This window comes from Carassius auratus, unplaced genomic scaffold, assembly GCF_003368295.1.
Source record: "Carassius auratus strain Wakin unplaced genomic scaffold, ASM336829v1 scaf_tig00030267, whole genome shotgun sequence".
NCBI lineage: Eukaryota > Metazoa > Chordata > Actinopteri > Cypriniformes > Cyprinidae > Carassius > Carassius auratus.
The window spans coordinates 1-125,000 of NW_020525839.1; the positions used below are offsets into that span (position 1 = coordinate 1).

At 36.9% G+C, this 125,000-nt stretch overlaps 5 protein-coding genes, 1 long non-coding RNA gene and 1 pseudogene across 12 annotated transcripts in view; 6 read left to right on the plus strand and 1 right to left on the minus strand.

Annotated features, from left to right (window-relative positions):
* Nucleotides 1–135: 135 nt before the first annotated feature.
* Nucleotides 136–28,294, minus strand: LOC113080134 (uncharacterized). The gene is made up of 3 exons (XR_003281806.1): nucleotides 27,334–28,294; nucleotides 1,123–1,282; nucleotides 136–222 (listed from the first exon to the last, which is right to left on the minus strand). It is a non-coding gene; the product is annotated as an uncharacterized LOC113080134 (long non-coding RNA).
* Nucleotides 28,295–36,359: 8,065 nt separating this feature from the next.
* On the plus strand, nucleotides 36,360–45,367 carry LOC113080117 (methyl-CpG-binding protein 2-like). The gene is made up of 3 exons (XM_026252340.1): nucleotides 36,360–36,509; nucleotides 41,297–41,665; nucleotides 43,075–45,367. Exons 1-3 carry the CDS (start codon nucleotides 36,478–36,480, stop codon nucleotides 44,306–44,308), a joined length of 1,635 nt encoding a protein of 544 aa, XP_026108125.1. The 5' UTR covers nucleotides 36,360–36,477; the 3' UTR covers nucleotides 44,309–45,367.
* Nucleotides 45,368–50,280: 4,913 nt separating this feature from the next.
* LOC113080116 (interleukin-1 receptor-associated kinase 1-like) lies at nucleotides 50,281–63,000 on the plus strand. 2 transcript variants are annotated; one of them, XM_026252338.1, is made up of 14 exons: nucleotides 50,281–50,614; nucleotides 51,262–51,429; nucleotides 52,543–52,650; nucleotides 52,775–52,851; nucleotides 53,038–53,223; nucleotides 53,346–53,410; nucleotides 54,528–54,642; nucleotides 55,291–55,403; nucleotides 56,320–56,527; nucleotides 56,993–57,061; nucleotides 57,147–57,371; nucleotides 59,320–59,752; nucleotides 59,878–59,997; nucleotides 62,199–63,000. In XM_026252338.1, the coding sequence occupies exons 1-14, from the start codon at nucleotides 50,503–50,505 to the stop codon at nucleotides 62,294–62,296; spliced, it is 2,097 nt and encodes a 698-aa protein (XP_026108123.1). In that variant the 5' UTR covers nucleotides 50,281–50,502; the 3' UTR covers nucleotides 62,297–63,000. The 2 variants fall into 2 exon arrangements, with proteins under 2 accessions (XP_026108123.1, XP_026108124.1); XM_026252339.1 differs by lacking the exon at nucleotides 50,281–50,614 and having other exon boundaries at nucleotides 51,317–51,520.
* A 2,542-nt stretch (nucleotides 63,001–65,542) lies between these two features.
* On the plus strand, nucleotides 65,543–92,166 carry LOC113080132 (host cell factor 1-like). 4 transcript variants are annotated; one of them, XM_026252356.1, is made up of 29 exons: nucleotides 65,543–65,696; nucleotides 67,166–67,350; nucleotides 69,632–69,780; nucleotides 70,514–70,674; nucleotides 70,767–70,975; nucleotides 71,069–71,153; nucleotides 72,247–72,353; nucleotides 72,480–72,659; nucleotides 72,912–73,235; nucleotides 73,348–73,499; nucleotides 74,136–74,330; nucleotides 77,009–77,233; nucleotides 77,482–77,583; nucleotides 78,159–78,206; nucleotides 78,660–78,873; nucleotides 79,057–79,196; nucleotides 79,315–79,453; nucleotides 79,543–79,739; nucleotides 80,239–81,682; nucleotides 83,406–83,548; nucleotides 83,801–84,052; nucleotides 86,470–86,719; nucleotides 86,804–87,091; nucleotides 88,461–88,579; nucleotides 88,681–88,818; nucleotides 89,371–89,556; nucleotides 89,639–89,936; nucleotides 90,356–90,423; nucleotides 90,520–92,166. In XM_026252356.1, the coding sequence occupies exons 2-28, from the start codon at nucleotides 67,176–67,178 to the stop codon at nucleotides 90,421–90,423; spliced, it is 5,988 nt and encodes a 1,995-aa protein (XP_026108141.1). In that variant the 5' UTR covers nucleotides 65,543–65,696; nucleotides 67,166–67,175; the 3' UTR covers nucleotides 90,520–92,166. The 4 variants fall into 4 exon arrangements, with proteins under 4 accessions (XP_026108141.1, XP_026108140.1, XP_026108143.1 ...); XM_026252355.1 differs by having other exon boundaries at nucleotides 90,356–90,419; XM_026252358.1 differs by lacking the exon at nucleotides 78,159–78,206.
* An 848-nt stretch (nucleotides 92,167–93,014) lies between these two features.
* On the plus strand, nucleotides 93,015–96,612 carry LOC113080131 (cyclin-dependent kinase 20). Its single transcript, XM_026252354.1, has 8 exons — nucleotides 93,015–93,288; nucleotides 93,377–93,490; nucleotides 94,579–94,767; nucleotides 94,851–94,972; nucleotides 95,090–95,152; nucleotides 95,583–95,706; nucleotides 95,824–95,979; nucleotides 96,056–96,612. The coding sequence occupies exons 1-8, from the start codon at nucleotides 93,214–93,216 to the stop codon at nucleotides 96,242–96,244; spliced, it is 1,032 nt and encodes a 343-aa protein (XP_026108139.1). The 5' UTR covers nucleotides 93,015–93,213; the 3' UTR covers nucleotides 96,245–96,612.
* A 1,941-nt stretch (nucleotides 96,613–98,553) lies between these two features.
* LOC113080135 (trans-acting T-cell-specific transcription factor GATA-3-like) lies at nucleotides 98,554–111,107 on the plus strand (annotated as a pseudogene).
* Nucleotides 111,108–116,306: 5,199 nt separating this feature from the next.
* LOC113080119 (histone deacetylase 6-like) overlaps nucleotides 116,307–125,000 on the plus strand; it is a 12,135-nt gene continuing 3,441 nt past the window's right edge. Inside the window, exons 1-22 of one of the 3 annotated variants that reach the window (XM_026252341.1) lie at nucleotides 116,307–116,645; nucleotides 117,116–117,211; nucleotides 118,097–118,237; nucleotides 118,687–118,772; nucleotides 119,087–119,171; nucleotides 119,269–119,309; nucleotides 119,391–119,487; nucleotides 120,391–120,488; nucleotides 120,575–120,679; nucleotides 121,055–121,123; nucleotides 121,225–121,351; nucleotides 121,558–121,623; nucleotides 121,710–121,769; nucleotides 121,843–121,932; nucleotides 122,009–122,115; nucleotides 122,189–122,256; nucleotides 122,386–122,512; nucleotides 122,648–122,776; nucleotides 122,955–123,123; nucleotides 123,235–123,437; nucleotides 124,411–124,603; nucleotides 124,685–124,834. In XM_026252341.1, the coding sequence (XP_026108126.1) occupies nucleotides 117,149–117,211; nucleotides 118,097–118,237; nucleotides 118,687–118,772; nucleotides 119,087–119,171; nucleotides 119,269–119,309; nucleotides 119,391–119,487; nucleotides 120,391–120,488; nucleotides 120,575–120,679; nucleotides 121,055–121,123; nucleotides 121,225–121,351; nucleotides 121,558–121,623; nucleotides 121,710–121,769; nucleotides 121,843–121,932; nucleotides 122,009–122,115; nucleotides 122,189–122,256; nucleotides 122,386–122,512; nucleotides 122,648–122,776; nucleotides 122,955–123,123; nucleotides 123,235–123,437; nucleotides 124,411–124,603; nucleotides 124,685–124,834 (2,274 nt within the window). In that variant the 5' untranslated portion in view covers nucleotides 116,307–116,645; nucleotides 117,116–117,148. Of the gene's footprint in view, nucleotides 116,646–117,109; nucleotides 117,212–118,096; nucleotides 118,238–118,686; nucleotides 118,773–119,086; nucleotides 119,172–119,268; nucleotides 119,310–119,390; nucleotides 119,488–120,390; nucleotides 120,489–120,574; nucleotides 120,680–121,054; nucleotides 121,124–121,224; nucleotides 121,352–121,557; nucleotides 121,624–121,709; nucleotides 121,770–121,842; nucleotides 121,933–122,008; nucleotides 122,116–122,188; nucleotides 122,257–122,385; nucleotides 122,513–122,647; nucleotides 122,777–122,954; nucleotides 123,124–123,234; nucleotides 123,438–124,410; nucleotides 124,604–124,684; nucleotides 124,835–125,000 lie in introns of those variants that run through there. The other 2 variants (XM_026252343.1, XM_026252342.1) reach the window with 2 other exon arrangements.

Sequence of the window (125,000 nt, forward strand, 5' to 3'; positions counted from 1 at the left end):
CAGTGACAAGCGTTTGACTGACGGTGATCTCTCACCTCTCAAACTTCTCGATGAGCGAGAGGGACACAAGTGGGGGAGGAGCTTCCCTCTGCTCTCGGTAAGGTGGCGTGTGATTGGCGGGGGTCGGCGGGGATGGGCGGGAGGGTGGAGGTGGGAGGGGTTTATCCGGGGGGCATGTCCTTCGAGCACTCTTCTGCTGTAGATGAGGGGGTTTCGGGGGCACTGAACGAGACAAAATCAATCCTCAAATCAATACAGTGAGACTGGTGCACAATCACATGACCGCATGATAGACGCACACCGATATTAAATTGGAACAACAGGATAGAATAAAAGTACTTATTAGATTCATCATATATAATATTATATATATATTATATATATAAATAAATATTTTTAATTATTCATGAGGTTCAAAGAGAATTCAGTAAACACAAGAATAATGGTGATGTCATTTTCATTTCAAGGTTTGCATATATTTAAATATGCACATAGACTACCATTCTAAAGATTTTTTTTTTTTACTTTTTGCTATGAACTTAAGAAATTAATAATTGTATTAATTTAATTAAACAGTAAAGATTTTTACACAATTACCAAAAATATCCTTTTTTCAGAAGGATAATATAATACTGAAGGAGTAATGATGCTGACAATTCAGCTTTGCATCACAAGAATAAATTGCATTTTTAAATATATTAAAATAAAAACAGTTATTTTCAAATTGTAATAATATTTCACTGTTTGTACTGTATTTTTGTCAAGCAAATGCAGCTTTGGTGAACAGAAGACACGCTTAACAATAACATTAAAAAATCTTGCCAACACAAGCTTTTTGAATGGTACTGTAGCTCCTGAGTCTAATTTGCATATGTACTTAAGTCAAACAACAAATTTACAGCCATTCCTTTAAACAAAGCTATTTTTACAGCTTCAGAAGACTTGAAATATGTATAAAAGTTGCCTTTTTGTCATTTTTTAGAGCTTTGTTCACGGTTTTTGTGAATTGTATTAGAAACAAAAAGCCTTGGACATTCTTCAAAATATTTATATTTTGTCTCATATCGGTGAGTAATGATGATAGAAGTTTAATTTGTGGTTGAACTATCCCTTCAAATGTACCTTGAGGCTTTGGCCCAGGTAAAGGTGGGCGTGTTTTAGTGGGTGGTGGCGGGACGTCCTGAGGTCCGTCCTCACTTGTGCCATTGCAGTGCTGTGTTTCCAGGGGTCCAGGGTCCAGAGCAGAGGCGCTGTGGGGTCTCATGGGCTCCGAGGCAGGGGCCTGGCTCAAGGGACAGACTCTTGGTTAGCAGCTGTGGACTGGTGGATGATGGGCCCTGACAGAAAGAGAGAGTGCAGACTCGCTTGGATTTGGAGAGTAAAGGGAATCTGAACAAAGGGAAGAAACCATGGCTGATGTTCTTTATCAGTTACAGCCAAAAACTTGTTATTGGCTCCATTTGAGTTGGTTTTGGCCAAAATGAGACTTGTTTTTAAATTCAGGATTAGTTTGAGTTGAAATACACCACTCTCTCTTTTCATAGCCAGAGCTTTGTGATTTAACAGCAGCATGTACACAATACAGTGTGTTCCCATCAGGGTCGTAAACTGTGAAGAAAATTGACTTTGGCAAGAAAATAAAACAGTTTACTTGTAAGCGATGTGAGTCATTGCAAATGATCGACCAAAACAGTCACAATTCATGCATTTCCTAACAACTTTTAACATCAGAAGATTTTGTAGGATAATGAAAGTTTTTTCTCCAGTACAACATGGGAATGAAGCCACTACAACCATGAGAAAAAAAAAATATAAGAACAAAAACCTTATGCGCTTATTTTCAGTTTTACAGAGAGACAGACTGATTCATATCAAGTGCCATACTGATCCGTGTTGTTTGAACGTTTTGAGGTCAGTACGTTTTAATGTTTTTTAAAAGAAGTCTCTAATTTGCTCACCAAGACTGGATTTTGCGATGCAAAAATTCAACCCACTGCCATTTAAAAAATCTCATCATTGCAAGCATTATAATCTCAGACAGCAAACACTTCAAGTATCAACAACAGAGAAGACAACGTTGGGCAAATTCAATTTCTGTCTAATTTAATGGAGCCGGCTGGGCGTAATGGATTTCAGTTTGACTGAGGGATATGTTTGAATGCCAGAGATCATAAATGTACAAAACGTTTTCACACAAATCACCTCTGGCTCAACAAACTGCGAGTCCAGGTCCAGTGATAAGTCCAAGTATATATACTTCACATCAGTCTTGGGCTTCAATTACACACTTCGTTTGTGCTGACACAATGTGAACATGACATCAAACTGTGTAGAGAGACTTCTGGGTAAATAGGGAGAGCGGTTGAGTGCTCTGTGCCCGTGTTAGGCCATCGTGTGTTAAGTAGGTCAGTGTGTTAAAGTGCCAGTCACTACTGTGTATATTTGCCTGTTCAGCTCAATCATTGCAACACGTCATAAGTTTGGATCTAGTGACATAAAAATCACAGGCTACAAACATTGCACATGAAAATACAATTTGAAGGGCTTTGATATCAAAATGAGCACGGACAGGAAAAAATCTTGTAGGAATTTCTTAAAGTGGTACAGTCGGGTCAGATGGTCAGCAGACCCGCCGTCTAGATGATGTTGCCATTTTAAAAAAGCTTGTCCGTCCCCCTACAAAGAGTTAATTGGTTCCATATGGTGATACTCATACCAGCTAGTGAAGGCAGGGGGCTGAAATGACTTCCACATGCTCCACCAAAATGACTTAAAGGTGAAGAAAGACTAGTGAGGGAGAAAACCAGCGTTATCCTAGCCGCAGATTTGGATTCGCAGCACATGTTGTTTTTCCCATGTGCTCTGGAGTTCCTGTACGGGAAAGGGATGTGTGCTGTGACCTACAAGCCTGTTTAAGTTTGATGTATTAAATATGGATCAAAAGAACAGGCCCATCCAAAACACAGTATAATGTTTTTCTAATTAATCTTTAAAATTGAGCCTTTTTTCTGTTATTACAAATAGCAGGATTACACTATGTGTCATGAAGCGGCACAGGTACACGAAGGTTGAGGTATTTATTAAAGGGGTAATCCACAAAGTCCAAAAACAGGTTAAGGTCATAACACAGGAAATCAGTCCAAACAATAGCAATAGGCAACGGGTGATCCGAACAGGCAGAGAAGCAAAACTAGGACTCAAGACACAGGAGAATCAGACAAGAGACTATAAAAAAAACAATGCAGACAGAGAGAACCGGGTTTATACAGGGTGAGCTAACAATGCTAATGTTAGCTCACCCTGCCGTTATGAAACAAAAATATATTGCAGTATATTGGAAAATATCATGTAATATATTAGGCATATATTCTTATATATATTTATTTTTTCCAATATATTGCAATATATTGAAAGCGGCAATCATTTGTATATTTTGCAATCTATTATATAATATATGTATCATCAATATATTATTAAATGTATTCAAATATATAAAATATTAGAAAATAAAAAGGGAAAATAATATATTACAATATATCACAATATATTTTAAGAAATATATTGGTAAATACATTTTCCTTTCGCAAAGGTGAGCACTCCAGCTGAGATGGTGATTGTGACACTGTGCTTTATAGTCGATATGTATTCTGGGTGGCAGTTATATATATATCATTTAGATACTTCTACGTTTTTTTTTTTTTTTTCTTATTTTGGATTTTTTTTTTTTTTTTTTAAGTTTAGAAATTGTAATAATTGTTTTTGTAATTTTTATTAGATTTTTAAAATGTCTATATATTTTTTATTATTATTTTTTTCACTTTTAGTTATTTCAGTACATCAAGTTGTATGTGAAAATGAGAAATGTTGCCTTGGCAATTAGCTGGAATTAATTTAAAAAAAAAATTTCAGTTCATGTTTGTTTCAAATTACAAAAATAAACTGAATCATAAAACAATATATACAGTACTACAGTTTATTAAATGCAATTATTCAAGTACTACAATTACTATAATAAGAAAATTATATTTCAGTCTTTCTACTTCAAAATGTAATGTTTAATTAAATGTTACTTGTCAGTTTTTTTTTATTATTATTAGTTAAATAGTTTAATTGCATAATTTCAAAATTTCAAAATTTAAATGTTACTATCTGTCAGTGGAAAATTGTTCATATAGATGCTTAGAAAAGAAAAAATCATATTGACATACATGAAGTGAAATACTTAGTGTAAGCAGTTTGTTCAGATACATAACCCATATATGAGCAATGATGCCACTATAGTTAGTTTTGCTTAGCTTAATGCTAATTATACAAGCTCATTGCCCAATATAAAAATGTAATACTTAAATTAACAGAGATGAATCCAGAAACACACGGTTCAATTTCTATTCAAACAGAACCTAACTAGTTTCTCACATGGTCTGTGAAACAGACTTCTTTTTCCATAGCAGACAGAAAAAAAATCTTTCCATTTACAGGCACAAAGCCTAAAGTCAACTGAGGCACAAAGTCATCAAGACATCTAAACAGACGGGAAAATTCTTCCTGTATTGCCAAAAGCGTGCATTTGAATGAATACTAGGATTGCATGCTCATTCTACAAACTGAAAGCCATCATTGTACTTGTACCTTACATGTGCAATGACAATAAAGTTGAATCTAATCTAATCTAACCATAAATAAAGCACTGCTGAAATACGCTTCATACAGGCGCCTTCTCTTCTGAGAAGTTTACTTCTGACTGACTGATATTCTCATGCTCCATTTCTCCTGAAGGCAGAAAGTGAAGACAGGGGCTTTTAGGGCCATGAAGATAAAGCAGAGACACACACACCGGAGTAAAAATATGCGCTACTGCTCTTCAATTCAGAGATTTAAGATTAATCCTTGACATGCTTTGGCAGCAGTTTATTAAAGGAATACTTCACCTCCAGTTCTGTCTTCACCCCCGTGTCACTTCTAATCCATATGAAAAAGAGAAGTTATGGTTTCCACCATCACATACATGTAACCAATCCCATAAACGTCAAGATCAGGCTTCTCATATCATTAGCAAAATATTTTGACAAGAGGATGTTGATTTTTTACAATTAATAACCCTATATAAGCTCTTTGATAAAGTAGTCAATCCAATGATATCAATTACGTTATGTGTCTGATGTTATAGAGAGCAATACATAAAATGCATTACCATTCTAATATATGGACTTGTAGAGTAGAAACTCCTGTATAATTCACTTTTCATCTTTTACGGAATCAGCTTCTGGTTCAAACATACATGGCTGAATTAATCGAGTATTGCAGTTTGTCACTGCGTCAGCTGCTGTGATTGAGTGGAGGCGGGGACTAATTTGCATATTCATGAATCTGCCTATATGCTATGATATTTTTAGGCATGCAGAAATTACTTTCACAGGAAAAAATGCTTAAATATGTCATTTTGATTACCAGTTTGATCAGTAGATGAATTTTATGAGATAAAATAAATGAGTAACTTCACATGAACCATATATGAGCCAATATCACATAAGCAAGAGTGCTGTTTTTCCAGAACATCAGCACAATTGCAAATGTTATATTGACATTTAACATTTACAAGTTAACATTGTGAGCTACATTTTAAATGTTAATATTAGCTTTTTTGTACTATTTGTCCACAGATGCATTAAATAGCCTTTTTAAATACACCTAAACACCACTTTGGAGGCAACTTCTGCAGTGCGAAAATGGATTTGGTTGATACCAATTGTATGTGACTGGTATTATTGTCTTTTCACTGTCTGAATTTATTTATTAAATGTAAGAATCATTTTTATGACATACAAAATAATGCATACTTCTAAGGTTAAATAAAATTCCATTATAAAGGTAAAAGATCCTCTGGAAATCAGTTCAAGGGGGCAAATATTGCCTTATAGTGGATTGTATTGGACTCATAGTTCATTTCTGTCACTGCTGTAAACTAACACCACACATACATGAAAAATATGAAAAGCTTCAGTATAGTGAGCTGTCCATGACAGGCCTAAACCAATCCAGGTACACTGCAAAAATATTTAGCGTTTGAAACAACATAGGGTGACTAAATGACAGAATTTCCATATTTTTGTTTAACATACCTTTAAGAAACTCGAAGTTCGTGTCACGGAGGTCTGTAAGCATCCTCTGAACTACCCATGATTCAATAGAACATCTGCCTCACCAGCTTCCCTAACAAAACCACTTTAAAGACATTCACAACCAGATTTACTATAGACTGTAGCAGTTTGCATTTCAATAAGAACCCGTGGGTTCACTTCGAAAGAATTCCCATCGTAAACCGAAAGTTCCAAGCATGTGGTTTTACGGTCACAACTGAACCTAAAAGAAACTGCCAACCTGGCTAAAACCAGAGGAAAACATTTCAAGGTCATTCTCTGAGTGTGAAATCAGGACATCAGCGCACACCTCATGCATAAGCAAACAGGATGTACTGCACCTGCACTGTAAGGAAGTGACTATTAAAGACATTCAGGTCCCAGGTCAAATTCTTCTCCTAAATGGTGCCAAGAGGCCTGTAAAAAATGAGCTGTGGTCTGGTGTAGACAGGTGGAGGTACTGCTGGCAAGGCACTGAGGCACAGAGGACTTGTGTTTGACAACCTCTGCAGAAATCTCCACCCCATGGGTCTGATATCAGGGTATTGGCTATATCTTCACAATTCAGATTGATGTCTACACTATAAAACCTCACAGAAACACTCTTATTTGAATGATGACGGACTTCGCAGCTTGTCAGACACATATTGGCTTTTCAACCTGGTGAAAAAAGGTACACTGAAATAAAAATAGTGTGGAAATATTACATTGCTAGTTAATTTCACAATGAATAATAAAAAAGTCATTGTTTACAAGTAACACTGAATTAAATGTGACATTTTTGAAGTAGAAAAACTGTGAAAAACTATTTTTTACAGCATATATACACAGTATTCAAACCATGTGGTTTCCTTCACAGTTATTTACTACTGTTTGGGGTCAGCATGATTGTTTTTAAAATCATTATTTTGGAAGACATTAAGACTTTTATTCAGCAAAGATGCAATAAATTAATCAGAAGTGAAAGTTAAAACATGTATAATGTTACAAAACATTTCTATTTTAAATTCATTCATTAAGTTCATTTTATTATCATTTAATTTTCTATTAATCAAAGGAGCCTGGAAAAAAATTGTAATTCCGAAAATAATAATAATTTTTTTGCATTAAATCAGCATATCAGAATGATTTCTGAAGGATCATGTGACATTGAAGACTGGAGTAATTATGCTGAAAATACATTCAACTTAAAAAAAAAATCACATTTAATTCTACGTGTTACTTTTAATTTCTTTGTAATTATTTGTTAATTTAATTTACTATCAATTTCTGAGTGAAAATTGTTCCAAGTAAATCCTACAGTACCTACACCAATGTTCTTGGTCTGTGGTCTTCTATGCCTATGTTTTGGAACAAAGATAAAATAGGACGCTTGTGGTTAGAGACGTCAGTCTGTGATGTCTATAGATTAGGGCTTCCTCATGTAACAATAACATGACCAGTCAGAATCTGATCGTCAGTCAGCTCAGGATCAATAAGACATTTAAAACCACATCACTTTGCTGATTCATCATCTTCTGTGACTTTTCATGAATATTTCATGAGCTCGCCGATATGGAATGGAAACAGGCTCCTCAGAAACGCTAGACATCAGTTTTAATACTCATCTCAACATGCAGAGAATATAAAGAGTAACAGCAAGCATCAGACCGCTGCAGCTACAGAAAGAAATAACTTTTTCTTTGATAAAATCTATTCCACCGTGAGCTGAGGGATGTGTTGAAACAGAAGGACTATTTTTATCCTGACAGTCTACACACAATCCAAGCCTCAGCGAAGATTTGCTCTCATCCAAACATGGCCAAGACACAAGTGAGGATGACACTGCATAACAATGCACAGCCTGTGAAGCAGACAAACAAGTCTTTATCACAGCACCCAAAAACCTGTCCAAAAATCTGCAGGGAAACATAACTGGAATCTTTGGAAGGTTTAAAGAGTAAACATTGTGCTAAAAGATATCACCATACTTCCCCAGTTGATTGATTAAGACTTGTTTTGGAAGGACTTTTTTGTATTGCAAATGGTCTGAAATGTTATGTTTGAATATGTTAATTAGCAATGTCTAATTAAATATGCACTAATTTTATCAGTCAATGCATTGCATGAAGGCAACTATTAAGTTTTCAGGGAAATACTTGTGATGCATAAAGTTTCAGAAGATGCACTTGAATGTAGTTTATTCATTTCCTAAATTGCAGCAGTCCGAAAGAACGCATCACTAATGTTTGATTTTTTAAATATCAGATTGTCAGCTCATCAATTTGAATGTATTTGAAGAACAGAAATCTGAAGATTGCATGCATAGAGACAGGGATTCAGAATATAGTTATGAATAAAACTGAATAGTTTAGTGTATGCAAGTGCTACTGAAGTGGAGATTTTTGACTCAGTGAAGGAGAAACAACTCACAGTCTTTAAAGATATGTAGTGTAATTGAAATCTACAAAAGCAAATATACGGAACAAAATTATCAATGCAACACTTTTGTTTTTGTCTGCATTTTCAGTATCTGGTGTGAGCACCATTTGCATCACATCTACTTTGCATAGAGTTGAACACACTGTCGTATACGCCGATCCAGAGCATCCCAAACATGCTCAATGGGTGACATGTCCGGTGAGTATGCTGGCCATGCAAGAACTGGGATGTTTCAGCTTCCAGGAATTGAGTTCAGATCCTTGCAACATGTGCATTACCATGCCACAGGTGATGGCCGTGGATAATGGCACAACAATGGACCTCAGGATCTCATTACGGTATCTCTATGCATTCAAAATGCCTTCAATAAAATGCACCTTATTGTCCATAACATACGCCTGCCCATACCATAACCCCACCGCCATCTTTGAGTTCAGCTCATGAAAAATGGGGGCAAAAACAAAAGTGTTGCGTTTATAATTTTGCTCAGTTTAGATAAATTGCAATAAAATCAACGTTTTACATGTTTCCTTTCCACTAGTTTAAAAAACACATTATGAAAAGCCAAACAGCCCAAAATGTCAAAATTGACCAATGCATTAAAAAACAATATATATAGGGTTGATAATCCAAAACTGAAAATTTGCTTAAAATGCTCACTCAAGATTAATTTGTTTCTTTATTAGAACGGACTTACTCACCAATGGATCCTCTGCAGTGAATGGGTGCCGTCAGGATGAGAGTCCAAACAGCTGATAAATACATCACAATAATTCACAAGTAATCCACACCACTTCAGTCCATCAATTAATGTCTCGTTAAGTGAAAAGATTTGTGTTTGTAAGAAAGAAATCCATAATTAAGGCGTTTTAACTTTAAACCAGCGATTCCCAAACTTTTTTTCCTGCGCACCCCCTTCTATGTCCCAACCGGGTTGGCGCACACCCAATCCCCACTTTAAAAAAAACGCAACAAAGCTGTCTTTTATCGCAATATAAAGAGTCATGAACAAAGAACATCAACAAAGTTTCAATACTGTATAATGCAACAAAGCTACGCAAAAGCTTCCACTTTTAAGAGGACGAGTGACAGACACAGGCACAACCCGCGGCCTGTCACCAATTCAAATGCGTCCCACCATGCTGAACACAATTATTATTATTTTTTCAGTTTTACAATTATTATTATTTTTACATTAATTTAAACATTTACTTTAGAAATATCATCGTCATGGGAGAGTGTGTGCGGAGGCTCTGAGAGGACAAACGCATACCTCCCATTTTTTATGACCGCGCGGACAGGTGCGTGTGGTCAGTAGGCTTTAAAAGCTCAATTGCACATGTGGAGGCAGTGTGAAGAAGCCCATTGCTACTCGAACCTGTGCAATCCGCTTGCACTTGCACTTGGACCATAGTTGCGGCCCAGTGGAAAAAAAGGTTGAGAACCACTATAACATAACGGTTATGGAAATTAGAACGACAGTACATTGAATTAAATTGCAATGAAGTTACAAACGATCCACATCATTAAAGATAATAAGCTCCGAAATATATGAAATTAATAAAAACGAGGATCAATCTGAAACTTTTCAAGTGCGACAATAAAATTAGCCTACACACGATCCACAACATAATTAATTTGCAAAGAGCATAGGCTCAAACATAAAATAAAATGAAAGAGGATATCTGGAACTTTTCGAGTGCAGCGCAAAAGTCGCTCAGGCTGCAGCGAGAGAGAGATTTCCTCAAGATTTTGTTTTTTTTCGCTCATTTTCTTTCTCTATTCTCTTCGACTCTGTTGCCTCCAAATCCTCACTCTCTCTTGGCCCCTCTCCTCCTGATTAACAACTTTATCATAAGATGTCCCACTTGACAGTTTCTCTGATTTCAGCATCTGTCTTCTACGTTTCCATTGAAAACTAATAAATTATAGTTTTTATTTAAAATAAAAGCGATTACAAAGAAAATGTTTACTGTTCATGTGTTTATATTGTATGGAAAAATCCCATTAAAAAAAGACAGACCGCCATTAAATTTTTCCTCTCGTGCACCCCCTGGTGGCAGCTCGTGTACCCCTGCGTGCACCACACTTTGGGAATCCCTGCTTTAAACCATTGCTTCTGGCCAAAAAAGTCCTGTTGTCCTCACATATCAAAATCCATCAACATATTAGTTTAGGGATTATTTTTTCACTTGTAAACTGTGCTTGATCTGTGCATATTTCTCTCATGATTCAGATGAGGTGACTTTTTTACTGAAGAAAGCTATATTCTAGACAGAAGACTTATTTTTTAGCTGGAAGCAACAGTTTAAAGCTAAAAAGATCTTGATGATGGATTTGTTTCTTACAAACATGCAGTTTTTCACTTCACAAGACATTAATTGATGGAGTGTTGTGGATTACTTGAATTAATTGTGAAGATTTTCAGCTGTTTGGACTCTCATTCTGACGGCACCCATTCACTGCAGAGGATCCATTGGTAAGAAAGTGATGTCATGCTGAATTTCTCCAAATCTCCATATACATCTCGGATGGCCTGTATGCGAATACAGTTTCTACAGTTTTAATTTTTGGTGAACTATTCCTTTAAGAAAACTACTGCAGTCAGAACTACAGATGCTTAAATACTCTATTATGTGACCCACTGAAGGTGGTCAATAATGTAGATTAAACCAGGCGTAGACATCTGTGCCTCTACAGGCTCCTTTAATGGGTCAGACATCAGGAAAACACTGCACGCATCTGCCACCCAATCTCCTATATAAATCTAAACAAATCCACACATAAATCAATGCACTGCATGAAGAAGCCACTACAACACCAGTGCATGAAAGTTAAGTGTTTTCAGGGAAATACTTGCGATGCTGAAAGTTTCAGAAGTTGCACTTGAATATAGTTCATTAATTTCCGAAATGCAGCAGTTTGAAACAACGCATTGCTGAAATGGATCCTGTAGTCAGGCACACCCACTCTATGGTGAGTTGACAGCCAACAGGCATTGTTTTGATGTATCATACAGAGCCTTTTGATTTATAAAATAACAGATTGTCAGCTCATCAGACATGGTATGATGAAACCGACATTCCATTGACATAGCCAGTCCCTGACAACAACATGGAAACACAAACAAACACACCTAAAGTGCACTAACGATGGCAGGTGCATGCTGTCTCTGCATCGTCAAAATAACCTTCAAAAGGCATGCATACTGCAAACACAGGGGAAGCCAACAGCAGTAGTAGTGTCCTGCACACACACGCACGTCTACATGTCAGGCTGCACTACATGTCTCCCTACATTCATGTGCAGCAGTAATGATGCACCAGTCTGTAAAATGAAGGTGAAGAAGCACCAGCGGTATTTCACAGACAATTCAAAATGTGCATGAAGGTGTGATTTATCATGTGCACAGGAAAGGTGCATGTCATTAATTTTACTCCATTGCATATAAAGCCCATCCCCCTCCACCAAAAATAATTAAAAAAATCTGGATCAAAGCATAAACATTTAATCCAAACCCAAAATACACATTTTATGACAATGCATGATGGAAACAATCAAACGCCAATACAAATTATGCAAAAAAGGACGATGGTGAATACACGCACTATACATACTGACACAGTGAACTATAGAACATGCATGTATAAAATTCCCACCATGATGGTGTGTATATGATGCTGCAGATGAGCAAACATACAACACTGCATATGATTAAACTACAGTTATTAACACAATTTCGTTATTAAAACACAGATTAAGCTTTAATATGTCGAAATAAAATATGAAATACAAAAAAAAAGGTTCTTACCCCGGAGCACACTGGTTTTATCCATGTACATCGCGCAGCAAAATACGAAACCAGTCATTAAAATACAGAACGGGGAGACACAATCCCCCCCAGTTGCTCAAAGATGAAATAAAGATCTAATAGATACAATTAACGGTAAATAAACGCAAACCCGGTTGCTCCTCCGGTCTACCGGCGAACGATCTAAGGCGCGAGGAGCGTCTGCGCTCTCACGCGCATCTCCAGCGCCTCGAGAGCACGCGCTTACTACACAAACCAGCCGCAGAGATAAAGCTAATCACACCAAAACGACGCTAAAACCAACATATAAGAGGTTTGAGCATCGGTGGCCATGATGACACCGACAATGCGGATACGATAAGGAAATAAAGTGCACCCTCGCGCCCCCCACCCCTCTCCGACTGCCTTGACACACACACACACACACACACACACCCGGTCCCTCCTCCCATCACCATCCTCAGCTCTGTTTCCTTGACAACAGTTTAGAGGGTTTAGTTTGGACTGTGTGTATATTATGATACCGATTGTCATTCAAATAATAATAATAAAAATGTTTCAATTATTTGTGTCCCTGAGTGTATATTCTATATTCTACATACTTGCAAAAAGTGGGTTGACAATGAACGCTCTTCCACAGTATATTAGGCCTACATTTACATCACACTTATTCATTTGGTAAAATTATTTTATACAAAGCAACTCACAGTTAATTTAAGGAATATAGTTTAATATGTTTTAGGATGCACAATGTACATAAGGGATGCATTAATGTGTGTAAGTTCTCTGTGATCATGACCTCATGACCATTTGCTTGAGTCAATGTACTATAGCAATACAGTGATGATATCAGATAATAGTAAAATTCATATACTTCCTTACAGGTACTCTCCAAGAAAAATGTTACCATTAGTATCATAGTATATGTCTAGTATATAAATAAATCTAAACAAATATATTTAAATAAATATATAAAAAAAATACAACATAAAAAACATGTATATGTATGCACACTATGTATGTACATGCATATACATATATACATACACACCATTTTAACCATTTCTGCAGCTTTGTTACTGCACTTTAATCTACTCTTAAAAAATAGGTTGATGTGATTTCCATTAAGATGGCATAATGGATCTGATGCATTAGACACGCACTCAATTAAAAAGGTTATGACACATCGAGGGCCTGTGACTCATGGAATAACCATCTTATAGTTAAATGGCAGGCGCGGTGCCGTGTAATTAGGCTCTCTTAAAATTAGGCATCACAAATGATCAAACACGTGACCCTATCTGTCATCATCTACATGTACTGACTTTAACCAGAGGATGTATGAAGAGGAAATGAATGAAAGAAACCATAACGCTAAAACATGGGAGCTGATGTAAAGGAAGTCTCACCTTAGTCTAAAGAGACATTCAAGTGGATATGATCTGTACTTTATGCCTTTTACCAATGTTAAAAAACAACTGCCCCTTGTCTTTAAAGAGATTTTGCTTCAACAAATAATATCATATTAGTTTTTTACATAGTATAATTAGAGATGAATACCATAAAGTGCCCTCAAAATACACAAAAACAAATATTATTTAAAGAAAATTCAGGACATTAATGTCAGCATTTCACTGCATTAGACACATTATTTAAAAATTAAAATAAGGCAGTTTCACTTTATGTAAATGTTTCATTAATGATACAGTTATTCATAATCATATTTATTTACTCCGAACATCTCTTTTATGATATGAAATGTAAATTTATATTAAATGTTTTGTTTAAAAAGAGTGTTTTTACTATTTTACTATATTCCTTTCAAATAATATTCATGTTTTGTCATATTATAGATGTATAATGGCTTAAGGGAGCTTAAGGCTTTGGTGAAATCTTGGCCACCGCGCATCCAGTAAAGTAAATAAGTGCAATGACTTAGCTAATGCTGCTGGTGTTGACATAAACCGCAAATCATTCATCCAGATGGGTTTCAAGCCGGATTAACGTTGCATTTTTACGATTTTGAGTAAAGCATGAGAACACAATAATGAAGTTAACACAGAATATAAAAGTGTGTCACACCATTTTCTCAGCAGCGATGACATCAGGTAGAGAAATGGGCATGGCTGATCTCGAAGGTCATACAATTTACACCCAGCTTTCCTCCAGACAAGACACATCATGCTCTAGCATGTCTCTAGGATCATTTGTGATGGTGCTTGTCTCTGTTGTCCAATATCTGAATAATCCTCTAACACATAGAATGACTTGAGATTACGTGGCATGGGTTTGCCCCATCGCTCATTCTGTTTCTTTTATTTTCCTCACCCCTGCTGGGTCAGCAGTGCTGTTGCTCTCTCAGACCCTGGCACAGGTCGTAGGCTTTAAATGGAGAGATTTACCCCCTGATTCCCTAGAGAGAAGGCCATCTGCCTACTGTCATTATTGTGACTTTGACACAGAGCGCATGCTCACCGACGGCATCACAAGTCTAAACGCCACAGGCCAATGACTCACGTGTGCACTAAGACACAGACTGGCAAACAGCATTTATATTCAGAAGTTTATTAAAAGCATGCGCTAATTTCCACATGCATTAAATATGTATTGTAAAACGTAATCCTCTGCAGTAAAACACAAAAATATATTTATATTTTCTAAAGAAAATAATAACATAAGTACACAGATAATAAAATAAATAAATGTTAGTGGCCCTTGGGAAAAAGTAAATAAAAATGTTAACCAAACCTAAACACAAACAAACAAAATAAATGAATAAATATATAAAGGCCATTAAAAAATAAATAAAAGGAAAAACAAATATAAATACATAAAAATAAACAAATAAACAAGTATACAATTTTTTAAAACTCAATTAATGAATGAAAGCCCTTGCAAAAAAAAGAAACAAAAAAGTAAACAATAAATAAATAAAATTCAAATTACGAAAAAGGAAAAAAAACAATAAATAAATAAATAAATTACAAATAAAAAACAATGAGTAGCCCTTGCAAAAACAACAAAATTAAAACCATGAATAAAAATAAATAATAATAAATAAAAACATATGCATAAATAAAAAATAAACAAACAAACATCCAAACTAAATATGAGTTGCCCTTGCAAAAAGCCAAATAAATGACAAATATACTGTATATGTAAATATATATCTATACACACACACACACACTAACACACACACACACACATATATATATATATATTAGAAAATGGCACTAATAATAGCGCAATAGTTCTGCGAGTACAACTGAATGAACTATATATAAATTTCAAGTGTTAAATTATTAAAATGATCTCCAGAGGTGCAATCGTCCTCTTGCGTTTACCTCAAGGTTATAAAACCCCAACAACAGCCCCACTGAATGATTATAAGAGAGATAGTAGAAGAGTTCAATGGTCTTTTGTTAGTAACAGAAGGGATGAACTAAGGGTTAATAGGGTTGACCTTCACTCTCTGCATTCAGCACACTTTTATTTGCCTCTCTATACACACATCACCTTAGTGTAATTAACAAAACACACTCCACACTTGTGCAGAATGCATTTCAACTACTACATCATTACATGTACATCTACAGTACTTCTTGACTCCTATTTTGACCAAAATTAAATGCACTTAACTAAAAATGCAATGTAATACCGTAAACTCACTGGCGGTTTAGACATTTATAATATATATATATTTTGTATATATATATATATATATATATATATATATATATATATATATATATATATATATATATATATATATAAAATATATATATATATATATATATATATATATATATATATATATACACATTAAAATCACATTAGTTATATTAATGTATATATATATATACATTTATTTATTTACATATATCTGTTACAAACTAAGGCAAACAAATTAGAGAGAGAAAAAAATTTTAAACAAAAGAAAATGTTATATAGATAGTTTTTACATACACATACACATACATAAATACATACATATATATATATATATATCTTGGAATGTATGTGTGCGTGTGTGTGTTTGCAAAAGAATTAGCAAAGCATACTACAAAAATAGTAAAAGTACTATGCAAAATGCTGTTGTGAACACATCCATAGTGAAGTACAGGAAGTGTAAGTGTATGAGTGGATTATGGCCGGCTGTGCTTGCACTGGAGGGTCTAGTGTCTGTAATGGAGCTGGTGTGAGTGCTGTATTGTTGGGCTGAATGAGGCCTTGAGAGTATCAGCTGTTTGCTTGCTGACATGTCGAACCCATTCCCAGAGGGCTGGATTTGTTACGCCTCCCTTACCAGATGTCTAACAACACTCTCAGATAGAGGGGGCTGGTCATCTGCTCACTTGTGAGAACGCATGATTTTAAAAACATGATTAATAATATCTGGTCCTCGGCTGACTTTCAAGTGACTGTGAATATAATCAGCAGTCGGCATGTACAAAGTGGATAGACTGCTCTTAAAGGGACGGTTCAAACAAAGATTAAAATTCAGGCATTTACTCACCCTTGTGTTTCATTCTTCGGTTGAACCCAAAAGAAAATAGCTAATAGCTAATAGGTAGCCATTAAATTACATAGGTTCCCCCCACCCCCACACTATGGACGTCAATGGCTACCAGCAACTTTTTGGTTACCAACATATCAGAATAACTTATTTTGTGTTCAACAAAGTAAAGAAATACATGGGTGGAACAATGATGAATAAATGATGACAGAATTTTCATTTTTGGGTGAACTATCCCTTTAAATAAGCAGATTCATCATAAGGACACTGAAGTCCAAACCAAAGGATTGATTCGTTTCCTCAAAAAGCGCTTTCTGTTTAATAAAACGACACCTTTACATTACAGTCTTCCCTAAACCAAACCTGCTCAAAGCATCTCTCTTTGGGATTGAACCAGGTTGCAGATATTCAAGAGTACAAAAAAGATTTATTATGCCATTGCTTTTTACTGCAAGAAGCTCCACTTATCTCTTGGAAAGAAAGAGAATCCATTTGCTTTGGTTACAGCGTTCCAGGCTTCTTTTTCAATTCTGATACTATTGTATGTATAGATGAGCTTCTCTGAGCAGTCAGGAATGCAATGCTTTGTTCAGCTCAGACAGGGCTGGAGTACAGGTTCAGTGACCTTTGACTTTGATTTTTGAGTCTGAGACTTATAATGGAAGACTTAAAGTCATGGAGCCAAGATGCTGAAAGCAGTATATTAACGTTTTTTTATTTATTTTATTTTAAGTCTCTTAAGCTCACCAATATTTGATCAGAAACACAGCAATATTGTGAAATGGTTTTAGAATTTATAATAGCAGTTTTCTATTTGAATAAAATGTTGACATGATACCTTGTGTAGAAATGTAACTGATTTGAGTAGCTTCCAATAAAATTAAACACAAACCAATTATGAAAACATCCATTAAAAAAAATATTTAATTGTGACAAAATATTCAAGAATTGAGTAGCATTAGCTCATTTTAATGAAGTAACCTAAACAAGAAGCAATGTTGACTTATCATTTTCATTTGTGGGACAAAATCACAATGACATTTGGTTTAAATGCAACCCCAAGGTCATGGTCAAGGTCAATTCTCAGTGAATGCACAAAGTGATCAAATGAAGATCTTAAATGCAATGCGAGTTCGATAAATGATTTGGATAATAGCATCTGCAAAATGCATAATTGTAAATACATAATTTTTACATAAACTGTTGCATTGAATTGAATCTGAATAGAACTTCAGTAAGTGTTATGGAACAGTGAGCGCCATGAAAATGATTCATAGATGAACTATATCATATGGTTTTGTCATTTACACTTCGACACCAGTGCACACGTGGACTTGGCCTCTAACTGCTGCTGAAAAAAAATCAGAAAATGCTACACGTATAGGAAAATCCATGAGGCACTGCATGCATTTCTCTCATCCCTTCACTGCTGGGAAAAGGTCACATGTTTTATTTTGTCTGCCTCTCTCATTACATTTTCTTCGGTGGAGAAGCAGAGACCGAAGACACCCCCTCCTCCTGTCTCCAGACACACATTCGTCTCTCTCGTGAGCTGTCTAATCAGCTCGTGATTTTGAGAGTCATCTCTGTACTTATCAAGCCCTCCTGGTTCACTCGAGCAGATTAAAGCATACAGGATTTAAGCGAGTGGGTTAAAGCTCCCTCTCGAGCGATTAGAGCTTCCGCTCTCTTTCTCCTGCCACGTTGTCCGTGGTTTTAAACGGCAGCACGGCATTCCCACACGCTGACACACTGACACACTGGCTTTCCCCTCTTTCTCCCTCATCTCAGCTGCAGTAGCAGACAGCATTTCAGCTCCTTGACATTTCTAATTATGTTTTTGCTTAACATTCTTTGGTGCAAATTTAAAACATGGTGGTGGGCCGTTATCGGGCGTTAAAAAAAATATTGCCGTTAATCTATTCTCAAAGTTGGGTTGAGAGCTGGGTCTATACTAAGCAAGCTAAGATGACATTCACCTTGATATTTTATATAACTGACTGGCTGAGACCAGCCTAAAAACATGCTCAGGACAGTTGACGGGCCACTGCTGCGCATCGTCACGAAAGCTTATCTTTCTCACGTGTTTTTAAGCAATACCGCCTGTCGATTTAAACATTAAAGCATCCAAACACAAGACGCGGAAAAGCTGAACAGAGTAGCTTGTTACTCGCGCGCTGTGTATCACGGACAGCGACACTGAACCGAGCTCTCTCCTGCGAAGAGAAAGACGTCTTTAAACACTTGAACATCGAATTTGCTTATTTTTGCTATTGTGCCGACAAATACATACAAAATATGTAAAAATATCCACCTTGGAAATTATGCTTGAAAAAACTGTCAGTTATTTCTTAAGTGAAAGTAAACAGTTGAGGAAAAATGGGATGTGTATTATATTGGATGCGTTCATGGTCTCTTAAAGTGACCGCGCCTAATTTAGCTGCTGGCTGCTGTAATGTTAATCCAAGAAAATGAAAGAAAATCACTCACTGCTCTTGAATGAATTACTTTGTAGTTTTAACAGTCAAACCAAAAATTAATCTGATAAATGTAGGTTTGATTGTATATTTCATTTTTACATTGAAGACTATCCAGTGCTATTTTACATTTAATTATTTGGTTTCTGTACCTTGACACCTACAAACTTGAAAAAACGTAAACATTGGTGTGAAACAGGTGTAAAGTTGTTTGCACCTTGTGCAATGTGGAATTAGTTCACAGCTTTTTCAAGCAGTTTGTGATGCATTTTGGAAACAGGAGATGAGCCCCTTTTCTAATGCACCGCCTAGCTTGATAAACCCCTTCTCAAAGACTTACTGTTTGTCACTTTTATTTGGGTAACACAGATATTCTGAATGCCTTCGGCAGAATTCGAATGAGCCATTTTAATCTAGATTAATCTAGATTAATTTCAAGATCACAGTGAGATTAATCTAGATAAAAAAAATAAAAAAAAAAAATATATATATATATATATATATATATATATATACACACACACATAAATATTAGGGCTGTTGGTTTTACACGTTAACTTTAATAAAAATTAATTAGTTATGATAAAATAATGCGATTAAAGTATTTTTTGTGCAGTTTATATTGTGCAGTTAAATGGAGAGTTCACCCGAAAATGAAAATTCCGTCATCATTTTCTCACCCTCATGTCGTTCCAAACCTGTATGAGTTAATTTCTTCTGCTTTTTCATTTTTGGGTGAACTATCCCTTTAACGCTCTAGCCCCTCCCCCAGATCTGTCTGTACAACATCTTGCCGTTTACAGTTGGCTGTTAGCAAATATGATGCAAGGCAACAACTCTGTATGAGTTTTTGCCTAATTTTAATTACATTTTTTTGTTATCACATGAGAAGCGATATCCCAGTGAAATAAAGCAGCGAGAGCAACGTGTAATGTGATTTTATACAACAGTACAGTAAATAAGTTAATATTGTGTGTTATATTTTATATTCAACACAATATTGTCTGTTTTTGCTCAGTACTGCCAACAAAAATATTACCTTTAAAGCCACAGCAGAACTGTTGTGTGCCTCCGAGCAACACAGCGGTGTTCAGTTTCTGAATGAATCCGCGTTTTAAGCAAATCATGTGAATCAATGATTCTAAGCCCAATTTAAAAGAGTTAGAGTCGTTTACTTCATTCCTGAACGAATCAGCAGTTCCAATGTATGAATGACACATATAGACATTTACCTCCACCTGCTGGCATCTTTAGTTTCTTATTTAGAGTATAATTTAATACGAAAAAAAAAACTTTAAAGGAAAATTATCTCATTTTATGTTCCATAGTTGAGCCTAAACGTTTAACTTTACGAAATGTATTAAAAATTTTTATGTTGAATCATACAAAATATTTCTTTCTAAAGCTAATATTTATAATGTCTACTTTTTCCTTTAACACAAAAATGGCATTGAATAATCTTTTGGGGATATTTTCACAGCCAAATGTAATTTGCGATTAATTAGATGAATATATATAAAATGTCCCGGGACATAAAATTGCAAGTAGTCACTACACACAATAAAGAGCTTGTTTGCCTTAGCATAGCAGTATTTACTGTTTCCTGGTTAATTCAATTTGCTTTTGCATTTTTTTTGGCATTTAACAGCCACACGGTGCTAGTGTTTTTCACTGAATTAAGAAAGGAAGCAAAGATAAAGGGAAGGTGAGAGAACAGTAACAGCACCTCGCACTGACTATCACACTGTCACTTTATTCACAGCTAGCTAACACTCACACAGTACCTGCTAAAGACTGTTCGCTCGGCTGACACTGCGATTAATCACATCCGCTTCAGGCTACCAGATGCATTAGTAAGCGTGGCTTTACATAATATAAAACTCTGAGGATAATCTTGATTTCACTGAGGAAATATAAAAAAAAGCACCTTTAAGGGGTGTAGAGGTTATGTGGTTTGGGGGAGAAACACAGAGGGTCAAAGGTCAAGTGCCTTGCTCAAGGGTAAAACCTGGTTCTCGTGGTGTTGGGAGTCGACTAACTAACACACATTAGCTTGTACAGGATTTGGTGAAGCTGACGACTCTCATGAACAGTCATGGCCTGCTCTGTAACATCATGGCTGTGTCCTTTCAGTTCTCCTCTGTGAGCCCTGGCCAAACCTCTGAGGTTTCTATTTATACCCGTGAGTGGTGGATGTGTGACCAGAATGCCTGTCAGTGCTCTTTGATAGCTAAACATTCTCAACTTTTAAATCTCCACACACCACTGTCCTGTTTTATTAAAACTATAGAAATAAAAAAAATTAAAAGTGGAAATAAAAATTTTATTATTACAATTAGCAGTGTTTGCTAAGATAAGTATCACCATTATGTGCTCATGAAGGAATAGTTCATACAAAAATGAAATTTGTTTCTTCATCAGAACAGATTTTTTTTTAAATGTAGCATTACATCACTTGCTCACCAATGGATCCTCTGCAGTGAATGGGTGCCATCAAAATGTTAAAAACATCACAATAATCCACACCACTAAAGTCCATTATTTAACATCTTGAAAAGATGCATGTTTGCAGGAGACAAACCCATCATTAAGACATTTTTACTTTAAACTGACACTTCTATAATCATAATATTGCTTTCTCCAGTGAAAAACTCATCTTATCTGAATCAGGAGAGAAATCTGCACAGATCAAACACTGTTTACAAGCGGAAACAGTCCAAAACAATTCTAAACAAATTTTGATGTGAGAGGACAACAGGGGATGGACTTTTTCCACTGGATTACTTGTGGATTATTGTGATGTTTTTATGTTGGACTCTCATTCTGACGGCACCCATTCAATGCAGAGGATCCATTAGTGAACAAATGATGTAACGCTAAACTTCTCCAAATCTGTTCTCATGAAGAAACAAACTCATCTATATATTGGCTTGAGGGCGAGTATATTTTCAGCAAATTTTCATTTTTGTGTGAATTATTCCTTTAATTTTAGTATTTGTTTAAATCAATGAGTATTAAACGCAAGTATGAAACTGCATGCATTTTGCTTTGTAGAAATGCTTGCTCTAAAACACCTGAAACAGTTCAATAAAGCAACAATTAAATCTAAATAAGGACTTTCCTACTCATTTTGTGTTTATTTCATAATCTCCACAGCACGGAATATGATCATAATTATGAATCAAAAATGAAAATATGCAAAAACCAATAGAGACAGACTTTTATGGGATCCTAACAAGAACCAGAGCAGTAAAGCTTCATCAACACGGCTCTCTGTTGCTCCACTAACTCTGCTGTTTATTTCCCCAAAGGCTCCGAATTACATTACCCTACAACAATAAAGCAAGTGTAGACCGTGTCGAAATATTACACAGGGCTCATTCTTTCTGTATTTGCAATTTTGGCTCATTTAATAAAAATTAACTTCTTGAAAAAGGCAAATCAGGCAAAGGCAAATCAGCATATTAGAATGATTTCTGAAGAATCATGTGACACTGTAGACTGTAGAGTAATGATGCTGAAAATTCAGATTTGCATCACAGGAATAAATTATATATTTAATATACTGAAATAGAAAACACTTTGCAAAACAAACAATTTGCAATGAAATTTCCCCATTTGGTATTGCATTTTTGTTTGTTCAAATAAACCCAATATTGGCTGAAGTACAAGAGACTTCTTTTAAAAACATAAACAATTCTTAAATATTCCAAACTTTTTGACAGCTTTAGTGTAAACAGTTCGGGAGTTTAGGGAGACTGACTTGATTATGTCATCAGAGGTGCATCATGGGAGTGGGCGGTCTTTGCAGAGCAATTCTGAATAATTTATCACTCTAACTTGTGGTATGCAAAGAAACATAAAACATCATCTAACAACCTGAGTTTTCATGGTAGGTCTGTCTGAAAAGGTTTTAACATTCCTGTTAAAAAACATTTTCTCGGAGAAGCAAACGAGTGGGCTTTTAACTTCCGGAGCCTGGCTGTTGTGCTCTGTTGCACAGCAAACCACAAACTAGGATGAGTTAAAGTAAACATAATGTATTATCCTTACTCTGTGTTTATAAAAGAGGCCAAGAGGGTCATGAGCGAGGCTCTGTTTTGCATACGAGGCTTCCTTAAGGTTCAGAGAGCCGTTTCAGTCGGTTTCCTTCTTTCCCAACCTATATATGGATGCATCTCGGGGACTGTTTCTTTAACGGCGCTCTAGAGATTTACAAGGAGTTTGGCTCATTCACACACATGTAATTCTCCACAGAGCGCCAGGCCGAGCAGCCAGACAGACTTCCTACTCATCTACCGAGTTGGCCGTTGACCAATGAGAACTGCTGCGCTTTCACGCTGTCATAATAACAGCACTTCTGCCGCTCTGAGCTTTGAGAAGTGAAAGAGCTAGAGTTTTCTCGCTCACAGCTACTCGTGATAACTGTCTGGGAGGAGATAAGAGTGTCTTCCAAAACTATGTGACAATGATCATGGGAGTTGCGGGACTGATCGTACTCGGGCTGCGTTACGCAGATACACACCCTGTTAAGAAAAGACGGGTCCAAGTTTTTGCAACTTGTTCTTCTTTCACATTCCAACATTTTCCAATGAAACTCCTTCATTCAAGGCAAACAGACTCTGAGACACAGAAAACATGGTGTGAAATGTGGTTTCTGCCATTACATCTACAAAAATACAATCATGTGTTTTCCACTGAGGTCTTCCTGTTAAAAACATGCTGGTGCAATAATGGTAACAAATGATAATACCACCACAGTACTAAATGATTAACTTATTTATGGTATTTATGTGATACTCCATTGTACTTCAGAAAATATACCATTGCCCTGTTGCATAAATTATTATAATAATACCAGTGCACGATATCCAAAACAAAACATCATGAAACTAATGGTAATATGCAAGTTTTCAAGATCAGTTAAGACAAAAAAAAGAAAAAAGAAAAAAGACAAGCAGAACAACTGTTTTCAACACTGATAATAATAATTAAATAATGAAATCAGAATATTAGAAAGATTTCTGAAGGATCATGTGACACTGAAGACTGGAGTAATGATGCTGACAATTTAGCTTTGACATCATAAGAATAAATTACATTTTAAAATATATTCAAATAGAAAATAGTTCTTTTAGGTTGTAATAATATTTCTGTAGAAATAATTGTAGCCTTTGTGAGCAGGAGTCTGATTTCAAAAAATATATTGACCCAAACTTTTGATATATAATTCAAATCAAAGCAAAGAATGCACTTAAACCCTCTTTTAAATTGCATATCTATCAACAGAGGCTTGAAGAGCGTTCACACACATTTGATACAGCTGTTATATTGATTATATCAGATCCAAGTGATTTTAGCCTAACAATGCATGGACAATAAGCCCATCTGTTACTGTCATATGCAATGAGGACAAAAATGTTTTAAAATAGCAGCAGAATAAAACACCTGCATGCTATTTTTATGGGTGACGATGAAACTGATCCCGTTCACAAGTCTTGTGAAAAATTTTTTTGCTCCTCTTGCATTATATCAGCCACAAGACAGGACAGTACTATTTCTACTCTACATTCATTCTTTCTACATTAACCTCAACATCATATTTTTTATGACGTGCTGAGATGCATTCATTTTACTGAATTACACAGACTGACTGAACAAGATGTCATCATGCATTGCAAAAGAACAGCTATGTAAGCCCCACAATTTAAAGCAAAATTCACAAGCAAATACTTCAGCACCAAAGTTAAAAGCCACAATGAAATCAAATTTGACAACAGGGAAGAAAAGACAAATGCAACTTCCATTTCATGCCGAATTTAATGCTTTGGTCATTCTATAATTTATTTTGTGTCATTGTTTTTCTAACAATGTTCTTCGAAAATTTCATATCATATCGTTTTCTTTTTCAAATATGCCTTTAAAACACCAAACAGACCTGTAAACAACTTGATTTTCACCAAAGGAGCTCTTTAAGGGTTATGGATTGAGCAAACTCACGAGTTATTAAAGAAGACATTGACCGGGGACAACTCTTCATGTGTGTGGCCTTCCAGTGCATCAAACACCACTGACACGTTTCTGAAATCCACTACCGAGTTGGTGGTCAGAACACATGCGACCCACTGAACTCAAATGAACTCCAGACGCATTTAATTGGATTTCACAGCGCAGTGCTTGAGTAAATATCATAAACTGACAGACCCTCAAGTAACCACACACCAGAGTACAAACTTTGCAGCGGCAGCATTGCACTAAACACCAAACATGGCAACGTAGCACCAAAAGGGACTCCGGTCAGGCTCCACTGTTGCCTTATCAGCAAGTGAGCAGTCGAGCATGTGAATATCATTACATGCACAACAAACATCTGACGAACTGGATCGCCAACACATGTTAATCTACACAGATTACTGTGGCTGCTGCAAACTGCAATATATTGCACTGTATTATCAAGATACACTCTGCATGCTCTTTATACAGGAGTATCATCTTCTTAAAATTGGGAATCGCATAAAAGTGTCCCTCTGAATGCTGGGCATTGATTTAGTGACACGCCGTCCTCTGAGACTAACGTGCAGAGGCAGGATAATACATTATGCCACTTTGACTGATGACCTTGTCTTCAGGCCCATCCATTCAGAACACAACTGCTTCTAAGCTGTGTAGGACAAATAAGAAGAATGCTGATTTATTTCGGTAATCATTTGTATGAGCTTGGCCTCCCTTTAATATAGTGTACGGGTCATTTTTCTGGGACTCAATAGTACAAGTGCCTACACAACATGCTAGACACAAGGACTGGAGTGGTGGCATTTTTCTAGTCTTGAAGACATCCGGAGCCAAAGCTCGCTCTCAGAGAGAAAAAACATCAAGGATTCCAAGTATTCAACATCTATGTTTCCATTTACATCAACACATGTGTTACTTTAGATTAAACTTTTATCCAAAGCAAACGATACAGGGTCACAATGTGTGCTCATTTACTTACATTATGTATGTCTGTTCTTTTATATAATCGTAATATAGCCGGGATGTCATGCGATTGAGTTGTTGTTTATTGGTCTGAAGTGTTGGAGTTGGAATTGTAGAACTGTAGTAAAAAGCTTCTGTTCTTCTGGAGTCACCTAAGTTAAGAGTCTTACTCAAGGACACAATGGTCACAGTTAACAGAGCTACCATTGTGGGGTTTGAACCTGCAAGCTTCGGTTCAGCAGATCATTAGCTACATGCACCGTATGGGTCAGTGATGCTCGTTTTTATACTCCAGATTTATTGAATCAGTAAAAAAAAAAAAAAAAAAAAAAAGAGAGTTTTTAATTTATTACTATTCAAAAATAATAAAAGTTATTTAAATCTGAAATATTTCACAATATTACTTACATATTTTACTGTGTTTTTATCAAATAAATGTGGCCTTTGTGAGCACAAGACCTTGAAAAAAATCTAATCCCCAATTATGTAATTTTGTTTTAAAATATTAAAATAAACGCTAATATATTAAAAACGTCATCCAAATTAAAATCAGTAAGGCATACCCAACACATAGGAAGCCATTTTGTTGTCATGTGACAACAAAACCATCAAAATAACCAGGACTTCGTGACTGGGCTATTAAAAAATATATCATATTTTGACCTTTTAAGGAAAAGCCATGTTCAAATACTGTAATTTATGATTGAAAAGTTGAAAATATATATTTTTAAAAAGGTGGTCACATCACTTGGCAATTTAGACAGTTATTAAATCACCTTTTCTTGAAACTTTTCTTGAAGAATTATTTTTCCAAGAAGCTGGCACATTAAACTAGATTTTTACAAAAAAAAAAAAAAAAAATTGCATTTGCATACATCAATGACACCTCTCTTTGGCAGGACTGCATGCGAAACCAAATCTCTCTGTACTGACAGTGAAAAGAAAACGGGACACGTGTCAGAGCATCTAACCTTAAATAAGCTCCAGACTCACCTGATCTGCGCAGGGCAGGCTGTGGACTGGGTAAACCGCTGCTGATGTGGTATGAGAAGCGCATGCTTTTGAACTGACTGGAATAAGAAGATGAACTGTGTGGACTGGAGCTGATGAGATGCGCGCTCTTGGGTCGATTCAACTGCATCCCTGCCTGCGAAACCCTCACGAAGGCATAAAGCACACAAGACGGGGACGATTTCCTGGGAACTGGCTTTATAATCCAGGTCCAGATATAAAAGCCAAGTCTTCGAAACAGTCCAGGTCCAAAACCACCAGCCTCTCTCGCGTCCCGAGCTCGTCCTCCTCCTGTAGATGCTGGAAAGGGTGAATCAGGCGGATCGATCCCTCCTGATCAGCCGGTGGAGAGTAAATCCGAACAGAAACAGCCATCAACGATCAATTTAACCAGAATCACATACAAGTCCGAGCAAATGCGATATAAAGAACTCCCGGTGCGTTTTTGTGAAATGACCTTTGTGAAATTCAGTCATCTTCTTATGCCATTTGATGTGTGGCGGTTTCAGAATGTAACGTTAAAGAAGCAAACGAATAGCGTTATGAATCCATAACATAAGACATGATGATCATTATTACATTGACGTGTCCGAAGCAAACGAGGTTCGAAGAACCACATCGGTTCTGTTAGTGACATTCGCGTTTAGAAACTAACTTTCCCATATCGCCTTCCATAAACTTCTGGTTGCGGAATGTAAACGGCTCCGCATATTGTCGTTACCATTCAGACGGTTTCCCCCCGTTTCCGTTCAGTACAACCGTATCCAAAAAAAGTGCCCAGTCAGCTGCTTCAAACACAATCCACATTCGCTGTCTGAAAACTCCTCCGGCTGTCAGCGTGTATTTTACGCGGGATCCTCAAACAAAACCAATGTTACAATGTCGCAGTGTTCCATTGTTAGAATGTTGGAATGTTACTTTTCCGCTCTTTTCGCTCTGCACTGGTTGCTCGTCTGTTCTTTTGTGGGACTCGACAACGCCAAAGTCTGTTAAACTGAAAACCACCTCCTCCTCCTTCTCCTCCTCCTCCAGGAGGATATATGAAACCGAGCTTCAACCCCCTCCATCCCTCTCTCCTCTTTTCCCAAAGTCTGTTTCTCATTTTCTCCCTCTCTCTTTATTTTTTTCCTAAGGGTCTGTGCTTGAAATCTGATGCAAAGGAAAAAAACTTTCAAAGGATTTGAACGTTCCCCCTTCCTGAAAAGAAACCCCAATCGGGGAGATCGTTTATATTTCATAAATTCATAAATAAACATTTACACCCCATAAATCTATGTGGATTTTGGAGGAGAGCTAAAGTGGTTGTAAACATGGACTCGTCCCATTTGAGCTCCATTGCACCAGTAGCTCGAGTTCAGAAGGTTTCAAAGGGAGGGGCCATCAAACCTGAACTTTTTGAATTTGAGTGGATCTAATTGGGTGTTATTAGGTTAATAGCACTCCATTGTATGTACAACCCTTAATAGCCAATGATTCATTGCTTTAATAATCAATGGATAATATATATATATATATATATATATATATATATATATATATATATATATATATATATATATATATATATATATATATATATATATATAGGTTTAGGGTTATTTGTAGAGAAATGCTCAAATTGTAATGGAAATAATGTCACACAGAATTTAAAACAAAATAAAAACTCATAAATAGTCCTAACAATAGATGTCAATACATAATATATCTTTTTTAAATAATTTATGATCTTGGAGTTAAAATACCTCTGACGTGTCCATGACAGCTTTTGTGAGATTAACCTGACTTTTTGCCTTTCTGTCAGCAGTGTGAACCTTCTGAGTGTGTTTTCCCATAAATGAACATGTTATGGGTGGAAAGGGCGCCATCAAACTCGGCAATGTTTATATAAGTTGAGTTCGTACAGGCTGAGTCAGTGGACTCTGTCCAGCTGCAGGACTGGATCTCTTCACAAGTCTCTCTGTGCAATACATTTTTTGCATGTTTATCATCACTGCTTAATCATTGGAGTTACAATGACATACAGGCCATTCTAAATCTATTCCTGCATGTGTCATATATAGTACAGAATTCAATCCACTTCTAACCTAAAAAAAAATGTGCAAAAAGGACCTGCCCACCACTAACTACAGTGATGACAGTATTTGACTAGGAAGGTGGTTTGAGCCTTTTTTTTTATAATTGTTGGCATCAATTACACAGCTTGGCCATTAGATGTCAGTTTTGCTTAGAAAGTCAGATAAACAAGTACGGTAACCTGCCATACTTGCAAAAAAGATCAAGTTAAACCCTAAGTTGTTACACTGGAATTTATTTATTGGATATATAAGTACAAATCTTCTGACGAAACATATATAATGTCATACATTTAGAATGGATAAAAACGTCTGTGATATTCCATCTTTCAGAGGTTTTAGATCTTTATAAATGATCTGGCATCTCTGTTATTCACTGGACCAGATCTTTAGCTGGAATATCAAACCTTTTCCTGATATTCTGCATCAGTTCTTCACTCCGCTAACTGCTGGACCACACAAAGATTTCCAACCTCTCAGGCTATACCTCGGCTGTTGGGGAAACAATGAAAATATATTTCCACACAGACATTCGCAACCAAAATACAGCTGGAAAACACATGCCATGTGGTTTTTACAATAAACATCTATAATTAAAAGAATAAATATTATGGAGAAAAGTGCTAGAAATACAGCTAAGAATAATGAAGCGTCAAAAAAAGACCGACAAATTAAATTTTTGTTAAATAGAAAATTTTCAGTGTAATATTTCGCAGCCCTGCATCATGGAAAACAAATCTGCTGATTTGCTAAAAAGGCCTAATATTACCTAATTTACCTAAATTATCACAAACTTTTGATTATGTACAGTTTTCTACAATTTCTTTCTTAGCAAATATGATGCAGTGTGGTAATTTGTGCAAGGAAAAAAAGTGAAATTTAAGTTATTTTTTAATAATCTTCCTGGAATCTAACCACATTAGCTCTTCATCAGTTCATTCTTTCAAGACACATATTCAAAAGAAGAATCTAAAATGAAACAATGCGTTAATGTCAGATTGATTTTATTAAAGGGGTTAATATCAAGTTCACTGTACTATGAAACACATTCACTCTTCAAAACTACATTTTTAAAAAAGCTTCTAAAGTCATTTATTAATAATCTTCCTGGAAAGGAACCGCATTATATAAAGGTTCTTGTAACATTAATACATATATTAGTGTATGCACATCACCTCATTGTCATCCATCAGCACACTGTACACCGTGACAGAAGACCGTGAACGAGAGCCTGATGTGCACCGCTGACATCTCTTCAGGGCTTCTGAGGAGCTTTGTGTCTCATAATGTCTGGCTGATGACAATATAAATTTGCATTGGAAATAGGATGTTAGTACAACAAATCAGAGTGCTAACTTAAATATTATTGTTAACTAAACCATATTAAATAATTAACTGCATATCTTTCATAAAACAAATTTACATTATCATCTGAGCTCAGGTCGCCTCCTGAAACATGCAGATTAATTAAAATGTCAACTCTTTCAGAAGCAGTGCTTACTGTCAGGAGACGCAGAGAATGTGGATAGGGCCACCTTCACAATGCTAGAGGGATGCAGAACAACTAAATTGTCATCTTTCTCTTCCCACTTGCTCTGCCAACGTTTTTGTCTGGACCTCTTCCATTAATCCACAGATGCCAAGAGACATTCTAGAAGATATCACATGAAAAGATCAAGACCAAATTCTGAAACCCTTTAAATGTCAAGGTACCTCCAGGAGATACATGCTTTTTGCAAAGCCTGCTGAAGATCAGTCTCCTTGAGCTCCCTCAGAATTTCAAGACTCTCTCGGCTGATATTGTGGTACAGAGGGAAGTACAGCAGAACAAGCCATCCAGTTAGAACCAAAAGGCGATTTTCTCCTATCCAAAAAAAAAAAAAAAAGGAAATCTGCAATAAACCATGACGGATTAATTTTTTATTGCATTTTGCTTAAATTCCACACTAGACAATATTGACACTCAAGTATTATGCATTAGTCTTACCATCTGTTGAAAACCATGGGCCTCATTTTCCAACACCATCTTACAGATCATCCTTTCGAGGTATATATTCAAAGCCATGAGTCCAAAAATGAAAAATCTCAAATTAAACATGATGCATTAATGTCAGTGCCTGAGTAATTTTATTAAAGAGATCAATATGACTTTTAAAAAAAAATATGTGTTATGAAACACATTCAAACTCTTTAAGAAATTAAAATGATTAAATTAAGTTAAAACATTAACTTCTAAATCTGCAAGTTTCTGACAAATACATTTGAACACACACACACACACACACACACACAAACTACCTACTATGAAACACTCAAACTTCAAAACTTGATGAAAATGAAAAATAGCTTCTAAATTGTCTTTTTCCAAATTTGTGCAGGTTTCTGATATAAGACAGTTGCATAAATTTGAACATATGCACACTAATGCCTTCTCTGAGGTGGAAAAATCAGTCAAGCCAGGGCTGTTCTTGACTGTGTGTAGCACCTACAACTCTGCATATGGCTAGAAATGCTTGCAACAAACAGCTGAGATCCCTGATCCTTTCAGTCTGATCTCAACAGCCTGAGTGGAATGTTCAGTGTAGATTACTTTCTGATCATTTTGCAAAATAATACAGGCTGTTATTGAAAGATAGGATGTAAAGAGGAGAACTATTTTTACATCAACATCCATTCTAGAATCACTACATTGACTGATCAGGTATATATTCACCTTGCTCCAGCTGTGCGCCGGACAGAAGTGGCGCCAAAGCCCAGGGCGTTGTAGAAGAGGCAACTGAGTTTCAGACATAATGAAGCTTTGAAGGAAAGCTACACAGTTAAAGTTGTCTGCAAATGCCACCTGCTGCTCCTGCACAGAACCCCTCATCTCTGCAAACACATCTCTCAGGCCTGAACATTCAAACACTTTAGCTCAGTGTGGATCACAGCACACATGCACAGAATGAGATAAAGATGAGACATTTTGAGGTCAAGCACATACTTCAGTTTGATTGGCACTGATTGCCTAATTTCTATAACATGCAAAAAATAAGATATTTCTGTCAGGCTGAAATGATCTACAAAACAGTCTGAATGTAGCCTGCATGTTAAGAGGTGAATTTTCAGAATAAATTCAACTGCATATATTTGTATGATCTGACATATGAGTGTGTAAGAGTAAGCGATGACCTGACAATCTAAATGATAAGAGAGAGGATGACAGTGACATCTCAACATGACCTTTGACCTTTACAGCTCATTTCCAACATTTAAATTACCTTTGTTATAATCTAACACTAATTTAAAGATAATCTTTGAAAACATTAAGAAATTAACACAGTAAAATTTAATTTTGAATATCCATTTACTGTACATTATAATGTGATGACTAAATTTGCAGCCTTTAATTTCTTTAATTATATTTATGTTATTTTGTGTGTGTGTGTGTGTGTGTGTGTGTGTGTTTTTATTTTTAATTTTTTACTAAATAGTATAGAATTTTATTATCAAAGTAAATTTTATAAAAAAAAATGTATAATAATTTTAGTTATCAGTTATGAAACATAACATAAAATAATTATTGGCTAATTGTATCAGCCAGAATTTTAACATTCTAGTTCTTACTATGAGCTTTTTCTTATTTTAAATAAAAGTATATTTTAACATTTTATTACTAAATATTTCACTGTCAGTGATTCTAAACCAGATATCATACTTCAATAAGCATACTCCCTTCTATTTTATCGATTAAGCATCACCTTGAGTTGAGTCCTGTGCAGGTTGCTCTTGAGCTCCTCTCCATTGTGAAGAATGGGATTTCAGCGCGGCACTTTGAGCCACGATCAGATCCTCTTCCATCTGCTGGGTGGAGGCCAAATGCTCCACAACCCCTGGTGAACTCTCAGTCAACCTAAAACACAGATCAAAATTGGCTCACATTAATATTTAATGCACATAAATACCTTTCATATTCGAAATGTGCATCTAAGGACCTTGTATTTGTGAATGGTGTTCTCAACTCTTTGTTGCCAGCACTCATTCTGTAAGTAAATACATATACTGTGTGCATGGGTAAAAAAAATGGAAAAAACAGGATCCATGTCTTGTCTGCTGGTTTTGACATCACTACCTTCGGGACACTCTGGGAAACTACGTCCCCACATGCAGAACACAGGGAATATTTAACACTGAATAAAGTCAAAACACTGTGCCTAAACTAGTGGTTTGCTCAGATGATGCAAAATGCAATTTTAATATTCTGAGTAAAATAAAACCATATTGACATATTAAGCCATATTTATTATTGATTTATTAATACAGACACTCGCTGTTGCTTTAAATAAGATAGATAGATAGGCTGGAAGATCATTGTAAACCACTGAAGTAGACCAGCGAAGCATACGCTGATTCCTCCTGTTTTTCAGCTGATTCTATTAAAATGAGCTGTTGAACTTTGCAGGTGGCAGTGCATGAAGGACAAGGCGATCTTGCTCTGCACATAATCTATGAACTTTTAGCAGCTTGACTGTATTTTCTCCAGCACTCGAGACCAACACTTGCCATGACGCGGCTGATCTGAAAATGTGTTTTGCTGTATGCTTTGCATTATGTTAAACGTTTTCAGAACTTGATACACCACAGCAGATTCATTTCCAGGAATCCATTTTAATTTTCTTCCTTTTTTTGTTTTGTTTTCAGAACCATAAAATACATAAAGATCATTTGTTTCTTACAAATACACTACCGTTCAAAAGATAGGTTGGTAATGTTTTTGTTTATGCTCACCAAGGCTGTATTTATTTGATCAAAAATACAATAAAAACAGTAATATGTGAAATATTTACTATTTCAGCATCATTACTCCCATGTTCAGTGTCACATGATGCTAAAGAAAACAATTTAATATCATGATTTGCTGTAAATTTAAATATTTGAAAACAGGTGCTTTATATTTTTGTGGAAAACTGTGATATATTTCTTAAGGATACATTAATGAATAGAAAGTTTTTTTTTGTAAATTAATTTGTGTAATTAAAGCATCCTTACTAAATATAAATAGACATATTCATTCATTTTAAAAAATCTTATTCATTTAAAAAAAAGTTTACATTTTGTTTACAATTTTACTACAAATATCATGATTAAACTATGTGTAGCAAAACTAGTTTTCAAAGTTGGGCTTCGCTTGTTATTTTCAGGGGTGTAGACTTTAGTTGGAACGCTATGAAATGTCTCTGATATATCACGCCAAGGTATGAATTTGCCATCGCATTGGTGGGGATGTAATGGCAGACAACAGACATTTAATTGTATGATCAAATTTATTGCTAGGGACATTTTAGTAGTCACTGGATATTGGTAGGGACATATCCTTAGCATCACTACTTAACTCTGCACTCTTGTATCACTCTATCACTATTATTTGTGTCTTCCAGGCAGGGTCAGACTCAGAAATCAAGCAGTGTTTGGTGTAAAAATGCTATCGAAAACAACAAAAATACATGATTTAAAATAGGGCAGTTTATTTTCATCTGTTATCTAACATTGTACATTACAGTTTTTATTTTATACTCTATTCTAAGCCTATCTAGTAGGGCTTTAGTATGGATTTAGTACCTCTCAAGAAATTGTAGCCGTCAGATTTAATCTGTTTTCTCTGCTTCAGATGCAAATGTTGTTGAATACCCAAGCAAATGTTTTTTGATTGCAGGAGGATGGGAGACTAAAATAAGCTCAACTGAATAGAAGGAAAACAAAAGAGCTCTCAAGAACTCCAATACAAATACATAAAAATCTCACCAGGTAAATTCTAATATGGATTGGACAATTATTTAAAATGCAAATGGCAGAGTTTTTATTGAGTCATGGCATTTGCATTTGATGTTGACTCAGTTTAAAGGTAAAGGTTACATAAAGGTTCATTTCTTTAAATGTCTTTCTTTTCTGCTTTTTCTGCCAAGTCTGTGAATATACCTTCAACTGTGGGCATGTGAGTAAAGACATGGGACGTCCCCGATAGTGCTCTCATTTCCTCATTTTCTTACCTCATTATCACTTTCATGTGTCAAAAGAGGATGTAAAAAAAAAAAAGACAAACGTCAACCTTACAAAAATCACTTAACAGCACTTGTTGATTGCTCTGATCTGGACAGATGAAAATGTTAATGTCAAGCAAAATATGTAGTTAAAGAAAGTTCAAATTGAACAACATATGAGTTTCACTGGAATAAAGAGTCTTATTCTTGCTTGTTCAGGTTTGTGATTTAGATACATAGAAAAATAACCAAACAAACAAGCAAATCAGGAACAAAAATGAATTAAAAAATCTAAGTGCCAAATGCTTTTTAAGAATGCAATTTTTAAAGGGGCAATTTTTTTATATCCAAACAATGCAGTTTTTTCAATTATTGGTTTAAACTTTTTTAAAGACTTTTACAAATATATGTAAATTAAATTAAACTGTAAAGTCAATATTATAAAAATTTGTTTTTGTTAATTTACTTGTACACACACATATAATATAACATTTATATATAAAGTGTGTGTGTGTGTGTGTCTGTATATATATATATATATATATATATATATATATATATATATATATATATATATATATATATATATATATATAGGCCTATAATTATTTCTTTTTATTATTATTTAAAGACACTCTTAGTCTTCCAGAGACCTGTTTGAAAGGGGTGTTTATACATTTTATAAATCTACACTTTTGTCACAAGGCAAAAATATCTTAAAACACATTCACAAACTTTACATGGATTTATCTGAAAGAAAAAGGACTTTGTCACAGAATGGAATAATACAGTTATACACTATTATTCTGGTGTGCAATGCAGCTGTCCTCGCCCTGGACGTCGTTTCCCCTCTCTGGTTATCCACTCCTTAGCTCTCGCGAGAACGAGAGCTAATACCCCCTTTTCCCTTCCACCACACCTCTCGCGAGATCTCGCGTCCGAAGGATGGTGTTGTGTTAGAGGCAGTGGGGAGAAGGGTGAGGGGTATCCACAAAGATGTTGCGTGATTTTTGGGAAATTTATTTATTTAAATAAAAATGGCCGCCGCAGAGAGCGGAGAGCAGAGACTGTAAGTGTGAACCGCATCCATTCCCGTTGTCACGGATTCCAATGTCAGGCGTCGCGAGCGGCGATGGCGTCGGTTTTGATCGTCGCTGTGATATTTTGTCAGGCTGAGGGGGGAAATGTTAGCCGCGCTAGTCCGCGAAAGGCGTTGGGAATACGTCACTCGCATTTCTCCCGCTCTTTTTCCACGATCAGCGGGCACATTGTGCGCCACGAGAACCGCGCGCTTTAGTCCAGTGTGTGTTCGGTGTCGTTTTCTGACGTTACTTTAAAAAAACTCTTCTGAAATCTCGAACGAACGGAAGCCTGGGGTTTGGACGCACACATGTTTTGTTTTGCCGACATTGGCGGCTCTTTCGCGGAAATGTTACGTCGTTTAATTCCAAGCGCTCGCTAGCTGTCAAAAACAGCACACACAAGTAAGTTAGCTCGCCTGTGGCGCTGCAGGACAAGGCAGGGGACCTAAATGAGATTTGCTCTAGATAGATCTGCCTGTCCTGGCGTGGAATGGCTTGACTAAGTGCTTAGAAATGAGGTTAAGATGCGTTTTAGCTCAATACAGTGGTGTTGTGCTGTGTGGGTAGCTGTGCATCATCAGGTACCAAGTTTGCATATGCATGCAAGTTGGCCAGTGTGCTATTCCTCTGCCTGATGAACATGCGTGTGTCGTTGTGTTGTTATTGCTGCTAGTTTTGCCCTTGCAGCATGTAAACCATCCAGGTGTTAAACACACTATTGTTTTTCTCGCATTACTAAAATAGATAGTGTGCTTGCTTTAGCAATTCACAAGGCACTCCCATGTGAGAGCAGGCTGGTGACATTGTTGAGCTGACTTCCGGTAGCCAGCTAACGGATCTAGCAGCATCATATTTGTGTATGTGTTTGTGTGTGTGGTCGACCGCAGGGGTATTTGCACAAACTGAGTGACACTGTCATGTCTTCTGCACACACTAGTGACATGTCTTTCAAAGACTGAACTTGCATCCTGTGCAACTTCTTCCTGTGTCGCATGCTCCATGAATTCATTGCAAGGGCAGGTACTGGCCAGACAAAATATTTAGTTTGCCAACTGCTTTGTTATTGTATTTATTATGAATTTAATTTGGTCACCAAAATGTTGTTTGGAAATGCGTTGAAAAAACAATAAACAATTTTCACCCAGAAATAGCTTTTACGGAAAGAATGGCAAGTAACACATCAAGTTACACATTACATTTTGAAATAGAAAAACTAAAATAGTATTTCCTATATTATAATCTTTGTTTTATTTAAAGCTTTTAAAAAAAATCCGAATCATTTTTTGCATTGTGGGGCAAGTTGAATTTTCATCATTGTGAGTCAAAAGGAAGTTAAAGTAAACACTGTTAAAATTTTCCCTCTCTGGTTTTCCGATGTCTTTTCAAAGACGGTTGTTCATTATGGTTAAACATGATCCTTGATTGTCCAACATGGTATAATTGTTCATAGTTTATAAGGTTACAAATGAGGAGCTGCCTAATGCACATATTCGTTGATTTCCAGCTGAGATTCAAGGTCCTACTTAGTATTAAATTGAACAGTCAACGTTCACAATAAAAACTTGATTATGACCAAAACCAATTAGCTTTCTTTGTGGTTTTTTAATTGATTTACCCCAACAAAGTTGTGGCTTAAAGAAAACTTAATAGTGGCCTGTATTTGCATTCATTTCATAAATGGGTAGTTGATGCATAAGGTCACATCTATATATTTTTACATGGTTAACAATCAGAATATCTCATCTACGCCAAATGAAACTGTTTCTGCCCTAGCAATCATTTCATGGATAATGGATTCATGGATTTCATGTTAATGTTGTAAATTAATAAATGTGAATGCATAGCAAAATTTTAAATCAATATCTATATATGTACACTATTTTCCTTAATTAACTTAATTGTCTTTAACTCATTTTAGTTGGTCCTGCAGTGTGGATCATTTTCCAAATATTGATGAAAATGCAAATATTACATGTAGTTTCACACGTAACATGAAGTTATAAAATTTGCGTGCATAACATATATGCAAAATGTATTAAAAAGGCATTTAAATTGTTTTGCAAGTCACACTGTAGGATGTGAACTTCCCAAAAATGTTTTATGTCAGAATTAACATAATTATCCAGCTAAAGTGATGAATTGATGCAGGTTTTGCCAAAAATGATGAGGATTTTCTTGGATAGTTTATTAAAGTAATTGTAGAAATGTATATTCATGACACGTGTTCTTCAAAAGATATAAATCAAAAAGTCAAGTGAATATCACTGAGGATGTAGTGCAGTCTGTGGAAGTTAGTTTGGGTTTATTAGTTAAAACATTAGAAGTTAATTCTTTTTAGAGCTGCATAATTGATCAAATTTCTAATCGGGATTACAATTATGAATGCCACAATAACATAATCGTTCAAAGCGGCATTTAATCATTCAAAGTCCACCAATGTTATTCTGCGTGCCTAAGATGCATTTTTTTATTTTTACATGTTATCTTGAGGGTTTTGCCCATTATTTTAATTTAAGTTAAAATACAACATTATAATACCATTTATGTTTTTACTTTTTGATAATTTAAAGAAGAAACCAATCCGATATATAGTTGACATTTGAGGCTTAATACTATAGAAAAGCTCTAAATGTTTTTCAGTTAGAGTGTTTTCAGCTTGTTTGTTTTCATATAAAGATACAGCATGCAGTTGCATCAAACAATGGTATAAACATCATTCAATGTAAATTGTGGTAATCATAATTAATATTTGTAATTACAATTTTAAGGATATGATCAAGAACTGTGATTTTTGTCATAATCGCGCAGCCCTAATTCTTTTAAACTTATTGTAGTTTTTTATTTAAAAGTCAAGTAGAAACCAATTCTTTTTTTTTTTAGATTTGCTATCATTTTGATCCTAGCATGCTGAAGGATTCTTTATATCATGCTATCTCTCCTCTTTTATATGTCACCAAGAATTGAAATCATATTCAGAGTTGCAAGACTCTCAACATAACTACTCATCCCATGAAACATTGTGATGCAATTGTTTTAAAAAATGTGAAAACTAAAACTGGTGGATTTTAACCAAAAAAGCATTACATTCTAAATTATGTTCATTGCAGAATATTCATATATATGGAAATAAGTGTTTTAAACTTGGGAGGCAGACTCGATTATGTTATTTGCAGTGTATTTTGAGAGTGAGCGGTCACTTCAGAGCTATTTTTGCCACGCTTTTCATTCCTATATAAATGTATCGCATTATTATGGATAGCATAGTTTTTCATTTGAAATTTGACTTAAGTTAAATCGTTTGTATTAAGCAACTTGTAAAAATGAAATTTTCATTGACTTCCACAGAAGAGTATGATAAGATAAGAGCTCTTAAAACTTTTATGTTTTATATTTTAAGTTCTGTTTTGAAAATGTGATTTCTGCTTCTGAAACCCAACTGTTGCACTCTACTAAAGTATTAAAACCGGTGAAAATGCATGATGGGAAATGGTAGCTCAGGGTTAGTGCAAATTAAATATTCTAGCTATACTTTTAATGCATATATAGCATGTAAACTCATAAAGTTGCTAAATAGAATTCAAATATGTTTTGTATTTTGCAATATACTATGTTAATGTGCTAAGTCGAACACATCAAAATTGAATACTCTGTAATGAATGTTCGTTTATAACTTCTCAGGTGTGGTGACTCTCGTTGATGTACTGAAACATTTCGGCAACTCTTGATTGCAAACTATTAGTCAATGTTTTAGTGAGTGTAAGATATATAAAAAAAAACTAAGTAACTATTTGTTCAACTTTCTACCTGGTAAATTTTGTGGCTGTTTTCATCGCTTGACTTCACCTGCTCTCATTAAAAGTGACAATATTTGGGATCCGTTACAGTCTCCACCCTGATACAGTAACTACCTAAATATGAAGAAAATCTAAAAATGTCTCATTTAATTCAGTCTGGCTTTGAAAGTTTTGTAAAATGGAACAAGGCAAGAAGCATCGTAAGATGTTGAAAATAAGGAAGCAGCATATTTTGGTAGTTATTTTAGCCTTTAAATCTCTCAGTTTTTCTTTGATGTAGAAATGGAAATGAAGTTCACAATATAAGTGTTTTATTGTGATCTGATGTTTTTATGGGCGAAATATTTAGTTTGTTGTTCATTACTCAAACACCAAACTGCCATGTGGTCATGATGACACGTTTTTAGAGTAATCTGCCAGTTAGGTCTAAGGCAAATTAAGTTGATCATTAACTTCTTTTGTAATGAAAATGACATTCGTTGATCGACGAGCCACAGACAAGCGGGAAATCCCTCCGTCCTCAGTGATTCAAGCTCCGCGTCAAGGTTTTGCTTGACACAGGCCTCTCGATACCTCCAGAGTGATATCCACGTATCTGTAAGCGGAGTAGAAATCAAATTGAACGTGTTTCTCCTGAAGTTACGAAATAGACACATCCTAGACTCAGGTTTCACATGACGTCTAAAGACGTTAAGGTGCAAACTGCATCAGTTTATTTGGTTAACCGAGTCTTATGCTAACACTTCAAATTCAGACCACGTATTGCCTGCTCTTTGGTGGTATTTAATAGAGCTTGTGTGATCTGAAAATGAGCATGCTTTGAAGCCAAATATTGAATTTATGATGGCAAACATGCAAACGTAGCACTTCTGTTCAGTTTTTATAATAAATACTTCATTTAGACATGCGGTTGAGTTGAATACGGACCCGTAAGACTCATCCTGTCTCAGTGAGCCACTTATTTCTTGTGTTATCAGCAGAGGTGAGGACAAGAATGAAGACCAGGAGGGCTCAAAAGACAAGACGCAGAAGCAGAAGAAAAACAAAAGGGAACGGCAAGATGTGGAAAAACTCGAGGCCACAGTGTCCGTTCCTCCACCCCCGCCTCTTCTTACGCAGGGGGATGTTGGACAACAGACAGAGGCAGGGAAGTCTGAACCCATTGACCCTGAAGTTGGAGCTGCTCTCAGCGCTCCAGAATCTTCCGCATCAGCCAAGCAGCGGCGTTCCATCATTCGGGACAGAGGCCCACTGTATGACGACCCTTCACTGCCTCAAGGTTGGACGCGCAAGCTAAAACAGCGCAAGTCGGGGCGATCCGCTGGAAAATTTGATGTCTACCTGATCAAGTTAGTACAAGTTACAGGAAGTTAGTTCTTTTTTTTGTTTTTTTTTGAGAGCAACTGTTATGATATTCATTTCGTAATACTGCATCCAAATGACACACATGCAACAAATTAGTCATTATTAAAGTGAAGTCATTGTGTTTGGATGCTGCTAAACCTGTTAACACTGGAAGTATCAGTTAGGGCCTTATTTGATATGCTATATTCCCTGTTTACCTATGGCTACAAATATCATGAATTATTTATCGATATCTTATTTGTTACTTCTGTCTATTACGTCAAAGCAAGCTTGTGATGTTTTTGGTCTCTGATTTACAAATTTAAATCATCATATTTATATGTAAATTTGTTTTAGCCCATGCAAAGTCAGTTTTATACTGATGTTTTGAGTGAGAAACTTTCCCATTTTATTGTTGTTAAAGTCCTAAGGCCCATTCACATCAAAAATGACAATGATGAAGATTTTACGTTTTCAAATTAATCCACACCACAACTACAACGATAATGCTAAAAGCACAGATAACAGAATATAATTAAAAATGATTAATGAATGATAAAAACAGAGCTTGAGCATTTAAAGTGGCAGACGACATAAATGCAGCATTTGCTCATAAACAGTGTTATCATGCACTGGTGTGGATGCTAATATAGTTATTGTTGTCAAAGTGAGCTGCATTTTAATCACAGATTTACAGCTGATTTGTCAGAGGTGGTGTGTCGCTGGTCGCTTCCAGTGTAAACATGAGCTTGTGTAACAGTTCCCAGCAGTATTTGAAGCATGATATAACAACGCAGTGGTTGTTCAGTAAATGTAAATTACACGTATAGAGAGAGAGTTGTACATTACACTGGTTGGGGTCACAGAGATTCGTGTTTAGATTAGATTTCTAAGATTTGTTGAATGGCTAAATAATTCAGTGTTGTCAAGTGTATTGTTCTGCCAAACAACTTGACATGATGAATAAGGGTTCATGCTGTTCAACACTGACTGATGTGTCACCGTGCCCACTGTTTTCTTTTTTCTTTGATTTCATTTTATTAAAAGGTGCTTAATAAAAACATAAATGTGAAATCAAAGAATATATTGGTATTTGGACTACAGGTTTGTATGATTGCACCAGGATTAGCGTTTTCTTCGTTAAAGGGTACTTAAAAAAAAATGTAATCTAAGAAAATATTCATATTTTGACCACAGCTCTATATGATTTACTTCCAGTAATACAAACTTTTTTTCTTTGATTTCCTTTTTTATTAAAGAATAACAGTGAAATCCAGGAAATCTTTTTTATTTGGACTGTATGATTAAAACATCCAATTTAGCATAGATACGTTTTCTCAAATTCTCAAATTGTTTTCTCAGAATTACATTCATCAATTTGTATAATGTAAAATATATTGTTTTTATTTTTCAGCCCAGAAGGGAAAGCCTTCCGTTCCAAAGTGGAGCTCATGGCGTACTTCCAAAAGGTGGGCGATACCACCACGGATCCCAATGACTTTGACTTCACAGTCACGGGCCGAGGGAGCCCCTCTCGCAGAGAAAAGAGACCACCAAAGAAGCCTAAAGTGGTCAAACCTTCTGGTCGAGGGAGGGGTCGGCCCAAAGGCAGCGGCAAGGTACGGCAGGCCACAGAAGGGGTGGCTGTGAAGCGTGTCGTTGAAAAGAGTCCAGGAAAACTCCTTGTAAAGATGCCCTTTGTGGTCCCCAAAACTGAACCAGGGGCTCCAGTGGTGCAAGCCGTAGTTGCCAAAGTTCGCCGAGGGCGCAAGCGGAAATCAGAACAGGAACCACCGAGCACCCCCAAAAAACGTGGCCGCAAGCCAGCAGCTGCATCACAGTCAGCGGTGGGGACGGGTTCAGCTGCTGCATACACGACCGCGGCCATTCTCACCGCCGAGGCCAAGAAAAAAGCTCAGAAGGAGTCTTCCGTAAAGCCTGTTCAGGAGAGGGCACTTCCCATCAAGAAACGCAAAACTCGAGAGACTTTAGAGGAGTTGGAAGGATCCACCACCTCCACGACAGAGACGTTTGTTCCCGTGATAGCAAAACGACTGACTGCATCAACTGTGACCCCTACAGGGGAGGAGGTAGAAACAGGACAGAAATCTCACAAGCATCCCGGCCGGAAGCACAAAGAGGCGTCTACAGATCCGGGGAACGGCAGCAGCAGCAGCAGCAGCGGGACGGTAACCAGCGGCAGTGGCAGCGGACCGAAGAGTCACAAGAAGAGAGATCATCGAGGACAGCACTTTAAACACCACCACCACCATCACCACCACCAACACCACCATCTACAGGCCATGCCGCCCTCCACCTACACTCCACAGGCTCACCAGCTCTCCCTGGGTCACTCCACGCAAGGGGGGCCGCCTGTGACAACAGAAAATGAACCCCAGGACTTGAGCACCTCCAGGCCCAAAGTGGAACATGTGGCCTTCCGGGAGGAAGCAAGAACTGATAGCTCCTCGAGCAGGGACGCTCAGAACGCAAGCAAGATGGCCTCCTCTGACCTGAGAGGGCAGCAGAAGACTGTGACGGGGGATGGCAAGGAGCTGAGAGACATTGTTCCTCCCTCCGCCGTTCCGAGGCCGAGCCGCGAGGAAACAGTCGAGTCCCGGACACCAGTGAGCGAGCCAGTGAGCTGACTGACTAAGTGATGGATCGGGTGCGGCTTTGCGTCCCGAAGAGTTGGAGGGCGGTCGCAGCGGGACGAGTGATTTTTTGTTCTTTTTTTACTGATGAAAAAAGAAAAAGGAAACAAAAATATACAAAAATGTAAACGTACTTCTACAAAAGGCAGCTGTTGTGTCTCGTTCTCTCTGTGGGTTGGACGCGGGGCGATAATTGCTTCCGGATGAATTCTCTGCTAACCTTTTTCTTTATGGTTTCCTTTCATTTCCCACTATATCTTTGTATTAGTATATCTTAGCACTCACCTAAACCAGTTATTCCTTTGTCAGAGCTTGTAGGAAGTAGAAACACACTCAAGTGGTAATGAAGTCACATGCCATAGTTATCGTAAAGCGAAACTTTCCGGTCAAAGATGCTCTCGAAAGTACTAAAATGCAGCATAGTCATGTCATCTCAACCCTAGAAAAGAAGGTGTCCTATCAGTGTGTTCTTCCTTTTGTGTCTAAAACGAAGGGGCAAATCCGGCAAGCTGAAGAAAAGAAGGGCCACATTTTCGATCTTCATCTTTTCCATTTGAGTCGGACGCAGCTGTTGCAGCATCATCACCTTTGAAATAAGACGCTAGCTTAACTCTGACAGAAAAGAACTTCCTAGTTGTGGGTTTGTGCCAAGCTGATATTTTCAGCCTGTTGACCTGTAAAGATACATTGAATTTAGAAGCAGTATTTCCTTTTTAAGTTGTTGGTATTTTCAGTGCACATGTCTATTAATTATCTGTAGTTTGGTTAACCTAATAATCACCAGTTTCGGAGATGCCTGAGAAAATGCAACTAGAGCGGAAAGCTCTATTTTTCATTTTCTCTGGTGGGGAAGATAAAGCACAAATGTATTTGTTAGGGAGCATTGAAAGCACAGTCCAGTGTAGCATCTTGAGTAGATGTCAACTTGCGTAAAAGAATACGAGAAAAGGAATTTGTTATGTTTACCTGCTTTTTTCCCCCCATGAAGTGCAGTTTAAATAGTGGGCGTGTGCTCTTACGACACAAATCCCAACCAAAAAAAAAAAAAAAAAAGCATACAGTTTCAAATCTAGCTTTTGGTTTTATCATGTGTGGTTCTAGACTTATCCCATAGAGCTGCTGTTCTGAAAACGATTCTGACGGAAACGTTAATAGATGGCTATATTTATATAATGTCTTGTCAGGCTGTAGTTGTGTCAAATGCATGGGTTGCTGATGTTTGCGTGCTTTGCGTGCTATTTATTACAGTACTCTGACATTGTCTTTCTTGTACATAAAGGTTTATAAAGCCAGGTTCAGCACTGATGATGAGGGTTAATTGTCATAGATACATAAATATTTTGAATTCTGAGTATTATGAAACATTACTTGGCAACAAATGAAAGAAAACATTGCATACATTGTACAACACCATGCAATCATGAATAGTTCTGTTAGTTTTCTAAGGTCTTCTTTCTCAAAATGACTAAGAATATTTGCAATCGGAAAGAAGGACACCAAATCATGGATCCGTGCATAAAGTTGTGAGAGATTGAACGTACTAAAGATGTCTTGGTAATTCATTTGATTGTACCTTTGAGATGATCAATTTCTGAATTTCCTTAGGATCATGTTCTTTGTTGGTTATGTAAAATTAGGATTTTACAGAAAATATACAGCACTTTTTCCATTTCATTTTTGTTTCTTCTTCTAGATGAAATGCACCTTACTTTTAAAACACTTTCACAGAATTGAATATTGGAATTGTGAGAAGCATACCAATTTATTTGTGTATATTTTTTCTGGTTAGCTTTGCACAGACTTTCCGGAGGTTGTAACTTTCTTCAGATGTGTGTCAGCATCATAGAATGCATGTTCAGTGTTGTTATAAAGATCCATTCTTTTGTTTAGATTTGCTTTCTCTGTGCAAATACCCCATATTTACCAAATTATCACACATAAAGGCTACATTTGACTTACAGTAGTGTTGGGTCAGAGTCCAGCTTGTTAGGTCGAGTCGAGTTTAAAGTCCTTAGTCAATTGAGTTTGAGTGGGAAACCATTATTAATGTATTGTCATCTTAATTTGTTGTTGTTACTCTTTTTAACGTTCATGTTATACATGATGTGCATTCAATTGTACTCAGTAAAAGAAAGTCCTAAATGTCCGAGTTCATTCATAATTGCAGTTTGAATCCTATATATCTATATCTGTATATATATGACCCTGGAACACAAAACCAAAATGTCTTAAGTCGCTTTGTTATATTTGTAGCAAAAGCAAAAAAAAAAAAACATTGTATGGGTTGAAATTATCGATTTTTCTTTTATGAAAGTAAAGATCATGTTCCATGAAGATATTTTGTAAATTTCCCACTGTAAATATATCAGAACTTAATTTCTGATTGGTAATATGCATTGCTAAGAACTTTATTTGGACAAGTTTAAAGGTGATTTTCTCAGTATTTTGATTTTTTTTTGCGCCCTCAGATTCCAGACTTTCAAATAATTGTATCTCGGCCTAATATTGTCCGATCCTAATAAACCATACATCAATAGAAAGCTTATTTATTCAACTTTCAGATAATGCATAAATGTCAATTTTGAAAGAAAATTACACTTTAGACTGGTTTTGTGGTCCAGGGTCAGGGACATATATATATCTCCAAGCCAAATAAATCATACCATTTTTCTTTTTTAATCAATCTTTACAGATCTCTGGGTCTGATGTCATCACAGATTGTGAGGGTTTGAGGTGTTGCCCTTTTCCCCACAAAGTATTTTGTTCAGTTTTGTCTCTGTATACATTAATAGTTATTGTGGCTTGGGTGATGGATGTGCATTGCCACTGACATAAAGGCTGAAAAAGATGTACTACTAAACCTTGATTAGAGTCATGTCACTCAGCACTTGTTAAACCTTTTCATCTGGTAGTTCAACTAGTTGTTTTTGATGTTTTCTGTCGTTTAGGGATTGAAATGCATGCGAGAGAACTTACCAGTCCTATTTTTTCCAATTGTGTTTTAGAGTAGCCTTGTTGTCTGCTATGTCAAATACATTTAAAGAAAAAATAATAATTTTACGTTTTTTAGATTAAATTACAATCGACAATCACAAGGAACATATTTATTTCCCCCCTCAATCTTATTAAGATTGAAAGCATCTCCACTCTCTTCCTCCAGCCTCCTGCTCCCTCGACCGGTTAGAGGCAATGAAAATAAAAGAGCGTTTCTGCTCAGAACAAGGGCTATGTAATCATTTCAAGTAGTCAAAAGCAGATGAAGAAAATGTATTTTTACGTTGAGACGTTGTGACCTGTCTGCGGTGAATGTCTCCCTGGTTTGACTAAACTCGAGCTGGAGATTGGAGGTAGACGAATGGATTCCTTTACCTTGAACTCGGCATGCACATTGTCAGTTACAGGAACGAAACCTCCAGACATGAATTGAAGTTACGACTCACAACTCTCGACTCACAAGCTGCATCAGTCTGGCGGACACAGAAGGGGTAGTGCCTTTATTTTGACTTACTAAGGTGGTAGAAGTGACCTTTGAATCTAAAGAAACGCCTTTATCCCAACGAAGCAACGTGGATGATGAATTTACTCAAATGCTAGGATTTTATTTGGTCATTTTTCATAGGTAGAACGTGCACTGGTGTGTGTGTGTGTGTGTGTGTGTGTGTGTGTGTGTGTGTGTGTGTGTGTGCATGCGTGCGTGTGTGTGTGTGTGTGTTGTAACTAGGGTTTCATTATTGTCCATTTTTCTTTTTTCCATCAGCTGGGCATTTCTGTCCACCTAGAAATGATGTATTGTTAAAAACCCTCTGCTTTATGAACTTCTTGTCTTTTGTAGCGCTCGAAGCCCACTGACAAAAATGGAGCCCTACAAATGGGTTAAGACAGAATAAGAAGATTACTTTTATTATTTATATATATATATTGGTTTGTTTTTTTTTTTGTTTTTTTTTTTCCTCATTTGGGTTATTTGTGCCTCTGGCAGTGAAGTATGCTTTGGAATGTCCTTGTGTCCCTGTAGCCAAAAATACATGCTATGTACGTGAACATGTATCAATATGCATGATTGCCATTAGAAGATAGGACATTGCTTGCCCTTGACTATTATATATAAGATGTTTTCAAACAGCACTCCCAAGAGCTGAGCCCAACCACACCAACCGAATCTGAAGGGTTTCATGAGGTATAAAATCCTGAATGTGTTCTGTTTAATGAAGTTTGTGCACTTCGGTCTGTTTGAAATGAACAGATTTATTTCATTGAAGCATTTAGCTGATGGTAGCTGAGTTTGGGCTGCTAACGCCACTACTTGTTGATTTCTGTGTTAGATTTTTTATTTTTATTTTTAATTATAAATCCAACATTGAAAATAGACCGTTTTATCTTCGTAGCAATAGTATGATAGTATACCCAGCAGATCGGAAATGAGTTTTCTCCTTTAGTATGTCTCTGATTTGTCTAACAGTGGGATTGAAGTCAAAGAAATTTACCCTTATGACTAAAATGCAACACTTTGAATTGAGCAAGGAGGACAATTTAAAGTCAAATGAAATGGAAGTTAAACTACAAGAACTAGATTCCAGATCCACGGTGGTAGAAAGTTCATGGTCTGTTTAACATAGTCTTGTGCCTTGAAGTTTCAGTAATAGAATTTATCTTTCTACTGTAGTTGTATTTTTATTCTGAGTCATGTGTTTGCCTCTTGTTGGTATTCAGTGCTTTGGATGTATTAAGGATTTATAAAGATTAAGAATATGTTTGCCTTGCTTTATTTTCTTAATTGAGAGAAAAAAAGGAAAACATTTGGGTGATGTACTTGGGCAATATTGATGATGTAAAAAGCTATAGGATTTTGATGGGTTTTTTTTTCATCCCTGTTATGTTGACTGTCTCACAGTTTATTGAGTACTGTGTGTTTGTTGGGAAATATTCACCATTTCAACATGACCATATAAAAAAACTCGGCCTCAAACATAATCTTCCAATCACATTGCATTTTATGTGGAAAAGAAAAATCCTTCAATCTTGACTGGAAGGACAACAAGTCTAAGATCTGCACTTTATAAAGTATGTTTCCCGGCAGGACACCCATTAACTTTTTTATGTATTTTTTACCTTTGTCCAAAGCAGTTTTGTTTTCATATTGTTTTTTGATTTAGTTTTAAATAAAAGGGATGGGTAGTATGTATCTAAAAAAAAAAGTGTTATTTTAACCAAACAATCCTACAGACTAGGTGTCAGTGGTTATTCACCATCTGCCCAGCTAAGTCCTTGCCTTCCTGAAAGTGAAAAGTATAGTTTGTGTCTACTTTTATAGTACTGTGTTACTGTATCATTTGTTTGCCGTATGTAACAGATACACAATAGTAAACAACATTTACCTGCTCTCTGTCTAAAACATTTATTTGACTCGCATCACAATCAAAACAATGGTAGTGTTGTCATCCTGTTGTAAGATTAATATCTATAATTAAATAATGTGAGGGGAACAAAACGTACAAAACAAGGAAAAGTATTAATAACTATTATCTTTAAATCAAAATCAACATTTCAGTTTCAAAGAGTTTTTCTTTAACGTTTCACGGTCAGTTAAAAAAATGGTTGTTGCTCATATTGTACATTAAGTTCAATTAGTAATCACTCATGTGTTGATATAAATGCAATTTTAATGTATTTTGCATTTTGCATATTGCATCACTTTAAATTTTTGAGCATATGCCTCAAAATGGAAAAGCATTACTTAATATTAGGACAGTGAAATTTACACTATTACTAAATGTGGAAAAAAGGAAGTGGAAGATGTGAGTAAGCGAAGGAATTAGCCAGCTCTACTTAGTGAAGGTGACTTATATGAATATTAATAAACGTAATGTGACTCTGTAAGTCATAGCCGGTGAGAACGCGACCGCTGACGTAAGAAAGTGGGCGACAGTCAGGTGCGGAATCTTCAAATGTGGCTCATGAATATTAATTAGGGTAAGCACACGTTTAAAGATGACGCAATAAATATTCATCATGGTTTGTGACGACTGTGGTGGTGACACAAAGACTACTATTATCACGAAGTATAACGGCCACAAGCAGGAAATTCCCGCATTCAAGGACAACGTAAAATAATATCAGAGCTGATTAAAGAGCAAAGAAGGAAGGAAAAAAAGCCAAGAAGAACAATACAATAAAGTTAGTTTCTGAAAATGTCTGGAGCGGAGTTTGATACTGAGTTTCTTTACATCCTACCCGCGTCTGTTATGAATGACTTCACACGGTTTATGGACTCACTCTCACGCTCAGATTGGATATTATTCGGTAAGAATTATGTATTTAAGTTTAGTTTCCCGTTAGGATTATGTTGTATTCGTTTATTTAAATCTGAACTCGAACCCAAGAGGATGTTGATTAGCAAATTCGCTAACTCGCTTAGCCATCGGATCGGTGACGTCAGAACTAAAGCTTTTGTTCATTACGTGAAATGTTTATTTCTTACAGCCATGATTTAGTTGTGAATAAAGTTTGTACATCTTTGTAATGATATTTGTGTGGTTATGAATGTATTTGAGGTCACTAACGTTACAATGTTGCGCTAAATGTGCCTCATCATGATCGATGGAGTAAACAAAGGGGTAAATAATTACTAATGTTTTTAAAAAGTTAACATCTGTTAAGCAATGGACGTGGATCGCTGTGTCTATTGAATTTGAGTCAGGTGAGATGCTGAAATGTAATCCATCTAAATCACAGCTTTTTTTTTCCAATGGGGAATCAAAGGATTGGAAATTAGTTTGGATAAGATGGTATTTATATGTAGTAAATGTTTGCCAGTGTTGTCTTTTTTTACCCAGATAGCTGGAGAATGTCAACTAGAACCTTCTACACAGTCATAATAATTCTTCATGAAGTTTTGGCATGAATCATCCTCTTACACAATTGGAACTAAGTCCCAATGTTCATTACAGCTTCACAGGTAATATCAGACCAGACCGAACTACGCCTTTTGGAGCAAAGCCCCAGACGGACAGACGACCTCATGCACAAATGGGGCTCTCGCAACGGGACAGTCGGAGAACTGCTGAAGATTCTTGAGGGCTTGCAATTGTTTAGGGCCCGTGATATCATCCTTAAATGTATGTACATTTTCTGTATCGTTGTGTCAGGTTATTTGCTCGTTTCTGTTGTCTCTACCACATCTGATGCCCAAACCATCAAGGTTATCAGGTGGGTTTTGTGGTTGTCGTGAAACTCACATGGTAGTCTTCATATAGGCACTTTGACAAGCAACAAAGTTAAGTTATAAAGAAATACAATGCTGTCAGATGTTTGACAGATTTCTGCTGTGATAACATGTTTATTTATCTTAGTTTCTGTTCTCTGATCACTAGATAGGCTGTTGGCATTACAGATACAACCAGTAACATCCTCCTCTGACATCTACTGATAAAAATAAAATTAATAAAACAGCAAATAATTAGTTATTTATTTAATCTTAAACAGTCCAAATTGACTGTATTTGATTTGTTAAAACACTTTTTCATTTTGCATGATTTCTCAAAAACACCTGTCCCTATAGACTTTTATCAAAATGCTTGCTTACATATATAATGCAGATACATTTGCCATATAGGCTTATTTAGTTGTAGCAATTGAGATTGAAATTACATTATTTAACACATTATTTGCTTGAGATTCACTATCTTGCTTTTGTTGTTTTTTCTTAAACAAATAAGGCCTAGTGTATTATTCATTGACATGGCTAACAGTATTGGAACTGGCAAAAAAAATAAAAATAATAATTAGTTCCAAGATAAGCAAGTTAAAACTGAAGTGCTAAAATTAAAAACTAAAATATTATATATATATATATGTGTATGTATGTATGTGTGTGTGTGTGTATGTGTATATATATATATATAGAGAGAGATATATATAGAGATATAGATATATATAGATACATACATATACATACCTATATATAATATATATGTGTGTGTGTGTGTGTATATACACATATACATTTATATATGTACAGACACTAAAGTTATAAATATGTAAAATAAATAATATAAAGAAGCCCATTCAAAATGAATGCCATAATAATATATAAATAATACTAAAATACATCTGTATTAGAGAAGTGTCTGATATATTTCAGTTTTAATGTTTAAGTTTTGTGCTGACACTGCATGTCATAATACTTCGATAATAAATCCATTGATGTACTTTTGTATGCTTTTCCACAGACAGATGTATACAGCAGTTTTGCTCAGAGCAGCCTTCAACAGTGCCACCAGTCCCTGCATGTCAAAGCAGTACAGTCACCTTTGTCAAAGAGTCTCTCCCTGTCCCCGGTAATGCTTTTTTCTAAGTACAGTGCTTGCATCTGTCGTACATGATGATATTCTTTTTAAAAATAAAAGTTGACTGCTGCTAATGAGAACATCTGTGGTAAAAATGGTCATTTTGCTTTTCCAGAAGTCAGGCCTCTACCCAAGCCTAGCCCCCCACCGCCTGATCTGGACTCTGTGAATTCAAGAATCTCCAATATAGAGGTGCTTCATTTGTTAAAAAAATTAATTCAGCCATTAAAAGAAGTAATAGAAAATATTTGATAGGTTGGCCGTTCATTGTTTTTATTGTGCTGGTGAAGCATTAGTCGAGAGGACTCTTCCTTTAGCCATCATGTTTTTCTTTCGTTCACTCTCTTAATCCACTGACACATTTGTGCCTATTCATAGAGCCTGTTTGAGAACAGCGTGGATCCCCCGCCTTTTTCCTCAACTGCGATGAGCTGGCCGTTTGAAGAAGTACAGAGATGCACATGCAACTTTTCCCCGTGCAAGCATATTGGAGAAGGAGGTTTCGGACACGTGTATAAAGCTGTGATGAGAAACACAGAGTTTGCTGTGAAGAAGCTGAAAGAAGTATTAGAACAGAACTAACAAAACAAACCAATATGATTTTGCTTGTTCTGTTGAGTCATTCAGTTTGTTTCCTAAGCGTCCATCTTTTTTCTCTCTCTCTTTCATGTGGGTGTTCGGAGCAGGACTCCCATTTGGACTGGAATGTCGTGAAGGAAAGTTTCAGGACGGAAGTAGAAAAGTTATCACAGTAAGAAACTGTCTGACCATCCTCTGCTCCTTTGGCTTATGCTTCCTGTTCTTGGGCTCTAAATCTGTCTTTCCTGTTTTGTCTTAAAAGAATAGTTCACCCAAAAATTAAAGTTAGCTGAAAATGTACTCCCCCTTAGACCCTCCAAGATGCAGATGATTTTGTTGCTTCATCAGAACAGATTTGGAGAAAGGTAGCATTACATCACTTGCTCATCAGTGGATTCACTGCAGTGAATGGGTGCCATCAGAATGAGAGTCCAAACAGCTGATAAAAAAGCACAATAATCCATACCACACCAGTTCATCAGTTAATGTCTTCAGAGGTGAAAAGCTGCATGTTTGTTAGAAACAAATCCATCATTAAATGTTTTTAACTTCACACCATTGCTAAAATACAAGCCCTCTATCCATAATATTGCTGATGCCTGTGAAAAAGTTAGGTTGTCTGAATCAGGAGAGAAATATGCACAGATCAAGCATCATTTCCAAGTGAAAACAGTCCAAAATATTTCTAAACAAATATGTAGTGGATTTTGATGTGAGAGGACAAGAGGAGATCAACAACTCAACAACTTAATGATGGATATGTTTCTTACAAACACGCTGCTTGTCACTTCAACAATTATTAACTGATGAACTGGAGTGGTGTAGACTACTGTGATGTTTTTATCAGTTGTTTGGACTCTCATTCTGACGGCACCCATTCACTGCAGATGATCCATTGGCGAGCAAGTGATGTAATGCTAATTTTCTCCACATCTTTTCCGAAGATAAAACATTTTGAGTGAACGATTCCTTTTAATCAACTTTTTTTTCAGGCTGGCTGTGTTTCATTTATGTTTGTTCAACAGAAGCGCAGAATGGGACTTACCCGCCTGAAATTTACATTGCCCTTTATGCACCACACCTCTTCATGAGCCAAAAAAAGAAAGTCTCCTGCACACCCTCCAAAACTTTTTTGTGGTTAGTTGTCATCCTTTTGTCTCATAATTTTTTTTCTGACAAATCAACCTATCAAGCTTTGCTTCCTTCTGCTACTGTAATGCCTTGTTACATTTTATGTAGTATAATCTCAAGCAGCACGGTTTTTCATTAGGCTCTTTCTTACTACACAGATACAGACATCCCAACATAATGGACCTTGCTGGATACAGTATAGAAGGACAAACTTATTGTTTAATATATGCTTATATGCCAAACGGCTCTTTAGAGGACCAGCTTCGATGTGAGGTGAGTTATCACTCTTGCTAGAGCTAGACAATATGGGCTCATTGTTCAATATGCTACTTCTAAGAATAGTTTACTCAGAATGAAAATTACATCATCATTTGCTCACGCTCATGTCGTTCCAAATGTGTTTGACTTTCTGCTAAGGGAGATGTTTTGAGGAAAGCCCGTTGTGCTATTTTTACATACATTGAAAGTGAATGGGACAGAGACGCCGCAAAAAAAAACCCCAACAAAGTTAATTTATGACTCATATTTTAAGTGTTCTGAAGTCATACAATAGAATTAAATTTAAGTTGTTTTTCACTGAAAATAGTTTTGTTTACCCTGGCTCTCAAATCTCATTTGTGTACATTCAAATATAATGAATCACAACTTATTTGATGTCAGTGACAATGATGACAACATCAATGAGGATGTCATTAAATATCAATGACAAGATATAGCACGAGTCACTGGTTCTCACAAGACAAAATATGGGTAACTTCTGTGGTACTTTTTATTCTTTTTGTATCTTTTCCTTATGCCCTTGTATGTAAATGAGCTCTCAAAACACAATCACTTGGGTTTGTGATGACAGAATTATCATATTAGGTCATCTACCTCTTTTATGGCATAGGTCTGTGTCCTTCTTACGCTGGTTTCTTTCAGGACAGTAACGCCCTCTCTTGGTCACAACGTGTAAATGGGTTGCTGGGCACTGCCAAAGCTATTCAGTACCTGCATTCATGCTCACCTGCACTCATTCATGGAGATATCAAGAGGTGAGTGCAGCGCCGCTGCTCCCACCACGCGCATCACGCACTGTGTGTAGGGCACCAAGTGCTGAGGGGCACCAAAAATAGCCTAATTAATTTTTTTTTAAATGCCGGTATTATTTCATTAGCCTATATAAATATTAGCCACATTTTAGCTGTGTATATGTAACAAAAAAGGGGGAACAAGAAAGATATTTATTTAATAATTGCTCTAGTCTAGTCTAGAAAGTGCATTTGGGTCGGTTAAAACCTGTTAACTGTCACCTCGTCCCGAATACGGGACGCCTACGTTGACTATACTATATTACAATCAAATCTAATCTAATCTTGACAAACTATATATCGTTAGAAATTTCTAAGACTCCCGAATATATAATTTACCAATATTTTTTGTGAAAAATTAAGTAGGAAAATTAATAGATTAATTTATGACAAGAGTGCACCCTCAGAAATCTACATTACAAAAGGAGTTTTGACCTTTGTTTAAAAAAAAGACTTCCTCGTTGCCTTTTTCTCTATCACATTTTAGAAATGATCAGAAGTTAAATATCACTTGAAAACATATCATCTCAAAATTCATCCTTTAAAACCCATTTTAAAATCAGACATTGCTTTACCATGTAAATGGTACATCAAAATCATGTTACAAAATGTTTTCAGTCATGAATTATAAAAATTTAGGTTTGTATCATGCACATTCAAGTCTATCTTCAAAAACGTGAGTGACAGTTAAGGGGTAACTTGTTTGCCACTGGTGCTACTAAAACACCATCACCCAAAATGCTTGGAAATTTAGGGACATTACATGTCACAGTTCCCAAAAGACAAAATCCAGCACTACAATTTTGCTAAATATATTGTTCCACTTGGACATGCATGTTAATAATTAGAGTACCAACCAGTCATGTTCCCTCTGTTACAGCTCTAACATCCTTTTAGGGAATCACTTGGAGCCCAAGCTGGGGGACTTTGGATTGGCACGTTTATGCCGGAACCCCAACAAAACCCCAGGCAAGACGTCCACCGTGGCTAAAACCGCTACGGTCCGGGGAACTCTTGCATACCTCCCAGAAGAATACCTGAAGGATGGACAGCTTGGAGTGGAGATCGACGTCTACAGCTTTGGAGTGGTGAGATGAGCAAAGCAAGTTCTTTGAAGAACAAAGAAATGCATTACATAAAATAATTGGGAGGGGTATTAATTTTCTTTTAGACCCCAAGACTTCATGCACAGATATATATTGACATCTGATCTGACCGTATCAGATTTATTTTGTCCCGTCCATTGCAATTGCAATTTAAAACATTGCTTGTCTGTGATTAGCTGCAGTGTGTAACTCTACGAAAACACGTTATATACAGAAACCTCACTCAAATACGCACAGGAGCATTTGAAATCAACCATGATTGACTTCAGTTGTCATGGCTGTGAGGGGAAAAAAAGGAGGGTGAAGTTGACTCACTGTCTGTAAAGCGAAACTTTTAACATTATCACAGTATTTCCTGATTTTATACCTTCAGCAGAGATATTCCTATAATATTTGTCTTTCAGGTTTCCATATTTGATAATGTAACATGTTTCTTTCGTACCGCAGGTCATGCTAGAGGTGCTTACTGGGCGGAAGGCTCTGGAGGTCGATGCCCAATCCAGAACGGTTTACTTGGTAAGAGGAGCTGAAGTCATATTTTAGTAACATACAGTATGATAGTGTAGAGCTAGCTGGTGGTTAAACCTGTTATTTCTTACAGAAAGATTTAGTAAAAGAGGAGGAAGATGATGGAAGAAGCTTCAGCAAAGGGAAGCACTCGCGGGAGCTGTACTATGCTCATGCAGCGGAGAACATCTGCAGGAAACATCTGGATCCTCGACTGAAGTCTAAAGACAACCCTACCCCGCATGGATCGATGGAAATCTCTCAGCTGGCGTGCCAGTGTTTAGACCGACGACGGAAGAAGAGACCTCGCATGACGGAAGTAGGAGAACCTATTCAAATACTGTTTGTTTATTATATTATGATTTTAGAAGCTACACTTGTTTAAGGGATCATGTCACACTTTAATTGTGTTCAGTAAAAATGGTAATTACGGTTAATAATTAATACTTCTGTTCAGCAAGGATGCATTAAACTGATCAAAAGTGTCATTGAAGACATTGATAAGGTTACAAAAGATTTCTATTTCAAATAAAAACTGTATATCGTCAGGAAATTCTGACATAAAAGTGCTAAAAGTAAAAGTATTATTCACAATTGTTTCTTCAGTATATTCTTAAAGGGGGGGTGAAATGCTCGTTTTCACTCAATATCCTGTTAATCTTGAGTACCTATAGAGTAGTACTGCATTCTTCATAACTCCAAAAAGTCTTTAGTTTTATTATATTCATAAGAGAAAGATAGTCTGTACCGATTTTTCCCGGAAAAACACGACTGGCTGGAGGCGTGACGTGTGGGCGGAGCTAAAGAATCACGAGCGCCAGTAGGCTTTTGCGTTGAGAGCATTTGGAAGCTGTGACATTACCGTGAGGAAAAAAAACCATCATCCAAAACGAACCATGGCTAACAGTCAGATTCAGCGTATATTTATGATCCAGAATCAGATCCAGAGGCTGAAATTTAACAAGAGCAGCATCAGCAACAACGTCTCTATGTGGTATGTACTGAAACTGTATATATTTGCTTAGCGGTTTTGGAAAATGACTAAGTTCCACTTGATGTCGCCTTTTTTTTTTTTTTTAAGCTGTACATGTGGAAAGTGCAGTTTGATGACAACATCGCATGTTGTTTACTTGATGTGCTTATGCGCCGATAGCTAAGTTAACAACACAGAGATATTTGAAGCAGTTTTACTCACCGCATGCGGTTCCAACACACGATCGTGACCCTTTTTGTTGGGACTGCATTATCCTTAAGAAATAAACGATGTGCAAATCCGGCGTCAAACTGGGCCTTGTTTGTAAAACAAGCATCTTCGAAATGCAGGGAACAAACACAAACACTTGCACAACTCCGTTGATGCTCTGTAAAAATAAACTCCATCCACTGGTCCCTTAATGCTGTTTTTTTTTTTGGTAATCTGTGCAGGGTTGTCTTGCCCTGGCAACCAAAAACACACTTCTTTTGTGACATTTCGCGACGCTCTCGCTCTGATCAGTGAAGTCTGTTGTGCTCTCAGTGTTCTGCTATACAGGAGCGCGCTCTCTTCCGGGAGAAGTGCCCTTAGGACCCATATAAGGAAATTCCGCTCCATCTAACGTCACACAGAGCCATACTCGAAAAAAACTTTCCGAAACTTGTGACAAACCGGAAGGAGTATTTTTGGAACAGAAATACTCCTTCAAACGTACAACTTAATTTTTGAAACTTTGTCCATGTTTAGCATGGGAATCCAACTCTTTAACAGTGTAAAAAACTCAGTATGGATGAAATAGTATTTCACCCCCCCTTTAAGATTTCAGAAAGAATTATGACACACTGAAGACTGGAGTAAGGGCTGGTAAAATCAGGCTTTGCATCACAGGAATAAATTACATTTTAAAATGTATACAGATAAATTTGATTTGTAATAATATTTCATAAAATTACTGCTTTTACTGTGTGTTTGAAGTTGAAAAAAATAAATGTAGCCTTCGTGAGACATTAAAATTGGTAGTGTAAATACAGTAATACATTCTGAACTAAAAAGAGCATTTATTGAAGTTATTAAATATTAAAGGATGAGAATTTAAAAACCATTGCACATGAGACAAACCCGGCTTTTTCACAAGTGGGGCGTGTTTCTTAAAGGCGCAGCAGCTAAAAACAGATGGGTCAAAGAGCGGTCACAACAGGGAAAACATACGATTATTAAAGACAATACCCTTTTATAATATTATGTTTTAGTTAGAATTATCATGCTTATTCTGGCTCGGTTGGTGTTTTTACAGGTGTTCAAAGCACTTCAAGATGTGCATTCAGAGTTGAAGACCTTTGGCAGATCGACCACGGTCAGAATGTCTCCCATATCATCTCATCCATCCACCCCTGAGCCTCTGTGCTCCGACAGCAGCTCCCTGGACTCTCTCGCCCATCAGTTCTCCAAACTCCACCCTCAAGAGAGCACGTACCCCTGCCTTCACAAGACTGTCTATCCCACCGAGACTCTGTCTAGCTACTCAGAGTCAGAGTTGAATGCTGAATCATGGGCTTCACAGTCCTCTGGCATGCCGTGTGAATCGGATGAGAGTCAAGGCTTTTCTCAGTACTTGATGAGCCACTGTAGCAGAGCTCAGGAGACGTCATGTGGGGCCTGTGGCATTCAGAACACCAAAACAAGTGGTTCTTTAGTGGAAAGCCCTTCACAATCCAGTACGAGTAAAGGTAATGAGTTTCTTTGTTATTAAAATGGGCAGATCATAAATGGTTAAGAGTGTTGTTGTTTTTTTTGAATGTATGGTATTATATCTTTCTGGTTGGCCCCATCTCATTTTTCTCTGAATTTACAGATTTTTCTGACCAGAGAGTGTTTATCAATCCTACAAGGCAGCAACTGGTCCAAAAAATTGAGCTTTATGACGAGGGAAGGATTTTAACTTCTGATCTGTTGTCATCAGGCACCTCATTATGTAAGTGTCAAAATCAGCTGTAACTGGTTATGTATAATAACAAATGCATCATTCAAACGTAGCTGAAAATGACCCATATAGCATAGTCATGGATCCTGGTTATCAAGATTGCATCTTCTCTGTCTTTTGGCCTGTAGTTATTGTCTGTAGCTTTGTTTTTAAAGGCATTGCTCAAATCACAAATTGCATTCAAAGCACAACTGTAGTGACAAATTCAAGGATGAATACAAGACCCTCATAGTCGAACGGGACCCAATAAGCGATAAACATATATTTTGTATTTCTTATCTGGCATTTGTATGCATTGTCTATATTTAAATTTTTTATTTGTAAATGTTTTCATTATCCTGATTTTATTGTTGACATAAAACAATATTTAGGACTTGAAATTAAATAAACTTTAACTGAAATAAAATAAACTAAAATTATATATTTTTTATGTATTATTTCAGCTAGTTGCCAAGGCAAACCTTACTCATTTTCACTTAGTTTATCTTGATGCACTAAAATAAATATAAATAAAATAAAACTAACACTAATAATAAATAAAAATGAATGAAAAGATATTTAAATGATATGGAAATGACGATCTTAATGTGGCTCCATGAGTTAATTGTTAAATGTACACATTTTCTGTGGTCAAATCAAATGTGGGTCACTTTGCATACAGCTGATACTCATTTTCTTTTAAAGAGGAATGTCTTAAGAACAAATAATGTTGAAACTAGAAATATATATTAACACAATTGCATAGAACATACCTGTCTGCGTGTCATACATTTTTTCCAAAGTTTGCATGCCTGTAACTCTAAAAGTATTCAAGATATTATAATATCCTTCTAGATTCTTATTCATCTCAATAAACTTTCCTTTTAAAATCTTAATTTTCAAGTCCACATATAATTTATTCCTATAGATATGGCGATTTCAAAGCAGCTCAATATTCAAATTGTAGAATTTTACCCATTTTCAGTGGTTAAAACCAAATGTGGTTAACTTTGCACACATCTGATACTTAATGACATTTAAAGAGGAATGTCTGAAGAATAAACAATGTTTATACTAGAAATGTTTCCTTCTATCAAAAGAATTGCATAAAACATAATCCTGAGTACCAAAAATCATTTAAATTCATTTTAACAGCTTCTGAAGCTACCAAGAACTCAGATCCACAGTATTGTAACTAAATGTTACCACGTTCCCTATTAGACTGAATCATATAGGGCCTTAAATAATGAAGACTCCAAAAGAAAAGTTTCATAAGAATAATATAATCTAAATTTACATTGATATCTTTAACACTTCTTGAATTAAAAACTTGTAAACCAACGAAAAATGTGTTTTGTATTTTGTTCTTCAGACATTGCTCTTTAAACATAATAACGATCAGCTGTTTAAAAAGTTATCTACATTTGGTTAATGACATTTGAAAATGTGTAAAATAAAAAATACAAATTGGACATGGAATCACTTTGGGATCCCAGTATATATGGGAATAAACCATTCCTTAAAAATAAAGATTCCAAAAGAAATGTTTTTTGAGAATAAGAATCTAGAAGAATCTAATACTTTTAGAGTTACAGATATGACATATTTGGAAAAATATTATTTATGGCACGTGTATTCTATGCAATTACGTTAGCAATGTTTTTGACCAGAGAAAATGTGGACAATTTACCAATTTAATTCTGGAGCCACATTAAGATCTCCATATCTCTGGGATTGAACCATCAAAATGATAGGTAAAGATTGATAGCCTGAATGCACTGTAAGTCGCTTTGGATAAAAGTGTCTGCTAAATGCATCAATTTAATTTAATTTTAATTTAAAGGCCTTTAAAATGAAGATAACAAAAGGAAGGTTTGCTAAGAACCAGAACCTAAAGTGATATTAAGATATCTTTAAAACTTCTTCAGGTACAGGCATGCAAACTTTTTGACATTTTTTAACTGTCACCGTTGACATATAATGAAACAAAAAATGCTAAAGTCAACAGATTTTACTAATAGACCAACCAATCTCTGTGTAAAAAGAAAATGATGCTGCCCGCTTTCTAAAGCCATTTTTTCAATCCCTCTTATGTGGCTCCAAATCTCAAGTGAAAACTCATTTTAAAAACAAAATGTGTCAACAACACAATATTTCTGTGCTTGTTTGTTTGAATCAAAATAATATATTTATGCTGCTTCATTATGTTGTAGACCGAGGGATGAATGCTGAAACGAGGGAGCCAGAAGAGAGTGATGAGTTTGCATGTGAGGCATCTGGAATCAACATGCAGTTGCCTGCTGCAGTTTAGCACTGGATGTTTGGGACCAAGCAAATATGTTGTTCAAATATTACATGAAATCATGGTTATGGTAGAGAAAATGCCTCCATAAATACCTCTGCCAAAGCTGCAGATGTATAAAAAGTGGTATGGATGAAGAAAGCTATGTAGTTATGAACCTGTGAATCTTGACTGACAAGCCAAAGAAATATAAAAGTGCATAATTTTTTGTTATACTCCTGTTGTTTTGGCGACCAAATGTCTGCTTGTTGTTGTTTTTTATAACATAGTCAAGCTTTTGGATTATGGACAACACACCTACATGTATGAGAGTACTGTTTAACATGACTAATCTGTTTCTATGGTACTAACTGGTGATTGTCATATAAATTAAACATTTAGTCTGTGCAATTTTCATTATGTAGCAGCAATTTTACAGATTTCTACAATCAGCCCTTTACTTTTTAACTATATAGACTGACACTGTAATAGAATAACTTGAAAACTTGTTATCAGATTCAACTATTTAATCTGCTCTGGTTTTGGTCATTTGTTTGTGTGAATGAAATTCAACTCTTGTTTATTGGCAGTGGAGTGTTTTATAAGCATATAATATTTACGTGAATTATATGATTACCAGAGAGTTATTTCATGCAGAGACCATGAATGGAGATGGAAGAAACTGCAATGTTAACCATGGATTATGTTACATAATAAAAATATATTTTACATTATTTCTGTATGTTCTGTAATGGGTGTCCCCCATTATGTTTAATTGTTAATGCTAAAATGGAGATAACATTTAAAAAAAAAAAAAAAAAAACTTTCTTTACTATGCCTTCATTAATATATATATATATATATATATATATATATATATACACATGCACACACACACACACACATATGTATATATATATATATATACACACATATATACAGGTGCTGGTCATATAATTACAATATCATCAAGAACTTGATTTATTTCACTAATTCCATTCAAAAAGTGTAACTTGTATATTATATTCATTCATTACACACATACTGATATATTTCAAATGTTTATTTCTTTCAATTTCAATGTTTTTAACTGAAAACTAAGGAAAATCCCAAATTCAGTATCTCAGAAAATTTTAATATTGTGAAAAGGTTCAATATTGAAGACATCTGGTGCCCCACTCTAATCAGCTCATTAACTCAAAACCTTTAAATGGTCTCTCAGTCTAGTTCTGTAGGCTACACAATCATGGGGAAGACTGCTGACTTGACAGTTGTCCAAAAGACACCTTGCACAAGGAGGGCAAAACACAAAATGTCATTGCAAAAGAGGCTGGCCTTTTTACAGAGCTATGTGTCCAAGCACATTAATAGAGAGGCGAAGGGAAGGAAAATATGTGGTAGAAAAAAAGTGTACAAGCAATAGGGATATCCAACCCCTGGAGAGGATTGTGAAACAAAACCCATTATAAAATTTGGGGGAGATTCACAAAGAGTGGACTGCAGCTGGAGTCAGTGCTACAAGAACCACTACACACAGACGTATGCAAGACATGGGTTTCAGCTTCGCATTCCTTGTGTCAGGGCACTCTTGAACAACAGACATTGTCAGAAGCGTCTCACTTCAAAAAGGACTGGACTGCTGCTGAGTGGTCCAAAGTTATGTGCTCTGAAAGTAAATTTTGCATTTCCTTTGGATATCAGGGTCCCAGAGTCTGGACGAAGAGATGAGAGGGACAAAATCCACGTTGCTTGAGGTCCAGTTTAAAGTTTCCACAGTCAGTGATGGTTTGAGGTGTCATGTCATCTGCTGGTGTTGGTCCACTGTGTTTTCTGAGGTCCAAAGTCAAAACAGCCGTATACCAGGAAGTTTTATAGCACTTCCTGCTTCCTGACCAACTTTGTGGAGATGCAGATTTAATTTTCCAACAGAACTTGGCACCTGCACAAAGTGCCAAAGCTACCAGTACCTGGTTTAAGGAGCATTGTATCCCTGTTCTTAACTGGCCAGCAAACTTGCCTGACCTTAACTCCATAGGAAATCTATGGAGTATTGTGAATAGGAAGATGCAATATGCCAGACCCAAGAATGCAGAAGAGCTGAAGGCCACTATCAGAGCAACCTGGGCTCTCATAGCACCTGAGCAGTGACACAGACTGATCAACTCCATGCCACACTGCATTGCTGCAGTAATTCAGGCAAAAGGAGCCCTAACCAAGTATTGAGTGCTGTACATGCTCATACTTTTCATTTTCATACTTTTTAGTTGGCCAAGATTTCTAAAAATCCTTTCTTTGTATTGGTCTTAACTTATATTCTAATTTTCTGAGATACTGAATAAAAGAAATAAACATTTGAAATATATCAGTATGTGTGTAATGAATGAATATAATATACAAGTTTCACTTTTTGAATGTAATTAGTGAAATAAATCAACTTTTTGATGATATTCTAATTATATGACCAGCACCTGTATAATATATACTGTACACACACACACACATACATACACACACACACATATATATATATATATCGCTGATCTATATATGATATCAGTATATGTGTTATATACTTTTAGAAATAATGCATTATAATATAAAAATGTAACTAATAGCGTTACTCTTTATGTAATGTAATGCTTTACGTTACTTTTTTGTCATCTTGGCTGGGCTTGCTTGTTTTTTTTGTAATAAATAAATAAATAAATAATAAAGCACATCACACCAATATAATTGGTGGGAAATTAATACATTTACTAAGCTTTCATTCATTCACCAAACGTCTCTTAACACTCCAGCAAATTCGCAGGCCACGTATATATTTCAGTTCTAGTTAAACCATTGTTTACGGATAAAGAATCAACATTACATAAATTAAAATATTACGACTTTTGTCATCCAACAGCATTCCAAACACAATATGGTTACATCATGCACAAAGTATAATATTTATGCTTTTTCATAATGTAAACAAAAGTGACTCGATGCATGTCTATCTCGAATTTATTTAAAGGATATGTTACCCCTGGCTCAATTATTATTATTATTTTGTAAATGTATTATTTTTTATTTTGTTATACTTTTGTATATTTTACTTGCTTTTTACTTTACTTGCTCTTTGTCTACTGTTTATAATTATATTACTTTTATTAATTTATTATTTGTAGGCGACTGGACCCTTGTTTCCAAACCAATAAGTCATACTTGCCCAGAAAATATCTGCGCGCGTCCCAGACTGTGATGTTTCGAGCGGAAGCGCGCGGCCGCTGAATTACTGAGCGCTTGTCAAGAAGATGGCGGCTTCCTGGGCTGCGTGAAAAGATGTAACGTTAGAGTTAGCAATATCTACAGTGAAAGGCGCACCCAGGGTCGAATTCGTTCTCTGAGTCCTCCCTCGTGATTTTTAATTTAAGTTAACGAATCGGAACGAGTAAGTATTTGGTGTCAGGCAATGACGGAATCCGATTTTTTTGCAGCTTTCTCTGTGACGGCTAACGGTACATCCGCCATTTTTCTTGAGGGAAGCTAAGCGAGTAGCCAGGGACGAAACAATAACAGAAGTCACTGAACTGTGCATCTCGAATAAAAGTCACTCCTGCAATTTTTAACAGTAAATAAACATGAGACGTGTAATATTTTCTCTGTTGTTGCAAAATGAGTATGTAGAGTTTACAGTGTTGTAATGAGCTGTTTAGAATTGAAGCTAACTGGCTGCTCAATGGATCTCATTAAACATTTCAGCTAACTAATGCGGCTAATAGCTAACAACAGCAAATGCAAGTACATTTCAGCGCTGTTTTATAAGAGAATCATTGTATTTTAAGAGTTGTATTGTGTATTTGTTTATAAATCTACATTGTGCCCTCGGATCACTAAAAAAGCGCTAAGCTTTTGTTTGGTTCCAGAGGGTGGATTGTTTGGTTTGTTTATCAAGATGGCGGCACCCAGACAAGAAAGGCATGACAAATCCTCAAATCACACGAATCTAAGTTACACTAATAATCTCTATCCGCGTTTATTTGAATGCGCGCTTTAATTTTGTGAGTCTTTATCATTTTTGATAGCCAGGGATTTAATTGACGGATTTAGTATTATAATACGATTTCGTTATACATTAATTTCAACAAAAGCGCTGATATTTTGTTTTATTTGTATTTATTTCCCCGTCCCACGTGTTTAATATTAATTTTCTTTGTTTTTATTTTTCCACCTCCCTTTCGGTTTATTATTATGATTTATTATCATAGTAATTTATTATTTCTTTTTTCCGCCTCCGCCGCCCATTACTGTTCACTAGCTTGTGTGTGTTAGCTTAGCCGCTTAGCAGCTAACTAGGCGCTCGTGCTAGCCTCCGCAAGATGGCGGCGTACACATCTTCATCTTGCCTATCTTTTTCTCCAAGAGACATTTAACCCCAAAACGCGGTTTCGCTCATTACAAAGATATTTAATAAAAATGTGCAGGAGCCCACCTGCACGTTTCGCTGTGTATTTCGAGTTACCTTACTTCATTTCGCCGGGAATTCGCGTTTGCTCAGCCGCCGGCGTCCGTCTTATTTACTTTCTTCTCGTGATGAAAAGCGTCTTTTGCCGCTAAAATGGCGCCTCGCGCAGATTTGAGCGGCTAACGTGCTAACCGGCCAACGGTTTTCCACGCTCTATGCTTTTCGAAATTTGACAAGCGTAAACGCTAATATTTACTAAACCATAATCTTTTGGTGCAATTTGGGGAGCATTTGGCCAAAAACAAAAACGTGTTTTGGTGACCTAGTTACGTTAGCTTGCGCAAAGCTATCTGGTGCTAGTGGGCTAATCCAGTTAGCACATAGCTTTTGATAGACGAATGCTGTTGGAATCTAAACTAAAATCAGCGCTGTGCCTGGGATTTGTGTCTCGCTAGAGAAGTGGATATGGCTTCTTCGGGGACCTCGGTTCTGCAGCCACGCTGGAAGCGGGTTTTGGGCTGGTCTGGCCCGGTTCCTCGCCCGAGACACGGACACCGAGCTGTGGCCATTAAAGAGCTGATGGTGGTGTTCGGCGGAGGGAACGAAGGCATTGTGGACGAGCTGCACGTCTATAACACAGGTGAGAATGCTATCATTTAGTATTACAGGTAGTGTTTGATCATCTACTTGCGTTTTACTTATGTAGCATTTAGCTCGCTGTGTTGTTAGCCAGATTCGGTCGCTTCTGCCTAACGTTAGTCAGATTTGCTGTTTGCCTTATTTACAAACACCTAAACGTGTTAAATAATGAATGGCATATATAGTAGTTTACCCAACTCCTCTTACCCATTAAGCAATTTCTTGACTTGATTGTTTAGCTAGGTACATTAGCGCAGTTAGCGGCTAGACAAAATCTGCATAAGTGATCCGCTAACTAGCCATGAAGAATGTGCATAAAGATATAAAGCTTGACTGTGTAATTCAAAACTTACATAATCATGACATGTTTGCGCTAACATTAGTGCGTCTAATTTTAGTGCATCGTTTGCTGAATGTAGAGATGCATTTAGGTGCACTGCTAGCTGATCTGTGTATTGTTAGGTTAAGATGTTTTTGGGTTGAACTGAAGTGGCAGCTAACGCTGTGGGCGCGGCTGGAAAATGCAAAGAGAAATGGCGGGTAATAAGAACGGCGCTTGCGTCATCACAACACACAGGCCCCGCCCACAATATTTCCCGCATTGCCATGTCAATACTTCTAGGATGAATGGACGAAAATATAACTCACACTTTTTATATGGTGTGGATAATATTACTTAAGGTTAAATTGTGGCAAAGTCGTGGAATGGCTTGATGAATGTTATGGAATAAGTAGATAAAGTCCAAAAAGCATTTTTTTTACTTTATTATTGCACTCTATGCTAAAGAGTGTTGAATTTTTAATATAAGTGATATAAAGACGCCCTATATTTGCATATTGCTCATGGATTCTTCTTTTGGAAAATATTAACAGCTACGCAGAAGGAGGATTACTTTAGAATCATTTAAGAGGTTCTTATAGTATTTGAATTAGTATTACAGTTTTTACTCAAATTTTGAAGTAGTTTAATTTTAAATGTAACCTTTGTTAGTTTTAATAAACTTCTTGTCATTTATTATTATTATTATTATTAATATATATATATATATATATATATATTAATAATAATAATAATAATAATAAATGACAAGAAGTTTAATAAAACTAACAAAGGTTACATTTAAAATATATATATATATATACATTTAAGCTATTTATTTTAATATAGTTAGTTAGACCATCAGATTATTTTATTAATATTGGGCTAATTACTAATGCAGCATTTCTCATTTATTTAAAAAAGTATATATTTTATTCCACAATCTATGGAATGATATTCCGGACATTATTCAAAAGGAATTGCAAATTGTATTTGCAATTGCGTTTTCAATTTGTGGACGCATAAAATGTGACATAATCCAAACGCAAATGCAAATCGCGCATTACCGTTTGTATTTTTGTTTAAGCGAACGCACTGTGTCTGCCAAATTTAAATTGGAAATGCAAAGTCCATTTGCAATTGTTTCCCATATCTTATGAGCTATGAGCCTGTCATATTTAAATAGCAATATTAATTACCACATTTGCCTTTTCACTCTCTCTGCACTGTGCATGTAAATTGCCAAAACTCAAGTTGAATCGCAATTCCTTTTGCATTTGAATTTCCAACGTCTACACGGAAACCTGTCAATCAAGTGACAGGGGTAGGGCCATTTTATTGGGCGTTTACATTGGGAAGTGACGTCACGTCACTCACAGTCGACGCTAATAAAAGAGGCAATTTGCAATTCCTTTTGAATAAAGTCCGGAATATAATTCCATAACAATCCTTTAAAACTTTACCAAATCCAGCTATTAGATCCTCTTGAGTGAGCATTTGTAGCCTGCATAAAAATGCACATTTATAACAATTTCTTTATTTGTGAAAAAAAACTGTAATAGGGTTACAAACTTAAGATGCTATCTAGTTCAAATGCTTATTTTACAAATTAATTTTTTTTCTTCATATTCTTCATTTTTAAATCATTATTTAAAAACACATTTATTATTAATTAGTAAATAATAAAACATTTACTTGTTTATTTTATGTATTTATATTTCACTTAGTAAATCATGTTAAACTAAATGAAAATGATAAATGTTGCCTTGGCAATTACCGGAATTAAAATGAATTTAAGTGTTTTATTCTAGATTTAATTTTTTCAAGCAAGATCGTGTTTTTTTTATGCTTCTAGTTAACTATAATAACCTTGTTCTGCACAGAGTAACAGAACATGGTTCACTGCAACACAGCACAGAAAGAGCTTTATTCATCAAAACCACAACTATATGTTTCTCAACAGCCACCAATCAGTGGTTTATTCCTGCTGTCCGGGGTGACATTCCTCCCGGCTGTGCTGCATATGGGTTTGTGTGTGATGGCACCAGACTCCTTGTGTTCGGGGGCATGGTTGAGTACGGAAAGTACAGCAATGATCTTTATGAACTACAGGTAAGTCTGTCAGCATCATCTTAAAGTGTCCCTATAGTGCCATTATTGTGAAGTAGCTGAAAGGGAATGTAAATGATCTGCAAAGTTGTAAAGCTGAAAATGAGTTAACTTTGAACAACATGAACGAGTCATTAGTAATTCAAAATACTACTTCTGTGACGGCTACACATTGGCCGGCTGTGAACAACTTGACCCCGCCCACAAACATGTCATTTTAATTGCTTCTCTAATCTCGGGAGTTACAAAATGCTTGCTGTTAAAAGCTGGCTCACTACCCGGGTTAATTTGGACCAGCTGGCTCCACTGAATCACCACCTGTAATTCTGATAAATAATAATATTTATTTTCTGTCGAGCATTCAAAATATGGAACTGTGCAAATGGGCATAATGTTTCAGACACTGGCTGTACGCGGTAGACCAATCACAACAGACTTGGCCATCTGACCAATCAGAGCAGAGCAGGCTCATGGAAAGGAAGGGTTTAGAGATACAGATTGTTCGAGAATCATTAGAAAATTTGAATTAAATGCATATTTTGAGAAAACAAAAGTGCCGTTTGTCCTTGCATGCATGTAATTCTATTTTAGGAGACTCCTCAATCAATATTAGGAACTTTAAAAATGGCATAATAGGGGCGCTTTAAGGTTGAGCTCAGTAGAAGTTGTTGTTTTTCAAAGTATAAGTCCTATCGTATATAATAGTCCATTAATTTCTGTCAAATACTTCAAACAGGCCAGTAGATGGGAATGGAAACGTTTGAAGCCCAAAGCCCCTAAGAATGGCCCACCTCCATGTCCTCGCCTGGGCCACAGCTTTTCCCTGGTTGGAAACAAATGCTATTTGTTTGGTGGATTGGCAAATGACAGTGAGGATCCCAAAAACAATATTCCCAGGTAAAAAGCCTTATACAGTTTCTGCTCTAACTAATTCTTAAATGTTTGAGCAGAAGATCCGCAGTTAAACAGTTTCTTTATTTGTGCCTCAGATACCTGAATGACCTCTACACTCTCGAGCTTCGCCCGGGGTCTAACATTGCAGGCTGGGACGTCCCTATTACATACGGTGTGCTTCCCCCTCCTCGGGAGAGCCACACTGCTGTTGTCTACACGGAGAAAACGTCCAAAAAGTCTCGTCTCATCATCTATGGAGGCATGAGTGGTTGCCGTCTTGGAGACCTCTGGACTTTAGACATAGGTGAGAGAAAGTATTGGCTTAAAATATTTGTTCAAGAAATGTCCATGCTATGACATTGAATAACATGCGTTAACCGTGTGCTTTGTTTTGTAGATACATTAACCTGGAACAAACCTGCCATAAGTGGTGTGGCACCTTTGCCCCGCAGTCTCCACTCTGCCACCACTATAACCAACAAGTTAGTTATAACTTTCTCAAGCTTGTTTAAACAAATCTTCACTGTCTTCAAGATTGGAAACGACTGATAAGAAACCAGCACTGCCTTATTTTGTGAAGATTTAGTTGACATGAAATCATATTCGACTTTCAGAGTTACTTCAGCATGGGTTCTTATTTTCGTATTTTTTAATATCTACTAAATATTTAATTAAACAAATCTTGCTATGGTTTTGAGCTGTGAAGTTGTTTCCTGCATAAAAATGTGCTTTTAACAATTACTTTATTTGTAATTTTGTAAGTATTATGTACATTTAAAATTATTGCAGCATATTATCTTTAAATAAATAGCACACTTAGCTAAATGGTAAGTACGTAGTGTACCTAAATGTAGCTAAAAAGCATGTTAGATCTATTATCTGGTTTATATTGAATATCGGTGTCTGCATCAGCTAGAGCTGCAACTAACGATTAATTTTTCTGTCGACTAATCTAACCATTATTTTTTCGAATGGTCGACTAATCTGATTATTTTTATTAAAATTAAATTAATAATCTAATGTTCATTAGCTTTTTTTGATTAGCTAATGAATCCTTTGGATAACTTCAATGTGAAATACTTCAATGTGGTTTAAGTTTTTACAGTATACAAAAATAAAGAGGCAAATAAAATTATTTTACTATGGTAAATTAGTTAACGATAGCGTTTATAATTAAACCACAGTAGCCACAAATGTACAGTTGTCTGATACGTCATTAAATTGGTTTACCACTTAAACATTTCTTTAGAAACCTTTTTTTTTCGTTTATACTTTTGAAAACATTTTTAATCAAGTGAATCCGAACATGGTCCTAAGATTTCTAGAGGAAATACATTTTAAAGATCTTTTCTAGCCTTCCTTTGATTTATTGCACTTTATTCTCGCCGTGAATATAGCCTTAGAAGCTGGTATGGCGTTTAAAAGAAAAGAAAGAAGAAAACATATTTCCTTTTTGGAAGTGGATAAAATTAACAAGCCTGAGAGTTTTTAATTTTATAGTAATCACAAAAATACACCATGTTTAGTGTTCTAGTTAGTGTGGATTTTACTAACTGTGGTCTCATGTTTTCCTAGGATGTTTGTGTTTGGTGGCTGGGTTCCTCTGGTCATGGATGATGTCAAAGTAGCAACACACGAGAAGGAATGGAAGTGCACTAACACACTGGCTTGCTTAAATCTAGGTAGGTTAAACAAAGAAGCCAATGGTCTTTTAAGGAGATCAGACTCTTATCCCTTAAAATGCTGCCTGTTTCAGAACAGAGCTTATATGTTTTATCACTGCTGATCTTAACCTTAATTTCCTTCAGACTCAATGTCTTGGGAGACTATCTTGATGGACACGCTCGAGGATAATATCCCAAGGGCCAGAGCCGGACACTGCGCTGTGGCTATAAACAATAGGCTGTACGTCTGGAGTGGAAGAGACGGCTACCGCAAAGCCTGGAACAACCAAGTTTGCTGCAAAGATCTGTGGTGTTTGGAAACTGGTGAGTTGAACTGATACCTCAGTGTAGAAGAAGCTTTAATGCACTTAACCAAATACAAATAGCCCAATAGTTGTCTACGCCGCATGTTTTGTTTTTATTTGTTGTTAAGAAAATACGTACGTCTTCTATTTTTCACTAGTTTTCTAGAATGAATATTGGTATAGTAGCTGGCATGGTGCTAAATTATCAACAACCAAATTATTCCACTTAATCAAAGTATTAAGTTTTTAAAATCTCGCCTTTCACTAACAGATCGTCCTCAGCCTCCGTCACGTGTGCAGCTGGTCCGTGCCAACACCAACTCTCTGGAGGTGAGCTGGGGGGCGGTGCCTACTGCTGACACTTACCTGCTGCAGCTGCAGAAATACGACATCCCTGCTGCAACAGCTGCCACATCACCAACGATCAACCCCATCCCGTCTTTACCCGTCAACTCGCCTAAGAGTCCGGTACCCGCCACTGCTGCTCCTGCAGCTCAGAGCTTGCCCCTGTCTGGGGTCACAATGGTGCCACAGGTTCCTTCCCCCACCACCGCCATGCCAAGCAGCCCGCTTGCAGCCGCATCTCGTGGACCAGGTACAAATCACTTTGTGGTTTTTGCAATCAGAAGACTGCTGTGTAACTTTCTGTAAAGAATAATATTAATAATTGTGACGTACCTAACCCAACATATTCTTATAACTCCCAGCTATTCTTAAAGTGGCAGCACCTCATTCTTCCCCCGGGACATCAGTCGTTACTGTGCGTCAGGCCACTCCAGGAGGGAAATCCCCAGTCACAGTTACATCACTTCCTGCAGGTGTCCGCATGGTTGTCCCTGCACAGAGTACCCAGGGGACGGTATGTAGATAATCAGTGTAAATCTTAAATTAGAGCTGGACAATTAATTTAAATCAAAGTGAAAGTGCGATTTGATTTATTGTGATAAACACAATAAAAGTCTGCTATTATTTATATATATATCTATATCTCTATATGCTCTGCTGGTTTTAGAGTGAAGTGCAGTAATGTTCTTTTACACACATGCAATCTCATGATCCAGGTTAAAATTAGGAAATTAATTGTTAATGTTGTCATTTTACAGTAAAATACTATAGTAATATTCATTATTTTTTTATTTTTGTAATAATAATGTTTATTGTAATAGTAAATTACATTTTAAGTAAATATATATTCATTTTTAATATTCTTAATAAAAATATTTATTGTTACTAATAATAATAGCATTTTTTTTATTTTAAATGAATTTTTTTTTTTATTTGACTATATACTACATTTTATTATTTATTAATAAACGATTACTATTATTATTGTTGTTGTTGTTGTTATAATGATACAAAGCCACACATTTATTTTGGCCAAATTGTGCAGGCCTACAAACAAGCTCCACAAACCTGGATTCAGCCCTGTCTCAAATGTTAGTTTCCCATGTTGAATTTGCATTTAAACCATTTGGAACACTGTTTTGGTGTCTAGCCAATTGGCAGCAGCCCTCAGATGAGTGGCATGGCTGCTTTGGCTGCAGCTGCAGCTGCCACACAGAAGATCCCACCCTCTCCTGCGACCACTGTGCTAAATGTTCCAGCTGGGGCCACCATCATGAAAACCGTCGCTCTGACTCCTGGATCCACAACTCTGCCAGCTACTGTCAAAGTAGCTTCTCCCGTAATGGTAAGTGTCACCTTGCAGAACAACACCTTTGACTAAACAAAGATCTCCAGCTTATTCTGTCCGAGAACATATAGGCATTAGGCATCTTGATAACACTTTAAAATAAGGTTTAGTAACCCTCAAAGACAGAGACAGCCGCCCGCCGCTAAAAATAACTGTTGTTTTTTTATGTTTAATAACTTTTGAACCGCTAATCCAATCTGAATGCTTTAAAAAGTGATGTAAAGCAGAGATATCCTATTTCTCTCAGAGGCGCTGTAGTGTACGTGATTACGTCATCACATTTTGACAACATTGATTCATCAGAAGAAACCAATGCATTTCGTTCCTCTGAGCTAAACAGAAATGATTGTTGATGCGTAGTCCCACCCCCGAGCCCAGATTGGTTCAAACTGTCCCATATTCAACCAATAAGTAGTCTTTTGAACTACTACTTAACATATTTCTTTGGAAATATGAACGAACACAAAGTGAAAGTCTGTTGCGGGTGCATGAACACAAACACAAAATAACACATTTGCATGAGAAAAACACATTAAAATGTTTTTTGGACACACCTCTATTGTTAGTTAACGAAATAGGCCTGTTTTTCACTTAAAAGCGCAGATAACAGTATTGTAATAAATGGCTATAACTTGCTTTGGCAATGGTATATCTAAACAACATTTTATTAAGAAGTGTAAAACACCCAGAAACAACTTTCTAAAGAAAAATACCCAAACTTTAGGAGTTTCTGTTTGAGTACACACAGTAAAAAACACCCAACTGTTGCTTGTATCTTTCTTAAAATTCTGTAATTTCATTCATTCTTTTAGAAAACGAAAGTAAAATTGAGACTTTAAATTAGTTAAACATAAACTGTAAATTCTCCTGTTTATAATTATATATGACACTTGATGCTGACTGCTAGAATAGATCTTAAGGGTTAATTAACACTAGATAACTACTATAATGTACATGATTTAAGCATGAAAAATACTTCTACAGCATTTTATTAATCTTAGTCAATGTTAATTTCAATATTTACTTGTGCATTATTAAAATCAATAGTTGTGCTTGTTAAAATTAGTTCATGCACTGTGAATTAACATGAACTAACGGTGAATGGCTGTATTTTCATTAACTAACATTAACGAAAATTAATAAATACGGTTTATGAATTTTTCATTGTTTGCTTATATAAGTTAATACATTAAAGGCAGGGTAGGTAAGAAATTTATAAACAACTTTCTTCCAAATTTGTTTAAACTTTCAATTTATATCAATGCATAATTAAAATGTAAGTACTCTGATAAAAAGAGTATAAAAATCGAGTGACTCTAGACCGTTTAATCTGTATTAAACACAGCTCATTATTTCCTTTCGGCACGAAACATAGGATTGGCTTAGGCGACTGTCACTCTCTCGCAACCATGGCAACCACCCTTTTGCCACACATGACCTGCCCACTTGCGTATGCACGTTTGATTTGAGGAATTCAAGAGGCACGGATCCTAGGAATACCAAAACAATGGCAGAGAAACAGCAAGCAAAATTCACTGTACCGGCCTATGCAGTTAGTGAAGGCAAACCAGGCAAAAAAAGGAAGACAGTAACAGTACAAGAAAAGGCAATGAACAAAAAGTCTTTGGATAAACAAAGAAATAAAACGCGAGTTAATATCGGCGTGCCTTTCCAGCGATGGCGAGAACTGAGGGAACTCAAGTGCTCCTTGCCCTGCACTTCGACCACCCCGTCCTCGGCCTCTACTTCCTCGGACCCTAGTTGCACGGCCTCTTGCACGACCTCCTCTGCTTCGCCCTCGACCCCGGACCTGTCCTCGAGCTGACGATGCGGTACTTGTCTCTGGAGTGTAGTCCTCATCAGAGTCAACAATGCTTTCATCATGGAAACTCTTACATGCAGAACAACGTATATGTTATGAATCTTACACGAAATTCATCTTCATCACAGTGTAAATGATGGTAATGGAAAAACGTGTATCATGCAACCTGTTTTTAGCTTTGCCTTATAGATAACTAGCTCGTTAGCGAATCAAAAAATATATATTTTAAACTTTACCAATATCAATATGCTAGCTTGATAGTGAGTACTAAAATACATCTTGTTTGTTTATCTTCATAATTATAAAGTTATTTTTATTACATGTATGCGTCTTCCAGCTCAGTGGTCGGAGTCGCGCGTTCATGTGTTTTGGGGGCGTGGCTTTGGAAGGCGCCCAGAAGGGAGGGGGTGGTGTGAATGGAAATAATGAGCTGTCTTTAAAACAGTCGTGAGAGGTCTACAGACACTCGATTTTTATACTTTCTTTTTCAGAGTACTTACATTTTAATTATGTATTGATATATAAATAAAGTTTAAACACATTTGGGAAAAAAAGTTTTTTATACATGTTTTACCTACCCTGCCTTTAACTAATGGAACCTTATTGTAAGGAGTTACTGGCATCTTTTACATGCCTGAAGTGGATTATTATCAATAAATTGAGATGTACTGTAGGTCAGCAAAAAGTATTTTGGATAAAATGTCTTGGATAAAATGTGTTCTAAAATAATACAACAGAATGTCTCATCAACTTCCCTTTCTCACATCCTTCTGGACTTAAATTAACCATGTTATCCACTTCCTGTCCTGTAGCTGTTTGTGATTTAATGTCTTTGTTCCTACTTCTATTCCAGGTTACTAATCCTGCGACCCGAATGCTGAAAACAGCTGCGGCTCAGGTCGGCACTTCCTCCATCTCTACTCCTAACACGCCGACTCGGCCCATCATCACTGTGCACAAATCAGGCACCGTAACCGTAGCCCAGCAGGCTCAGGTCGTCACCACCATGGTCGGAGGAGTCACCAAAACTATAACCCTTGTCAAGAGTCCAATTACAATGGGGGGCAGTGGTCCTCTGGTAAGGGGGAAAAAAACACAATAACAGATTGTTCGGACTTAAAATTAGTTAAGTGACATGAAAGAATCTTTAAAGCTTCTTCTTTGTTCTACTGTGACCTATCTATATTAAGTGCACCAATGAGATGACTCATCCAAAAGGAATACATTTAATGATTCATTATGACTTCTCTCATGGTTTGCAATTTTTATTTTTATCGGTAGAGCCTGTCTTTCTGTAGCATTTGACTTAACCTGAACTGTTCTCAGCTCTCCAGCCTTGGGAAGATGATGTCTGTTGTCCAGACCAAACCAGTACAAACCTCGGCAGTCACCGGGCAGGCTGGAAACAGTCCTGTCACTCTAATACAAGTCAGTATTGCTGCTCATTTTAAGCATGTCCTTTTCTTACCTAATCTTGTGTATTCTTAACTGGTTAGCATTCCTCTGCAACGCCGGCGGTACACTGCATGTTTTTGAGGGTTAACTTTGTCACATAGTCAAGTCACCTTTCGTTATATAGCACTTTATACGATACAGATTGTGTCACAGAAGCTTTACAGTTTTAAAATAGTGTGTCGATAATTCAAGAGGACGATAGAAAACACTCAGTTTTCCAGTTAAAGTCAGTTCATCGTTGATTTAGTGATGTCATCATCCAGCTCAGATTAGTTCAGTTCAAATAGTATCGTTGCTATCAAGTAGACAATATTGCCAGAAATAAGGTGTCCCCAACTAGGCAAGCCGAAGTCGACAGTAGCAAGGAACCAATATAACTAAAAAAAAAAAAGAAGAAAAAAACATGGCACATATCTTTGGACAGCTGACATTATTGTGATTCGAATGATGCATACCGTTTTAAAATACAGTCAGCACAGCAGGTACAATAGGTGTCTTTGTCAGACCGCCAACAAGGCTTCATGCTGTGATCCCATTGTGTTTTCCAGCTAATAGCTCCCAGCTATAATCATCTGCAGGCATCTGATTACAAAAAAGTAGGCGGAATGTTTCCTTCCTTTTTCAGTGTGTTCAAAGTTCTATTACTCAATACCAGTAAGACTTGCAGTGATTCTGAGGTTTGTTCTATTTAGGAACAAATGTCAGAGTGTCACCTTTCAAAACAGACCAAAACCATGCATATACTCCAAATGGTTTAAGAACAGCATGCGTATGCCTTTTTAGGTGTTTTAGGTAAATTTTACAGGATTGCTAAGGGGTCAATATGCATTCTGTTATGAATTGCCTAGAATAAGTAAGTAGCTTATTGTCATTTGCGCTTGTACTTGTTTTAATTTATTTCTGAAATGGCCAAGCCGAATTTTCAGCAGCCATTGTTCCACCCTTCAGTGTCACATTTCACCATTCTGATTTGCTGTTCAGAAATATTAATTGTGAATTTCCCTTATCAGTAGCTTATGTTGATTTTGTTCTTTTTTTTTTGTTCTTAGACAAAGACTCCTCTGCCTGCTGGTACCATCCTGAAACTGGTCACATCTGCCGATGGCAAGACAACCACAATCATTACAACTACGCAGGCAGGAGGGACTGGCACCAAACCCACTATCCTGGGATACAGCACAGTCTCTCCAACTACCACCAACAAACCAGGAACCACCATTATTAAAACCATTCCCATGTCTGCTATCCAACAAGGAGCAACAGGTCCATCTAACAATTGACTGTTCATCTCATTTGTAATTGCAATTTTAGTTAAATTGTATCTCACTCTTGCACTCGAGTTAAGCCGCACAACCTTGTTTATATCTTACAAACAGATCAGTTTTTTTTATATGCATTGCTGCAAGCTTACATGATTTCTGATGTTATTTCCTGTCTCCTTACTAGGTCTGACTAGCAGTCCTGGCGTCAAGTCCCCCATCACAATTATCACCACTAAGGTTGTTACCCCTGGCACAGGTGCTCCGGGGAAAATCATAACTGCTGTGCCAAAGCTGACAGGTGCAGGACAACAAGGGGTCACACAGGTGAGACCTAGTTGAACTCTGAAACCACAGTCACAGCATAAACATGCATCGTTTTAAGCTCATCTAGTTTTGATTAAGTGTCTTAAGTGGTTCTTGAATATATTTCATTCGCTCTCAGGTGGTCCTGAAGGGGGCGCCTGGACAGCCAGGCACTATCCTGCGCACTGTGCCTATGGGTGGAGTGCGTTTGGTTTCACCAGGCACTGTCTCTGCTGGAAAACCAACTGTTACCACACTGGTTGTCAAGGGCACCACGGGTATGAATATTCAGATTGTATACTCTGTAGTGTAGTTTTATAATACTATTTTTTCTTGATATTGTTAATAATGCCCTCTCTGTATTTAGGAGTCACAACTCTGGGTACAGTAACTGGAACTGTATCGAGTAGCGTGGCAGGGGCCAATGTGGCAAGCGCTAATGCCAGCCTGGTGACTCCAGTCACCACACTTGGTTCCATTGCCACATTGTCCAGCCAGGTGGTCAATCCCACAGCTATCACTGTATCTGCTGCACAGACCAACCTTGCAACCGCTACAATACAAGTGAGTCACTTCTCTGTCTTTATTTTAAAATAAATTAATACTATTATTCAGCCATTTATAATGTTGCAGAATATTTCTATTTTAAATGTTCTTTTGAACTTTCTATTCATCAAAGAATTTGTTTTTTCACAAAAATATTAAGCAGCACAACTATTTTCAACAATGATAATCATTTGAAATGTTTCTTAAACCGCAAATCAGCATATTAGAATGATTTATAAAGAATCGTGTCACTGAAGGCTGAAGTAATGATGCTGAAAATTCAGCAAAAATTTTTTGTAATATCTTTAAATTTTAATAGAATTTCATAATTATAAGTAATTATAATTTATTATCTATGTTTATAATTTATGTATGTTTTAAATTTGTGTAAATGAACATAAGTAGTAATATTTTCAATATTACTTAAAATAAATCATTATATTGATTACAATTATTTGTTCATTCCTTTCGGTATGCACAATTAAAAAAAATTCCTAATGTTTTTTTTACCTCTTAGTCAGCAACCCAACCTACTCAAGTAACCCTGATCACGACTCCAAGTGGTGCTGAGGCTCAGCCTGCACAGGATCTTCCTGTCTCCATCCTGGCCTCTCCCACCTCAGAGCAGCCCTCCACTGCTGGTGATGGTGCTGGCGATGGTGCTACCACTGTGACGCTGGTCTGTTCCAACCCTCCATGTGAGACCCATGAGACTGGAACGACTAACACAGCTACAACGGCTTCTTCCAAAATGGGTACCGAGCAGACTTGTTCCAACCCTCCCTGTGAGACCCATGAGACTGGAACAACCAATACGGCTACAACCGCTTCTGCCAAAATGGGTACCGATCAGAATTGTTCAAACCCTCCCTGTGAGATGCATGTGACGGGCACCACCAACACTGCAACCACAGCCTCTGTGAACATGGGCACGTCACAGCAGGTCTGCACCAACCCACCCACAGAGACCCATGATACGGGCACCACCAACACAGCCACCACTGCCAGCTGCAACATGGGATCTAAAGAGATGGAAACTGTGAACAGCAAGACATCATCTTCGGAAGCTACATCTTCTGGTTCTGAACCAGAAACACCTGTCTCAGAAAGCAGTGCTGGATCAAGCAGCATGCGGCCGAAGAATCTCCGCACAGGTACCACCAACACCTCCACTACTGCCCGCTCCAACATGGGCTCAGACCAGACGGGAACAGTGCAGAGCTCAAACAAAAGCCAAGCCTCCATCTCCTCTACGTTGATGCCGATTTCCTCCAGCCCTCCCAGTGAAACAAGTGAGACGAGCACCACAAACACTTTGGAGGTGTCCAGTGGTGACCAGAACGTCTGCTCAAATTCTCCCTGTGAATCACACGAGACTGGCACGACCAATACGGCTACGCAGTCAAGCTCCAGTATGGATAGTGGGCAAACCAACGTTGTTCAGAGCGTGTGTTCCAATCCACCATGTGAAACCCATGAGACCGGCACCACAAACACATCAACCCAGGCCTCGTCTTCTATTGGTGCTGGACCAAATGACACAGTTCAGAGCGTGTGTTCCAATCCGCCATGTGAAACCCATGAGACCGGCACCACAAACACATCAACCCAGGCCTCATCTTCTATTGGTGCTGGACAGAATGGCACTGTGCAGAGGGTGTGTTCCAATCCGCCCTGCGAAACCCATGAAACAGGCACCACAAACACATCAACCCAGGCCTCATCTTCTATTGGTTCTGCACAGAACAACACTGTTCAGAACGTGTGTTCCAATCCACCATGTGAAACCCATGAAACAGGCACAACCAACACATCAACCCAGGCCTCATCTTCTATTGGTGCTGAACAGAATGGCACTGTGCAGAGGGTGTGTTCCAATCCGCCCTGTGAAACCCATGAGACTGGCACCACCAACACAGCCACCACAGCTACCAGTAGCTTAGAAACTGGAGAAGAAACGGGTATTTATCTCTACAACACCTGAACATTATTTGTGTGTAAAGTAGGGATGCTCATTTTGGTAAATTTTCCTGACTGACAGCCATTATTTGTTATCCGAACATTAATTAGCTCTGAATACACATACAGACAAACCATGGGTCAAAGGAGGGGATGCTCCTGATCAAATTATTAGGCTAAGTATCAGCATTGACAATATTAGAGTATATATGGAGTATATATTACTCGGAAGATGCCGGAATGTTATGATCAAGGGCTCTGGACTCGGAGCATAACTTGTTTTTCTATAACAAACTATAAAATATTTCCTATAAAAATGTTCATGTCCTGGTAGTGGCAAATAGCTTGTTTTATATTTTATTTAATTACATTAATGTTATAATTTGATATTTACAATACATATTTTAACTGCTACTATGTAAAAGGAACACTGCTGTAAAAAAGCACCTTATTTGTTTAAAGTGTTTTCAAAACAAGGTCCCGTTCTTCGTATATCGTTTATTACGTCCAAAATGAAATTTCACATCCAAGATGATATCATCGCGCTATAAATGCAATGTGCACTGTTTTTATTTTATTGTAATTTTTTTACACGATTCCTAATTATTTATATTCTCAATTTCTAATATTTGTACAGGCTTTACATTTTTATTTCATTGTAGTAATTAGCAATTCATTTAATTTTATATTTGAACAGATTAGTTGTGACCGCATTGATTAAAGTTTTTTAAGGGTCAAGATCATGTTATCTGCATCTTCTGCGCTCCATCAAGCCACTCCCATAATAGCCGTTATCACTCAAATTAATGCACGACTCTACATTTATCTGTATAGCATGTAAGACTCAAATACAATAATGAAGTAATAATTTTGACTAATAAATCTTTCAGTGAGTAAAACTGGCTGGGTCTATAGTATTAAAGACTTTAAGTATCAATTCTGCTTAAAAATATGCAGTCTCCCGAGCAGGTTTATGTTTATGGACCTGTTGCTATGACAGCAAGTCCAGAATAGCTTCGAAGAACCAAATAATCCAAGATCATTCCAAATCGTGAACAATCAAATCCAGCTAACTGAGTCAGCGACGTGCGAAGAATGGGCCCCAAATGTTATTGCACTTTTGTTCATATACCAGTACTTTTAATTGAAAAAAGTGCACAATACACTACTTTTGAATGCATTATTAGTTTTGTGTGTAACAGCGTGATTAATCACAGACAATCGTGCGATTAATCGTGATTAAAATTAATTGTTGCCCAGCACTATTTAAAATGTAAAAATGTTTTATACTATTTAGTCACGTATGTGTATAAACTATATGTAACCAAAAATGTATAATTATTATTATTATTATTTATTTTTTTTTTTTTTCTTGTGTTATGTTTGAACCCCCCAAACAGGTTTGATCTGATTAGCCTGACATTTCAAGCTGTTCATACCAGGGCTAAATTACACCCCTATTTGCACCCTCTCTGAAGAATTAAATAGGTTATCCATCTGTTCTACTGTAAATTAAAATGTCTTGATGCCTATTTTACTTAGAATCACACTCCAGCGTGAACATTTACAAAAAAAAGAAAATATGCAGAACTGCACAGATTTGTAATGTTGGTCATCATGTCAACTGCTTAACAATTATTATTAGCTGTCAGTTATCAACTGAACTTTTCTGTTCAGTGTCAGTACATCCCTAGTAATCAAGCTCATCTGTGTTTGTCCCATTAGCCCAGCAGGCCGGTGATGGACAGAGTGACAGTGGCACCAGCTCAGAACCCACATCATCTACAGAACCAGCCAATCCCACAACACAAAACAGAGCAATCACCACAGTAACACAGGCCACGCCCACTCCAGGACCATCAGTACCGGTACGAACACACCGAACATACCTGTTTAATCTGCTTTGCTCTTAAAGTTACTAGTAAAGTCATTTTACATACACCCAGTCATTTCCTATCTAATTGGATACATCTGAACCAGAATAAGCTGTAGTGCAAGCCACTTTTTGCGTAGTCTTGCAAATTGCCTGAATTCTGTTCTTAGACATGCAAATAAATGATCTAGATTTACATGTTTTGTCATCTTCCTCACGATCTGTTTGTGTTTTCTCCACAATGTAGGAGATTTCGTCTATGGCTGGATCTGCGGTAGTGACTGAGGCTCCGGGCGAGGCGGAGGCCATGGAGCAGACCAGCACTGAGGCCGTAGCAGCGGGAGAAGAGCCCATGCAGACTGAGTGTCAGGGAGAGCTGGGTGAAGAGAGAGCGGTCAGGGTCGTGGCCATAGATGAAAGTGCAGGGGGAGAGGAGGGCACCATGCTTCAGGTTCATGTCGCCATGGAAGCTCAGCCAAGTCAAGAGGATCAGGCTGAGGTGAGGAAGAAACTTTGAATTCAGCTTTATTTAGTGCAATGTTTTGAAGCTGCTTCACAGTAATAAACAGGTAAATAACAGAATCAAAGATGAGACAAATTCAACAGAAGATAATAATGTCATCATTAAGCTCAAGTGACTTCAGTTCAATGAAGTTCATCTGTTATGAAAAGAGTTCAGCTAGATTTAGAGGGTCAAATGATGATGGTAGAGATGCATTGTTAATTGTTTCTTGAAGATGGATAAGGACTGAGTTGGGCAGGTCATTCCACCAGGAGGGTGATTTGCTAATTTTAATATGCTGATTTGCTGCTCAATAAACATTTCATATTATTAGTGTAGTTAATGGAGTTACATAATATATATATATATATATATATATATATATATATATATATATATATATATATATATATATATATATATATATTAGGGGTGTAACGGTTCACAAAATTCACGGTTCGGTTCGATACGATACACTGATGTCACGGTTCGGTTCGGTTCGGTTCGATACGTTTTAGATACAGCAAAATGTAAAAACATCTCAACTTTTCAGAATGCCGCAAGCGCACCGCGGGTCATGTGACAAGAACCAACCAATCAGCTTCATCCTTTCCCGTAACAACGTTGAGAGCTCAGCCAAGATGAAGGATCAGCTGATCATAGTTGTATATGGATTGCAATTTTGAAATAAATTTAGTAGCAGAGCTACTGCAAGCGATTTTTAGAGCTGCAAATCCATTTATCCTTTGCTGAAATTTCCGCGTCTCATGGAGAGAGCACGTCATTGTTGCTTAGCAAAGACAGACGCCTCATGAGCGCTTCTGCCCAAGCGCTTTGGAAAGGAGGAGAAAGACGCGCTTAGCGTTTTCCATGCGTTTTTAGGCACGATATGTGAACGGCCCCTAAGGCGCTCGCTCACTCAGCACGCGCTGAAGGATCGTTGCAAAATGTCGAATGCATTTAACAGACCAGAAATATAAGATCCTAAAATAACCAACAGGTCTGGTGTTTGGGTTGGATTCCCTGTAAGCTATAGTGTCTAAATGCTGCAGGGATAGTTTGCTGCGTGCATGTTTCTCCTTTTTTTCGTCTTTTCCCAGATAGTACTGACGCATATATCCCAGATATTCCCGCTGGTGTTTTTTTTTTTTTTTTTTTTATTCCCGCTGGTGTACCCTGTCATGTTGCAGATGCGACATACCGTTGTTTTTTTATCCACCACTCTCTTGCCATCACCATTATAGCTTAAAAGGGAATCCAAAGTGCACCCAAACACCAGACCTGTTGGTTATTGGAGGATCTTCTCATTTCTAGTCTGTTAAACGCATTGGCTATTTTGCAACGAGCCTTCAGCGCGTACTGAGTGAGCGAGCGCCTGCTGAGTAGCCTAACATAAACATATAAGATGGTGTTTTTTTTCTTCTTCGGGAGTGTCAGGGGCGTTGCCTGTTACGTTGTTTGGGTTATTGGGCTACCTTGTTGAACGCATATCATTATATTTCTCTCTCTCTCTCTTTTTTTTTTTTTTTTTTTTCAAATATAATTAATTACTCCAACGAACCGTTCGGTATACATAATGCGTACCGCGTACCGAACCGAAAGCGTCGTACCTTATATAATATTTTTGTGGAAACAGTAGTGCATTATCTTTCACGGTTTTTTGATAACTAGAAAGTTCAAAAGAACAGCATAATTTTTTTTAACACTACGAAAGTCACTTTTTGATCACTTTTTTTAATGCCTCCTTGCTGAATAAAAGCATTATTTCTGTATGAATAAATAAATCTTACCTTTAAACTAGGGCTAGCCAATACTGCCATAAACAAAATCATAACTTTTTTTTCATATCAGTCCATATTGATAATTATTTCTTGATTGATTTCAAATCTAGTCAAAGTTGAGGCAGATTTTTGCTTCCATGTGAAAATTTTAGAAACCATACCGTTTCTTGTGGGTTTAAACTACTCTTTATGGTCTGAACATGACAAACACTTCATGTTTGTGAATTTCCACTTCCTGTTATTTTTCCTTAACAAAATAAATATCTTAATAGAAAAATTATTTTCATATAGAAAAATAGTTTCTGCATGTTCTAATGAGTGATATTGTAATCAAATTTGATATGAATATCCCATGTCCCACAATAATGGTTAATGTTTAATCACCAAGCCCTACCTCAAACTTTTTTGTGTGAACCTATAGCATTTGTTTAATTGTGCAAATAAACACTCAGGGATGGAAATTAACTTATTTTGTCCACTGGCCAGGTGAAACAGTATGCTATATTTATTTACCCGCCACGGTGGCCGATAGGTGAAACGAGTTTACCAGCCACAACACAAAATCATCTGCATTTGGCTGGTGGCGGGTGCTAAATTCCATCCCTGAAACAATTCCCTGTTTTCTCCATACAGCAGATGGAGGCTGGTGTGGAGGGCGCAGAAGCAATGAGTCTCGCAGCTCAGGACTCAGAAGCCCTCGCTTTGCCCCAGGAGCTGATGTCTGCAGAAGGACAGCAAACCACCCTCATGGTGACTGGACTGACTCCAGAGGAGCTGGCTGTGACTGCAGCGGCTGAGGCTGCAGCACAGGCTGCGGCTACAGAAGAAGCGCAGGCCCTCGCCATACAGGCTGTCCTACAGGCGGCTCAGCAGGCTGTGCTCAGTAAGTGTACTAGAGACTGTCAAATGCGTTATGATGTATACAGTAGAGTTTGACTTCTCAGCTTGACTTAACTTCCTGTCTCAGGTGAGGGGGACGCAGGTCAGGACGGGCAGCAATCCACCACCATTCCTATAGTTTTGACCCAGCAGGAGCTTGCTGCTCTGGTTCAGCAGCAGCAGCAGCTCCAGGAGGCGCAGGCGCAGGCGCAGGCGCAGGCGGCCGCAGCCCAACAGTTAAGTGCTGCAGCAGCCGCAGCTGCTCTGCCCACTGAAGCCTTGGCACCAGCAGACAGCCTCAACGACCCAGCATCTGAGAGCAATGGCCACGAGGTGGGAGCCGTGGCCCGTCTTCTTCCACGTACTTCTGCAGAGAGTAAGAGATGTTTGTTTTTAATGGTGCAAACAAAAATGAGTGGTGACACAATATAGTCCCATTTCACAAAAATGAAAATTTGCTGAAAGTTAACGCACCTGCAGGCCATCCAAGTTGTAAATGAGTTTGTTTCAAAATCAGAACAGTTTTGGAGAAATGTAGCATTACATGACTTGCTTGTAAATTGATCCACTGCAGTGAATGGGTGCCGTCACAAAAACAACTGATAAAAACATCACAGTAATCCACACCACCCCAGTCCATTAATTAAAATTAACATCTTGTGAAGTGAAAAGCTACATCTTTGTACGATACAAATCCATCAAAATGTCAAAAACTGAACTTGTCAGGCTAGAGTACACTAAAACACGAGTCATATTGCTTTTTTCCAGTGAAAAAGTCGTCTCGACTGCATTAGGAGAGGAACGTGTACAAATCAAGCACCTTTTACAAGTGAACGGTCTCAAAACAGTTCAAGAGAACAACAGGGTATGGATTTTACCGGAGGAAGTGTTATTATAATGGGGGGTGGTGTTGGCGCAGTGGATAAGACACATGCTTTTGGTGTGAGAGACCCGGGTTCGAATCCACTGTGAGACACCAATGTGTACCTGAGCAAGACATTTAACCCCTAGTTGCTCCAGAGGTGTGCGACCTCTGACATATATAGCAATTGTAAGTCGCTTTGGATAAAAGCATCAGCTACTGTATTTTTCAGACTATAAGTCGCACCTGAGAATAAGTCGCATCAGTCCAAAAAAAACATCATGATGAGGAAAAAAACATATATAAGTCGCACTGGACTATGTCGCATTTATTTAGAACCAAGAACCAATGGAAAACATTACCGTCTACAGCCACAAGAGGCCGCTCTGATATCAAGTGTAGACTACTGAAGCACTGAGCAGCATAGAGCGCCCTCTCACCACTGGAGATGTTAATGTTTTCTCTTGGTTCATGTCAAATTTTTTTTCATAAATAAGTCGCACCTGACTATAAGTCGCAGGACCAGTCAAACTATGAAAAAAAAGTGCGACTTGGTGCGTCTGGAAAATAAATGTACATGTAATTAATTATGGACTCATATTCTGGAAAGAATGACAGTTTAGGGTTAAAAAATCTTTTTTAGACTATTTTAATTTAATATATTATTATTATTTTTTTTTTATATATACAAACACCGTTTTTCTTTTCACTAATCATTAACTGATGGTCTGGAGTGGTGTGGATTATTGTGATGTTTTTATCTGTTTGGGCACTCATTCTGACGGCACCCATTCACTGCAGAGGATGCATTGGTGCTAAATTTCCCAAAAAACACTTTTTGTAAATTCTAGTACATGATAAAAATGCCTCTATTTTGCTGCAGCTCTTGCCCCATCAAGTACTTTTGCACCATCTCAGCCAATCGTGGTCGCCAGTCCTGCCAAGATGCAAGCGGCCACTGCTTTAGCTGAGGTAGCCAATGGGATTGAATCAGCAGCTGGGGTAAGTTTATTGGTGGTGAATGATTTGAACTACTGCACTGATATCCATTTCAAATGTTGTTAACTTTGAAATGATTGTTCAACCATCTTTCTGTGCCATAGAAGCAAGAAGCTCCTCCAGCCGTTGTAAAGCCACCAGTGAAGAAAGAGAATCAGTGGTTTGATGTTGGAATTGTTAAGGTCACAAACATGGTTGTCACACACTATTATGTGCCAGCAGACGATTCAGCGGCTACTGATGTAAGTAATGATAATGTTGTTGTTTGTGTATTTTGCTGCAATTCAAGTAAAATGTCTTTTGGAATAGGAAGTGATATTTAGGACTAATAAAAATCAACTTGACTGGTCGACAGATATATTTTGTCATGTTTTTGAATATTTTAAACACCTAATAAACTGTTACTCATTTCATAATCACTGTGTACTGTATGTAAAATTAATGCAACATGGTCTTTTTTGAGAAAAATATTCCCAGTGTGCTCAAACACAACAGATTTTACTTGTTACAACTTATTTATTTATGAACAATACTATAATAGTATTAATTACAAAATTAAAAACTTGCCATCTAAATGCAAAACTTTTTTCCTTTTAAATTTTCTGATTACTTCAGTTTCTTTAAATTACTTCATATTATATTTAAATGGGGTCTATTGGTCACCCTGCACTCTTAAGGTATTGGCATGAGATAAAAAAAAAAATACATGCATTAAAAAAAAATACATGTGTATATATAGAGAGAAAATTTGTATCAGTGGACCACTAATCATCATTTTTATTGTGACAATGCAGGATGATTCTGGCGCAATCCCAGACTACAGCCGAATGAAGAAGATTGAGCTTTCTCCAGGCACTGCATATAAGTTTCGCGTGGCCGGTATCAATGCATGTGGCCGTGGGACGTTCTCTGAGGTCTCTGCGTTTAAGACCTGCTTACCTGGCTTCCCTGGAGCACCTTGTGCCATCAAAATCAGCAAGGTTGGGCAATGCAAATGGCTTGTGTTAGGTCTACGTGTTGGGTTAATTTTGGTCACTAAAATAGTTTTTCTTCTCCCGTTAGAGCACCGATGGTGCTCACCTGACCTGGGAGCCTCCTTCAGTGACGTCAGGGAAGATCATTGAGTATTCAGTTTATCTGGCCATCCAGAGCTCACAAACAGTCGAGGCTAAAGCGTCGGCGCCGGCTCAGCTTGCCTTTATGCGGGTGTACTGTGGGCCCAGCCCATCCTGTCTAGTGCAGTCATCTAGTCTCTCTAATGCCCATATTGACTACACCACCAAACCCGCCATCATCTTCCGCATCGCCGCACGCAATGAGAAGGGCTACGGTCCCGCAACACAAGTCAGGTGGTTACAAGGTGAGGCCATTTTGTTTATATATATATATATATATATATATATATATATATATATATATATATATATATATATATTTGTTTGTGTGTGTGTGTGTGTGTGTGTGTATATATATTATGGCTGTCACTTTTGAGAAAAATCTAATTCAAACGGAACTTGGGGTCCTTCACAGCACTTTCCACCGCACCAATAACACGGGGCTGCTCGCCGACGTGCCTGACTTTAAATTGGCGCTACTAAACATGGATATCGGCCGATGCCGATATATATAAAAAAAAATGACTTATATCGGCCCGATATATTGGCCGACCGATATATCAATCGACCTCTAATTTGAACACCTTTATGCTGTGAAATGAAATTTGTTTTATTAATTATTATTATTATTATTATTATTATTATTATTATTTTATGTTTGTAGAAACCAGTAAAGATGGCTCTGCGGCCAAACCTGCAGCAAAAAGGCCGGTCTCGTCCCCTGATATGTGAGTATGTTGACCTTATACCTTTCAAAATGAATAATTCAGACCTGTAGACCAAACCTAAAGTGTTTTACTGAAACTGGACATTACTTTGCCCTTTTAGGAAAGGCACTGGTCAAAAGAAGGCCAGATCTGACCAGTGAGCTCACATGACCCCTGACCCCACCCTGTTTATGAACTGAACCATGACTGAACTCCAACTCCTGCTGAAAGACCTTCCTGCTTCCACTTATTACCCCTTTCCATCATATGAAACAAAATGGAAGGAAACTGCAGTCAAAAATAGAAAAACGTACAAAAAAAAAAAATCTGCTCCCATCACTGGACATTTTGGTGCCATGGACGCCTTATTACCAACTGTATTTTTTTAAAACCCCTAAATGTTCCTCCTCAGAAGCACATGCATTTGCTTTTCCTGACAATTCTGTGTAAAGATATTCCAGCAGCGTTCAGTCTAGTCATAACTGTTATCAGATACTTGTTCTTGTTTTCCTCCCTTGAGCTTATTTCAATACAAGCAATAGATAACAGAAAAATAACTTTGCTCTCTTGTCAGTTTGATGTTTTTATTATTTGGCCAAGTCTATATTTCAACCACGCGCTGAAAGGAGACTGAGATACAGAGGAGGGAATGTGGACAGCGAAACGAAGCAGGGAAATGCATTGAAATCAAATGAAAACAAACAGCACTTGATGCTTCTGAGGGAAAAGACTCTGTTCATTCAGAGAACCTGTAATTATTCATTCACTTCCAGTTCGGTAGCCTGTTTTGCATCACTGTGTGTTCATACATTTGCTGTAAGGGACAATTTGTGGACCGCAACGCTGAAGACAAAAAGGACTTCAATCCATGTATATGAATAAAAAAAGCATATTACTTTTGCATTGCGTCAACTAGATCTTGTATAGAGAGAGAGAGAGGGGAAAAAAATCCAAAAAATAGTAAATTGTGATACAGGAGTTATTTGTGTGTGGTTTATTTTTGTAATGATTATTATTATTATTAATTTTTTTTTTAATAAGAAAAGGTCTTTCCTTGTCATGTATTTGTGCTTCATGGCGCAGTTTTAAACCTCACACCTCTCCTCATCCCTGTAGACTCATGCCACAGTGTTTCCCGTGTACATTAATGATTTGACCTTTATTTTGGGAACTGTAGTGTAAATTGTATGTATTTGTTCTGATCAATGACCGACCCTCTTTTGAGGTTTCTCCACTTTTTCTTTTTTATTTCCTCACCCAGCTTTTTATTTTTTGGCATTTATAGAAGCATACTACAGAAAAAAAGATGCTTTTGTTTTTATTTCCCCCATGTCATTAGTCTATAGTTCTTTTTACTTTTATACGCTTGGTTTTGTGAGTTGGTAGATACGAATTGGGATTCTTCTCAAGCTGTGCAGCAAAAGTTTGAACCATTTTCATTCTCTGCTTCAGACCGTTTGGACTTATTTTGGGATGCAGGCCTGTGTAAATGCTAAATTGGTGGAAATTAAGTAGAGGTTTTGATGAGTATATCTTTCTTTGAATGGAAACAGTTTGTTCCTGTTTCTAGCGGTTGGAAGACGTTGCAGATGGATTGTTGGCTTAGCCAGAGTTTGAACTCTGTTGTAAATTAGTTATTTCACGTAGCAAGACGTTAAACTAAAAACTCTTTGCCTTTTTTATATAATTATCTGTAACAAAATGTTTTTACATGTTGTCATCTATTGATTGCTTTTGTGTCTTGACATATAAAAGTAATGGAATTCTGTCTCTGTTCATTTGTCTTGTTTTGTTTTTGTCATTTGTGTTGCTGATGCTCTTGTCTTTTTGATTATTTGTATCAGGAAAAAGAAAAGACATGGCTTTGGGATCCTAACATGAATATTTTCTTTAAATCCTACAAGTGAGTCGAAATTGGGTCTTATTTGCAGGTAAAACTTGACATGTTTAACATGTAGGGTTAAGTCTGTTTGTCTCGTAAGTGTACAGCATGGATTTAGAAAACGGTTAACACATGTATGTGTGTATCCATGACGAATGTACTTATGTATATGGGGAAAAAGCTTTCCATTAAGTTATAGGATATCCAGGATAACATGCTTCTACTCGTGGGTTGACAACATTACCCATAAACCTAGGGACAAATTTACCCTGGTATCTAACTTAAATGTAGCTCACCAATCGCTGTAGCCTAAATGAGAGAGTGTGTGTGTGTGTGTGTGTGTGTGTGTGTATAGTGTTCCTGTAATAGACCATTGCGTTAGCAAGCGTAAGGTTGTGGGTTCGAATCCCAGGGAACACGTTAGGAGAAAATTGTTGGCCTGAATTCAATGCAAGTCGCTTTGGATAAAACCGTCAAAGCGCAATCAATTATGATTGGTCCTTTCAATACAGCGCTGAAAAAAGTAACAGTTTTCAGCTGACACATCTTTGTTTATACCAGAGCCATTGGGGGAAATAAACTAAAATTATATTGATAATTAAAATATTAGGTAAAATTATCTTTGCGTATTTGTTAGAAACAAATGGTTCGTTTTTATTTATATGGTTGACTAGAATAAATCAGTACGTGGTCGTTTTAAAAAGACTTGTCTTCATTCGCTTGCCGTACAGAAACGGTCTCCATGGCAATTGCTATTCGCTCGCTGCAGCGGAGATGATCTCTTCGAGACTATCGTCCTGCTAGCGATTGTTTTCCTTCAGTTTTATTTTAATGTTTTGTTTTGTTTTGCACTGTTACTTTTCTGAACACTTGCCAGAGCGTGAGTGGGAAACAAAGACATTTCTGCTCCGCTAGCTGTGTAGTATTAGTGTAATGGATCAGTACAGTATTCTGGGAAGGATTGGAGAAGGAGCTCACGGAATTGTGTTCAAAGCCAAACACATCGAGGTAACATTGGACTGTTATCGGGATATCTTCTATTGACCCTGTGTATATGACAATAGTTTACAAAAGCTGAAGACCTGTTTCTGTTCAGACAGGAGAGACGGTGGCTTTGAAAAAAGTAGCTCTGAGAAGACTTGAAGATGGTATCCCGAACCAGGCCCTTCGAGAAATCAAAGCCCTGCAAGAGATCGAGGACAACCAACATGTGAGAGAAACTGTTCCCTGAAGACTTGTGTAGTTAAGATATATCTCTTCTGCTTTTAACTTACAACTAACTCATGAATATTAATGTGGAAGCCCATCTACGCCACATAAAAAAAAAAAAGTTAGGAAATACTAAATCAAAAATATGATGTAAAGGCAAGATTATTTGATTAAAAAAAAAAAGGAAACCAATAATTATGAGAAAAAGTAAAAAATGGGAAATGGAAATTACGACATAAAAAGGCAAAATTAAGAGATGAAAAGTTAAATTATAACATAAAAGTCATAATTCTGAGATGAATAATTTTAGTTATGACATAGTAACGTTAAGTCAAGGCAGAAATGTATAAAATGAAAGTCAAAGTGATGACAAGAAGTCATAATTATGAGATAAGAGTCGAGGTTATGACATACTAAGTCATATTCATGAGATGAGAAGTCTAAATAATGACTTTCAAACCCATGGCAGAAATGTATCAAAATTAAATTAAATTTATACATTTGGCAGACGCTTTTATCCAAAGCGACTTACAGTACTTACATTCAGGCTATCAATCTTTACCTATCATGTGTCCCCGAGGAATCGAACCCCCAACCTTGCGGTTGATAGCACACTGCTCTACCAATTTAGCTACAGCAACACTGATGATGATAAAAAGGCAAAACTGACATACTAAATAATTTATATGAAATAAAACATTTAACATATTAAAAATTATTTATGAGAATGTTAATTATGAGATCAAAGGATGATATTATGACATACTAAATCATTTATGAGACGAAGACAATCATGAGAAGTCTAAATCATGACTGTCATTTATGAGTTTGAATTCAAAGTTATGACATATGTTAAAATTATGACAAAAAGTCAGAACATTAATCATAATTATGATTTATGATATCATTATGATTTACCAAAGCAAGTTTTTTTTTTCTTTTTTTTTTCATGTGGCAGAAATTATGAGAAACGTGGCTTTGATGCGATATATTGATTTGGATAACCTGGAATCCTTATTATTTATATTATTTCTATTTTCCTCATTTGATCTAGATGTATTTTTAGTTGTGTTTCGATCATCTTTATAGGTGGTGAAGCTGAAGGACGTCTTCCCCCATGGCACAGGCTTTGTGCTGGTGTTCGAGTACATGTTGTCCGATCTGTCAGAAGTCATTAGGAACTCCCAGCGTCCTCTCACCGCATCCCAGGTCAAAGGTTACATGATGATGCTGATGAAAGGAGTGGCTTTCTGCCACGAGAACTCCATCATGCACCGGGTGAGACTGTGTTCCTCATGTCACTGCATTTGTCCTTCACTGTGATCTGTCCTATTAATGTGCTTACATGTTTTTGTGTGAAGGACCTAAAGCCTGCAAACCTTCTAATCAGCTCGACGGGTCACCTAAAGATCGCTGACTTCGGGCTGGCCCGGCTCTTTTCCAATGAAGGAGATCGTCTGTACAGTCACCAGGTGGCCACCAGGTGAAAGTTTACTTAAAGCTTCGGTCAAGCCAGCATTGAGCTACACTGGTCCTAGTGGTGAGCTTCAGCTAAAGCATAGATTAAATGGCTAAAAAGATTGAATGTGCTGTGTTTCAGATGGTACAGAGCACCTGAACTTTTGTATGGTGCCCGGAAATATGATGAAGGAGTTGATCTCTGGTAAGAAAATTGTGGAATATAGGAAACATCTTATATTTAAAAAGATATTCTTGAGTGAAATGCAACTGATAAGGAAGCTAAAATGCATCAGCATGTTTATTCTTTTTTACATTTATATCTGTTTCTATCCATTGATAAATAATTATAATTACTTTTAAAATATCCAACGAATTATGCCATTCTTAAATCTGTAGATGTAAAATGTATAGTTTACATTTGTGTCTTTGTTATTAAATTTAATGAGGTGAGAGTTACACCAAAATAATGAACTCAAAACGTGACTAAATGTCAGATTTCATAGAACAATAAATTTAAAGCCAATATTTGAATCTGTACTTAACTGTCTCTTTCCTCGAGTGTCCACTAGATGGCTGTAGTGCTCATTCAACGCTCAGCTGGTGTGTCTTGTGTCCCTTCTGGCTTGTTTCAGGGCAGTGGGCTGCATTTTCGGGGAGCTGTTGAATAACTCTCCACTTTTCCCTGGAGAGAATGACATTGAGCAGTTGTGCTGTGTCTTACGAGTGCTGGGAACTCCCAACCAGAAAGTTTGGCCAGTGAGCTCTCATTTGCATTCACTATTCCTGTTCATCATTACAGTTTAGAACAACTTGACACACAATGGGTGAACTGTGGGCTCATTGTTTTGCCTATGTCTTGTCGATCTAATCTAGGAAATAACAGAACTACCAGACTACAATAAAATCACTTTTAAAGAAAACCCCCCCATTCCGTTGGAGGAGATCGTGCCTGACACGTCACCACAAGCTGTGGACCTTCTGAAGAAGTTCCTGGTCTATCCCTCCAAACAGAGGATCAGTGCTAGACAGGTGCACATTTGAAGTTCGGTACAGATTTATTCATGCCACTCCATTGACACTCATTGTGCCCCGTCTCTCCCATCAGGCTTTGCTCCATCCGTATTTCTTTACGGACCCCCTCCCCGCTCATCACTCAGAGCTGCCCATCCCTCAGCGTGGAAAGCACTCCAGACAGCGCATGCAACCCCCTTATGAATTCCCAGTGGATCGACCTTTACACGAGAGCTTGGTGGACCCCAGTCTGATCCAGAGACATGCACAGAGTTGTTTGTGACAGCGGTATAAGCAGAAATGTAGGGCTTTGTACTTCGTTTTACACCAGGAAGTGCAAAAAGTAAAAAAAAATGTAAAAAAAAAAAAAAACTTAGATGGTAAGAAATAGGTTATATAATGTTTCAGTTTTCCTGAGCATACTTTTAGTAAACTCTCAAATGGCATGTCTAGATTTATGTGTTTAAATATCATCAAATATTTTCAAGAGACAATTATGGAATAAAAATGCAAAATTATTAGTATTATAATTATGACAAAGAGTCAAAACATGTAGTTTACAAAAGTATGGTTTGTGATTTCTTGAGAATGAAAAACGAAATAAATGTTCAGATTATTTATTGTAATTCTGTATTAAAAAGTAATATGCTATATCATGATCAGATTTTCTGAATAGACTATTAGTGAACTTTCAAACGGCATGTCTCGTTGTATTTGTATATAAATATTTCCGTTTCATTTTACATGCTACAGTACACATGCTCGAGCAGTAGCCTATTTGACTTGATATCATCTAAAGCTGTTTAACTTACTCCACTTCAGTGGGATTGTAAAATGCCAATGGAAAAAAAGCGAGTCCCCACGAGTCTTCCTTTCTGCCCAACAAACATTAACCTTATCATTTTTCAGCAGTCAGTGGAAATTAACTGATTTTGGTTTTATTCAGTTAGCCGTAACTTTATACAGTGATGCACCAGAACAGGTTTGGTCACGACGCATGCAGTTAAGTGCCAACACTCTTCCCAGCAAGTTTTATGCACCAGTTTTTTCTTCAGTAAGGGTGCATTAAATGTATCAAAAGTGACTGTGAAGACATTTATAATGTTACAAAAGATTATTATTATAATGTTTTTAGATAAATGCTGTTGTTGTTACCTGAAATAAGTGTAATATAAAGCAGCACAACTGTTTTCAACATTGCTAATTATAAGAAATTAAATTGATCAAAAGTGACAGTAAAGACGTTTATAATACTGCAAAAGATATTTGCAATAAATGCCTTTATTTCAAAATCACTTCCACAAAAACATTAAGCAGCACAGCAGCAAATCAGCATATCAGAATGATTTCTGAAGGATCGCTTGACACTTAAGACTGGAGTTATGATGCTGAAAATTCAGCTGTGCATCACAGGAATAAATTACATTTTAAAATTGTTCACATAGAAAACGGTTATTTAAAATAGTAATAACATTTTACAATTTTACTGCAGCTTTGGTGAGCATAAAAGACATATTTATAAACATTAAAACTTTTGAACAGTAGTGTACATCCCCTGTTATATAATTAATAACCATAGGGAAAGATTCTACCTTTCAAATGATCATTACATTGTTGAAAAGCTGTGAAGGAAGCTAGTCTTATCACTCAACATGCAAACAACTAGTTTCTATTAATAGTGTGCAAAGCAGTTCTGTCCTTGTTTTATATCAGTTTTTACATTACAGTATTACTTTATAACTTTATTACTTTAATCACTAACGCAGTCATAGTTGTGAATCTCTTGTGAAAACACATCACACAACCTCTCAGCCTCTATCAAAGGTGGAAGCATATAGTGTAACTTCAGTGAATCTGTTAAATGAACATGGACACTATATTTCAGGCAAACGACCTCCAAACCAGGACTTTTTATTCTGTTGAAGTCTGTTATACTTGACATTTTTGGAGCTAAATGACAGACACTCTTAACACACAGCATCATTCACTGCTCTAATTTCCCTTCAGACTGAACAAACATAAGGAAAGAAAACGGTACGCTTTGATTAACAAATGACTTCCACAGCCTTGCTCTGTGTGCATGTGGTGAAGCTGGACATCTTTAGAACGATTGCAGCATTTGTCTCTATTTGCATTATTGTAATCAGCTCAACTGTCCTCTTGTGTTACATATTAAGCTGCGCTTTGCATCTTTTATTGGCTCCACTTTCCCTTTTGTTCCACTGGTGGTTTGGCTTCTATCAAGATTTTTATTAATTTTTTACGATGGTTAGAATTCATAGAATTTATAGCAAGTTTAGTTAAAGGGATAGTTCATGCAAAAATAAATACTGTCATTATTTGCTCATTCTTACATTGTTCCAAACCTGTTTGTTTTCTTTCTTCGGTGGAACACAAAATATATTTAGAAATTTCTTGTCCATACAGTGAAAGTCAATGGGGTCCAAATTTCTTCTTTTGTGCTCCACAAAAGAAAGTCATACAGGTTTGGAAAGGCATTGGGGTGAGTGATGTGATTCGATTATTTTCATATTTTAAGTTTGGTTATTTTTTTAAATTGAGTTTATACTTTAAGTATAATTGTAAAATAGTTTAAAGCTAATATTTGAGAATTTACTCAAATGTTCTTGATGAATTAGGTTAAACTTCCACATAAAAACCTTTCTGTGTTTTAGCAGATCTGAGAATTAGATTTTGGTCTTTATACTGTATGTTGGCATTGCATATTTGTAATTCTCATTTGCATGTGGCATATTTCCAGACTTTTTTGTGCATTTGAACTTATGAGACGCACCATTTGCTGAAGCTGACCTGTTTGTGGCTCCGCCCACTGTCCCCACATGTCTAACCTCAATCACCCACAATGCCAGAGCACAGAAATCTTCATAAAGTTCTGACCATCAGCGGTGCTCATTTTCGTCACAGACACCTGTCCTGAAGACCAAACTGATAAGCTCAGGTATGCCACTTTACAATCAGATCTACATAACCATATCTACAGCTGCATAAGCAAATCAAACAATGCAAGCGATGCTTATCTTGCTTTTAGAGGAATTTGATTCCAAGTGTAATTTCTGTTAAATAGACAGGTGACACTGTCACTGCTGTTGTGATTTGTCTTGTTCTCTTCAAATCAGTAGCATTTATTGTAAGATCTGTGCTTATGGGGTTGTTTGCTATGGAAAATTATGGGTTTTGTGTTAAATGTAATTTGAAATGTAAATATTCTTAAAAGTTGTTGCGAATGCAGATTGATTTCCAAACAAACTTAGAATGTATTTGTGAAATGTATTTGTATGTGGTTCAGCTTTTAACTGAAGATATTCTATTGCAGTTATTGAAATAATTAAATAATAGCTTTGATTGTTACCGATACACTCAATGCAAAAAAATCTTCTTGTTCTCACTAACAGAAATATGCATAATTAGGAGGTTTTCTGTCATTGCACTACACTTTAACATGCTACTTCAGGGTGAAAAAAAAAATTATATATATAATATATTATGTGAAATTTTCCATGTGCATTGAATTTCCTTATTCACACAGTACAAAAGGAGTTCCTGACAGACATGGAGACCTCCGCTGAACAGGCTCGCTGGGTTTCCTCCTCCATGGTATCATCAGATGTGATGCCCAATTATCCACCTGACTCCAGCTATATGGTCCACACTGAGGAGGGTTCAGTGTACCCCTACACCGATGCCGAACACAGCAGCCTGCCCTCTTTATTCAGCAGCCCTGTCAATGGTCGTCCATCTGGAGCTTTCCAAACCAGCTCAGGTAATGCATGTACAGGACACAGCACACTGTCAAGATATATTATGGCAGTGACACATGGTATTTGAAATACATTACCTACCATGCACAAGTTTGAGGTGAAAGAAGCCTCTTCTGCTCACAGAGGCTGTGTTTATTTAATCAAATAGTAGTGTGTACTGTACCAAACAATTACCATATTCATATGCTATTATATATTTTTTTGTACTTTATGAACAGTGCCATAGTATTAAAATGTCCAAAATGTACTGTATTGTCCTATAAAGAAAAAAGCCTATGAATAATATAAAAAGAACCAACTAGTACAGAGAAACCATATGTAAGTGAAAGTATGGGACTATCTAGCTATTTTGACGTCTTCAGCAATGGCTATATTTCTAATGAATTGTTAAAGAAGCCTGTTTCTGCAATTATTTTCATAATTAGGTGATACAAACTCGCAATAGCGAGTTAAAAAGTCATAATTGTGAGATATAAACTCGCATTCCTGAGAAATAAAGTCAGAATTGCGAAATATAAATGAACAATTGCAATTCTGAGAACATACAGGTGCATCTCAATAAATTTGAATGTTGTGGAAAGTTTATATCAGTAATTCAACTCAAATAGTGAAACTTGTGTATTAATTAAAGTCAATGGGTCTCATTCATGAAACACGAGCAGAACGAATTTATGTGTAAATCGTGTGTAAAGTGGTTCTGGCGTAAATTTTCGGATTCATTAAAATGTTCGTATTTTCCAAATGTTAGTTGGTACGAAAGAAATCTACACCTGCTCCCAGCCACGCGTAAATAGTGCGTTTAACATCTGAACGTTTTGCTCATTAATAAGGCTGCATTTTAATTCACCTTAATCGGGTACATATTTATATAGCATTTTGAAAAAAATATTATATATAGTAATTACATACGGTTTTTCTTTTTTACTTTTATTATGAGAGCCAGTAATAGGATCTGTAATATGCTGCCAAGCTTCCTTTTTTAGGACCTGATACGCCACTATGTACGCTTGAAAATAAAATGTGGCGTTTTGAATGAACTTCTGATAATAAAACTTCAATTTCTGCAGCTGAGAAATTTTTATTTTTCAAACGTTTTTGAGAAGACACTTTGAAATCCTTCATTTGGTGTCATAATATGATGCCCATATATAGTTGTCAGTCGGATTTAATGGGCGGGATTTATGGAAATTGAGAATGAGCGTGCACGCGCGTCCCATTTACGACTGATTTGAATTCATTAACACACACACACATTTCACTATCACATCTGACGTTTACGAAGTATTTGTGAATCAGGAGAAGAGTTTTCGGGAAGGTCTCTTTACGCGCAAATCACTCCCATATTTACTCGTATATTTACGAATGTTTCATGAATGAGACCCAATGCACATAGACTAAAGTAGTTTAAGTCTTTGATTCTTTTATTTGTGATGATTTTGGCTCACGGTTTACAAAAACCCACCATGTCACTATCTCGACAAATTAGAATATGGTGACATGCCAATCAGCTAAACAAATCAAAACACCTGCACAGGTTTCCTCAGCCTTCAAAATGGTGTCGTGGAAATTCTAATTCAATTACAATTTGTAGAGACTGAGAATGAAAAAATCAAACAGAGTTTTGTCTCTGTATTGCTTTAGTTCTCTGCAGAGAATGATCTGGTTTACACACAGCTTGAGTCTTTGTGCAAAGAGATAACACACTGACTCACAGCCCACTTTTATAGAATGTAAAAAGATACATTGAAGGACAGACTAGGACCTTTGAGCCAATCATGTTGCTCAGTGCACATCGCTCCATAACACATGCACATCTCATGCACATTACATGGAAGATGTCTGGTCACTCTCAAAACTGCCCGTCCCTGGTACACAGTTTCCCCTTAAATGTTGTTTTTCAACCCACAGCAGTTATGTGTACAAGTTACATAAAATAACTCAATATCCCTATGGACTAAATATACTACCTTATTCATTGTATGTTTAAAAGATGCTTAAATTAGATGAATGCAATCAATGCCAAATTAACAAAACTAAAAATTTCCATAACACTCCTCCTCCCTTTTGATCATTATTGATCACTTATATTGATTAAATGTAGATACATTTGTGAACACACTATCCTTAAAGTTTACATCAATCATGTAAATTCAAGATTTAAAACACCATTACTCTCATAAGGGCGAAAAAAAGCATTTGCATTGTTTTTTTATGGAACATAGTCAGTCTTAACATATAAGGAAGCTATAAAGAAAACAATAACTCTTATATTTGATTATATGTTAAAATCGTAGTGTGATATTCAAAAATAAAAAACGTTCTTAACACTCCTTCCAGTTGCATCATCTCGTAACACGGACAATGACCTGCTTTAGACCCTCTTTATTCTATAGCATGTAATACTTACTACTCTTCTTCTGTAGAGCTGCTGCAGGTGTCAGATTTTAGCATCTCATTGTCTTCATCATTTTCATCAGAAGCACTCACATTATTCTTACTTTCAACAAGACATTGTACATTACTCTGATGCGTTACTAAAGATTTCATGATTGAATTTACAGATCTTCTAATCATTCCCACTACACAAGGCCACATACACAGCAAAAATAAAATCACGGCCAGTGCTGAGATGGCAGTTAACCCAATATATTCTCCAGAACAAGTCAGTCTTGCAGTGCAGTCAGCCTCAGTCCTCTTAGTTTCTTCTTGATGCCTTCCCTCATCACCTTAGTAGTGTTCAGGAAACTTATCAGTTCATACCTTGTGATTTGGACTTAAATTTGAAGAAGGCTGACCCCAAGCTCCTGAATTACAGCATGGAAGAACTTCTCAGCTCCGTTCCACAGCCTGTGTTCCCTCCTGTCGAGTTGGTCGTGTAGTTTCGCTGCAGTGGTCTGATGGTATGTTTCCTAACAGCTCAAGTCCCTCGCTGTCATCCGTTGGCCCAAACTGACCTCAGATCACCTCCACACAGTGATGTTGCTGCGTGTTCAGCTCCCATACACCACTGTATGTTTGTTCACCTCAAGTCAGTCAGACGTCCCCCTTGGCACGGGGCAGCTGGTCAATCACTTTACTGAGCTGTAGCCCTCTGGTGGCGCTGGAAACTTTCTGTAGTGACTTCGTACGACCTCGTAGCTCTCTCTGCCACTTTTACCATGTTTTATCAGCAAGACCAGATCATGCAAGACTCCTTCCACTGACTTGGGCAGAGCGTCCTTTACCTTTCTAAGATATCTGAGAGAGAACAAGAGACAACTTTCGACAATACTTTAGCATGTTATCTTCACACAAGGCTGTAGAGCACAGTGGTTGTGCTCCTACTCTATTGGAAGTTAGCCTGCCAAACTAAATTTCAAATGGACTCAAGTCAGACTTTGTTGTTTTTCCTCATTCTCATATACATTACCACAATGGGAAGTGCGCTTACCCAAGACAGTCCTGTTTGCTCACAACACTTCATTAATTAGTTCTTTAATGACACATCTGACTGATGGTTTCATTTGCATTATCAATTTTGCTTTCAATTGTACATTATCAAATCACTGATTTGGCAGTGGGTGTTGCGCTTGAGGCATCATTTGCCCTCTGTCCACTTTGCTTGTGGCACAGATCATACATGATTGACAATATCACAAAGAAAGTGAATCCCTTTGTGAACCAATATTGATTTAGCAAATCAATCATTCCCTCATGTGATCTAAGCCATGTACAAGTTTTGCATAGTGTGGGAAAAAGTGTTTTGGCAGACATGGTCTGTCTTCAGTACTTGGCCTGTTTTCAGTTTGCACTCGGCCTTCACCCATTGTTTCTTCTCCTTTGCTGTGGCAAAAGCTTGCATTGCTGTAAGATAATCAGAAGGGATTGTAAATGAGTCATTGTTAAATGTTACACAGGTAAAAGAAGGTTCTGTTTTCATCGCTGCGTCCTTTGCCGTGGTATCAGCTTACTTGTTACCTAAAAACAAAAAATCATAACTTTTGGAATGTGTGACACATTTGCAGATAGCAACTGACTTTGGTAGCAAAATTGCTTCTAACAATGCTGCTATTTTCTCATGGTTTAAATCAGGCTTACCATCAGACGTTATAAATTTCCTGTGCTTCCACAATGCCCCAACATCATGACAAACCCAAAAGAATAACAAGAATTTGTAAAAATGGTAACTGTTTGTCCATTAGCAATTTTGCAAGCCTCTGTCAATGCAACCAATTCAGCCGTTTGCGCAGAGCAATCCGCGGGGAACGCTCCAGATCTTATTGTTGCATATGCAGTGGTTATGGCTTAACTTGTTCTGTTTTTGCCAATTATTTGGGTCTCTAGATGCTCAACCATCAATGAATAGAATTAAGTTTTCTAAGGGGGTTTCTTTTGAAATCTGGTTTTGGTGGACAGACCTGTTCAAATGTGGCAACACAATCATGTGCTTTCCCATCCTGCTTCGTAGAGAGCAGTGTAGCTGGATTTAACACTGTGCATCTTTTAATTGTGATGTTTGGAATTTCTAATAGAATTGCATTGTATCTGAGCCACCTGGCCATGGACAAATGGGATGTTTTCTGTTCCAACAGGATCACAAAGACCATGCGTGGCACGAGTAAGGTCACATCAGTCTACCCCACAATTTCCCTTGAAGCTAAAATAGCTTTTTTTCTGCAGATGCAACAGCTCTCAGGCATGTTTGCATGCCTGCTGCTACTGGATCAAGCTTACTCGAAAAATAGGCCACAGGTCTCCCCCATGATCCTGTAACAGAACAGAAGCCAGAAACCCATTCTCAAATCAACAGTTTGTACAAAATTTCTCTCTGGATCTGGGAGTCCCAGTGTTGGTGATGTTTGTAGCATAATATATTCTTAAATGCTTTCTCTGCTTCTGGAATCCAGATCAGTTTGTCATGGGGTTGCAAGCCCTTCCCATGAGCCAAAGCGCTCAAGGCCAATTCCTTGATAACATAATTTGGAATGAACATTCGACAATATGAACACATGCCCAAAAATGACATTAGTTTATGACGATGACATGATAGGCTTTAGAATCTTTTGAATTTGTTTATTTTTGTTTTACAGATGAAGATTTGGCATTTTTAGTGATGATGTCCTAAAAATGTCACCTCCCTTTTTACGAACTGGCTTATGACCCTCAGCAGTCAAACGTTTTAAAAATTTGACAGTATTTTGTTCATGAAAAATAATTTGGAAAAAATCCAAGTCCAGGCACTCAGTAGGATGCAAAAGTTAAAAACACCAACGCCTATCGGCCCACTGGCCTTCATCAGGGTGTTGGTAAAAAACAAACAGAGTCAAGCCATACATATAGTTGCATTGATTTGAGGTGTGCCACTCTGGCACTTGCAACACAATTTCTTTGCCACTAGAGGCAATAGTTCAGATCATGTCTGATACCAGAGGTTAAACCAAACAGGACCAAATGAGACATCTCCAAGTGGAAGAACAGGAATGACACAACTGAAAATATCCAGTGTACTCCACACAATATACTCCAAAAATGGTCAATAAACCAATTACACATCATCATAGAAATATTTACAAGTGATCAAAAGACTATGCATGCTAGCCATTAACGTTACCATAGTAAACATGGTAAATGCGACTACTTTCAGAAATCAGACAGCAGCTTCTTATTCTCTATCACAATTGTGTATTTATTTAGCAACATATTTTATCTGTCGCAAGTCTCATCTCGAGAGTTTAGCTCCTTGTAGCCTATGTCATAAAAATATAATAATGTTTTTTTTTTTTTCGGGAGCTTTTATAAAAATATAGAAATGATCATTCTTTCTAAATGTGATGTAGCCTATATACTGTGACTACAAATAAACAGAAACAGACTCAACTGAAGAGCAGGCTGTTCATAACGCTTTATTTCTATGTGACTAATTTTAAATCCTGATAAATTAATTCATTATGATCAAAGTATCACTTATTATAAAAAACTTTGTCCTTTTAGATTTAAATATTTAACAAAGCATGCAAACAAACAGCCGCTTTCATCATGTTTGTTTTGTGATCGTGCTAGTTCCATTGACTTATTTCTTCTCTTTGTTGGTGAAACAATGGGGTTGCGTGATGTTGTTCTAGAGGGTCGTGTAAAGGGTGGGTTTTAGTGTAGCACAGCAGATCTTCTGGCCCGACTGGAAACGCAGCGCTATTTTGGCCTTGGTGCTACAGGTCCGAGGCTATTAGCCCTGCCTGGCCTGTTTAAAGCACTGGCTTGCAGTGGTCCAACAGTGGAAAAGCAGCTATTGACACCTTTTACAAGGAGGGTAAGCCACATACATTAATTGCCAAAGAAGCTGGCTGTTCACAGAGTGCTGTATCCAAGCATGTTAACAGAAAGTTGATTTGAAGGAAAAAGTGTGGAAGAAAAAGATGCACAACCAACCAAGAAAACCACAGTCTTATGAGGATTGTCAAGTAAAATTGATTCAAGAATTTGAACTTCACAAGGAATGGACTGAGGCTGGGGTCAAGGCATCAAGAGCCACCACACACAGTCAATGTCAAGGAATTTTCTGAACCACAGACAACATCAGAGTCTTACATGGGCTAAGGAGAAGAAGAACTGGACTGTTGCCCAGTCTTTTCAGATGAGATCAAGTTTTGTATTTCATTTGGAAACCAAGGTCCTAGAGTCTGGAGGAAGGGTGAAGAAGCTCATAGCCCAAGTTGTTTGAAGTCCACTGTTAAGTTTCCACAGTCTGGGATGATTTAGGGTACAATGTTATCTGCTGGTGTTGGTCAATTGTGTTTTTTGAAAACCAAAATCAATGCACCTGTTTACCAAGATATTTAGCTGAAGGCCACTGTCAAAGAACCTGGGCTTCCAGACCACCTCAGCAGTGCCCCAAACTGATCACCTCCATGTCACGCCGAATTGAGGCAGTGATTAAAGCAAAAGGAGCCCGTACCAAGTATTGAGTACATGTACAGTAAATGAGCATACTTTCCAGAAGGCCAACAATTCACTAAAATGTTTTTTTTTTTTTATTATTGGTCTTATGAAGTATTCTAATTTGTTGACATCTAATTTGAGTTGAAATCATGCAATTCTAACTTTATAACTAGCAATTGTGAGTTTATATCTCACAATTCTGTGAAAAAAAAAATCCTGAATTGTGAGGTGAAAAGTTGCGATAACTTAAAAAAAAAAATGTATTCAGTGGTGGAAATGGCTTCCATAGTGTTGTGTCTCTTCACAAGGCAAATCTCCCAAATGTCATTGGCTGTTATGAATAAAAGTTGACTAAAATAATTGAATAAAAGTCTTGATTACTCAATAAGAGGAAAGAGTCAGGATTTGTGCTTTGAAGATCTAAATTAAATGTAAGAAGTAACAATTATAAGATTTTTTTAATTTTAATTTAACTTTTTAGCATTTTTACGCAAGTAAAAAATACTTTTTATGTCCAAATACTTTCTCATATCTATGGAAGCTTTTTTCTGTCACTGAATAAAAAATAGAACAAGGTAATTGCAACTTTTTATCTCACAATTCTGACTTTTTTTTTCTCAGAATTGCGAGTTTATATCTGACAAAAAGTCAGAATTTAAAGATAAAAAGTCACAATCACCTTGTTTTATTTTCTATTTAGTGGCAGAAACAGGCTTCCATACATATCACAGTGTCTCTTTGGTGCTATTAACATGATCTTTTTACTTAAGCTTCCCATTGGAGCTGCATTAACAGACTTCCCCAATTTAAGCTTCCTTCCTCCTTCTCTCTCTCAGTATATCCCGTTTACTCTTCTCCATTCCTGGGAAACCTGTCCTGGCTGGAAAGTTCGAACGGCCCATCTCTAACCAACCTCTTCCCATCCTCCCCATCATCCTGGCACAGCAGTGCGTTTTCCTCATCCTTCCACGGCTCCACGCCTCTCTCCTCTGCCAGACCGCCTCGTTCTGCCCTTCCCTCCCTTATCCAGGACCAGAAGGACACCCTTATTGTGCAGGAGAGCATGAAAGGACAGAGGCTGAGTCCTCCTGGAGGTGGGGAGGCGTTTGGTGGTGTGTTTTCCCCCTCATTGAGCAGTGTGTATGCGCAGACACACTCCTCAAAAACACACTCGCAGTCACTGAGCCACTACAGTCCCTATGGGAGCTTCACGGAGAACTACAACAGTTCACTTCTCTACACACCCTCGTCCTTCTCACCCAAATTATGCAGCAAGATGAAATTCTCTCCTTTAGGTGAGGAAGTATAATTTTTCAAATTTATTTATTTATGGAAAATGACTAAATATTTTGTGTAATTTTGCTTCTCAATTAAATGTATCTTGATTTAAGAATGTTCTAGAGTCCAACCCTTCAAGGGGCGATCCATTAACTCGAGCCGTTCTGGTCTTTTTATTGTTATTCTATTTTTAATACATTTTATTATGGTATCCAAACAAACAACACAAAGTGTAGAACAATTACAATATTTAAATCCCAACATTTTTCATAGTTAAATAAAATAATAAAGAATTTTAGTAAAAATATGAAGTCGTTTTTATTTAAAATGACTTAAATCAGTTTTTTACCTTAATAATAAACTCATCGCAAGTATCTTTTCCACAAGCTGAGGTAAATACTAATACATATGACACTAAAATAATGCAATAAATATGAATTAACATAAGATGTAGCATTAAACCCTAATGAACTAAGATGTATGAATTGTCACACAGGGAATTCTGGGAATGTAAGCTTACAGTTTTTAACTATAAATTATAAGATGAAAACTGCAAATTAAACAGTATGTTACTGTTAAATTACAAGAAAAGTCCCTTAAAATACAGTTTCACAGTATACTGTAAAATAATGGAACTTATTGTTAACCAACTAACAGGTTTTGGTCCCACTTTATATTAGGTGGCCTTAACTACTATGTACTTGCATAAAAAATAAGTACAATGTACTTATTGTGTTCATATTGTATTGTAAAACACTTTTGCTGCTATTGAGGTGGGATAGGGGTAAGGTTAGGGAGAGGGTTGGAGGTATGGGTAAGTTTAAGGGTGGGTTAAGGTGTAAAGTATGGGTCAACAGTGTAATTATAAATGTAATTACAGAAATTAAATACAGATGTAATTACATGTTGTTGTTTTTTAAAGATAAGTACAATGTAAAAACATGTATGTACACATTACGTACATTGTACTAAATTATTAATTAAAATGTAAGTACATAGTAGTTAAGGCCACTTAATATAAAGTGGGTCCCAGGTTTTTACCCCAGTATTTATTTTTATATTTTACTGTCAAAATGTAAAAAAAAAATTAAATTAGAATGTTCTTTGTGGTTCTTTGTGATTCAATTACTACATGGTTCTTTGAAGTTACCCAATCAGCACGTTGGTTTCTGAATTGTTTAAAAATCATAAATGAACATAAATGGTTTTCTAACAAACAAAATAAAAGTAGGACATCGGTCTGTAAATGCTCTAATTGAAATCTTTATTTTTTCTTTGTGTATTTCTGATAAATGATGTGCAATGTAAACATTATTTCTGATCTTTAGTGGCGACAGAGCCGCGTGAGTGTGTGAACTGTGGGGCCACTGCATCCCCTCTGTGGCGGCGTGATGGAACGGGACACTACCTCTGCAATGCCTGCGGTCTGTACCACAAGATGAATAGACAGAACAGACCCCTCATCCGACCCAAAAAGAGACTGGTACACCTCACTTATACTCAATTCACTGATTTACAGAATGAACTAAAAAAAATAAATAAAGATTTATTTGATCAAAAATACTGTAAAAACAGTGAAATATTATTACAATTTGAAATAACGGTTTTCTATTTGGATGTATTTTAAAATGTAATTTATTCTTATGATAGTTGAGCTGAATTTTTTGCATTATTACTCCAGTCTTCAGTGTCACATGATCTTTCAGAAATCATTCTAATATGCTGATTTGCTGCGTATTGTTTTTGTGGAAGGGAGTTCAAAAGTACAGCATTTATTTCACATATCTTTTGCAGTTTTATAAATGTCTTTACTGTCACTTTTGAACAATTTAATGTGTCTCTGCTGAATAAAAGTATTCATTTCTTTAGAAAAAAAACAAGTCTTGCTGACCTTATTTGATTTCTAGACTTTCTGCTATATGATATTTCTCTCTTTAGGTCATCAGTAAGCGAACAGGAACTCAATGTGCGAACTGTCAGACCAGCACCACCACGCTGTGGAGACGCAACGCCAGCGGAGAGCCCGTGTGTAATGCTTGCGGACTCTATTTCAAGCTTCACAATGTGAGCAACTTCACTCATTTCACTTCTTTTTTATTCAAATGTAAAAATGGTATTGGGTTAATTGAGTATAAGCTGATGCATGTAAAAATCTGTGGTCCCATTCACTGTAAAGTTGTGTCACTCACAAGTGGGAATCGCAGTATGCAAATTGCATCCAGCACCAAATTTTTGCCTGCATTTGTGCCGTTACCTGATTTGCATGAATTCTTTCTGTGTATTGCGAGCAAAACCAAAAGAAATCATTCATAGTCATTTCCTCCCTGTAGCTCTGCAACACTTTCAGTCAGCTTCTGACTAACTCTACACCGTAAAGTAGTTTTGTCAAATTTCTTCCAGATGATCATTATTTATGCAACTCCTTTTGGTTGGAAATTACACACAGTAGCTCTAACTCTAGTTCTGCATCTAATACTTCAATCCCTCTCATCAGGTGAACAGACCGCTCGCTATGAAGAAGGAAGGCATCCAGACGCGCAACCGTAAGATGTCCAGCAAGAACAGGAAAGGAAAGAAGTTTAGCGCCACAGAGGAGAATCTGTATTTTTCAAAGAATCCTGCATCTGATCAGCATTTCGACTATTCTCAGAGTCCAGGAGCTCTGGGCGTCTACAGCCACTCATCCCATTCACTGCCGCCCACCGCTGCCTTCCACGCCCAGCCTGCCCTACCCATGCCACCCACCAGCTGCCATCTTACCCAGCATGGTGTGACGGGAATCATGTTGTACAAAACACTCCCAGCTGCCCAGCCATGTGTTAACATACTCAGTAAAAACATGCTTGAAAACCTAACAGATGTGGATGCATGAAAAAAACATGTTGCCCTAAAAATATTTGGATGCTTAAGTCACACATGATGTCGGAATCTCAATCCACTCAATCCACATCAAATCATGTGCGTTTATTTTAAAGAAAGACAGAACAAACCCACTTTACAAGTTTGCTAGATTTGAAAAGCTTGAAAGATTAAAACTATGATGAAGCATGTGGTAAAGCGTTAGTGGAACATGTCCTCAGTTATAAAGCTACATGAACATTTTGGCAAAGGTTTGGGATTTCCGAAAGGTTTTTTTAAGAAATTAATACTTCTATTCAGCAAGGATGCATTAGATTGATCAAAAGTGATGTTACAAAAATGCTGTTCTTTTGACCTTTTTATCCAGCCAAAAAAAGTATTGCAGTGTCTACAAAAATGTAAAGCAGCAAAACTGTTTCAGCATGGATAATAATCAGAAATATTTCTTGAGAAGCAATGATTTCTGAAGGTCATGTGATGCTGAAATTGCAGCTTTGCATCATAGCAGTAAATTGCAATTTAAAATATATTCAAATAGAAAACAGTTATTTTAAATAGTAATAATAATTCATATAATTACAGTTTTTACTCTATTTTCTGATCAAATATATGCAGCCTCAGTGAGCAGAAGAGATTTCTTTCAAAAACCAACCCCAAACTTTTAAATGATAGTGTATATATAGACTGTCTTCAGTTTTTTTGTGTTTGTAATCACTTTTCTATATCTTTCTTTAACACTTTTCTTTGTGAACGTGAAGGCTGTTTTTAAAATGTTGTATGGAAAAAGAATGCAGTTTACAAATAAACATTTTTGTAAAGCATTGTTTTGTAAATCAATTTTTGTAAATAAGCATGTGCTGTAATTCTTGACAAGATGCAAGAGGAGTGTGAAGACTTGCTTTAATTCAAAACGGTCTTTATATCAAACCGGCGAGGCTCCTTGACGTGACTGCATCATAACAGACGTTTGACGCTGTGGTTGTGGTTTTTCTATCACTCCATTGTGAACTCTGCAGCTTGCATGAATTAGTTTGTAGTGGGAGTTCGACAGTTACGATGTGCCATGACAGCACATATGCAAATCCAGCACTTTCCATAGAGTGGAGGAGCAGGTCAAGCGCTGCTCATAGGGGATGAGAGATGCCAAAATGCATAAATCATACGAGCTGTATCAGTGACATAGTTCAGATTGTACTGTGGAAGAAATATTTTTTCAACAGTATTTTTTTATCATGTATGATTTATAGTCTGAAACACATTATAGCTTAGTTTTGCAAATCACAGGCAAATTCCACTTTCTAATTTATATCATATGTTGCTCTCTCTATATATGTGTGTGTGTGTGTGTGTGTATATATACAGTACAGACCAAAAGTTTGGACACACCTTCTCATTCAAAGAGTTTTCTTTATTTTCATGACTATGAAAACTGTAGAGTCACACTGAAGGCATCAAGGGCTATTTGAGCAAGAAGGAGAGTGATGGGGTGCTGCGCCAGATGACCTGGCCTCCACAGTCACCGGACCTGAACACAATCGAGATGGTTTAAGGGTGAGCTGGACCGCAGACAGAAGGCAAAAGGGCCAACAAGTGCTAAGCATCTCTCGGGGAACTCCTTCAAGACTGTTGAAGACCATTTCAGGTGACTACCTCTTGAAGCTCATCAAGAGAATGCCAAGAGTGTGCAAAGCAGTAATCAAAGCAAAAGAAGAACCTACAATATGACATATTTTCAATTGTTTCACACTTTTTTGTTATGTATATAATTCCATATATAATTCCACATGTGTTAATTCATAGTTTTGATGCCTTCAGTGTCAATCTACAATTTTCATAGTCATGAAAATAAAGAAAACTCTTTGAATGAGAAGGTGTGTCCAAACTTTTGGTCTGTACTGTATATATAAATAGCAAAAATATATTTTCAAATATATAGAATATATATTTCAAAATGGAAAAAGGGCAAAACATATAATACTAACTGTACGTAAATATTTTTCTATATTTGGCCTTTTTTTTTTTTTGAAAGTACATTTTGAAATCTATTTTGGTATATAAAGGTAGAAACTAAAAATATTTAATTGAGCATAACAGCATTATATATTTAATTAAGAATTATTTAAAATACATGTGTAGAATATATTTTGGCCAGGTTTTTGTTTTTTTGTTTTTTGTTTTTTGCCATGTGAGAATGTTTGGCTGTTGTGTGAGTTTGCCATGGTTTTGCTATACAGTTTCTAAGGTGTTCTGAGTGTTATTAAGCTTTTGTTACAGTGAGTTTACAAAATAGTTCTCAGTGGTTGCTTTCTAGTCAAAATCATAACTCTAATCCACCTGTTATGGCAGACATGACATTCAGTGTCACCCAAACACACGCAAAATACAATCCCTGCATCACTGAGCCACCAGATTGGCGTTATTGCGTGCATTGTTCCATGCCGGTCTGGAAAAAGGCCTCAGCGCTATGGAATATGGGTGTCTGTGTGAGCTGAGCTCTGGTTGGCGATGATATCTCAGATAGCACCCCTCCCCTCTCCTCCATCTGTTTCCATCTCTCATGGTTGACCACATAGCTCTGCTCCCCTGGCTTCTAGTGGAGCCTCATTGTGCAACGCAGGCGGCTTCTGGTTTTCCGGACTCTATAAAAAAAGTGCAAAAGGGAAAGGGAGATGCACAGAATGAGGCTGCAAGCAATGGCATGGGTGTTTTTTCAAGCCTGGTGCACGAGGCACATCGTTCGCTTTTTTCTGTCATGGGCTTCCTCCATTCAGGGTGAAGCCGTGTTATCTGGTGGAGTCGGCACCATAGTGTGGGGGAAATGCTACTGAATGACTGGGAGAGATTAGCAACCACAGGACAGGTCCAGCAGACACGTACAGGCCCGAACGTTAGCGCTCGCCAGCTCCACCGCGCTCACGCTCGCAACCTCTTTTCCATTCACCTAAACAGACTGACAGAGACAAGAAGGGCTTAAATGGGGTTGTTGTTTTTGTTTAAAACCCATAGAGGTCATGTCTCAGTATGCTAAATAAACTGCTTTTGTATGCCAAAAATGTTGATCACAATACAAACTGCCATGAAATATGTGAGAAACATTAGAGAAGTCAAGATTTTGGTCGTTGACCTCACTGACCCCATAAAAGCATCTTTCTCCACTGACAGCCATTCAAATGTAGCTGTGTATTCTGATTAAATATTTACCTGTATTATTGTAGTTGTTTTAATAGTGCCTCATCGTTTTTTTTTTTTTTTTTTTTTTTAGAGCTAACTTAGGATGACTTGAAAGTATTTCAGTTAATAAGGTATTATTAATACATTTAAATAATCTAATTTTGATGCAAATTGAAATGCTAAAATAAATAACTACCCAATAGCTACTTGTTTTAATGAAGAACATGCAGCTTTTAATTTCTGAATTACTAAATAAATCATGGTTGATTAATTTATTATATCAAATATTGAAAATAAGGTGCTTTGTCATAATTACAGGCGGAAAAAATCCCTAAATATGATCATCCTTGTGCAAGGGACTCCCTGCCTGAATTGTAAAATAAAACTATATATTTTAATTTATAATTTGTACTGTGAAAATGTATATGCTATTATAAATAATGTGTAAAATATTATTTGGGAAATGTTTTTGTTGCATTACATTACATTATTATGTTTTTTGTTGTCAACATAGTACTGTAATGTTAGATGTAATTTTTTTATTAATAATTTATTAATTTCGTTTGATCAAATTTTTAAGCATTTATTTATTCTTCATTTTCCCCCACAGAGCTCTAGCACTACCTTACAGATTACAGTTTGAAAACAAAAGTCTCATGTTTTAGCCTATATGGCATACTTCAAATATTGTATTATTGTACAAGTTGGCCCTTGACCACTCACATAAATTAAGAGGGGGAAAAAAACCCTGAAAAAAATATAGATAACAAAAATAAGCAGGTGCATTTGTAAATAGTGTGCATAATTATATATCTGAATCTTTCTTTGAGAATTTTATTACATGCAAAGTCTCTTGTCAAGCGGATTGACAATTTTGTCATTTCATAATCACAACTTTCGTTAAATACGCAGCACTGACCTCCAGTGTTTCTTTTACTGTCTCAGCACAGACTGCAAACGAGCACGCGCTCTGCGTTAATGACGTCAGTTCAGTGCGCCTGCTCTCGCGCCTAGGAGAAACAGAAAGGGGAAGAATGGTGTGGTAAATGTAAAAGCTTCAATAGGGGCGGGGTTTAGCGACGAGGAAGTGCTTTTTAATACTCAAGCATCTTACTGGGACAAATTTGGGCACGAAGGTCTCAGGTGTGATCCCAATTGTTTTTAAAAATAAATAAATGTCAATATCTTCGATAAAATAGTAAAATAATATATATATAATAATTTTTTTGTGATTTTTAAAAATTATTTACCTCTAAAAAATACCATATTTTAATGTAAAATATGCTTATATAATCATTCCAGTAAGTTCAGACAGGCGAAACCTAAATATTTGGTGACTTTGGTGACATATGATGGTATAAAAATAAATAAATATGAAAAGTATCAGTAACCGTATTTGTCTGTAGTACTCAGTGGTTGCATATAGGCTGACATCTGTATAAATCAATGTTATAATGAGCTTAACCTCTTAAGTTTAAGATTTTCTTACAAGTTAAAATTGTAGAATTAAAAAATAAATACATAAAAAAAAACTGTGTTGAGTGAAATTACAAGAAAAGACAAAGTAGGAGACAGTAATCATTTATTTCTGCCAAAAAATAAATAAATAAACAAATTAATAATTCAAAATAGTAAAATGGTACCAAACAGATAAGAATTAACAATAAATCTATCAAGTAGCATCTTTCAGATATGTTTTGTTTGTAACCAAACATTAGAACTTTGATTTGGCACTGAAGTGTATGTGTGTGTGTGTGTGTGTGTGTGTGTGAGAGAGAGAGAGAGAGAGAGAGAGAGAGAGAGGGTGTGAGTGTTTGCACATTGAGGATGTTGTAGTCTCAGCCCTTCATTTATGTGTATGTATAATCTGCATTGTGTTCGATTTATTGATTTTTATTGCACAAATGCTCTGAATTATATATTTCCCTTTAATTTCATATGGGTGCCCAATTTTGTGTGTGAGTTCAGATGGCAAACCTCAGATGCCAAGTCTTGTAACCCTCATTTAAGATAAAGAGTAAAACTATAAATAATAATACATATTTTGGCCACATTTGTCCCGAAGGATGCTTAAGGTTTAATTGGTTTAGTACGCTGTGTATGACTTGTGTTTAACGATATATTAAGGTAATGGACGAGGTTTTGCAGTTTAGTGGTTCAAGTGAAAATAATTTTTATAGAAATTACTCTATCTTAGAAATTAATTTTAGTCAGAAAGCACTTCATTTTAAATAACACTGACTTTTTAATAAGCGTTAATTGAGCGTCGGAGCCTCCATGCGCCCCCTAGAGGACGAAGCGCTTCATGTCTCAGAGGAAAAGGAAATGGTTCACAGACACAGATTCGTGTCATTTTTCTGCACAGTTGGGCGTGTTAGCCGTTAGCTTTTCTAAACAAAACATTATTGTGCTTTTTTCGTACCCTTTCTAGTTAATATTGATCTTACAGTTGTATTTGCTATGCGGTCCCCATTTTGCTACGTTCATGTTGTTATATCCAGTCTAGAAAATAATAACAGGCACGGAAACTTAGGAAAGCAGACAGCTTTAGAATCAAATGACTGACACATTGTTTTTTTATATATATATTTTATCAGAATTTCAAAGAGTGTTTTTACGAACGGCATAAGAATCTGACAGCAAATCTGGTCATATCTTATACACCCCACATTTCTGAAAGCAGTAAGTAAACATGTTCTGTACATTCTTCAGACATCTGTCATTTTTTTACTTTCCTTTTTTCCCCAGACGTTTCTTTATTAAAAAAGAAAATTAAATGGTCTGTTTTGTACATCTCGTTAAATATTAAGATATTTTGCTCTTGATATTGAATTTGTGGAATGATTGAATGGATGGATATGGTGTTATATATTTTCATTTATTATTTAGTAACTTTTTATAATATGACATAAACACCTATCATGTTATGAACTGCTATACAGTCATATTCAGTCATAGTCACAACTTAAAATAGCTAATTTAACAGTTATTTATTCTGTATATAGAATAAAACTAAGTCTAGCATTTGCCATAATCTCTCATTTATCGTCAAACTATTCGTTCTTTCATATAAATGATATTTCTTATTCATGCAATTTGGGACTTTTGACAGATGTTTTGAGCACCTGTCAAAACATCCTCTTCTTCTCAAGGTTTCTGGTGTGGATCTGTAAAATCCTAAACTGATGGATGCTGTTCCAGGTTCCAAAGGTTCTGTTCGATCACCGAGAGGAACATCTGAAACCAAAGTCAGAATACATTCATGTTAACCATTTAAAGGAATAGTTCACCTAAATATTTTACTCCCCCTCTGGGCATCCAAGATGTTGATGAGTTTATTTCTTCATCAGAACTGATTTGGAGACACTTGCAGACCAATGAATCCTCTGCAGTGAATGGGTGCCGTCAGAATGAGAGGCCAAATAGCTGAGCGTTTGTTGCATGTTTGTAAGAAACAATTCCATCATTTAGATGTTTTTAACTTTTGCTTCTGGCTAAATTATGAGTCCTCTGTCCATAATATGGCTTTCTCCAGTAAAAAAGTTGTCGGATCTGAATCAGGAGAGAAATATGCACAGATCAAGCTCCTTTTAAACTAGTGAAAAGTGCAAGTATTGTTTATTGTTGCTGGATTCGTATTTTGGCCAAAACAAAGGTTTAACGTTAAAATGCTTTACTGATGGATTTGTTTCTTACAAACACACAGCTTTTCACTTCTGATTACATTAACTGTTGGACTTGAGTGGTGTGGATTACTGTGTTTTTTGTCATCTGGATTCTCATTCTGACGGCACCCATTCACGGCAGAGGATCCATTGGTGAGCAAGTGATGCAGTGCTATATTTCTTTAAATCTGTTCTGATGAAGAAACAAACTCATCCTCATCTTGAGTGTGTGTTGATATTTACATTTTTGGATGAAGTATTCCTTTAAGACAGTGTTCAGCACCTGTGACTTCATCGTGTGTTGATCATTTGCTGTGTTTTTTTACATGAGTAATTTCGTTCAGAGGTTAATAATCCACAGATATTCTTGAAGTTCAGCCTCTTGAACTTCTGTTTTGTTCTGTTTTGCTAATTTTTCAATGTGGGAGCTGGTGTTTTATTTGGGTTCCTGTTTTCGGCTACATGCAGATCTCTCTGAAAGACCTTTGTGTTCTCCAGAGAGAAAACATCAATCCGAACCAGAAGAAGAATCTTCAGGAGGCGCGGAGGAAGGGCAGAATGGATCGGAGTAAAGAAGAGGAAGAGATGAGCAATGAACTCAAAAACTTGGTAGACACTTAATCACGCTAAGTCACTGTGTTTTCTCATGAAACTTGTCAAGAATCATCTGTATTATATTTCAAAAAGCAAAATTATGCATGAATAAAACGGTTTCTTTTTTAAAAACCTTAAAGATTTTAGTCAATTGCAACTTTATTTTCCATGCAATTCTTCCCCCTTCTTCTGCCCAGTTGTCTCAGTTCTAGCCTTCTCTATTAGCTCACATAGTAGCTTACAGTAGCTTTTCATATTTCAAAAAGATAGCATTACTGTGTTTAACTCCTTTTCATTATAAGTAGGTGTGGCAAGTCCATCTTAATATAGCTCCCCAACGTTGGCATTAATGCACATTTTCAGTTACGCACATGCAGTAGTTTCTTTATCAGTGTTAGATTACATGTTCAAAGATGGAGTGCTTTTGGAAAGGCTTTTTTAATTTGTTTGTGGATGTTTTTTAGGATGTTCGTGGTAAAACTAAAGCAACAGGAACAGGTCTCGTCTACGTAGATGCCTTTACTCGCTTTCACTGCCTCTGGGATGCCAGGTGATGCTTCAGGATGGTTACATTTATTGACAATAGTTTTTGCCTAAAACTGAAAATTCCGTCTCATTTTTTCCTTTAATTTGGTAATCCTTTATGTCTTTCAAGTAGATGCTATAAAGCGTTCAAATACAAAACCTTCAAAAATTCATTTGAACATTCATTTGACGATGCAATAAAATATAAATATTAAGTTTTTTGTGATTTTAGTGACTTATTCTTGTATTTAACCTCATTTGAAATAGTTCACTTAGTATAGGTACTATAGGTTTATAAAATATATTTTGTAACAGTGGGTTGGATGTCTTTGTTTTCAGTCACCCGGAGTGTCCAGCCAGAGTGAGCACTGTGATGGAGATGCTGGAGACGGAAGGTCTGCGGGGACGCTGCGTACAAGTAGAGGTATAGATACTCCTGTAGCGATGATGTTATCATTAACAGGCTTGTCCATGAATTCCTCCTGTTTTTGAGTTTTAATTGGTTTATTTTTGTATTTAAGGCCAGAGCTGTGTCAGAAGCTGAGCTGTTACTCGTACATACGTAAGTTTATATGCAAGCTTGACACTGTTTATCGTGTTGGTTTTATGATTGTCACATGGGGAAATGTGTTGTGTTCAATAGGAAGGAGTATGTAGAGCTGATGAAGTCCACACAGAATATGACAGAGGAGGAGCTGAAGACTCTGGCTCATAAATATGATTCTGTCTACCTGCATCCTGTAAGTCACCTGATCACAAATCTTAATTTATTGTTTGCTTATTACTCCAGTTCCAGTGTTTCAGTGTTAATCTTACATTCCCTGATGTTTCTCAAAGTCAGCATGAAAACAATATTGATGACTATTAAGTGATTAAAGGGATCAATCAAAATTAGATGTTTATCTGCTTACCCCCTGGGCATCCAAGATGTAGGTGACTTTGTTTCTTCACTAGAACACAAACGAAGATTTTTAACTCAAACCGATGCAGTCTGTCAGTCATATAATGCAAGTAAATGGGAATCACAGCTTTGAGAGTCAAAAAACATACACAAACAAATCCAAATGAAACCCTGCGGCTCGTGATGATACACTGGTGTAAAGCAAGAAGAAGAAGAAGACGCGTCAGGCACCGGGTGTTGAGAGGAACATGCTCATGAGGACAGTTCGGACATTGCAGGGAAAATCAGAGGTAAAAATTATATAAATATTGTTCAGTTTCTTAGACAGACTGATCGTTTTGTGTCTTTACACATTAATGTTTCGTCACGAGACACAGGAATTCATTTGGATTTGGACTTTCAAAGCTGTGATTCCCATTCACTTGCATTATATGACTGACAGACTGCATCGGTTTGAGTTAAAAAATCTCTTTCTGTGTTCTAATGAAGAAACAAAGTCACCTACATCTTGGATGCCATGGGGGTAAGCAGATAAACATCAAATTTTCATTTTCCTTTAAGCATGAATAGGGTACCCTAGTGAAGCAGTCTCTTTTGGCTTGTTTCGTTTAAAAAATAAAATAAAAAATTATAAAACATAATCAGAAAAATGTATTGTTCTTCCAAAGTGGTGTAGTTTATTTGTTTATGGTCGCCAAACAACATGGTTTTAATTTTGTGGAATTGTTTTTAATTCTACCAGGAGTTTTTCGCCTCTGCCTGTCTGGCGGTGGGATCAGTTCTCCAGCTGGTGGATAAAGTGATGACAGCACAGCTGCGTAATGGCTTCTCCATCAACAGGTCTCGTTGCATGTGTTATTATTGCAGTTCTAATATTTCTGCATATTCAGTTAATATTGATCTATTTTTTTTCCTTGTACACACAGGCCTCCTGGTCACCACGCTCAAGCAGATAAGATGAATGGCTACTGCATGTTTAATAATCTGGCCATAGCAGCGCGCTACGCACAGAAGCAGCATGGAGTTAAACGGTGAGAGAGCATTTTGCTTTACAATCACACTTTTATTTGCAACTATACAGTACATTATGAAACAGACCTGATACATTTCTCTGGTGTTATTGTGAGCGATTCTTCAGAACACTTTTAATCCAGAGACAAAAGTGTTTGTTTTCATCATTCTTCTGATAATTATCACCTCTAAAAAAACATATTTTTTACCCATGTGCCTATGGCTTTGAAGATTTTAATAAATGACATGAATCAGATTAACCAAACGAATCAAATTCAAAGTTTGGTCATAAATATGTAAAATTAGAAAAGCTGTGTTTATGTTGCAAACACCGTTTCTTTAATGAAGTCTGATTTGAGATCTTTTGCATGAGGTGCGACTCTTTCTTCTATCAGAGTTCTGATTGTGGATTGGGATGTGCATCACGGACAGGGAATCCAGTATATTTTTGAAGAGGATCCCAGGTAAATTCATCAGTATCTGAAGCTGCAGAACATCACATTACATTTATTCTCTCTGAATGTCCCTCATTTGTAAAGACTCTCTCTGTGTTTCTGTATGGCAGTGTGCTGTATTTCTCAGTGCACAGATATGAAGACGGCTCCTTCTGGCCACATCTGAAGGAGTCTGACAGCAGTTCGGTGGGTTCAGGACCAGGACAGGGCTACAATATCAACCTGCCCTGGAACAAGGTACACCACACTCATTTCCTAAGTGTTTGTGAGGCTCATTTCCATTACATTTACATGTAGAAATGCTACAAATGCCTGTTTAGAGTGAGTTAGACTTGAGGTTGTAAATGGTTAGGCTAACATTGTAGTGTGAGAACTGAAGATGCTTCAGAAGTGTGTTGGGTTGGTGCTGCTGAATGTGGCCTGATCTCTTTATTTAACTCCAGATAGGGATGGAGGATGGAGATTACGTCACAGCTTTCCAGCAGCTCCTGCTTCCGGTGGCGTATGAGGTACTGCTTTTAGATCAGCCACCTGCACATGTGATTTAAAGCTTGCTGTTTCATGACGACTCCTCTCTTGTGTATGTTGTTCCCAGTTTCAGCCTCAGCTGGTGTTAGTGGCGGCCGGCTTTGACTCTGTGATCGGTGACCAAAAGGTGAGATGCTCTGCTTCATTCCCTTTCCAAAACTGATTCCATGTTAATTGTTTAATACGTTCTATGTGTCTAGGGTGAGATGCGAGTGAGTCCACAGTGTTTCTCCATCCTGACCCACATGCTGAAAGGTGTAGCACAGGGTCGACTCGTGCTGGCTCTTGAGGTACGATCATATTACGAACAAAATTCTTCTTTGTAGTTAACATCTCACTCAGACTCACTGTGTTTTCATCTGTTAGGGTGGATATAACCTCCAGTCCACAGCAGAGGGTGTTTGTGCTAGTGTGAGGTCACTGCTGGGTGACCCTTGCCCTCACCTGACCTCTCCCGGCGCTCCGAGTGAAAGGTATGCTTATGCTCTCTAACATTTCTTTCTGTTATTCCCTGTTCGTTGTGTTTATTTTGATGTTTTCTTGCAGTGCCCTGAAGTCCATCTCAGAGACCATCTCAGCCTTGTATCCATTTTGGAAGAGTCTTCAAACTTTTGGTAATCAAATATAAAGAAAGCATTCATCACCATTTTTGTTCAAAAATGATTCAGTACAACATAGAAGGATTGAAAGGTTTGTATGTTCTCTTCGGCTCTTGAATGTGTGTGTGTGTGTGTGGTCTTCAGAGGGCGGTCCTCTCTCTGATGTCACTCCCCGGCCCGCTCCAGTGTGTGCAGAAGTGAAGGTTTCCTCTCCGGTCACTGGACTGGTTTACGACAAGAGAATGATGCTTCATCACAACATGTGGGACGGGTGAGAGTGTTAATAACATAGACACCACTGTACCCCTGTGACACTGCTGAAAAGGGCACATTTTCTCATTTTGCGTGTGTTTTGATTATTTGGTTGTGCGTAATATATAAGATGAGGATCTATTGATTCCCTTAGTTATCATCCGGAGCTCCCTAAGAGAATTTCTAGCATCTTTTGCCGGCATGAGGAGTTGGGCCTGGTGTCCCGTTGCCTTCAGATACCAGCTCGTCTAGCAACAGAAGAAGAGCTGGCACTCTGTCACAGGTGACAATCAAATGAATAAAGCAGTGTTGACCACATTCATGTAGAAAAACGTAAACACAATCTTTATTTAATTTATATAATCTTTCCTCAGTCCTGTTTAGTGGTCATTTCTTACTGAAACTGATGTCGTACATTGCATTTGATTCAATTCAAGTCTGTTTTTCTCTCTTGTGTCTAGTTCTAAGCATATAAGCACTATAAAGAGTACAGAGCACATGAAACCCAGAGATCTGGACCGACTGGGAAACGATTACAACTCTATCTACATCTGTAATGATAGCTACACCTGCGCCCTGATGGCCGCTGGGTCGTGCTTTAACTCTGTACAGGCCATAATCACAGGCCAGGTGATCTTTATAAGTAATATACTTCTTAATATGTTTCAGTATAATGTGTCCTAGAATGTTACTGCTTGAATTTGTTCCCAGGTGTTTTTAATTTTTCGTTTGGTCCTGTAGGTGAGAAATGGCGTGGCTATAGTCCGTCCTCCGGGTCATCACGCAGAGAAAGACACGGCTTGTGGTTTCTGTTTCTTTAATACGGCTGCTTTGACCGCTCGCTATGCCCAGAGCATCACTCACGAATCCCTGCGTGTCCTCATCCTCGATTGGGACGTTCACCATGGAAACGGCACGCAGCACATCTTTGAGGAGGATGACAGGTTTGACCAGTTCCACAGACGACCATAATCAACCATAGTATAGTGGTCTGGATCGGTGCTGTTATTGTTAAATCAAACTAAAAATATTACAAATTATTTTTGTAACTTGACTAAAGCTGAAATAAAATATAAATATTAAAAGGGAAAAAGTTAATAATTGTTTTTTTATTAATGTTAATGTAATGTTTCATATTAATGAAAGCTTAATAGAAATAATAATAATACTTATATTAAAAATAATATAATAATAATAATAATAATAATATTAATAAAAAAAACATTATAAAACTATATACATAATAATAAACTAAATAAAAAATACAAAAGCACACAACAAAATTACTAAAACTCAAACTAAAGTTAAAATGAAAAATATAATATAAAAAAATATTTATAAATGCTATAATAGTATATTTAAACATTTAGCAGACGCTTTTATCTAAAGCGACTTAGTGTTTTCAGGCTTTAAAAACCAATTAAGTTATTAATTACACTATATAAATCATATAAAAAAACACTAATCTGGATTCCAAAGTCAGATGCCGATAAGAGGTCCGTAATTTATCATTTAAAAGTTTCCTTTCACCAAAAGGTCTTATTTCAGTTTGCTTAAGCATTTCCTACTCTTTCTCTGACCCTGAGAATTAAACCGTCTGTTTTGAGACTATGAGACGTCTGATGCAAGTTATCTTTTTTTTGTTTGATCAGCTAACCTCTTTGCATTTTAAATGACTAACAATGGATCACACTCAATATAGTGTTTACCTGCAACACGTCATTCAATAATAGCCTGTTTACAAAGTTGCATTCATAAAACAGTCAGTGCTAAAGTGTGATGGTTGGTGCATCATAATCATTAATGTTTCTTTTGTTTTGTCTGGGTGGGTTTGCATTATTAATGTGAACTCTTTATGTTGTCATATGTATTAATATCTTTGTTAGAGATCAGTCACAAATATCTTTGTTCTCCCAGTGTTCTGTACATCTCCCTGCATCGCTATGAGGACGGGACATTCTTCCCCGGTTCAGAGGATGCTAACTATGATAAGGTGGGGCTGGGGAAGGGCACAGGATACAATGTTAACATCCCCTGGAATGGGGGAAAGATGGGAGACCCAGAATACATGGCGGCTTTCCATCACATAGTGATGCCGATAGCCAGAGAGGTAAAAGCACATCATATGCTCGTTTTTACCTGATGTTGTTTGGTGTTAAATACTAACTGAATAGTGTTGTCTGTGTTCTAGTTTGCCCCAGAGCTGGTGCTGGTGTCTGCTGGCTTCGATGCAGCACGAGGTGATCCGTTAGGAGGGTATCAGGTGACCCCAGAGGGCTACGCTCACCTCACCCATCAGTTAATGAGTCTGGCTGCAGGAAGAGTGCTAGTCATACTAGAGGTGGGCTAGATTCACTCACACATGTTTTTCAGTGGCTTATACTGAGTGTTTATGGACACTGAAGATTGGAGAAATGATGCTTGAAATTTGCATCACATGAAATAGCTACATTGTAAAATACATTCAAATAGAAAAATGTCATTCTAAATTGTAATAATGTTTTGAT

Bases quoted from the DNA above. Each gene is read 5' to 3' on its own strand.
- LOC113080117 (XM_026252340.1), top strand. From the start codon at position 36,478: ATGGCCGCCGCAGAGAGCGGAGAGCAGAGACT. The intron at 36,510-41,296 runs GTAAGTGTGAAC...TGTTATCAGCAG, and splicing joins GAGAGCGGAGAGCAGAGACT to AGGTGAGGACAAGAATGAAG. The intron at 41,666-43,074 runs GTTAGTACAAGT...TTTATTTTTCAG, and splicing joins TTTGATGTCTACCTGATCAA to CCCAGAAGGGAAAGCCTTCC.
- LOC113080116 (XM_026252338.1), top strand. From the start codon at position 50,503: ATGTCTGGAGCGGAGTTTGATACTGAGTTTCTTTACATCCTACCCGCG. The intron at 59,753-59,877 runs GTAATGAGTTTC...CTGAATTTACAG, and splicing joins ACAATCCAGTACGAGTAAAG to ATTTTTCTGACCAGAGAGTG. The intron at 59,998-62,198 runs GTAAGTGTCAAA...ATTATGTTGTAG, and splicing joins GTCATCAGGCACCTCATTAT to ACCGAGGGATGAATGCTGAA.
- LOC113080132 (XM_026252355.1), top strand. From the start codon at position 67,176: ATGGCTTCTTCGGGGACCTCGGTTCTGCAGCCACGCTGGAAGCGGGTT. The intron at 83,549-83,800 runs GTACGAACACAC...TCCACAATGTAG, and splicing joins CTCCAGGACCATCAGTACCG to GAGATTTCGTCTATGGCTGG. The intron at 90,420-90,519 runs GTGAGTATGTTG...TTGCCCTTTTAG, and splicing joins CCGGTCTCGTCCCCTGATAT to GAAAGGCACTGGTCAAAAGA.
- LOC113080131 (XM_026252354.1), top strand. From the start codon at position 93,214: ATGGATCAGTACAGTATTCTGGGAAGGATTGGAGAAGGAGCTCACGGA. The intron at 94,768-94,850 runs GTGAGACTGTGT...TTTTGTGTGAAG, and splicing joins AGAACTCCATCATGCACCGG to GACCTAAAGCCTGCAAACCT. The intron at 94,973-95,089 runs GTGAAAGTTTAC...GCTGTGTTTCAG, and splicing joins AGTCACCAGGTGGCCACCAG to ATGGTACAGAGCACCTGAAC.